The sequence below is a fragment of the Odontesthes bonariensis genome, chromosome 21 (assembly GCF_027942865.1).
Source record: "Odontesthes bonariensis isolate fOdoBon6 chromosome 21, fOdoBon6.hap1, whole genome shotgun sequence".
Classification (NCBI taxonomy): domain Eukaryota; kingdom Metazoa; phylum Chordata; class Actinopteri; order Atheriniformes; family Atherinopsidae; genus Odontesthes; species Odontesthes bonariensis.
In genome coordinates, this window is record NC_134526.1 from 233871 (window position 1) to 375968 (window position 142098).

The 142098-nt window shown below is 46.5% G+C and overlaps 7 protein-coding genes across 12 annotated transcripts in view; 3 read left to right on the forward strand and 4 right to left on the reverse strand.

The window, feature by feature from the left end:
- Positions 1-14790, reverse strand: part of scn4ab (sodium channel, voltage-gated, type IV, alpha, b) — a 75831-nt gene extending 61041 nt beyond the window's left edge. For 2 of the 3 annotated variants that reach the window (XM_075453582.1, XM_075453580.1), the window contains exon 1: positions 14711-14790. The gene's annotated coding sequence lies outside the window, so the exon portion shown is untranslated. Of the gene's footprint in view, positions 1-1046; positions 1105-14710 lie in introns of those variants that run through there. The other variant, XM_075453581.1, reaches the window with a different exon arrangement.
- Positions 14791-22882: 8092 nt separating this feature from the next.
- On the reverse strand, positions 22883-60924 carry LOC142371344 (integrin alpha-3-like). The gene is made up of 28 exons (XM_075453994.1): positions 60827-60924; positions 58470-58637; positions 50052-50179; positions 43540-43625; positions 42350-42486; positions 42170-42276; positions 41827-41919; positions 41620-41679; positions 41381-41534; positions 38269-38462; positions 38089-38177; positions 37859-37992; positions 37242-37319; positions 36678-36745; positions 35560-35696; positions 35075-35218; positions 34199-34296; positions 33929-34097; positions 32352-32441; positions 32121-32200; positions 31973-32050; positions 30576-30855; positions 30288-30410; positions 29742-29852; positions 26346-26444; positions 26148-26273; positions 25246-25388; positions 22883-22972 (listed from the first exon to the last, which is right to left on the reverse strand). The coding sequence occupies exons 2-27, from the start codon at positions 58625-58627 to the stop codon at positions 25278-25280; spliced, it is 3132 nt and encodes a 1043-aa protein (XP_075310109.1). The 5' UTR covers positions 58628-58637; positions 60827-60924; the 3' UTR covers positions 22883-22972; positions 25246-25277.
- Positions 60925-64228: 3304 nt separating this feature from the next.
- On the reverse strand, positions 64229-71169 carry LOC142371528 (uncharacterized). Of its 2 annotated transcripts, none has more exons than XM_075454208.1 (9): positions 71126-71169; positions 70794-70950; positions 69951-70074; positions 69602-69759; positions 68290-68429; positions 68035-68212; positions 64758-64897; positions 64524-64686; positions 64229-64424 (listed from the first exon to the last, which is right to left on the reverse strand). In XM_075454208.1, exons 1-9 carry the CDS (start codon positions 71140-71142, stop codon positions 64359-64361), a joined length of 1143 nt encoding a protein of 380 aa, XP_075310323.1. In that variant the 5' UTR covers positions 71143-71169; the 3' UTR covers positions 64229-64358. The 2 variants fall into 2 exon arrangements, with proteins under 2 accessions (XP_075310323.1, XP_075310322.1); XM_075454207.1 differs by having other exon boundaries at positions 68290-68432.
- Positions 71170-71717: 548 nt separating this feature from the next.
- Positions 71718-91328, forward strand: wipf2b (WAS/WASL interacting protein family, member 2b). Of its 2 annotated transcripts, none has more exons than XM_075453800.1 (8): positions 71718-71885; positions 73164-73257; positions 75298-75595; positions 84626-84748; positions 85922-86569; positions 88019-88243; positions 88569-88670; positions 91240-91328. In XM_075453800.1, exons 2-8 carry the CDS (start codon positions 73195-73197, stop codon positions 91278-91280), a joined length of 1500 nt encoding a protein of 499 aa, XP_075309915.1. In that variant the 5' UTR covers positions 71718-71885; positions 73164-73194; the 3' UTR covers positions 91281-91328. The 2 variants fall into 2 exon arrangements, with proteins under 2 accessions (XP_075309915.1, XP_075309916.1); XM_075453801.1 differs by having other exon boundaries at positions 75298-75430.
- Positions 91329-95152: 3824 nt separating this feature from the next.
- utp18 (UTP18 small subunit processome component) lies at positions 95153-109537 on the forward strand. Its single transcript, XM_075454366.1, has 13 exons — positions 95153-95622; positions 100230-100366; positions 100442-100537; positions 100635-100702; positions 103860-103951; positions 104065-104190; positions 104273-104447; positions 106670-106770; positions 107730-107820; positions 107919-108042; positions 108147-108321; positions 108415-108557; positions 109326-109537. The coding sequence occupies exons 1-13, from the start codon at positions 95263-95265 to the stop codon at positions 109348-109350; spliced, it is 1713 nt and encodes a 570-aa protein (XP_075310481.1). The 5' UTR covers positions 95153-95262; the 3' UTR covers positions 109351-109537.
- Positions 109538-111653: 2116 nt separating this feature from the next.
- Positions 111654-133416, forward strand: btr30 (bloodthirsty-related gene family, member 30). 2 transcript variants are annotated; one of them, XM_075454378.1, is made up of 13 exons: positions 111654-112673; positions 116773-116909; positions 116995-117438; positions 118417-118521; positions 124605-124700; positions 124832-125065; positions 125145-125328; positions 125441-125530; positions 125946-125975; positions 128400-128426; positions 129377-129552; positions 131973-132128; positions 132591-133416. In XM_075454378.1, exons 2-13 carry the CDS (start codon positions 116790-116792, stop codon positions 132798-132800), a joined length of 1872 nt encoding a protein of 623 aa, XP_075310493.1. In that variant the 5' UTR covers positions 111654-112673; positions 116773-116789; the 3' UTR covers positions 132801-133416. The 2 variants fall into 2 exon arrangements, with proteins under 2 accessions (XP_075310493.1, XP_075310492.1); XM_075454377.1 differs by having other exon boundaries at positions 116789-116909.
- Positions 133417-140753: 7337 nt separating this feature from the next.
- Positions 140754-142098, reverse strand: part of ube2m (ubiquitin conjugating enzyme E2 M) — an 11751-nt gene continuing 10406 nt past the window's right edge. Inside the window, exon 6 of the mRNA XM_075453462.1 lies at positions 140754-141101. Coding sequence (XP_075309577.1) covers positions 140961-141101 — 141 coding nt within the window. The 3' untranslated portion in view covers positions 140754-140960. The remainder of the gene's footprint in view (positions 141102-142098) is intronic.

Genomic DNA, 142098 nt, shown 5'->3' on the forward strand with positions numbered 1-142098 from the left:
CCAGCTGCCAGTTTGGGAGGCAGAGCCTTCAGTTATCAGGCCCCTCTCTGTGGAACCAGCTGCCAGTTTGGGAGGCAGAGCCTTCAGTTATCAGGCCCCTCTCTGTGGAACCAGCTGCCAGTTTGGGAGGCAGAGCCTTCAGTTATCAGGCCCCTCTCTGTGGAACCAGCTGCCAGTTTGGCAGATAGCTGATATCAATGCGTCCAATGTAAAGTGTGCAGACCGAGCACTCCCCTGTTTCCGAGCAGCAAACACCGTAACAGGCGCAGCTATTGCTAGGTGGCTGGACGCATTGATATCAAGGGAGGCAAAAATAGGTCCAAGCGATGTGAGGTCTGACTTTTTCATCAAGAACGATTTTGTGATGCAAATGTATTACTCTTTTGAACGCATATTGTTTTGAGAAGCAAGACGCTTTATTTTTCTAGCCCCAGCCAACTAGCCGGACTCGATTCCCATGCCTTGTAGTAGGCGGTTTCGAACACAGCCATGGTCTTCCTGCTACCTCTGTCTCCACCACACAGTCATAGGTTAACAAGGTTTAGAGGAGTGGACTCAGCATACAGTCAGTCTGAGGGAGATGGGCCTACTTCACAGCTTCTGTGGGACAACTGTACTGAATACTGAGCTGAACTCAATATAAAGCATTCTCACATGTGTCCCTGCCCTCCATTTTCTCAGGTTGCAGAGGTGGAAATCGCAAGCCATAAAAAGTAGACGGTCTCTGATGACATTGTGCCGCATGTTAACTCCAGTTGTGTGTTCTGCCCACAGTGCAATGTAAACAGACTAAAGATTAAAGGGGCTGTATTTCATTACCAACAGTGCAAATGTTTGCAGAACTTTGTTTAACCTGTAGATCCACACACAATCTATTCATACATGTAAGCACCTCACACACAGGAGAGTCCCAAACATCATCTACCAACATAAAACTGAACTTGACTACGGCTGATTGGTGGCTGTAAATCTGACACAAGCAGGAATGTCCCAGACATCATAACCCTAACCCATAAAATGATTAGAAACCAGAAGTAAAGTCTTACTGTTTTCAGCTGCTGTTGTTCCTCCACTTCTACACTTTAACTGAAGGTGTGAGTGTGCATGTGTGAGTGTGCACGTGTGAGTGTCACTAACATGTCGTTCACCCTCTTGTCTTTCTGATAACTGGCGCCACACACAGACAATCTGCATCAATGCTCATTTGTCTCTTTCTGCAGATGGTGGCAGACCAAATGAAAACATTCTCCAGTTTTAAAGGGTTAGAGGGTTAGGGTTAACCCTTTAACCCTTTGGTTAAACAGGAAAAAGTGGTTTTAAAATTCTGTGCATACATGAATCATAATCACCATCATTTTTAAAGGTGTTTGTCTACCTGAACAAACTGGTTTCAGTTTAAGACGTAAAACAACCGGAGCTGATGATGATTATTACTCATCTCAGTCTAACCCCGAGAATAGTCTTTATTTTTACCCAAAAGCTTCAACAATCAGAGCAGTTGCCTGGAAACTAAACTCCTCCCTAACCATAACCCTGGAAACTAAACTCCTCCCTAACCCTGGAAACTAAACTCCTCCCTAACCCTGGAAACTAAACTCCTCCCTAACCCATGAAACTAAACTCCTCCCTAACCCTGGAAACTAAACTCCTCCCTAATCATGGAAACCAAACTCCTCCCTAACCCTGGAAACTAAACTGCTCCCTAAACCTGGAAACTAAACTCTTCCCTAACCCTGGAAACTAAACTCCTCCCTAAACCTGGAAACTAAACTCCTCCCTAATCATGGAAACTAAACTCCTCCCTAACCCTGGAAACTAAACTCCTCCCTAAACCTGGAAACTAAACTCCTCCCTAATCATGGAAACTAAACTCCTCCCTAACCCATGAAACTAAACTCCTCCATAACCCTGGAAACTAAACTCCTCCCTAACCCTAACCCATGAAACTAAACTCCTCCCTAATCATGGAAACTAAACTCCTCCCTAACCCATGAAACTAAACTCCTCCATAACCCTGGAAACTAAACTCCTCCCTAACCCTGGAAACTAAACTCCTCCATAACCCTAACCCATGAAACTAAACTCCTCCCTAACCCATGAAACTAAACTCCTCCATAACCCTGGAAACTAAACTCCTCCCTAACCCTAACCCATGAAACTAAACTCCTCCCTAATCATGGAAACTAAACTCCTCCCTAACCCATGAAACTAAACTCCTCCATAACCCTGGAAACTAAACTCCTCCCTAACCCTGGAAACTAAACTCCTCCCTAACCCATGAAACTAAACTCCTCCATAACCCATGAAACTAAACTCCTCCCTAACCCATGAAACTAAACTCCTCCATAACCCTGGAAACTAAACTCCTCCCTAACCATGGAAACTAAACTCCTCCCTAATCATGGAAACTAAACTCCTCCCTAACCATGGAAACTAAACTCCTCCCTAATCATGGAAACTAAACTCCTCCCTAATCATGGAAACTAAACTCCTCCCTAACCATGGAAACTAAACTCCTCCCTAACCCTAACCCATGAAACTAAACTCCTCCCTAACCCATGAAACTAAACTCCTCCCTAACCCTGGAAACTAAACTCCTCCCTAACCATGGAAACTAAACTCCTCCCTAACCCTGGAAACTAAACTCCTCCCTAACCCTGGAAACTAAACTCCTCCCTAATCATGGAAACTAAACTCCTCCCTAACCATGGAAACTAAACTCCTCCCTAACCCTGGAAACTAAACTCCTCCCTAACCCTGGAAACTAAACTCCTCCCTAACCCTAACCCTGGTAACTAAACTCCTCCCTAACCATGGAAACTAAACTCCTCCCTAACCCTAACCCATGAAACTAAACTCCTCCCTAACCCATGAAACTAAACTCCTCCCTAACCCTGGAAACTAAACTCCTCCCTAATCATGGAAACTAAACTCCTCCCTAACCATGGAAACTAAACTCCTCCCTAACCCTGGAAACTAAACTCCTCCCTAACCATGGAAACTAAACTCCTCCCTAACCCTGGAAACTAAACTCCTCCCTAATCATGGAAACTAAACTCCTCCCTAACCATGGAAACTAAACTCCTCCCTAACCCTGGAAACTAAACTCCTCCCTAACCATGGAAACTAAACTCCTCCCTAACCATGGAAACTAAACTCCTCCCTAACCCATGAAACTAAACTCTTCCCTAACCCTGGAAACTAAACTCCTCCCTAACCCTGGAAACTAAACTCCTCCCTAATCATGGAAACTAAACTCCTCCCTAACCATGGAAACTAAACTCCTCCCTAACCCTGGAAACTAAACTCCTCCCTAACCCTGGAAACTAAACTCCTCCCTAACCCTAACCCTGGAAACTAAACTCCTCCCTAACCCTGGAAACTAAACTCCTTCCTAACCCTGGAAACTAAACTCCTCCCTAACCCTAACCCTGGTAACTAAACTCCTCCCTAACCCTGGAAACTAAACTCCTCCCTAACCCTGGAAACTAAACTCCTCCCTAACCCTGGAAACTAAACTCCTCCCTAATCCTAACCCTGGAAACTAAACTCCTCCCTAACCCTGGAAACTAAACTCCTCCCTAACCCTAACCCTGGTAACTAAACTCCTCCCTAACTCTGGAAACTAAACTCCTCCCTAACCCTAACCCTGGAAACTAAACTCCTCCCTAACCCTGGAAACTAAATTCCTCCCTAACCCTAACCCTGGTAACTAAACTCCTCCCTAACCCTGGAAACTAAACTCCTCCCTAACCCTGGAAACTAAACTCCTCCCTAACCCTGGAAACTAAACTCCTCCCTAACCATGGAAACTAAACTCCTTCCTAACCCTGGAAACTAAACTCCTCCCTAACCCTAACCATGGAAACTAAACTCCTCCCTAACCCTAACTCTGGAAACTAAACTCCTCCCTAACTCTGGAAACTAAACTCCTTCCTAACCCTGGAAACTAAACTCCTCCCTAACCCTAACCATGGAAACTAAACTCCTTCCTAACCCTGGAAACTAAACTCCTCCCTAACTCTGGAAACTAAACTCCTCCCTAACCCTGGAAACTAAACTCCTCCCTAACCCTGGAAACTAAACTCCTCCCTAACCCTAACCCTGGAAACTAAACTCCTTCCTAACCCTGGAAACTAAACTCCTCCCTAACCCTAACCATGGAAACTAAACTCCTCCCTAACCCTAACTCTGGAAACTAAACTCCTCCCTAACTCTGGAAACTAAACTCCTTCCTAACCCTGGAAACTAAACTCCTCCCTAACCCTAACCATGGAAACTAAACTCCTCCCTAACCCTGGAAACTAAACTCCTCCCTAACTCTGGAAACTAAACTCCTTCCTAACCCTGGAAACTAAACTCCTTCCTAACCATGGAAACTAAACTCCTCCCTAACTCTGGAAACTAAACTCCTTCCTAACCATGGAAACTAAACTCCTCCTTAACCCTGGAAACTAAACTCCTCCCTAACCCTGGAAACTAAACTCCTCCCTAACTCTGGAAACTAAACTCCTCCCTAACTCTGGAAACTAAACTCCTTCCTAACCATGGAAACTAAACTCCTCCCTAACTCTGGAAACTAAACTCCTTCCTAACCCTGGAAACTAAACTCCTCCCTAACTCTGGAAACTAAACTCCTCCCTAACCCTAACCCTGGAAACTAAACTCCTCCCTAACCCTAACCCTGGAAACTAAACTCCTCCCTAACTCTGGAAACTAAACTCCTCCCTAACCCTAACCCTGGAAACTAAACTCCTCCCTAACCCTGGAAACTAAACTCCTCCCTAACCCTAACCCTGGAAACTAAACTCCTCCCTAACCCTAACCCTGGAAACTAAACTCCTCCCTAACCCTAACCCTGGAAACTAAACTCCTCCCTAACCCTGGAAACTAAACTCCTCCCTAACTCTGGAAACTAAACTCCTCCCTAACCCTAACCCTGGAAACTAAACTCCTCCCTAACCCTGGAAACTAAACTCCTCCCTAACCCTGGAAACTAAACTCCTCCCTAACCCTAACCCTGGAAACTAAACTCCTTCCTAACCCTGGAAACTAAACTCCTTCCTAACCCTGGAAACTAAACTCCTTCCTAACCATGGAAACTAAACTCCTCCTTAACCCTGGAAACTAAACTCCTCCCTAACCCTGGAAACTAAACTCCTCCCTAACTCTGGAAACTAAACTCCTCCCTAACTCTGGAAACTAAACTCCTTCCTAACCCTGGAAACTAAACTCCTCCCTAACTCTGGAAACTAAACTCCTCCCTAACCCTAACCCTGGAAACTAAACTCCTCCCTAACCCTGGAAACTAAACTCCTCCCTAACCCTAACCCTGGAAACTAAACTCCTCCCTAACTCTGGAAACTAAACTCCTCCCTAACCCTAACCCTGGAAACTAAACTCCTCCCTAACCCTGGAAACTAAACTCCTCCCTAACCCTAACCCTGGAAACTAAACTCCTCCCTAACCCTAACCCTGGAAACTAAACTCCTCCCTAACCCTAACCCTGGAAACTAAACTCCTCCCTAACCCTGGAAACTAAACTCCTCCCTAACCCTAACCCTGGAAACTAAACTCCTCCCTAACCCTAACCCTGGAAACTAAACTCCTCCCTAACCCTGGAAACTAAACTCCTCCCTAACCCTGGAAACTAAACTCCTCCCTAACCCTAACCCTGGTAACTAAACTCCTCCCTAACCCTTACCTGATGTTTCTGAGGGGTCGCCCTACCCTAACCCTAACCCTGGTAACTAAACTCCTCCCTAACCCTGGAAACTAAACTCCTCCCTAACCCTAACCCTGGTAACTAAACTCCTCCCTAACCCTGGAAACTAAACTCCTCCCTAACCCTAACCCTGGAAACTAAACTCCTCCCTAACCCTAACCCTGGAAACTAAACTCCTCCCTAACCCTGGAAACTAAACTCCTCCCTAACCCTAACCCTGGAAACTAAACTCCTCCCTAACCCTAACCCTGGAAACTAAACTCCTCCCTAACCCTGGAAACTAAACTCCTCCCTAACCCTGGAAACTAAACTCCTCCCTAACCCTAACCCTGGTAACTAAACTCCTCCCTAACCCTTACCTGATGTTTCTGAGGGGTCGCCCTACCCTAACCCTAACCCTGGAAACTAAACTCCTCCCTAACCCTAACCTGATGTTTCTGAGGGGTCGCCCTACCCTAACCCTAACCGGATGTTTCTGAGGGGTCGCCCACCCTAACAGCAGGATGTGTACTGTGTCAGATTTATGGGCCGGTCAGAGCAAAGATAAAAGCCCCCTCACACTCTTTCTGTTATCGGTGTTCCAGCAGAGTGTGATGTTGGCTCACACTGATAGTTAATGCAGCCTCCCACAGCGTGCACACATAACGTGCACACACAGCGTGCACGCACAACGTGCACACATGTGTGTAACTGTAGCCTGCAGCATGCTGTTGGACACACTCTGAAACGCTCGGTATTTCCTGTCCCAGCAGCTCCGCGCTCTGATTCAGCTGAATGACAGACTACAGCTGGCAGAGTCCTCCCACAGGCAGGGGGCGCTGTTCCCTTTCAGGGAAATACCCACTGAGATGAGATTTAATTAACGTGGCATGTTTGTTTCATTGAGTCAGGATGGAAACAGTCCTCCCACAGGCAGGGGGCGCTGTTCCCTTTCAGGGAAATACCCACTGAGATTTAATTAATGTTAAATCATGTTCATGTTTGTTTCATTGAGTCAGGATGGAACCATCATATCTGAAGTAAAGTTTATCAGCTGAATGCAAAGACCAGGAACCATTTAAATGGGATGAAACAGATTCACAACATTTCCTCATCGTTATCACAAACAGGAAACACACCATGCACTAACAAAGGAAGAGAAGAAGAATGCCCGTTAGAGGCCCGTTAGAGGCCCGTTAGAGGCCCGTTAGAGGCCCGTTAGAGGCCCATTAGAGGCATGTTAGAGGCCCGTTAGAGGCCCGTTAGAGGCCCGTTAGAGGCCCGTTAGAGGCCCGTTAGAGGCATGTTAGAGGCCCGTTAGAGGCCCGTTAGAGGCCCGTTAGAGGCCCGTTAGAGGCCGGTTAGAGGCCCGTTAGAGGCCCGTTAGAGGCATGTTAGAGGCCCATTAGAGGCCCGTTAGAGGCCCGTTAGAGGCATGTTAGAGGCCCATTAGAGGCCCGTTAGAGGCCCGTTAGAGGCCCGTTAGAGGCCCGTTAGAGGCCCGTTAGAGGCCCGTTAGAGGCATGTTAGAGGCCCGTTAGAGGCCCGTTAGAGGCTGGTTAGAGGCATGTTAGAGGCCCATTAGAGGCCCGTTAGAGGCCCGTTAGAGGCCCGTTAGAGGCCCGTTAGAGGCCGGTTAGAAGCATGTTAGAGGCCCGTTAGAGGCCCGTTAGAGGCCCGTTAGAGGCCCGTTAGAGGCCCGTTAGAGGCCGGTTAGAAGCATGTTAGAGGCCCGTTAGAGGCCGGTTAGAAGCATGTTAGAGGCCCGTTAGAGGCCCGTTAGAGGCCCGTTAGAGGCCTGTTAGGCCTGTTAGAGGCCCGTTAGAGGCCCGTTAGAGGCCCATTAGAGGCATGTTAGAGGCCCGTTAGAGGCCGGTTAGAAGCATGTTAGAGGCCCGTTAGAGGCACGTTAGGCCCGTTAGAGGCCCGTTAGAGGCCCGTTAGAGGCCCGTTAGAGGCCCATTAGAGGCATGTTAGAGGCCCGTTAGAGGCCCGTTAGAGGCCTGTTAGGCCCGTTAGAGGCCCGTTAGAGGCCCGTTAGAGGCCCATTAGAGGCATGTTAGAGGCCCGTTAGAGGCATGTTAGAGGCCTGTTAGGCCCGTTAGAGGCCCGTTAGAGGCCCATTAGAGGCCCGTTAGAGGCCCGTTAGAGGCATGTTAGAGGCCCGTTAGAGGCCCGTTAGAGGCCCGTTAGAGGCCCGTTAGAGGCATGTTAGAGGCCCGTTAGAGGCCCCTTAGAGGCCCGTTAGAGGCCCATTAGAGGCCCGTTAGAGGCCTGTTAGAGGCCCGTTAGAGGCATGTTAGAGGCCCGTTAGAGGCCCGTTAGAGCCCCGTTAGAGGCATGTTAGAGGCCCGTTAGAGGCCCGTTAGAGGCCCATTAGAGGCATGTTAGAGGCCCGTTAGAGGCCCGTTAGAGGCCCGTTAGAGCCCCGTTAGAGGCATGTTAGAGGCCCGTTAGAGGCCCGTTAGAGGCCCGTTAGAGGCATGTTAGAGGCCCGTTAGAGGCCCGTTAGAGGCATGTTAGAGGCCCGTTAGAGGCCCGTTAGAGGCATGTTAGAGGCCCGTTAGAGGCCTGTTAGGCCCGTTAGAGGCCCGTTAGAGGCCCGTTAGAGGCCCGTTAGAGGCATGTTAGAGGCCCGTTAGAGGCCCGTTAGAGGCATGTTAGAGGCCCGTTAGAGGCCTGTTAGGCCCGTTAGAGGCCCGTTAGAGGCCTGTTAGGCCCGTTAGAGGCCCGTTAGAGGCATGTTAGAGGCCTGTTAGGCCCATTAGAGGCCCGTTAGAGGCCTGTTAGGCCCGTTAGAGGCCCGTTACAGGCATGTTAGAGGCCCGTTAGAGGCCTGTTAGGCCCGTTAGAGGCCCGTTAGAGGCCCGTTAGAGGCCTGTTAGAGGCCTGTTAGGCCCGTTAGAGGCCCGTTAGAGGCATGTTAGAGGCCCGTTAGAGGCCTGTTAGGCCCGTTAGAGGCCCGTTAGAGGCCTGTTAGGCCCGTTAGAGGCCCGTTAGAGGCATGTTAGAGGCCTGTTAGGCCCGTTAGAGGCCCGTTAGAGGCCTGTTAGGCCCGTTAGAGGCCCGTTAGAGGCATGTTAGAGGCCTGTTAGGCCCGTTAGAGGCCCGTTAGAGGCCTGTTAGGCCCGTTAGAGGCCCGTTACAGGCATGTTAGAGGCCCGTTAGAGGCCTGTTAGGCCCGTTAGAGGCCCGTTAGAGGCCCGTTAGAGGCCCGTTAGAGGCATGTTAGAGGCCCGTTACAGGCATGTTAGAGGCCCGTTAGAGGCCCGTTAGAGGCATGTTAGAGGCCCGTTAGAGGCCCATTAGAGGCCCGTTAGAGGCCCGTTAGAGGCCCGTTAGAGGCCCGTTAGAGGCCTGTTAGAGGCCCGTTAGAGGCCCGTTAGAGGCCTGTTAGAGGCCCGTTAGAGGCCCGTTAGAGGCCCGTTAGAGGCCGCTTAGAGGCCAGTTAGAGGGTTAGGGTTAGGGTTTGGGTTACCCTAACCCTAACCCAGTATAAAGTGTAGGACCCGGGACCAGAATAAAGCTTAGGTTGGATTTCACAGCTACATAGAAACAATAGAAGGATATTTGCTTTGAGACGGTAATAAATATTCAGCTTTCTGCTTCTGACCTGTCTACTTCCTCGGTTTTCTATCTCTGAAGATGCCGACATGCAGCTTTAAGTTCATGAAAGGAATCTGATCATTTCTCCTTCTGCTCTGTGGGCTGTAAATCAGAGGAGAGTGAAGCTGTGGCTGGGTTATATATTTATATATGTTTATATATATATTTATATCCGGTTAAACTAGGCTGACGACTCAAAAAGATGAAGTTAAATTCTTTTTTTTTAAGGTGCCAGTTCAAAGGAAAAGTAAAGAAGTTCAATTCAGAGTAATTATAGATCCAGTCCAATGGTTGGATTCATTCTGCTCAACCGTTCACTGACAGCAGGTGTGAGTGTTGGCTTGTGTTCTCAGGAGGATTGATGGTGTTAGATATTGGTATTGAATTTTGCTGTGTGTGTGTGTAACTGATTGAGTCGTACTGAGCCACAAACTCCCCGACAGTTGACTTCAGTTCCTCCAGTTTCCCTCTGAAATCTCTCCAGTTTCCCTGTTAATTCTCTGTGGACAGAAACGAGCAGCGCAGCAGAGCGGCTGCCAGACGCCGACGCACACATGCATCACACATGGATCACGTTGCCATTCAGATGCCAAGAAACTGTAACTCTGAAACCTCTGAAAGTCATGTGGGCGTCTGCAGGGAGGACGGTGTGGCTGAGGTTTATACCACCTGCACCACTGTGCAGCCTCAAAACTGTAAATTTACTCGTAATAATAACCCAATTTTAGGTCTTTTGCAGCTTCACAATAAATAATTTTCAGGTGTATAAGGCTAAACTGGTGGGGTTTTTATGGAGTCATTTCTAGTTGGTAAGCAAGTTTTTATCTGTGTCTACTTTTGTTAATAAATTCATAATAAATAAAGGTTCTGGACCAAATGAGTCCACCTCCGTTATAAGTATCATAAACGGATCTGAAACGGATCCGGGCCGGATGAGGTGATCTCTGAGGCTCATGAGGCTAATGATGCCCTGCAGGACTGCTTCGAAACGACTGACTGGGACGTGCTTTGTGTGCCCCATGGAGAGGACATCGATGGCATGACAGACTGCATCACGGACTACATTAAGTTCTGTGAACATGACACACTGCCGGAACGGACTGTACGTTGTTTCCCGAACAACAAACCCTGGATCACCAGTGACCTGAAAGCCGTCCTGAACAGGAAGAAGGAGGCCTTCAGGGCAGGAGCAGAGGCCCAGATGAGGAGCATCCAGCACGACCTGAGGGACAAACTGCAGCAGTGCAAGGACTCCTACAGGAGGAGGCTGGAGGCCAAGCTCCAGCAGAACAACACCAGAGATGTGTGGTCGGGGATGAAAGACATAACTGGCTTCAAGGTGAAAGGCAGACAGACTCTGGGCACCCTGGAGAGGGCCAACGAGCTGAACACCTTCTTCAACAGGTTCAGCTCCCCACCCTCAGCTGTCTCCTCCACTTCACACCTCACCCCCCCACCACACATCCTGTGGACATCAACCCCCGACTGCTCTCAATGCCTTTGTCCTCCACTCCTCAACCCCCCCTGCTGACTGCATTGGACTTCAACACCTCACCTCCGGACTGCTTTTACCCCACTGAGGCATCAGCCCCCCTCCCCCGCCTGACTGTGAGTACTGGTCAGGTGAAGAGACAGCTGGAGAGACTCCACCTAGGCAAGGCTGCAGGACCTGATGGAATCAGCCTGTCCGGCCACAGTATGTCCGGCTGGGCGGTGTTCTGTCTGATGTGGTGGTTGGCAGTACAGGAGCTCCTCAGGGGACTGTGCTGTCTCCTTTCCTGTTTACCTTGTACACCACAGACTTTAAATACAACTCAGAGTCATGCCACTTGCAGAAGTTTTGGGATGACTCTGCGGTTGTTGGGTGTATAAGGGATGGACAGGAGGGGGAGTACAGAGCGCTGGTAGAGGATTTTGTGGATTGGTCTGGCAGAAATCACCTGCTTCTGAATGTGGCAAAGACCAGAGAGATGGTCATTGACTTCAGAAGGAGGAGGACGGCTCCAAAGCCTCTGTGCGTTCTGGGAGAGGACGTTGCCGTGGCGGAGGACTACAAGTACCTGGGAGTGCACCTGGACAACGGACTGAACTGGAGGACCAACACCGATGCTGTCTACAAGAAGGGGATGAGCTGACTCTATTCTCTGAGGAAGCTGAGATCCTTCAACGTGTGCAGCAAGATGTTGGAGATGTTCTATCAGTCTGTTGTTGCCAGTGCACTCTTCTTCGCTGTGGTCTGCTGGGGGAACAGCATCAGAGCCGGTGACACCAGCAAGCTTAATAAACTTATTAAGAAGGCTGGTTCTGTCATCGGCTGCAAACTGGACTCATTTGAATCGGTGGTGGAGAGGAGGACACTGAACAAACTGTTATCCATCATGGATAACCCCACCCATCCTCTCCACCAGCTGCTGGTTGGACAGCGGAGCTCCTTTTCCAACAGGCTCATCCAGCTCCGCTGTCACAAGGACCGATTCAGGAAATCCTTCCTACCAGCAGCCATCACCATCTACAACACCTCCCCTCTGGCTGGAAGAGAACTTCAAGCTCAATAGGCCTGAAGTCTCTCCTAAAAAACAATAACAATAACAAAAAAAAACAAAAAAAACCTCTTCATACTGTAGATTTGTACATAGCGAATATTCTATCTATGAACGGATCCAAAACGGATCCGGGCCGGATGATGTGGTGTGTGCAGTACTGTTTACTGTCTTGTGCATTTCTCTGTCTTTTTAAATCAACTATGAAGCTAAGTTTCCCCCCGGGGACAGTAAAATACATCTTTATCCTGATATAACAATCAGTATTAAGCTTTTTCAGGCTGAAGCCAGCTGAATGAACACCTGTGAGTTCACTGCTGGCAGCACACCTGTTTCTGTGTTGCTTCTCTGTGAGGCGTCTGTCAACAGAGATTGCTTTAGCAACCAGATAATCCTTCTATATCACAGCTCCTGGAGTTAAAAGCTCTCATCTTATAGAGAGCTGAGGCTGGGAGTGCTAATGTGAACAGCTTAATGCTGCTTCCTGTGGCAGATTGTTAACCTTTCAGAGTGACCCGCTTCAGTTAGCAGCTAGCACAGCCTCCCTGAGCTAATTTAAAAGCAGCTAGCCCGTCCTCAGCCTCCCTGAGCTAATTTAAAAGCAGCTAGCCAGTCCTTAGCCTCCCTGAGCTAATTTAAAAGCGGCTAGCCCGTCCTCAGCATCCCTGAGCTAATTTAAAAGCAGCTAGCCCGTCCTTAGCCTCCCTGAGCTAATTTAAAAGCAGCTAGCCCTTCCTTAGCCTACCTGAGCTAATTTAAAAGCAGCTAGCCCGTCCACAGCCTCCCTGAGCTCATTTAAAAGCAGCTAGCCCGTCCTCAGCCTCCCTGAGCTAATTTAAAAGCAGCTAGCCCGTCCACAGCCTCCCTGAGCTAATTTAAAAGCAGCTAGCCCGTCCTCAGCCTCCCTGAGCTAAAGCAGCTAGCCCGTCCACAGCCTCCCTGAGCTCATTTAAAAGCAGCTAGCCTGTCCTCAGCCTCCCTGAGCTAAAGCAGCTAGCCCATCCTCAGCCTCCCTGAGCTCATTTAAAAGCAGCTAGCCCGTCCTCAGCCTCCCTGAGCTAAAGCAGCTAGCCCGTCCTCAGCCTCCCTGAGCTAAAGCAGCTAGCCCATCCTCAGCCTCCCTGAGCTAATTTAAAAGCAGCTAGCCTGTCCTCAGCCTCCCTGAGCTAATTTAAAAGCAGCTAGCCCGTCCTCAGCCTCCCTGAGCTAAAGCAGCTAGCCCATCCTCAGCCTCCCTGAGCTAATTTAAAAGCAGCTAGCCCGTCCTCAGCCTCCCTGAGCTAATTTAAACTGCAGCAGTTGTTGGTGGCAGCAGTTGTTAATATCTGATCCCCGATCAGCTAGTTCAACGCTCTCAGCCGGCCTATAAATACTGTCTGCTGGCTTGTGTTAAACTCTAACCTCAGTCAGCTCTAGGTTTTAGAAAACACAGCATGAAGCTCATCATGGAGCTCCTCTTTAAAACTATTAAAAGTGTGAGTCACATTTAGCGATGGATAATGTAGCACGTTAATGCCACGAGCAGGAGAAGCCCGACGTCTGCTGTAACTCAAACTGCTGCTGAGAGTTCATGCCCCGCTCCCTAAAGGCTCTAGCATGGTTGCCGCATCTGTTAGCGTGAGCGGTGTTGATGACGTCATAATTTTGTGCCCGCAATATATAGCGGCGCAAATCGATGCGCCAGTAGTTGCAATTTTCTCCGTCACAGAGGTGGCGCTGCTGCGTAAAGGTTAGCGCTACTCTACAACGAAGAAAGTGGAGAAGAAAACAATGAAGAGCAGGAACACTGTCATTAATGATAAATGATGCTGCTGCAGTATTCGGATCATTTAAATTTTTTAATTCAGTCATTAGAGGTGAAGGTCTGAAGCCCCCGGCATCAACAGAGTCTCTGCCCTCTTCTTTGCCTTCAGGCATCTGTCCCGTAGCTTCTTCCACACATTCTTACAGAACTCTCCCTCTTTCCCCAAAGTTCTGCCCATCTCTGTGCACCAGTTTGGGAGTTTACGTTGCTCCCTGTGCTGTTTCACTGCAGTTTCGTACAGCTGCCTGTACAAACGCACCTCCTGACTGAGCCGGTCTCACATCGGTCCATCCGGTCTGTCGTTGTTGGCGCCGCCAAGTTACAAAAATCGACTGGAGCACGACACCGCGCTGCGCCGTCTTTTCAAGGCAAAGCGCCATGCCTGAAACGTCATTTTGACGTCACGGTCCGCCACCGCCGCGAGCGACGCGGCAACTGTAACTCCGGCTTAACCCTCCGTAACGTCCACCACTCAGACACCATCGTCAGCATCCACCTTGTTGCCGTGGTTACTGCACTGTTACTGCAGGTCAGCTTATAAACTGCTGAATGAGCACAAAAACCTTTCAGGCTGGAATTAAAACAGTCTTTCTTTGTTTCCACAAACCATCAACTGTCTTCACGATAAAGAAAACCCAGAAATGTAAAGAAATTAAAAAATCCAGAAATGTAAAGAAATTAACACAGATTCAGGCATTGTGTTGTTCTCAGTCCAGAAAGCCTCTAAACTCTGTGGCTCCAGTTTCCCTCCACTTCAGTTCAGCTGCCGTGAGCTGGAGGGTTTTCTCATCACAACTGAGATTCTCTGTGCCACACACAAGCACACGTGCACAGGTGTGCAGAGCAGTAAAGTTTACATCTGACATGAAGCACAAACAGAAAAGCCACTTTAGGTTGGAGCTGTTCTGGGTTCAAACCCGAATCCTCGACTGTGAAACATTAAATCTGAAACACTAAAAGCAGAATCCAGCAGAATAAAGAGTGCCCTCTGAGTGGAGTCCCAGCTCAGGGTCAGGGTTAGGGTCTGGGTTAGTCTGGAACCCTAACCAGTCTTACCTGCTTGTGCTGTTTATTCCAGAATAACGGGGTAAACATCCGAGTGTCAGCAGCCTGACTTCCTGTCTGCCTGTTCGCACTCGATCTGCCGTCTTCTGGCTGGCTGAGCGTCTCTGGCTGAAACCTGAGAGGTCAGGTAGTGTGTCGTCACACACACACACACACACACACACACACACACACACACATGCACAAGTTAGGCCACATGTTCATCACCACCAAACTGCTTCATGAAGCAGGAAATACATGAAAATGATTTAATACAATTTAATAAACAGATTTACTGTTAAACAGGTTTTATATATGTAATACATGCAGTAAAATTCCTTCATAAAAACACTGTAAACACAGCAGCACCGTCGCAGTGATTCTGTTCAGAACCAGAATAAAGAAACTTTAAGGAGCTTCGACCAATCAGAAGCTGAAGTTTAGATCCCAGCGAGCTGATGGAAGCATCAAACACATAAGAGTGGACAGAAAACACTTTTATACCAAAATATCATGCATTTACTGTGACCAGAGTACTGAAGAGAAGAAGAACAGGTTAACAGGTTAACAGGTTTACAGGTTAACAGGTTTACAGGTTGACAGATTAACAGGTTTACATGTTAACAGGTTTACAGGTTTACAGGTTAACAGGTTTACATGTTAACAGGTTAACAGGTTTACAGGTTTACAGGTTGACAGGTTAACAGGTTAACAGGTTTACAGGTTTACAGGTTAACAGGTTTACAGGTTAACAGGTTTACAGGTTTACAGGTTAACAGGTTTACAGGTTAACAGGTTAACAGGTTAACAGGTTTACAGGTTTGCAGGTTTACAGGTTAACAGGTTAACAGGTTAACAGGTTTACAGGTTTGCAGGTTTACAGGTTAACAGGTTTACAGGTTTACGGGTTAACGGGTTAACGGGTTTACGGGTTAACAGGTTAACGGGTTTAAAGGTTTACAGGTTAACAGGTTTAAAGGTTTACAGGTTTACAGGTTTACAGGTTGACAGGTTAACAGGTTTACAGGTTAACAGGTTAACAGGTTTACAGGTTAACAGGTTTACAGGTTTACATGTTAACAGGTTTACATGTTAACAGGTTAACAGGTTGACAGGTTAACAGGTTAACAGGTTTACAGGTTTACAGGTTGACAGGTTAACAGGTTAACAGGTTTACAGGTTTACAGGTTAACAGGTTTACAGGTTGACAGGTTAACAGGTTAACAGGTTTACAGGTTTACAGGTTAACAGGTTTACAGGTTTACAGGTTAACAGGTTTACAGGTTAACAGGTTTACAGGTTAACAGGTTTACAGGTTTGCAGGTTTACAGGTTAACAGGTTTACAGGTTTACGGGTTAACGGGTTAACGGGTTTACGGGTTAACAGGTTAACGGGTTTAAAGGTTTACAGGTTAACAGGTTTAAAGGTTTACAGGTTTGCAGGTTTACAGGTTAACAGGTTTACAGGTTAACAGGTTTACAGGTTTACAGGTTTACAGGTTAACAGGTTTACAGGTTAACGGGTTAACGGGTTGACAGGTTGACAGGTTAACAGGTTTACAGGTTAACAGGTTTACAGGTTGACAGGTTAACAGGTTTACAGGTTTACAGGTTTACAGGTTAACAGGTTTACAGGTTTAAAGGTTTGCATGTTTGCAGGTTAGCAGGTTGACAGGTTAACAGGTTAACAGGTTTACAGGTTTACAGGTTAACAGGTTAACAGGTTAACAGGTTTACAGGTTTACGGGTTAACGGGTTAACAGGTTAACAGGTTAACAGGTTTACAGGTTTACAGGTTAACAGGTTAACAGGTTTGCAGGTTTACGGGTTAACGGGTTAACAGGTTAACAGGTTTACAGGTTAACAGGTTTGCATGTTTGCAGGTTAGCAGGTTGACAGGTTAACAGGTTAACAGGTTAACAGGTTAATAGGTTTACAGGTTAACAGGTTTACAGGTTTACAGGTTGACAGGTTAACAGGTTAACAGGTTTACAGGTTAACGGGTTAACAGGTTTACAGGTTAACAGGTTTACAGGTTAACAGGATTACTGGTTTACAGGTTTACATGTTAACATATTAACAGGTTAACAGGTTTACAGGTTAACGGGTGAACGGGTTAACAGGTTAACGGGTTAACAGGTTAACGGGTTAACAGGTTAACAGGTTAACAGGTTTACAGGTTAACAGGTTGACAGGTTAACAGGTTTGCAGGTTTACAGGGTTACAGGTCAACAGGTTAACAGGTTTACAGGTTTACAGGTTAACAGGTTTGCATGTTTGCAGGTTAGCAGGTTGACAGGTTAACATGTTTACAGGTTAACGGGTTAACAGGTTGACAGGTTTACAGGTTTACAGGTTAACAGGATTACTGGTTTACAGGTTTACATGTTAACATGTTAACAGGTTTACAGGTTTACAGGTTAACGGGTGAACGGGTTAACAGGTTAACAGGTTAACAGGTTTACAGGTTTACAGGTGAACGGTTTAACGGGTTAACAGGTTAACAGGTTAACAGGTTAACAGGTTTATCAGTTAACAGGTTAACAGGTTTACAGGTTAACCAGTTTACAGGTTTACAGTTTAAAGGGATACAAGGTAGTTTAGCGGCAGTATAGCGATCTCTATTGGTTAAACTGAAATTCTACACTGTCGTAAAAATGCCCACCTGTACACACCCACTAACTAAACATCATGGCGAATGCTGCCGTTGTGTTACTTAGTCAGTGCAGTTAGGTCATCTGATTTACAAGTGTAGACTGCCCACGTAAGATACTATAATCAGAGATTTTCTGTAGAGAGAACTCAAGATAATATGCTATAATCCTGTTGCTGGAGGAAGTGGCCGGGGACAGGGACGTCTGGGTTTCTCTGCTCAGGCTGCTGTCCCCGCGACCCGATCCCCGGACAAGCGGCAGACAATGGATGTATGGATGTATGGATGGACTGTTGCTGATCTTGAATGGGATTCTTCCCTCATCATGGGGTATTCGTGGAGTGATTCCTTTGTATTAGCAGACACTTACAAAAGTTACATCTTAGACAGATGTGCGCAGGCACTACCAACATACACGCCGCAATAAACGCAGACTAGCTCTACACTATTCCGATTACAATCACAAATCAATCAATTTTCATTTGTAGATAACAATTCTTGTTCGGATCAAAACGCTGTTCTTATTCTAATCAGGTCAGTCTGTGTATTTCTGAAGCTAGGCTACGTCTCGAACTCAGGAGGAATTAGAGCACCGTCATCACCTGTCTCTTCACGATCTAAAACGCAGGTCACTATGGTAGATGAACAAGATCACGCTTGGAGAAATTTCACAAAGATGGGAAGTGCCAACATCGAACGTTTCATATTCAGTCTGTGAAAGGCAGAATATGAAACGCTTGGTGTTGGCTCTTCAACGCAAGCGAACACATAGCCTACAACTACAGCTAGCATACAGTACCTAGCTAAGTGCCGTAAACACAAACGACTCTTCTCGCGCATCACGACACTTCAGAAGCGGGTCGCTCCTGCAGAAGTTACATTTGGGATTCTCAGCATACAGACCCCTGTTGGGAGCGAGACAGGCTTCATTCGCTTACTATTGACTTGTTTAACCTTTGTTAAACTCCTGAAGGCTATAATTTTAGGTGAAAATGCTACCTAGTGCTCCTTTAACAGGTTAACAGGTTGACAGGTTGACAGGTTAACAGATTTACAGGTTTACATGTTTACAGGTTTACAGGACAGCTAACATCACACAAGTGGAACAAACTGCCAGTGGAGATTAAACTTTCACCAAATGGAGACATTTTTAAATCCAGGTTAAAGACATTTCTGTTCTCATGTGTCTATGCATGAAATCTGCACGATATCTTTGAACTTATCTGGACTGTTGCTGGTTTTTAAATTCATTTTAATTATTTAATTTGTTTCTCTTTATATTATTTTAATCATTTTAATGCTTCTTCCACTCCCTGCTGCGATGCTTTTTTTTTGTGAAGCACTTTGAATTGTTTTGTACAGGAAATGTGCTACAAATAAAGTTGATTTGATATTAATGTTTAGGATCTTCAGTTTTACTGTAAAACTAAAGCAGACTCAGTGTTCTCTGTTAGTGCTTCACACAGGTGGAAACATACAGAATAATGGTCTGAATACAGACCAGCCCTGCTTTGCAGAAGTCTTTATTTATTTCCTGTTTCTATAACTGGATTCAGTTAGCAGAGTGGTTAGAGCTGCTCTCTGAGCCATCGCCCACCCACACTGACAGGTGGTGAACTGGGATGACTCTCAGCTGTACTGGTCCATGTGAGGGTATAAACAGACCCCAAGGTGGTGCTGGAGCGCCACCTGGTGGGGATGGGAAACAAGCTCTGCTGAGGATTTTCAGTCTCTCATTGTGGGAGAGCAGGGCCTTAACACATTAGATTAGATTAGATTAAACTTTATTGTCAAAGAGCAAGCACAGGTACAATCCAATGAAATGCAGTTAGCATCCAACCAGAAGTGCAAAGGTGTGCTTTTATATATACAGAATAAATAATATGTACATAATATACACATATTGTTGAAGGTAAGGATGAACATTCCAGACAATGAGGAAGCTGTAGCAGCGTTCTCAGCCAGCAGGCGTCAGATGGAGGTCAGGTTTGGGCCACATACACCCAGGATGATGCAGAAGGGTATAACAGGTGGTAACAAGCTGAGATTATTGGATTATTATGTACACGCTGAAATGTGTCTCAGTGACGGTCTGTTCAATGGAATGTTTATTGCAGGTTGTACAGGTGATGATATAAACAATATTTGTGTGATTGAGAGAAAATGAACCGTGGGGGGGAAATGACAATTTGCTGTAAGAGTTGGTGATAAATTTCCTGTTTTTAAAGTAACGGCTCTCTGGGATTTCGGCGGGTTGAAGGTTTGGGGTGAATTTGGATTTGACCAGGATGTTTTGGAGGTTGGGGTTCTTCCTGAAGGCGGATATGACCTTATGGTTTCTGATGGGGGAGTGTGGTGGATGCTCTTACCACCACCACATCGTGTTAGTATTTAATTATTCTATATTTGCATTTTAGATAATTTGAATGATTTACTTACACTTGTTCTTATGCAAATTCAGATCAGCTGGAGGAGGAAGCCTGGAACATACCACTCTTTCTAAAAGACTGGGGAGGGGAACTTTATTTGTTAAATTTGGCCTTAGTTTCTTAATTTTGTCACTTTAACATTCACTTATTATTTGTGCTAAGTTAAAGTTAGTTTTGCTTTATTTGTTTTATATTTTGCTGTAGGTAATTTTGTAACTTTTCCCTTTTATGCTCCCTCATGTGGCAGATTTAGCTTACTCCGTCCCTATTTAAGCAGCCTTTGGTTCTTTGTTGGCAGGTCAGTTTTGGTTGTGTTGTTAGTGTTAAATTAGTTGACCTCATTTTAGTTGGGCCCAAATTAGTTTTTTGAAAGATTTAATTGTTATTCATATTTGACTTTTTTGGATTTATTCATTTTTTGGAACTATTAAATTGAAATTGTTCATCATTTTTCGAATACCTTTGTCCTTAATTAAGCATGGTCCCTCACAGGGGAGTAATGGGGTTGTATTTTTGTAAAGTGGGACTTGATTATTTGATGGAGATTGGTGATCTTGTGGGAAAACGTGGAGACTAAGGGGAGGAGTTGTTTTGTGGTGGTCTGAGATGGTGGATTGTGGGGACACATTACCAGCCGAGGTAAGGGTCAGGGGAAAGAATTGGATACAAGTCTGGGTTAAGGTAGGGGGAGGAAGAAAGGTTAGGGTGGGGAACGGGATACAAACCTTGTTTCAGGTAGGGGGAGTCCAATCCTGAAGTAGCATGGAGCAGTTTTTCTGCATCACTCTGAGACAGGATGTTCCTGATTTTAACAATATCAAGAAGACAGTCCTAGAAACCTGTTTTATATGTGAGTCAGAGGACAGATGAATCTTATCTTACAGGTGGAAGGACTAGCTCAGGTATGTGGAAGAGGACAGAATAGTTGGTAACATATCAAGACTTTCCTGAGGATGAGTATTGAGCGGTAGATTGATTAACAGAGGATTGACTTCTCTTGTGAAGTGTTTGGCAACTCGTTCCTTGGACAGGAAGCAGGCAATCATGAGAGGCAATCCAGAGGTTGAAGACTGACTTTGGCAGTGATGTTTAAGACTTGGCTGGAGCTTATAAAGCAAAGCTAGGAACAAGTTGCAGTTGAGTGGAATCAGTCAGAATCACCACCAGCCGTCACACCCGTATGAAAAGGTGAGAAAAACAACTCAAATTCAAAAACCCTGACACGATATAACTAGACAATTTCTCCCTGAAACGCTCAGGTCCAAAGATAACGACTTCAGTTTTGTCTGAATTTAGAAGCAGACAGTTCTGAGTCCTCCAGGTCTTTATGTCTTTAAGACATGCTTGTAGTCTGACTAACCTATTGGGTTCATCTGGTTTTATAGATAAGTACAGCTGAGTATCATCAGCATAGCAATGGAACTTTATGCCATGCTGTCTAATAATGTTACCTAATGGAAGCATGTATAAAGTGAAAAGAATCGGTCCAAGCACAGAACCCTGGGGAACTCCATGACTTACTCTGGTGTGTGAGGAAGATTCTTCATTTACAAGAACAAACTGAAATCTATCAGATAAATATGACTTAAACCAGCCTAATGCAGTTCCTTTAATCCCAATAACATGTTCAAGTCTGTGTAATAAGATACTGTGATGGACCGTATCAAATGCAGCACTGAGATCCAACAGGACAAGCACAGACACAAGTCCGCTATCAGAGGCTAAGAGGAGATCATTGGTGACTTTCAGCAGTGCAGTTTCTGTGCTATGATGCACTCTGAATCCTGACTGAAACTCTTCAAACAGATTATTTCTGTGTAAGTGATCACAAAGCTGAGCTGCAACTATTTTATAATAGTTTTTATAAAATACAATTAATTGTAATTATGATTACAATTCATTGAATTCCAATTGGCTTGAATTGGACTTATTATCTAAGTGCCTTGAGATGACATTTGTTGTATTTGGCGCTATATAAATAAAAATGAATTGAATTGAAATGAAATTATAAAGAACTTTGGATATAGGTCTATAATGTACTTGATGATACATCAGTGATAAAACTAGGAAGGATTCCATGAATCTTCTCTCTGATAGAAACAGTTTTATTGGTAAAGAAGCTCATGAATTCTGGACCACATATCGAAAACAAAGTTTCAGTGCAATCTGTTGGTTTCCTTAGCTAGGAAATTGTTTTTGAATTGGCTCTATATGAACGAATTGGATAATTTCATGAATAATTATGATTACAATTAATTGAACTTGAATTGGACTTTATTATCTAAGTGCCTTGAGATGACATTTGTTGTATTTTGCGCTATATAAATAAAAATGAATTGAATTGAATCTGCAGTCCCACTGAGCTCAACAGTATGAACAGAATGACCCTGAACGCACCACCCAAATTATTTTAAAAAAAGTTTAATATCATCAACATACAGGAAATATAATTAATAACATTCCCAAATCGTGCTGCTTTCAGGTGCCGTCAGAAATATCAGAAATGTACAAACAAAGCATCGACACCTGAAAGCAACACGGATGGTTATACAAGACTTTGTACAGGGAGTCCATGAAGGCAGCACGGAGAAGGAAACACTGCCCTCTGCTGCCATGTTTGGGAATAAAGGAACATTCCACTGTTCTAAAAGTTTAAAATTCTGCTCATTTCCTGTTGATCACTTTTAGATCAATAACCAAATATCAATGTACACAAAAACAGATCAATCACAGAGTGTCAGGTTACAGGTGGGAGTCCGGTTAGGTCCAGGATGCGTTTCCATGGTAACAGATCAATCACAGAGTGTCAGGTTACAGGTGGGAGTCCGGTTAGGTCCAGGATGCGTTTCCATGGTAACAGACCAATCACAGAGTGTCAGGTTACAGGTGGGAGTCCGGTTTGGTTCAGGATGCGTTTCCATGGTAACAGACCAATCACAGAGTGTCAGGTTACAGGTGGGAGTCCGGTTTGGTTCAGGATGCGTTTCCATGGATACGGCAGGTCTCTCAGTGAGCCTCAGTCCAGAAGGTGACCCAGTGTTTGTGGGACTTCCTGTTTCTGGATGAGTTCACCTGGTCGTGGATCAGGAAGCCGTCAGCGTCCACGTGCTGCCGCTGATCAGTTTTACCCAGAATCCTCCCCTGGTGCACCGCCGCCGCCTGCCACGCCCCCTGACGCACAAAGAAACCGCACTGTGGAGAAAGCAGGTAAACAGGTAAACAGGTGAGCAGGTGAGCAGGTAAACAGGTAAACAGGTGAGCAGGTAAACAAGTAGGCAGGTGGGCAGGTAAACAAGTAGGCAGGTAAACCGGTAAACAGGTGAGCAGGTAAACAGGTGAGAAGGTAAGCAGGTGGGCAGGAAAACAGGTAAACAGGTAAACAGGTGAGCAGGTAAACAGGTGAGAAGGTAAACAGGTGAGCAGGTAAACAGGTAAACAGGTGAGAAGGTAAACAGGTAAACAGGTAAACAGGTGAGCAGGTAAACAGGTAAACAGGTGAGAAGGTAAACAGGTAAACAGGTGAGCAGGTAAACAGGTAAACAGGTAAACAGGTGAGCAGGTAAACAGGTGAGAAGGTAAACAGGTGAGAAGGTAAGCAGGTGGGCAGGAAAACAGGTAAACAGGTAAACAGGTGAGAAGGTAAACAGGTAAACAGGTTAACAGGTGAGAAGGTAAACAGGTGAGAAGTTAAGCAGGTGGGCAGGAAAACAGGTAAACAGGTAAACAGGTGAGAAGGTAAACAGGTGAGCAGGTGGGCAGGAAAACAGGTAAACAGGTGAGAAGGTAAATAGGTAAACAGGTGGGCAGGTAAGCAGGTGAGCAGGTAAGCAGGTGAGCAGGTAAACAGGTGGGCAGGAAAACAGGTGAGCAGGTAAACAGGTAAACAGGTGAGCAGGTAAACAGGTAAACAGGTGAGAAGGTAAACAGGTAAACAGGTGAGCAGGTAAACAGGTAAACAGGTGAGAAGGTAAACAGGTAAACAGGTGAGCAGGTAAACAGGTGAGAAGGTAAACAGGTGAGAAGGTAAGCAGGTGGGCAGGAAAACAGGTAAACAGGTGAGAAGGTAAGCAGGTGGGCAGGAAAACAGGTAAACAGGTAAACAGGTGAGAAGGTAAACAGGTGAGAAGGTAAGCAGGTGGGCAGGAAAACAGGTAAACAGGTGAGAAGGTAAGCAGGTGGGCAGGAAAACAGGTAAACAGGTAAACAGGTGAGAAGGTAAACAGGTGAGCAGGTGGGCAGGAAAACAGGTAAACAGGTGAGAAGGTAAATAGGTAAACAGGTGGGCAGGTAAGCAGGTGAGCAGGTAAGCAGGTGATCAGGTAAACAGGTGAGCAGGTAAACAGGTGGGCAGGTAAACAGGTGAGCAGGTAAACAGTTGAGCAGGTAAACAGGTGGGCAGGAAAACAGGTGAGCAGGTAAACAGGTAAACAGGTGAGCAGGTAAACAGGTGGGCAGGAAAACAGGTAAACAGGTGGGCAGGTAAACAGGTGAGCAGGTGAGAAGGTAAACAGGTGAGAAGGTAAGCAGGTGGGCAGGAAAACAGGTAAACAGGTGAGAAGGTAAACAGGTAAACAGGTGAGAAGGTAAACAGGTAAACAGGTGGGCAGGTAAGCAGGTGAGCAGGTAAGCAGGTGAGCAGGTAAACAGGTGATCAGGTAAACAGGTGGGCAGGAAACAGGTGAGCAGGTAAACAGGTAAACAGGTGGGCAGGTAAACAGGTGGGCAGGAAAACAGGTAAACAGGTGGGCAGGTAAACAGGTGAGCAGGTAAACAGGTGGGCAGGTAAACAGGTGGGCAGGTAAACAGGTGAGCAGGTAAACAGGTGGGCAGGTAAACAGGTGGGCAGGTAAACAGGTGAGAAGGTAAACAGGTGAGCAGGTAAACAGGTGAGCAGGTAAACAGGTGAGAAGGTAAACAGGTGAGCAGGTAAACAGGTGAGTGAAAAGTCAGGCAACAGTCAGATAACCGATATAAACAGTAAAAAAAAAAAGAAGAAAAAAAATCAGTAAACAGTCAATTGTCAGTAAACTGTAAACAGACATGAAACAGTCAGCAAACAGGAAACAGGAAAGAGACAGGAAACTGTAAACAGGAAGTAAAAAGGCAGTAAACAGGAAGTAAACAATAAACAGTCAGTAAAGAGTACACAGTCAGTAAACAGGAAGTAAACAGTAAACAGACAGTAAACAGTCTGTAAACAATAAACAGTCTGTAAACAGGAAACACTCAGTAAACAGGAAACACTCAGGAAACAGACAGTAAACTGTAAAAAGGCAGTAAACAGGAAACAGACAATCAGTAAACTGTAAGTAAACAGACAGTAAACAGACAGGAAACAGTCAGTAAACAAACAGTAAACTGTAAACAGGAAACAGTCGGTAAACAGGAAACAGACAGTATACAGGAAACAGGAAACAGTCAGTAAACAGGAAACAGTCCGTAAACAAACACGAAGTGGTCCTTACAGCAGGACTCTCTGACAGCTGCATGCCCAGCCTCAGAGCTCCTTGGTCAGCCTGTCGCTCTCAGACGGCTGGGTCTTCATGTGGGCCTTCTGGGTCTTTGCCTGGTAAAGCTCCCTGGTGCTCGCTCTCCTGAAGAACCCACACTGAACAGCAGGGGGCAGCACAGCAACAGTTTACCAACCAGGAGGTGGCGCTCAGGTTACAGAGGAATGATGTAATGACAGAACTGAAAGTAAAAACTGACCCTGAAACCAGGCCCTGACACCAGGCCCTGACACCAGGCCCTGACACCAGGCCCTGACACCAGACCCTGAAACCAGGCCCTGACACCAGGCCCTGACACCAGACCCTGAAACCAGGCCCTGAAACCAGACCCTGACACCAGGACCTGACACCAGGCCCTGACACCAGGCCCTGAAACCAGGCCCTGAAACCAGACCCTGACACCAGGCCCTGACACCAGGCCCTGACACCAGGACCTGACACCAGGCCCTGACACCAGGCCCTGACACCAGACCCTGACACCAGACCCTGACACCAGGCCCTGACACCAGGACCTGACACCAGGCCCTGACACCAGGCCCTGACACCAGACCCTGACACCAGGCCCTGAAACCAGGACCTGACACCAGGCCCTGACACCAGGCCCTGACACCAGACCCTGACACCAGGCCCTGACACCAGGCCCTGACACCAGGCCCTGACACCAGGACCTGACACCAGGCCCTGACACCAGGCCCTGACACCAGACCCTGACACCAGGCCCTGACACCAGACCCTGACACCAGGCCCTGACACCAGGACCTGACACCAGGCCCTGACACCAGGCCCTGACACCAGACCCTGACACCAGGCCCTGACACCAGGACCTGACACCAGGCCCTGACACCAGACCCACATACCTTCCATAGGAGGAGGCAGATCAGAGCCAGCAGCAAGACCCCGGCCAGCACAGACACCAGAATGATCCAGAGGGGGGCGCCAGAGTCCAGCTGCAGTTTAAACTCTGGATAGATGTTTACCTGGATCTGCAGACAGGAAGAGGAGGTTCAGGAACCACAGACTCCCCGACAGGGTGAGATCTCTGCTGCATCTGTTACCTCTGAGCTGTGAGGCTCCATGTTGATGGCAGGTTTGTCCGTCTGCAGCCTCAGAGTGGCCCGGCCTCCAACCAGTATGCTGCTGGCATCACTGTAGTCCTGAAACACAGCAGGAAACTATGACTGGAGAGGGTGCAGCAACAGTTTTGAACCAAAATCCTTCACTTCAGTTAAATCAGTTCATTAAATACACGAGTCCTTTGGTCCTGGAAATGTTCTCCAGGTGACTTCAGAAACTGACCTGATCTGGCTGCTAAAGTTCAGCTCTGAGTCCATAATAAAGACCCGGAGTTCTGCTTGGTTTGTAGTTTTTAACAGCTCAGACCTTTAACCGTTCTTCTTTAACTTCAAAGACGACGAGCTCCGTTTAACTGAAGGTTAACTGCTTGACAGGGATTATAATCCAGGTGATACAGGGATGTAGATCTGTGTGTCGTCAGCATAACTGTGGTTCTGTTGCTTTGTATAATCTGAGCCGGTGGGAGAATGGAAATGTTGAATAAAAGAGGCCCCAGACCGCAGAGGCAAACAGGAAGTGTAGTTGTCAGAATCCCAGAACGGTTTAGGCCCAAAATACATCTGTGATCTGTTCAGAGAACATAAAGCCAGCAGAGCTCTTAGATCCAAGGACTCAGGTCAGCTGGTCCAGTCCAGAGTCCAGACTAAACATGGAGAAGCAGCATTTAGCTGTTATGCTGCAAACAAGTCGCCTAGCAAGCCAGACCCGTACAGCAAATAGCTGTACATGGGTCTAGTAACGCTGGATAGCAGTGTGGGCGGGATATACGGCTGTCTGTCAAGTTTAACGCCACGCAATAGGATGGCGCAACAACCAATCAGAGCGATGAAGAAGTGTTACGTCGTCAACGCGACGGAATGTACATTGTGGTCAGTAGTCTATGGCCTGAAAAGCTGATTTCTCTTAAGCTCTAAACTCTGTAAACTTTAGCAACATTTGAAACATTTTCAGGCGAGAAAGTAGTCGTTTAGATCCCCAACGTGTTGAAAACCTGACAAAATACCGGCTGTTTACAGTTTTGTTCCCATGAATTCGGCGCTACTAAAGCTAGCCGCAGTGAGCAAACGCACTTCCGGTTTGCCGTTTTGACTGCTCTCGTCCTGTTAACGGAATTTGACCGTTCAAATGCCTTACCGGAGAGTTTTGTCAGCTCTGAGACGAAGATCGGCCCGCTGTCTTTGGTACATCATGCTCGCAATTGACTGGGGATTGCTCTCAGATGTAAGTTTACTTCGTCTCCCTATAAATCTAAAGAGAGTTTTTTTTTTAACCTCTCTCTGGAACTACACACTGAAACGTCGCACCTCTGTCGTCACTAGGTAGCCCGGCCTCTGACCCCGCTCCTCACCATTTGATTGGCTCGATCAACTATTGATTTGGAACGTTGCAAAACGACCACAAGTGACTAGACTGGCCCCGGAGCAAATTCCATTTGCGGCCGCTAGGGGCGTCTAGATTTCTAGGCTAGCAAACAAGTGGAACAAACTGCCAGTGGAGATTAAACTTTCACCAAATGGAGACATTTTTAAATAAAAATAAAAATAAAGATTCTGAATTTAAACTCAATTTGTCTGACTTACATTTATTTCTTAAAACAGATCGTTTGATGTGATATGCACCCTGCCTGGCTCAATACAGCAGCCTGGCATAGCTGTTGCTATGCAGACTGCATCTGACAGCTCACTCAGCTGGGTTCCCTGGAACTGACTTCCTTTTCAAGAGAGCAGCTAAGCCTTGAGCTGGACATCCTGAGCGACGTGTGTAGGGGGCGAGAAGTTAAAACCATTCAGGATGTATTGGCCATTCTGCACACCTTGCAGCCCCAATCCCGCTCCATGCTGTCGGAAGCGGAGAGGCTCATAAAGCTCTGTCTGGCTCTGCCCATTTCTGTCGCGGCATCCGAGCGCTCGTTCTCGGCGTTGCGCAGGTTGAAAACGTGGCTGCGCAATACTATGAAGGAGGAGAGACTCACTCATTTGGCCATTATGAATGCGCATAGCGACCTTCTCGATGAATGCGATGTCTCGACCCTGCTTAAAGAATTTATCAGCAGAACAACAGAGAGAAGGTCTACTTTTGGAAAAGTTTAAAAGGCCTTACAAGCGCAAAGTAGCCTAAACCGTTATTTTTCTGAATGTTCCATTATGCCTATGTTCGCAAAGGCTTGATTATTCTGATTATTATTATTTATTATTCTGTTATATTTCTGAATGCTGTAGGCCTATGTTATCGCCTATTAGGCTACAGTATGTTCCTTAATAAAGGCTTGATTAATTAATTCATTTTGTTTCATACATTTTCGTAACAATTAAGATGCTGCGTGTGTTTATGTAGCCTATATGTGTTATGTATAGGCCTACGTGTCGAGTTCGTTAATCATTGATAGGCTAAGTGTGAGTCCCCCCCCCCCCCCCCCCCCCCCCCGACCCTCCCAGCAAAAATCCCGCCCCCCCCTCCCAGAAAATAGTTCCGACGTCACTGTCCACAGCTGTGTTAAATGAGATTGCTGCTGCTTGTGCTTTTTTTTGTTTGTTCTCTGCTTGTTTGTTTGTTTGTTCTCTGTTTGTTTGTTTGTTTGTTCTCTGCTTGTTTGTTTGTTTGTGTGTTTGTTTGTTCTCTGCTTGTTTGTTTGTGTGTTTGTTCTCTGCTTGTTTGTTTGTTTGTTTGTGTGTTTGTTCTCTGCTTGTTTGTTTGTTTGTTTGTGTGTTTGTTCTCTGCTTGTTTGTTTGTTCTCTGCTTGTTTGTGTGTTTGTTCTCTGCTTGTTTGTGTGTTTGTTCTCTGCTTGTTTGTTTGTTCTCTGCTTGTTTGTGTGTTTGTTCTCTGCTTGTTTGTGTGTTTGTTCTCTGCTTGTTTGTTTGTGTGTTTGTTTGTTCTCTGCTTGTTTGTGTGTTTGTTCTCTGCTTGTTTGTTTGTGTGTTTGTTTGTTCTCTGCTTGTTTGTGTGTTTGTTCTCTGCTTGTTTGTTTGTGTGTTTGTTTGTTCTCTGCTTGTTTGTGTGTTTGTTCTCTGCTTGTCTGCTTACAGGTGCTCCTGGTGGCTCTAAGGCTGGATTCCTCACAAAAGCTGTGGATTGTCTTTCAGTTTTATTTTTACAGGTGTAGCAGCTGGTTGTCTGATTTTTCATTGTTTTCTGTTTGTTTCTTCATGTTTCTGTTCCTTTTTTTTTTTCCCTTCTTCACTCTCCCTCTCTCTCTGTCCCCCGGTCCGGTTCAACACTATCACATCATGTTAAGTATAGTAACAAAAACAAATAAATAAATAAGTTGATGGGCATCAAGGGGAGCTTTACATTCATAAAGCTTCCCTTGGCATAGCAAATGTGTTTGGCATAAACCGTATTGATTACCGATTATTAATTTGACTTGATTAGTTTGTACCTCGATCATGGTGGAGTTCCACAGCCGGCTGCGGACCCTCAGAGTCGCAGAGTTGTTCATGTTGACCAAAGGACAGAAGAACTTCACACATCTGGCCCCGTGGACGCAGTCCTGCAACAGTTTGTTATCATGTTTCATCAAGCCTCACACAGTCTGAATAACAAAACATCTGGGCAGCCGTGGCCTAGTGGTTAGGGAGGCGGACTTAAGATCAGAGGGTTGCAAGTTCAAGTCCCACCATTACCTCTCCCTACACCTCTATTCATGGCTGAAGTGCCCTTGAGCAAGGCACCTAACTCCACATTGCTCCAGGGCCTGTAACCAATACCCTGTATCTAAATAGATGTAAGTCGCTTTGGATAAAAAGCGTCAGCTAAGTGTAATGTAATGTGATCTGGACCATGGAACCTCATCTGGACCATGGAACACCATCTGGACCATGGAACCAGACCATGGAACCACATCTGGACCATGGAACCACATCTGGAAAAGCTTCCATCCTTACCAAAGGTGTCCGCACACTTCTAACTGCCCTCCATGACGTACCAGGGTGTAGGACTTCCTCTTCTGCCCCTGGAGGTGAAGGACAGGGGCAGTTGTATCTTCCTGCTCCGTCTTCTTCTCCTCCTCCAGACTCCTCTTCTTCCTCTTCTTCTCCTCTTTTGACAGCTGAGCAAACAGGAAGAAGAGGCGTTTAACTCGGAGAAGAAGCAGTATCAGCGTGGGGACGCATTCTTCTGAAACCCTTCAGATGGTACACGCCTTTATTCTGAAAGGACGTAGACTTTTACTCTGAAAGGTGTATGTATGTGAGGCTGGTGTTGCCATGGTTACCAGCAAGCCGAGCGGGTTGATGATGTTGCCGGGCGGAGCGCAACGAGGCACTGAGGTGCCGTCCAATAGGATCTCCTCCAGGTACAGCAGCCACTTCCCATTGGCAGCCTCCGTCGGCCAATCAAACTCAACCTCCAGGTTGCCTAGGTGACCCAGTGGCTTCCCGCTGAGGTGCACCTGGAAGGTGAAGAGCAGCAGACTGCCCACGTCCTCCGTCTTCTTCATGGCCGATTCCCCGATCACATGACCGCTGAAGGAGGCGGGGCTTGGAGATTTGATCCTGTCAGCAACCAATGAGAGCACCTGTTCTTAGAACCAGTGAACATTTGTTCATTCTGTGATGTGGGATTTTTTACAGTTTATGATCAATAATTAGTCAATAAATTACAAGTTAATGGATAAATGAATCATTCTTTTTTTAAATTCAACACTGCAGTGAGTTCCAGGATGTGGGGAAATCCATCAGAGGTGAACTTTTATGTGCATAAAACAGGAAACATATAAACACATGACAGAAACAACATTTCAGGCCTCAAACCTTCACAAATCACGCTGCCAAAGGAACTCATTCCCACTAAAGTAAATCATGGCCTTCTAATCATATATTTGTTCCGTTTGTGGCCACCAGGGGGCTCCACCCAAGCTGGAGGTAATGAACCGGCTTCTGACCCGGCTGCTTTGTTCATCACACGTCAGAGTGAATAGAATATGTAGTCTTAGGGTTGTTGGGTTCTGTAACACGACACCACATTGACTTGTCAGCCTCTAAAGCATCACCCAACATGTACAGCTGTGCATGTGCAGGGTTCAGATGGAAGTTTGTTTCTTCCACAGTGATGCTACAGAACTGATGATGCCTTAACAAGAACAGACCAGATGGGCGTATCGTTGCTTAGCTCTGCAAGGTCTCCCCCTTTGAATCATGGAAGAAAAGGCATAGTTTATTATTATTATTTACCCTACTCTTCATACTGTGGATTTGTTTATAGCTAATGTTTATTTCTCTGATGTTTATTCTATTTGCTTGTTTTTCCTTTAATTGTTTACATATCTTTTATACTGTACGCTGTTGCAACACAATAATTTCCCAAATTGGGATGAATAAAGTATTTATCTATCTATCTATGTTTCCTCATTCCTCCTGTTATAATATTGTTGTTGCATGCTTATTTCATCGTATCTTTTATTATATTTGGACATCCAGTGCTGGCAACAAAGCAAAGAATTTTATTGTACAGGGAAACTGCACATATGAGAATAAACCTTTGAATCTTGAATCTTGAATCTAGAAGAAGTTTAATTTGTGAATAAAAAGGGAATAAAAAGATGCTCCAATGGAGGTGAAGTAAAATTCTGTGCTGGTGGTATAACAACAATCTGAAACCGTTAGTACTCACAGAGTCAAAGACGTCTGCAGGGAGTAGTCCACCAACATGGAAACGGACACCGGAGACAGATCGGACTGCTCGCTGAGCCTGAGGACACAGAGACGGCTCAGAATCGAACCAGCACAGAGTCAGACAGCAATGTGAGGGGAAGTCCTACGTGGACAGCTGCAGCAGAGACCGGATCTCCCTGGTGTCCAGACTGATCTCAGACGGCTGAAACTTGATCAACACCTGGACCTGAAACACAGGACAGAGTCTCAGCAGGAGCAGCGTGGTGCAGACGGTGGTTCTGCAGCTGGTTCTGCAGCTGGTTCTGCAGCTGGTTCTGCAGCTGGTTCTGCAGCTGGTTCTGCAGCTGGTTCTGCAGGCCAGCAGGACAGGGCCGTACCTTCTGCTGGCTTCTGAAAGGGTTGCCCAGCTCACACAGAAGAACGCCATCCTCAGAAGGAGAACACTGCACTGACGCTGAGACGTTGCCCTGAAACATAAATACAGGTCCAATCAAGACCACATCCCTCAGTGTCCACAGTCCTGTCAGCTGCAAGGTCCAGGTCCTGGGTCAGACCGTTCCAATGTCTCTCAGCACTGTGTTCAATCACATCTAGGTCAAACCCCAGTTCTTCTGGACCAGTCTAGGTCCAGTAGTCCATTAAAGTCTGCCATCAGGTTAAATGTGCAGAAACATGGCTGGAGCTGACCCACGTAACCCCAACCCCAACTCCAACCCCAACTCCAACCCCAACTCCAACCCCAACTCCAACCCCAACCCCAACCCCAACCCCAACACCAACTCCAATCCCAACCCCAACCCCAACACCAACCCCAACCCCAACACCAACTCCAACCCCAACTCCAACCCCAACCCCAACCCCAACTCCAACACCAACCCCAACCCCAACTCCAACCCCAACTCCAACCCCAACTCCAACCCCAACCCCAACTCCAACCCCAACTCCAACCCCAACTCCAACCCCAACCCCAACCCCAACACCAACCCCAACACCAACTCCAACCCCAACTCCAACCCCAACTCAAACCCCAACTCCAACCCCAACTCCAACCCCAACCCCAACTCCAACCCCAACTCCAACCCCAACCCCAAACCCAACCCCAACACCAACTCCAACCCCAACTCCAACCCCAACTCCAACCCCAACTCCAACCCCAACCCCAACCCCAACTCCAACCCCAACTCCAACCCAAACCCCAACTCCAACCCCAACCCCAACTCCAACCCCAACTCCAACCCAAACCCCAACTCCAACCCCAACCCCAACCCCAACTCCAACCCAAACCCCAACTCCAACTCCAACCCCAACTCCAACCCCAACTCCAACCCCAACCCCAACTCCAACCCCAACTCCAACCCAAACCCCAACTCCAACTCCAACCCCAACTCCAACCCCAACCCCAACTCCAACCCCAACTCCAACCCCAACTCCAACCCCAACCCCAACTCCAACCCCAACTCCAACCCAAACCCCAACCCCAACTCCAACCCCAACTCCAACCCCAACTCCAACCCCAACCCTACCATAACCCCAACCCCAACCCCAACCCCAACTCCAACTCCAACTCCAACTCCAACCCCAACTCCAACCCCAACCCTACCATAACCCCAACCCCAACCCCAACCCCAACTGCAACTCCAACTCCAACCCCAACCCCAACCCCAACCCCAACTCCAACTCCAACCCCAACCCCAACTCCAACCCCAACCCCAACCCCAACCCCAACCCAACCCCAACTCCAACCCCAACCCCAACTCCAACTCCAACCCCAACCCCAACCCCAACCCCAACTCCAAACCCAACCCCAACTCCAAACCCAACCCCAACTGCAACTGCAACTCCAACTCCAACTTCAAACCCTTACCCGAACCTTCTAACCCAAACCCTCTAACCCCCTAACCCTTACCCCAACTCTAACCCTAACCCTCAAACCCTAACCCTACGGTATCCCCACCTTGGTCTGGACCCCGGAGTAGACCAGCAGCGGCGGGATGCTGATGCTCAGAGCGGCGCTGTGAGCCTCCTCTGCTGGTCGGGCGGGGGACGGCGTGTTGCTGACGTTGACCTCTAGCAGCAACCTTTTGATGGTGCTGTCGTAGAGCAGCACCTGGGAGCCCTGCTGCCTGAACACACATCAGCAGAACCACAACCAGAACCACAAGATCCCGTTCTTAAGTATAACCAGTCAAACCGATCATTAAACATCATGTGATCAGCCACTCACTCTGTGAACGGGTTCTGGTTCTCATCAGTGAACCGGGCCGACATCTGCAGGTTGCTCTGGCAACGGTTATCAGAACCGCAGGCCTTCTGGATGTGGATCTGAGCGAAAGAACACAGTTCCATGCTGTTGTTACAGGTTCTGACCCATTCTGAGCGGATTCTGAGGTTCTCCCACAGGAACTCATTACAGGTTCTGACCCATTCTGAGCTGGTTTGGTTCTAAACTGATTCTGGTCTCAGTTCTGATGGGTTCCATGAATTTGGACTTAATCCTGATTGTTCTGTTTGGTTCTGACCATTTCTAACAGGTTCTTTATTTACATTTCCTTTAGAACTGGGCCAGATTCTGACTCTTGTGATCCATCTGGACATGGGCCGGGACATCTGGGTTCTAGTTTATTCTTACTTGTTACTGGTTCTGTTGGTTCTGACCTGGGTTCTGGTGGGTTCTGACCTGGGTTCTGGTGGGTCTGACCTGGGTTCTGGTGGGTCTGACCTGGGTTCTGGTGGGTCTGACCTGGGTTCTGGTGGGTTCTGACCTGGGTTCTGACCTGGGTTCTGACCTGGGTTCTGACCTGGGTTCTGGTTGGTACTGACCTGGGTTCTGATTGCTCTGACCTGGGTTCTGATGGTTCTGACCTGGGTTCTGATGGTTCTGACCTGGGTTCTGGTTGGGTCTGACCTGGGTTCTGGTGGGTCTGACCTGGGTTCTGACCTGGGTTCTGTTGGTTCTGACCTGGGTTCTGACCTGGGTTCTGGTTGGTACTGACCTGGGTTCTGATTGTTCTGACCTGGGTTCTGGTGGGTTCTGACCTGGGTTCTGATTGTTCTGACCTGGGTTCTGGTTGGTTCTGACCTGGGTTCTGTTGGTTCTGACCTGGGTTCTGGTTGGTTGGGGCTCTTGGCTGAGCACAGGGAGGCGTTTGAGGTCTTGAACAGCGTTTCTTTTCTTGGGAAACTTCTCGTACAGAGAAACGTTCAGACGGAACACCAGAGGCTCCACTTTGTCCCGGAGCGGGTTCTACAGAACAGAAGAACATCAGCCTCTGGGCAGCTGTAAAGGTTTCAGGTCTCTGAGTGCACGTGTGTGTGCATGTGCGTGTGCATATGTGCGTGTGCATGTGTATGTGCGTGTGCATATGTGCGTGTGCACATGTGCACGTGTGCATGCATGTGTATGTGTGCCTGTGCATGCGCGAGTGTGTGTGTGTGCGTCTGTGTGTGCATGTATGCGTGTGCGCGTGTGTGTGCGTGCATGTGCATGTGTGTGTGCATGTGCATGCATGTGCGGGTGTATGTGCACGCGTGCGAGTGTGCATGTGTGCATGTGCGTGTGTGTGTGCACGTGTCTCCTCGTCTCACCAGCAGTCCGACCCTCAGCGTCGCACATCGCCCTCTCGGCATCGACAGGTAGCCGGAGTAAACACTCTGCTTGTTGCCCTGGAAACGGAGGCGGGGCTTGAAGCTGGTGACATCAGCGGTCACAGTGAAGTGGACGGCTGAGGCAGAACAAACGGAGTTTATCAGCAGGGAACTTTGACACGTCTGTCTCAGTCTCTGACTCTGATAGGTCTGATTGGTCCAAACGTGCACACAGCCGGGGTCACCTTGTGTCTGATTGGTCCAAACCTCACGTGCACACAGCCAGGGTCACCTTGTGTCTGATTGGTCCAGACGCGGAGTGTGTTTATGTGTGTTTCCTCATCTCAGATGAAATAATATCAGGTTCTGTAATGTAATTTATCATCCCCAGAAACTCTCCGGAGGACACTCAAGGACACGGCATGATGTCACTGTGTGGGCGTTGCCACAGCAACAATGTGACCTCATTTCTGATTGGTCCAATTAACACAGAAGGAGCTCCTGGAGGAGCGGCAGTCAATAACAGGCAGGAAGCTGGGGTAATTAATGGGGTAAACAGGCTGATTAGCATCTGTGTTCAGCTGGAAACTGAGGAGCAGCACCAGACATCAGCTGACAGCTGGGGCAGTAAAACAGGTTAAAAACATTTCTTTTCTCATGTGTCTATGCATGAAATATCTTTTAACTTATCTGGACTGTTGCTTGTTTTTAAATTCATTTAAATTATTTTATTTGTTTCTCTTTATATTCTTTTATGTATTTTTAATGCTTCTTACACTCCCTGCTGCAATGCTTTTATTTTATGTAAAGCACTTTGAATTGTTTGTACATGAAATGTGCTATATAAATAAATTTGATTTGATAAAACACTGAGGGTAACAGGTGGCAGTACAAAGGGTAACAGCCTAACCTTTACATGTAAAGTGAGGGCCAGTGGGGCCCTTGTAACTCTCTCTGTCAGGGGCCCCCAGAGAATAACACAAGGTGTGGAGTTACATCAGCCAGGGACCAGATGCATCAACATGTTACATGCTAACAGTTAGCATGTATCAACATGTTTGACAGCAGGCTGCACAAAACAACAAAGGATGTATAGTAAAATAAACCGTCTGACTCACTGATGTTGTCTTTATCGCTGTTCTTTCCTGTGTTGAACATGTAGGAGAAACACACCTCCACCTGGATACTGAGAGAGACTCTGTTAGCAACACGCCTGAACCACCTGCTAACTGTTAGCACCAGCTGCTAACTGTTAGCATGATGAACACGGCTGAACCACCTGCTAACTGTTAGCACCATCTGATAACTGTTAGCATGATGAACACGCCTGAACCACCTGATAACTGTTAGCACCATCTGCTAACTGTTAGCACCATCTGCTAACTGTTAGCACCAGCTGCTAACTGTTAGCACCAGCTGCTAACTGTTAGCATGATGAACACGGCTGAACCATGCTAAAAGTTAACAGTTAGCATGATGAACACGCCTGAACCACCTGATAACTGTTAGCACCATCTGCTAACTGTTAGCATGATGAACACGCCTGAACCACCTGCTAACTGTTAGCACCATCTGCTAACTGTTAGCATGATGAACATGCCTGAACCATGCTAACAGTTAGCATGATGAACACACCTGAACTAAGTGTTAGTACGTTTGAAGTGTTTAGCTATGAATCTTACCAGAAGTCACAGCTGTTAGGGTCGACAATATTTGGAGAAACTCTGAGCGTCTTATTCAAGTGGACAACTGGACGAGATCTGAAGAATCAATAAATCAAACAGTAAAGTATCATATGCATTAGAAAATAGAAATCCTCCATTATGTCCCAACAGAGTCTGACTGGTGGTTTCCTTCTATGTAGTTTTGATGTTAGCTTTGATGTTGTATCCTCATTTGTAAGTTGCTTTGGATAAATCTCCTAAATGCATAAACATAAACATTACAGCAAAGATACTTCAATATATACTTGAATTTTTGCTATCTCAATCTGGCTCCCCTGTGCTGGCCTTGGCTGCCAGCTGCAGCTTCTCCTGGATGCTATGTAAACAGACGCTCTGCCCCATGTGCTCCCTCCCCTTCCTGAGGACTCCTGTGGAAACTGTTTAGGCTGATAAACTTTCCATCGCATTATCAAGGACAATGGCCTCTGAGACAGTGCTTCATGGACCTACTTGCACACACTCATATGTCGTCTGTCTGGATGGGTCGTACTGGAACTGATTGTAATTTCCCCCTCGGGTGATTAATAAAGTATTTTGAATTGGATTGAAGTACTTGTAAGTACTTGAACTCGTACCTGAGCAGAGCAACAGCATTGTCCAGGGAGCCGACCAGCAGGTCTGGGTATTTGTTCCCATCAACATCCTGACCTGCAGACAGGGAGTACCCGAAGGTCGTGAACCTCGGAGAGACGCTGCTGCCGCGTATCACCTGTATGGAAACAGGGGCGGGGTCACAGGTGAGTCCTCAGGATACAGAACGGACATCCTGGGGATTTATCGTGCCTCTCAGGGTTCCCATAAACACCTGGCTGGGTTCGGTAGAAACCCCCCCACGGCTCCCGCTCCAGATCATCACACTTCCTGTCTCATGGAAAGGAGCCCCCACTGCAAAGTCTGGAGCACAACAACAACACATCATCCCAACTGAATACTGCCCATTGGTCATAAACAGGGTGTCATCATCAGCGTAATGTTGTGCCCTCACCCTGGAAGCCATCGTTGTTCAGGTCGCCGGCGGCTGCGACGGCCATTCCGAACGCTGATCCGGTTGGACCTGTCAGCACCACACTGGGTTCAGAGTCGAACCCCCCTCCTGTGTTCATGTAGACATAAACTGCCCCGCCCACGTCCTGCTGACGATGGAAGTAAAAAGGAGCGCCCACCAGCAGGTCGTTCCAGCTGCAGGACACAAAACAGGTTCATCTGTACCCCAAACTGTGAAGCTTTCTTTCCCTGAACCGAACCGTGAAGCTTTCTTTCTCCTGAACCTAACCTCGAAGCTTTCTTTCTCCTGAACCTAACCTCGAAGCTTTCTTTCCCTGAACCTAACCTCGAAGCTTTCTTTCCCTGAACCTAACCTCGAAGCTTTCTTTCCCTGAACCTAACCTCGAAGCTTTCTTTCCCTGAACCTAACCTCGAAGCTTTCTTTCTCCTGAACCTAACCTCGAAGCTTTCTTTCCCTGAACCTAACCTCGAAGCTTTCTTTCTCCTGAACCTAACCTCGAAGCTTTCTTTCCCTGAACCTAACCTCGAAGCTTTCTTTCTCCTGAACCTAACCTCGAAGCTTTCTTTCCCTGAACCTAACCTCGAAGCTTTCTTTCCCTGAACCTAACCTCGAACCTTTCTTTCCCTGAACCTAACCTCGAAGCTTTCTTTCCCTGAACCTAACCTCGAAGCTTTCTTTCTCCTGAACCTAACCTCGAAGCTTTCTTTCTCCTGAACCTAAACTCGAAGCTTTCTTTCTCCTGAACCTAACCTCGAAGCTTTCTTTCCCTGAACCTAACCTCGAAGCTTTCTTTCCCTGAACCTAACCTCGAAGCTTTCTTTCCCTGAACCTAACCTCGAAGCTTTCTTTCTCCTGAACCTAACCTCGAAGCTTTCTTTCCCTGAACCTAACCTCGAAGCTTTCTTTCCCTGAACCTAAACTCGAAGCTTTCTTTCTCCTGAACCTAACCTCGAAGCTTTCTTTCCCTGAACCTAACCTCGAAGCTTTCTTTCCCTGAACCTAAACTCGAAGCTTTCTTTCTCCTGAACCTAACCTCGAAGCTTTCTTTCTCCTGAACCTAACCTCAAAGCTTTCTTTCCCTGAACCTAACCTCGAAGCTTTCTTTCTCCTGAACCTAACCGTGAAGCTTTCTTTCTCCTGAACCTAACCGTGAAGCTTTCTTTCTCCTGAACCTAACCTCGAAGCTTTCTTTCTCCTGAACCTAACCTCGAAGCTTTCTTTCTCCTGAACCTAACCTCGAAGCTTTCTTTCCCTGAACCTAACCTCGAAGCTTTCTTTCCCTGAACCTAACCTCGAAGCTTTCTTTCCCTGAACCTAAACTCGAAGCTTTCTTTCCCTGAACCTAACCTCGAAGCTTTCTTTCCCTGAACCTAACCTCGAAGCTTTCTTTCTCCTGAACCTAACCGTGAAGCTTTCTTTCTCCTGAACCTAACCGTGAAGCTTTCTTTCTCCTGAACCTAACCTCGAAGCTTTCTTTCCCTGAACCTAACCTCGAAGCTTTCTTTCCCTGAACCTAACCTCGAAGCTTTCTTTCCCTGAACCTAACCTCGAAGCTTTCTTTCCCTGAACCTAACCTCGAAGCTTTCTTTCTCCTGAACCTAACCTCGAAGCTTTCTTTCTCCTGAACCTAAACTCGAAGCTTTCTTTCTCCTGAACCTAACCTCGAAGCTTTCTTTCTCCTGAACCTAACCTCGAAGCTTTCTTTCCCTGAACCTAACCTCGAAGCTTTCTTTCTCCTGAACCTAACCTCGAAGCTTTCTTTCCCTGAACCTAAACTCAAAGCTTTCTTTCTCCTGAACCTAACCTCAAAGCTTTCTTTCCCTGAACCTAACCGTGAAGCTTTGTTTCTCCTGAACCTAACCGTGAAGCTTTCTTTCTCCTGAACCTAACCTCGAAGCTTTCTTTCTCCTGAACCTAACCTCGAAGCTTTCTTTCTCCTGAACCTAACCGTGAAGCTTTCTTTCTCCTGAACCTAACCGTGAAGCTTTCTTTCTCCTGAACCTAACCGTGAAGCTTTCTTTCTCCTGAACCTAACCGTGAAGCTTTGTTTCTCCTGAACCTAACCGTGAAGCTTTCTTTCTCCTGAACCTAACCGTGAAGCTTTCTTTCTCCTGAACCTAACCTCGAAGCTTTCTTTCTCCTGAACCTAACCTCGAAGCTTTCTTTCTCCTGAACCTAACCGTGAAGCTTTCTTTCTCCTGAACCTAACCGTGAAGCTTTCTTTCTCCTGAACCTAACCGTGAAGCTTTCTTTCTCCTGAACCTAACCGTGAAGCTTTCTTTCTCCTGAACCTAACCTCGAAGCTTTCTTTCTCCTGAACCTAACCGTGAAGCTTTCTTTCTCCTGAACCTAACCTCGAAGCTTTCTTTCTCCTGAACCTAACCGTGAAGCTTTGTTTCTCCTGAACCTAACCTCGAAGCTTTCTTTCTCCTGAACCTAACCTCGAAGCTTTCTTTCTCCTGAACCTAACCTCGAAGCTTTCTTTCTCCTGAACCTGACCGCGAAGCTTTCTTTCTCCTGAACCTAACCGTGAAGCTTTGTTTCTCCTGAACCTAACCTCGAAGCTTTCTTTCTCCTGAACCTAACCGTGAAGCTTTGTTTCTCCTGAACCTAACCGTGAAGCTTTGTTTCTCCTGAACCAAACCGTGAAGCTTTCTTTCTCCTGAACCAAACCGTGAAGCTTTGTTTCTCCTGAACCTAACCACGAAGCTTTCTTTCTCCTGAACCTAACCTCGAAGCTTTCTTTCTCCTGAACCTAACCGTGAAGCTTTCTTTCTCCTGAACCAAACCGTGAAGCTTTCTTTCTCCTGAACCTAACCGTGAAGCTTTGTTTCTCCTGAACCAAACCGTGAAACTTTGTTTCTCCTGAACCAAACCGTGAAGCTTTGTTTCTCCTGAACCTAACCGTGAAGCTTTGTTTCTCCTGAACCTAACTGTGAAGCTTTCTTTCTCCTGAACCTAACCGTGAAGCTTTCTTTCTCCTGAACCTAACTGTGAAGCTTTCTTTCTCCTGAACCTAACTGTGAAGCTTTCTTTCTCCTGAACCTAACCGGTTGGTGTTGTACAGAGAACACGGTGAAGCCTTCCTCACCCGTCGTTGTTCAGGTCGGTGGCGGCCACAGCGTTACCGAAGTACGAGCCGGTCTGCTGGCCGTGCAGAGTCTGCTGAATCTCCGCCTCTCCAGATGTTTGGGCCACCAGCAGCACCGAGCCGTGAGCGTCCTGCTTGCTGTCCTTCGGTGCTCCTGCTCACCAGGAATCAATACATCAATAGATCTGAAAGGCTGGTTGCTGATTGGATCGATGGTGGACAGATGAAGCAGTCGTCACCTGTTACGATGGTTTCTTCTTCTTCAGTGAGGAGACGACGGGCCTGAGTGACTGAGTACCCTGTAAAAACATTTTATATATATAAATATGGTTCTGAACCAGTTCCTCTACAGGGTTTCAATGAAGGAAAAGTCACACAGAATCCAAAGTTAACTAAAGTTAACTAAAGGGAACTAAAGGGAAAGGTTATTTAAAGGGACAGTGCACCCATATAGATGTTTCTACGCTCCAGGTTTGGGATGGAGCTCCTCCGGGTGTCAAACTCCAGCTCAGGGTTCATCCAGGAGACGTGAACGTTCCCTGCAACACAGAGACCGACTCAGAACCAACAGAACAGAACCAACAAACCACCACAGAACCAACACCAGAACCACACAGAACCACTCAAAACCAACACCAGAACCACCAAGACACCAACAGAACCATACCAGAACCACACAGAACCCCACAGAACCACACAGAACCAACAGAACCTCACAGAACCTCACAGAACCACCAACAGAACCAACAGGACCAACAGAACCACACAGAACCTCACAGAACAGCTAACCTTGCCACTCGTAGCTTCCCGGTGAGCCCACGATGATCTCGGTCTCGGTGATGGCGGCTGAGATCCCCGCCGTGCACATGACCTCCCCTTTGACGTCCCCCAGGTGGCTGAGAACAGAGGTACAGCAGGTGAGGGGGCGGAGCTCTAAAGGTCACCGTCGCCATGTGTCATGTGACCCACCTGCAGGGCTGGTGCTCGTTCTGCCACTGCATGTCGCTTTCGTCATACTGAAGGTCGTTTCCAAGGAGATAACACCGGCCAATCATCTGCCTGAGTTTCAGCACGCCGTAGAGTTTAGCGAAGCGATGACCACAGGCCTGGCAGACGGTTAGTTGGACATTAGTTAATGAACCCGGTCAGTTGGACATTAGTTAATGAACCCGGTCAGTTGGAGATTAGTTAATGAACCCGGACAGTTGGACATTAGTTAATTAACCCGGTCAGTTGGACATTAGTTAATGAACATTAGTTAATGAACACGGTCAGTTGGACATTAGTGAATGAACCCGGTCAGTTGGACATTAGTTAATGAACACGGTCAGTTGGACATTAGTGAATGAACCCGGTCAGTTGGACATTAGTTAATGAACACGGTCAGTTGGACATTAGTTAATTAACCCAGTCAGTTGGACATTAGTTAATTAACCCGGTCAGTTGGACATTAGTTAATTAACCCGGTCAGTTGGACATTAATTAATGAACATAGTCAGCTGGTTAACGTCAGTCCTGACTGGACTGGGACGTAGTTAGTTGGTTATTCAGGCGGTTTAACTAACTACGGTTAGTGAGTTAGTCATATGGTTAGTTAGTTGGTTATTCAGGCGGTTTAACTAACTACGGTTAGTGAGTTAGTCAGATGGTTATTTAGGCGGTTTAACTAACTATGGTTAGTGAGTTAGTTAGATGTTAGTTAGTTGGTTATTCAGGTGGTTTAACTAACTACGGTTAGTGAGTTAGTCAGATGGTTATTTAGGCGGTTTAACTAACTATGGTTAGTGAGTTAGTTAGATGTTAGTTAGTTGATTATTCAGGCGGTTTAACTAACTACGGTTAGTGAGTTAGTCAGATGGTTAGTATTGAAGACTTGAAGGTAAATTACTCTTTAGTTATCAAAAAATGACTTGGTCAAGGAAGTCAGTCACCCAGTTGTCAAAAAAGTTAGTAAGTGTAAGCCGTTGAAAATATGGTTAGTTAGTTAATTTTTAGGACGGGTTAACCAACCAGTCCCATCAGCAGAAAGACAGAGATATAAGAAGTTATCAAACTAATCCACCCAGGTAGTTTATGTCAGAGTTAACTAACGGCTGTCATTGACTACATTCATACTTAAACAGTCTCCACTCAGTCAGCCAATGAGAACGCACACTCACCAGGACCCTCCCCCGAGGTCGGCCCTGACTGGCTACTGAGACGCCGAGCCACATGTCCTCAAACAGGTCATCAGAGAGCGTTAAGTCTGAAAGAGCAGGTGACAGGTGAGTAATACAGGTGATCGATACAGGTGAGCGATACAGGTGATCGATACAGGTGAGCGATACAGGTGAGCGATACAGGTGAGGGATACAGGTGAGTGATATAGTTGCTCTCACTTTCAACAGTTGAACTAGTTGCTCTCGTGTTCAACAGTTGAACTAGTTGCTCTCGTGTTCAACAGTTGAACTAGTTGCTCTCGTGTTCAACAGTTTAACTAGTTGCTCTCGTGTTCAACAGTTGAACTAGTTGCTCTCGTGTTCAACAGTTGAACTAGTTGCTCTCGTGTTCAACAGTTGAACTAGTTGCTCTCGTGTTCAACAGTTTAACTAGTTGCTCTCCTGTTCACCAGTTCAACTAGTTGCTCTCACGTTCAACAGTTTAACTAGTTGCTCTCACTTTCAACAGTTTAACTAGTTCCTCTTATGTTTAACAGTTTAACTAGTTGCTCTCGTGTTCAACAGTTGAACTAGTTGCTCTCGTGTTCACCAGTTTAACTAGTTGCTCTCGTGTTCAACAGTTTAACTAGTTGCTCTCCTGTTCACCAGTTCAACTAGTTGCTCTCACGTTCAACAGTTTAACTAGTTGCTCTCACTTTCAACAGTTTAACTAGTTCCTCTTATGTTTAACAGTTTAACTAGTTGCTCTCGTGTTCAACAGTTGAACTAGTTGCTCTCCTGTTCACCAGTTGAACTAGTTGCTCTCACGTTCAACAGTTTAACTAGTTGCTCTCACGTTTAACAGTTGAACTAGTTGCTCTCGTGTTCACCAGTTTAACTAGTTGCTCTCGTGTTCAGTTTAACTAGTTGCTCTTACGTTAAACAGTTTAACTAGTTTCTCTTACGTTAAACAGTTTAACTAGTTGCTCTCGTGTTCAACAGTTTAACTAGCCGGGAGCGCTCGGTTTTTGCAAGCACGATTACAGGCTTCAGAGGGAGCTACAGATTTCGTTATTTTTCCTAAACAGCCTATTTAATATTCTACTTCCAGAATCCCATGACAGTTCAAGCTAATATGACTAAAAAAAAGTTGCCGACTGCCGCTTTAAGTAGTTGCTCTCGTGTTCACCAGTTTAACTAGTTGCTCTCTCATATTTAACAGTTTAACTAGTTGCTCTCTCATATTTAACAGTTGAACTAGTTGCTCTCCTGTTCACCAGTTTAACTAGTTGCTCTCACGTTCAACAGTTTAACTAGTTGCTCTCATGTTTAACAGTTGAACTAGTTGCTCTCGTGTTCACCAGTTGAACTAGTTGCTCTCGTGTTCACCAGTTGAACTAGTTGCTCTCGTGTTCAACAGTTTAACTAGTTGCTCTCCTGTTCACCAGTTGAACTAGTTGCTCTCACTTTCAACAGTTGAACTAGTTGCTCTCACTTTCAACAGTTGAACTAGTTGCTCTCGTGTTCAACAGTTGAACTAGTTGCTCTCCTGTTCACCAGTTTAACTAGTTGCTCTCACGTTCAACAGTTTAACTAGTTGCTCTCACGTTTAACAGTTGAACTAGTTGCTCTCGTGTTTAACAGTTGAACTAGTTGCTCTCCTGTTCACCAGTTGAACTAGTTGCTCTCACTTTCAACAGTTGAACTAGTTGCTCTCACTTTCAACAGTTGAACTAGTTGCTCTCGTGTTCAACAGTTGAACTAGTTGCTCTCCTGTTCACCAGTTTAACTAGTTGCTCTCACGTTCAACAGTTTAACTAGTTGCTCTCACGTTTAACGGTTTAACTAGTTGCTCTCATGTTTAACAGTTGAACTAGTTGCTCTCGTGTTCACCAGTTGAACTAGTTGCTCTCGTGTTCAACAGTTGAACTAGTTGCTCTCTCATATTTAACAGTTTAACTAGTTGCTCTCGTGTTCAACAGTTTAACTAGTTGCTCTCGTGTTCAACAGTTTAACTAGTTGCTCTCACTTTCAACAGTTGAACTAGTTGCTCTCGTGTTCACCAGTTTAACTAGTTGCTCTCACTTTCAACAGTTGAACTAGTTGCTCTCCTCTTCACCAGTTGAACTAGTTGCTCTCACGTTCAACAGTTGAACTAGTTGCTCTCCTGTTCACCAGTTGAACTAGTTGCTCTCCTGTTCACCAGTTGAACTAGTTGCTCTCACTTTCAACAGTTGAACTAGTTGCTCTCACTTTCAACAGTTGAACTAGTTGCTCTCGTGTTCAACAGTTGAACTAGTTGCTCTCCTGTTCACCAGTTTAACTAGTTGCTCTCACGTTCAACAGTTGAACTAGTTGCTCTCACGTTTAACAGTTGAACTAGTTGCTCTCGTGTTCACCAGTTTAACTAGTTGCTCTCGTGTTCAGTTTAACTAGTTGCTCTTACGTTAAACAGTTTAACTAGTTGCTCTTACGTTAAACAGTTTAACTAGTTGCTCTCGTGTTCAACAGTTTAACTAGTTGCTCTCCTGTTCACCAGTTTAACTAGTTGCTCTCATGTTTAACAGTTGAACTAGTTGCTCTCGTGTTCACCAGTTTAACTAGTTGCTCTCATGTTTAACAGTTGAACTAGTTTCTCTCGTGTTCCACAGTTTAACTAGTTTCTCTCGTGTTCCACAGTTTAACTAGTTGCTCTCACGTTCAACAGTTGAACTAGTTGCTCTCCTGTTCACCAGTTGAACTAGTTGCTCTCCTGTTCACCAGTTGAACTAGTTGCTCTCACTTTCAACAGTTGAACTAGTTGCTCTCACTTTCAACAGTTGAACTAGTTGCTCTCCTGTTCACCAGTTTAACTAGTTGCTCTCACGTTCAACAGTTTAACTAGTTGCTCTCACGTTTAACAGTTGAACTAGTTGCTCTCGTGTTCACCAGTTTAACTAGTTGCTCTCGTGTTCAGTTTAACTAGTTGCTCTCACGTTAAACAGTTGAACTAGTTGCTCTCGTGTTCACCAGTTGAACTAGTTGCTCTCCTGTTCACCAGTTTAACTAGTTGCTCTCACGTTAAACAGTTTAACTAGTTGCTCTCGTGTTCAACAGTTTAACTAGTTGCTCTCCTGTTCACCAGTTTAACTAGTTGCTCTCATGTTTAACAGTTGAACTAGTTGCTCTCGTGTTCACCAGTTTAACTAGTTGCTCTCATGTTTAACAGTTGAACTAGTTTCTCTCGTGTTCCACAGTTTAACTAGTTGCTCTCACGTTCAACAGTTTAACTAGTTGCTCTCACGTTTAACAGTTGAACTAGTTGCTCTCGTGTTCACCAGTTTAACTAGTTGCTCTCGTGTTCAGTTTAACTAGTTGCTCTCACGTTAAACAGTTTAACTAGTTGCTCTCCTGTTCACCAGTTTAACTAGTTGCTCTCATGTTTAACAGTTGAACTAGTTGCTCTCATGTTCACCAGTTTAACTAGTTGCTCTCATGTTTAACAGTTGAACTAGTTTCTCTCGTGTTCCACAGTTTAACTAGTTGCTCTCACGTTCAACAGTTTAACTAGTTGCTCTCCTGTTCACCAGTTTAACTAGTTGCTCTAATGTTTAACAGTTGAACTAGTTGCTCTCGTGTTCACCAGTTTAACTAGTTGCTCTCATGTTTAACAGTTGAACTAGTTTCTCTCGTGTTCCACAGTTTAACTAGTTGCTCTCACGTTCAACAGTTTAACTAGTTGCTCTCACGTTTAACAGTTGAACTAGTTGCTCTCGTGTTCACCAGTTTAACTAGTTGCTCTCGTGTTCAGTTTAACTAGTTGCTCTCACGTTAAACAGTTTAACTAGTTGCTCTCGTGTTCAACAGTTTAACTAGTTTCTCTCGTGTTCACCAGTTTAACTAGTTGCTCTCTCATATTTAACAGTTGAACTAGATGCTCTCGTGTTCACCAGTTTAACTAGTTGCTCTCATGTTTAACAGTTGAACTAGTTTCTCTCGTGTTCCACAGTTTAAGTAGTTGCTCTCGTGTTCCACAGTTTAACTAGTTGCTCTAGTGTTCACCAGTTTAACTAGTGGCACTCTCATATTTAACTGTTTAACTAGTTGCTCTCATGTTCAACAGTTTAACTAGTTGCTCTAGCGTTCAACAGTTTAACTAGTTGCTCTCATGTTCAACAGTTTAACTAGTTGCTCTCTCATATTTAACAGTTTAACTAGTTGCTCTCGTGTTCAACAGTTGAACTAGTTGCTCTCTCATATTTAACAGTTGAACTAGTTGCTCTCCTGTTCACCAGTTGAACTAGTTGCTCTCACTTTCAACAGTTTAACTAGTTGCTCTCATGTTCAACAGTTTAACTAGTTGCTCTCATGTTTAACAGTTGAACTAGTTGCTCTCTTGTTCAACAGTTGAACTAGTTACTCTCGTGTTCAACAGTTGAACTAGCTGCTCTCGTGCTCACCAGTTTAACTAGTTGCTCTCTCATATTTAACAGTTTAACTAGTTGCTCTCCTGTTCACCAGTTTAACTAGTTGCTCTCTCATATTTAACAGTTTAACTAGTTGCTCTCATGTTCACCAGTTTAACTAGTTGCTCTCGTGTTCAACAGTTTAACTAGTTGCTCTCGTGTTCAACAGTTTAACTAGTTGCTCTCGCGTTCAACAGTTTAACTAGTTTCTCTCGTGTTCCACAGTTTAACTAGTTGCTCTCGTGTTCACCAGTTTAACTAGTTGCTCTAGTGTTCACCAGTTTAACTAGTTGCACTCTCATATTTAACTGTTAAACTAGTTGCTCTCATGTTCAACAGTTTAACTAGTTGCTCTCATGTTCAACAGTTTAACTAGTTGCTCTAGCGTTCAACAGCTTAACTAGTTGCTCTCATGTTCAACAGTTTAACTAGTTGCTCTCTCATATTTAACAGTTTAACTAGTTGCTCTCGTGTTCAACAGTTGAACTAGTTGCTCTCTCATATTTAACAGTTGAACTAGTTGCTCTCCTGTTCACCAGTTGAACTAGTTGCTCTCACTTTCAACAGTTTAACTAGTTGCTCTCATGTTCAACAGTTTAACTAGTTGCTCTCATGTTTAACAGTTGAACTAGTTGCTCTCTTGTTCAACAGTTGAACTAGTTGCTCTCGTGCTCACCAGTTTAACTAGTTGCTCTCTCATATTTAACAGTTTAACTAGTTGCTCTCATGTTCACCATTTTAACTAGTTGCTCTCACATTCAACAGTTTAACTAGTTGCTCTCGTGTTCACCAGTTTAACTAGTTGCTCTCACGTTTAACAGTTGAACTAGTTGCTCTCCTGTTCACCAGTTTAACTAGTTGCTCTCGTGTTCACCAGTTTAACTAGTTGCTCTCACGTTCACCAGTTTAACTAGTTGCTCTCACGTTAAACAGTTTAACTAGTTGCTCTCATGTTTAACAGTTGAACTAGTTGCTCTCATGTTTAACAGTTTAACTAGTTGCTCTCGTGTTCACCAGTTTAACTAGTTGCTCTCTCATATTTAACAGTTTAACTAGTTGCTCTCTCATATTTAACAGTTTAACTAGTTGCTCTCATGTTCACCAGTTTAACTAGTTGCTCTCATGTTCAACAGTTTAACTAGTTGCTCTCGTGTTCAACAGTTTAACTAGTTGCTCTCGCGTTCAACAGTTTAACTAGTTGCTCTCACGTTCAACAGTTTAACTAGTTGCTCTCGTGTTCAACAGTTTAACTAGTTGCTCTCATGTTCACCATTTTAACTAGTTGCTCTCACATTCAACAGTTTAACTAGTTGCTCTCGTGTTCACCAGTTTAACTAGTTGCTCTCACGTTAAACAGTTTAACTAGTTGCTCTCATGTTTAACAGTTGAACTAGTTGCTCTCCTGTTCACCAGTTTAACTAGTTGCTCTCACGTTAAACAGTTTAACTAGTTGCTCTCATGTTTAACAGTTGAACTAGTTGCTCTCATGTTTAACAGTTTAACTAGTTGCTCTCGTGTTCACCAGTTTAACTAGTTGCTCTCTCATATTTAACAGTTTAACTAGTTGCTCTCTCATATTTAACAGTTTAACTAGTTGCTCTCATGTTCAACAGTTTAACTAGTTGCTCTCGTGTTCACCAGTTTAACTAGTTGCTCTCTCATATTTAACAGTTTAACTAGTTGCTCTCGTGTTCAACAGTTTAACTAGTTGCTCTCGTGTTCAACAGTTTAACTAGTTGCTCTCGCGTTCAACAGTTTAACTAGTTGCTCTCGCGTTCAACAGTTTAACTAGTTGCTCTCGCGTTCACCAGTTTAACTAGTTGCTCTCGCGTTCAACAGTTTAACTAGTTGCTCTCGCGTTCAACAGTTTAACTAGTTGCTCTCGCGTTCACCAGTTTAACTAGTTTCTCTCGTGTTCAACAGTTTAACTAGTTGCTCTCATGTATAATAAATACTGCAGTGCTGATAAGTGCTGCTCTCTGATTTGCTGGCAGCATGTAACACGTCTCAGCTGCTTCCTGATACCTGGAAATTATTCCAGGACTTCCTGGAGCCCATCATGGAAGTGGAACTACAGGTGGGACTCACCTGGATCTATGAGCTGTATCCTCCTGCAGTCTGATTGGTCAGCCGTGATCGGACAACTGAACACCGCTCCAGTTCGATTGGCCAAAACTTTAGGCCCCGCCTTCTCCCTGGGAGCTCCGACCAGCAGCCTGTCAGGGTGAGAGGTGAGACGTGTTACCTGGAGGTCAACCTACTCATCCTGGAGGTCCTTCAAGGACCCTGAAATGTCCTTGAAGGCCTCACGGTGAGTGTTGTTGTATTTCAGCCGTGTTTCTGTATGAGACGGTCTCAGAATAAACGAGTCTGAAGGACGGCAGGACACTCAGTCTCCTCCTGATGAAGTCATGTGACCCAGATCAGCTGTTCTGTGTTTGTCTGAACTGATCTCAGGTGGGTTGCTATGGTGACAATATCACAGGTGGACCCTCTCAGGGATCCATTCCAAGGCTTCCTGGAAGCCCCTCCAGGCCAATAAAGGGTCCTCAAGGACCTAATAAACCTCGGACAGCGAGTCATTGATCTGCTTGGTGAGTTTCTGTTCGGAAGCAGCGACCTCCTGACACCTGAATCCTCCGGGGAAACAACATTACTGCCAATCCAATCAGGGAGCAGGAAGAGGCGGTAGTCATGGTGACCGTGGAGACAGACAGCTGGCTGACCTCTGGGTGACCTCCTCTGTGAGGCTCAGGCTGTACCATGTGACCTGTCAGCCTCAGATACAGCAGCAGCTGCTCGGACTCACTGAGGCTGAGAACGACACACCGGCAGCAACAGAAATATGTGAGAAACTCTTTAGGAGAATCACAGACCATCAGAGTTAGTGTTTCACTGAATCAGACCGTCTGAACCCAACACGTTACAGAGTGGGAGAAGGAAACGTTATGCCTTGTGTACACCAAGAGCGACCTACGCTACCTGAGCGCCGGAAATCATTATTTCTCTATGGAGGGTGAGCGAACTGCGCTACCAGAGCGGATTCCAGCGATTAAACTCAAGCTAACTTTATGGTAATGAGCTACGACGCAGTTCGGCGAAAACCAATGACAATCCACAGATTGTAGGGGTCCGACAATCCGCGGGGTTCGCGGAAACAGACGTGTAAACTTTGGTTCCTAGTTCCTACGTATTTATTGAATTAATTTTAATGTAGAACATGCACGTGTATGTTGTTTAATGTTACTGATGTGAATTTGCTATAGATCTCAAAAATCCGAGTACAGCCTGGCATGCTTGCTGAAAATGATACAGTATGTGTATGTACGATGAGTAAAGAGTTGGTTTGATATTGGATATTCGACAGATATTCACAATAAGGAATTAAGGTGTCTTTTTTTCAAACCAATATCAAACCAACTTCACCACGGTCTGTAGCGGCAGCTGCAGCAGCAACATTTCCGGAAAGGTACTGGCTTGATTAAATTAATTCTGGACTCTATATCCGACCACCTGAAGACCTCGGGACACTTCGGTTTGGCTTTAGGGACCCTCTACTCACTACCACGTAAGTGTTATGTTGTTTGGAGCTGTAGAAGCGGTATAAAAATAGCGTTTTGTAGCGGCGATACTCGATGCCCTCTCACCTCCAGGCTAACGACTTTTGGCTAAAAACGGTCAAATCGAAATTCTCAAAACACATCCGAATGACATGATTTTGATGTCAACTCAACGTATGTACTCCCAACATCCCGTAAATTGATCTAAAGTGCATTTTACGCCGGATTATCCCTTTAAGTGCCTCCACCAGGTGGTAGCAATACTTCATATTAGACTCTTGCTTTTCCGAGACAAACTATCCGGTCTTGACACTATGCTCGTCTTCCGAAGTGAAGAGCCAGTTGTTAAAGTCTTTTGTTTGAAGCAAGATCGTATTCCTCTCAAAAGAGCGGGGGTGCTGCACAGCCGCGGGCCTTTAAAAATGGAACATTCTGAATGTGACGTCACGAGCGAACAAAGCTACCAAAGCGAATTCTCAAGCGAAGCTTCTCCAGCTACCTCCGCTACCAGGCAGCGTAGGTCGCCCTTGGTGTACACGCAGCATTACAGGGTCGGACTGGGAAAAAATAAATAAATAAATAAAAAAAATCGGCCCTGGCAATTTTCCCCGGGATTTTCTCTGAACTAACGTTAGCTTCACTAGAAGTGCTAGCATGAACTTTAGGTCCTGAACTGTCCTTCACCTCCTTGCCCTCGACCTCTTCATGTTCCTGCTCATCGTCAGTAGGCCAATCCTCCGACATTTCTTCAGTTGGCCCTGGGGTGACATCTCCAGCAACGTTTTTCTCTGGTGGCTACTTCCACTTGGACTAACACTAGCGGCACTACAACTGGCAGCAGCAAACAAATTGTCTATTTTAAAACATTTGGCAGCGTCGGCCTGAAGGGCTTTTTGTTTTTTGCTTTTTGTGGCGGATCTTCTCCGCTCCCCCTTTCCTCTTGTTGGAGCCCCTTGTCGTCCTGCATAACAATTTATCCTACTTGGATAATTTTTAAGTGAAACATAGATGATGCCTAATGGCGGTATGGACCGATCCACTCCAGGGATGGGGGCAGGGGGCGCAATCGTAACACGCACCTGCTTCTGAACTTGTCCTGAATAGGGAAGGTCTGTGCAACCCCCACAAAAATGTGTACAATACATTACGAGCCACATGGCCATTAACGGGCTGCTAGCAAATGTAAACTAGATAAATACATTTTAAAATCATATATTTAAAAAATAAAAAATAAATCGGAGGCCCACCAGGACCGTTCTTTATCTCTTAAACCCCCTGCAGCCCCTCCGAGGCCCCCTGCTGTGCTGCTGTGCTGCTGTTTCCTCAGACTGAAGGAAACTCAGACACATTATTAACACTGCAGGGCATTCACCTGACTCTGTGGGATTGGATTCCTTGTGTGTAACAGAGTTTACAGCAGACAGCACATTATTGTTCGATGGTCTGATCTGATGAGGAGTCACCTGAAGTCAGAGAGCAGCCGGATCACTGAGCCTCCACCAAGGACCAGGAGACCCTCATCAGTGCTTTGGTCCAGGGAAACCGGGAGAAATCAGGCTAAACCGGGAGAAATCAGACTAAACCGGGAGAAATCAGACTAACCCGGGAGAAATCAAACTAAACCAGAAGAAATCAGACTAAACCGGGAGAAATCAGACTAAACCAGGAGAAATCAAGACTAAACCTGGAGAAATCAGATTAAACCGGGAGAAATCAGATTAAACCAGGAGAAATCAGACTAAACCGGGAGAAATCAGATTACACCAGGAGAAATCAGATTAAACCGGGAGAAGTCTGATTAAACCGGGAGAAATCAGACTAAACCGGGAGAAATCAGACTAAACCGGGAGAAATCAGATTAAACCGGGAGAAGTCTGATTAAACCGGGAGAAATCAGACTAAATTGGGAGAAATCAGACTAAACCGGGAGAAATCAGACTCGTCAGGAGAAATCAGACTAAACCAGCAGAAATCAGACTAACCCGGGAGAAATCAGACTAAACCAGCAGAAATCAGACTAAACCGGGAGAAATCAGACTAACCCGGGAGAAATCAGACTAACCCGGGAGAAATCAGACTAATCCAGGAGAAATCAGATTAAACCGGGAGAAATCAGATTACACCAGGAGAAATCAGACTAACCCGGGAGAAATCAGACTAACCCGGGAGAAATCAGACTAATCCAGGAGAAATCAGATTAAACCGGGAGAAATCAGACTAATCCAGGAGAAATCAGATTACACCAGGAGAAATCAGACTAAACCAGGAGAAATCAGACTAACCCGGGAGAAATCAGACTAATCCAGGAGAAATCAGATTAAACCGGGAGAAATCAGACTAACCCGGGAGAAATCAGACTAAACCAGGAGAAATCAGACTCGCCAGCAGAAATCAGACTAACCCGGGAGAAATCAGACTAAACCAGGAGAAATCAGATTAAACCGGGAGAAATCAGACTAAACCAGGAGAAATCAAGACTAAACCTGGAGAAATCAGATTAAACCGGGAGAAATCAGATTAAACCAGGAGAAATCAGACTAAACCGGGAGAAATCAGATTACACCAGGAGAAATCAGATTAAACCGGGAGAAGTCAGACTAACCCGGGAGAAATCAAACTAAACCAGAAGAAATCAGACTAAACCGGGAGAAATCAGACTAAACCAGGAGAAATCAAGACTAAACCTGGAGAAATCAGATTAAACCGGGAGAAATCAGATTAAACCAGGAGAAATCAGACTAAACCGGGAGAAATCAGATTACACCAGGAGAAATCAGATTAAACCGGGAGAAGTCTGATTAAACCGGGAGAAATCAGACTAAACCGGGAGAAATCAGACTAAACCGGGAGAAATCAGACTAAACCGGGAGAAATCAGATTAAACCGGGAGAAGTCTGATTAAACCGGGAGAAATCAGACTAAATTGGGAGAAATCAGACTAAACCGGGAGAAATCAGACTCGTCAGGAGAAATCAGACTAAACCAGCAGAAATCAGACTAACCCGGGAGAAATCAGACTAACCCGGGAGAAATCAGACTAATCCAGGAGAAATCAGATTAAACCGGGAGAAATCAGATTACACCAGGAGAAATCAGACTAACCCGGGAAAAATCAGACTAACCCGGGAGAAATCAGACTAATCCAGGAGAAATCAGATTAAACCGGGAGAAATCAGACTAATCCAGGAGAAATCAGATTACACCAGGAGAAATCAGACTAAACCAGGAGAAATCAGACTAACCCGGGAGAAATCAGACTAATCCAGGAGAAATCAGATTAAACCGGGAGAAATCAGACTAACCCGGGAGAAATCAGACTAAACCAGGAGAAATCAGACTCGCCAGCAGAAATCAGACTAACCCGGGAGAAATCAGACTAAACCAGGAGAAATCAGATTAAACCGGGAGAAATCAGACTAAACCAGGAGAAATCAAGACTAAACCTGGAGAAATCAGATTAAACCGGGAGAAATCAGATTAAACCAGGAGAAATCAGACTAAACCGGGAGAAATCAGATTACACCAGGAGAAATCAGATTAAACCGGGAGAAGTCAGACTAACCCGGGAGAAATCAAACTAAACCAGAAGAAATCAGACTAAACCGGGAGAAATCAGACTAAACCAGGAGAAATCAAGACTAAACCTGGAGAAATCAGATTAAACCGGGAGAAATCAGATTAAACCAGGAGAAATCAGACTAAACCGGGAGAAATCAGATTACACCAGGAGAAATCAGATTAAACCGGGAGAAGTCTGATTAAACCGGGAGAAATCAGACTAAACCGGGAGAAATCAGACTAAACCGGGAGAAATCAGACTAAACCGGGAGAAATCAGATTAAACCGGGAGAAGTCTGATTAAACCGGGAGAAATCAGACTAAATTGGGAGAAATCAGACTAAACCGGGAGAAATCAGACTCGTCAGGAGAAATCAGACTAAACCAGCAGAAATCAGACTAACCCGGGAGAAATCAGACTAAACCAGCAGAAATCAGACTAAACCGGGAGAAATCAGACTAACCCGGGAGAAATCAGACTAACCCGGGAGAAATCAGACTAATCCAGGAGAAATCAGATTAAACCGGGAGAAATCAGATTACACCAGGAGAAATCAGACTAAACCAGGAGAAATCAGACTAACCCGGGAGAAATCAGACTAATCCAGGAGAAATCAGACTAACCCGGGAGAAATCAGACTAATCCAGGAGAAATCAGATTAAACCGGGAGAAATCAGATTACACCAGGAGAAATCAGACTAACCCGGGAGAAATCAGACTAACCCGGGAGAAATCAGACTAATCCAGGAGAAATCAGATTAAACCGGGAGAAATCAGACTAATCCAGGAGAAATCAGATTACACCAGGAGAAATCAGACTAAACCAGGAGAAATCAGACTAATCCAGGAGAAATCAGATTAAACCGGGAGAAATCAGACTAACCCGGGAGAAATCAGACTAAACCAGGAGAAATCAGACTCGCCAGCAGAAATCAGACTAACCCGGGAGAAATCAGACTAAACCAGGAGAAATCAGATTAAACCGGGAGAAATCAGACTAAACCAGGAGAAATCAAGACTAAACCTGGAGAAATCAGATTAAACCGGGAGAAATCAGATTAAACCAGGAGAAATCAGACTAAACCGGGAGAAATCAGATTACACCAGGAGAAATCAGATTAAACCGGGAGAAGTCTGATTAAACCGGGAGAAATCAGACTAAACCGGGAGAAATCAGACTAAACCGGGAGAAATCAGATTAAACCGGGAGAAGTCTGATTAAACCGGGAGAAGTCTGATTAAACCGGGAGAAATCAGACTAAACTGGGAGAAATCAGACTCGTCAGGAGAAATCAGACTAAACCAGCAGAAATCAGACTAACCCGGGAGAAATCAGACTAAACCAGCAGAAATCAGACTAAACCGGGAGAAATCAGACTAACCCGGGAGAAATCAGACTAACCCAGGAGAAATCAGACTAATCCAGGAGAAATCAGATTAAACCGGGAGAAATCAGACTAAACCAGGAGAAATCAGACTAACCCGGGAGAAATCAGACTAATCCAGGAGAAATCAGATTAAACCGGGAGAAATCAGACTAACCCGGGAGAAATCAGACTAAACCAGGAGAAATCAGACTCGCCAGCAGAAATCAGACTAACCCGGGAGAAATCAGACTAAACCAGGAGAAATCAGATTAAACCGGGAGAAATCAAACTAAACCGGGAGAAATCAGATTAAACCAGGAGAAATCAGATTAAACCGGGAGAAATCCGACTAAACCAGGAGAAATCAGACTAACCCGGGAGAAATCAGACTAAACTGGGAGAAATCAGACTCGCCAGCAGAAATCAGACTAAACCAGGAGAAATCAGACTAACCCGGGAGAAATCAGATTACACCAGGAGAAATCAGATTAAACCGGGAGAAATCAGACTAAACTGGGAGAAATCAGACTAAACCGGGAGAAAGCAGACTCGCCAGCAGAAATCAGACTAACTCGGGAGAAATCAGACTAAACCAGCAGAAATCAGACTAAACCAGGAGAAATCAGACTAACCCGGGAGAAATCAGACTAAACTGGGAGAAATCAGACTAAACCGGGAGAAATCAGATTAAACTGGGAGAAATCAGACTACCCCGGGAGAAATCAGACTAACCCGGGAGAAATCAGATTAAACCGGGAGAAATCAGACTAAACCAGGAAAAATCAGATTAAACTGGGAGAAATCAGACTAAACCGGGAGAAATCAGACTAACCCGGGAGAAATCTGATTAAACCGGGAGAAATCTGATTAAACCGGGAGAAATCAGACTAACCCGGGAGAAATCAGATTAAACCGGGAGAAATCAGATTACACCAGGAGAAATCAGATTAAACTGGGAGAAATCAGACTAAACCGGGAGAAATCAGACTAACCCGGGAGAAATCTGATTAAACCGGGAGAAATCTGATTAAACCGGGAGAAATCAGACTAAACCGGGAGAAATCAGACTAAACCGGGAGAAATCAGACTAAACCGGGAGAAATCAGATTAAACTGGGAGAAATCAGACTAAACCGGGAGAAATCAGACTAACCCGGGAGAAATCAGACTAACCCGGGAGAAATCAGACTAAACCGGGAGAAATCAGACTAAACCTGGAGAAATCAGACTAAACCGGGAGAAATCAGACTAAACCAGGAGAAATCAGACTAACCCGGGAGAAATCAGACTAAACCGGGAGAAATCAGACTAAACCTGGAGAAATCAGACTAAACCGGGAGAAATCAGACTAACCCGGGAGAAATCAGACTAACCCGGGAGAAATCAGACTCGTCAGGATGGAGGATTCCTCCGGGGAAAGTTTAAACTGACTCGGCGGCTTTCAGCTGAACCAAACACCAGCCAGCCAATCAGAGCGCAGCGTTCTGCGGTTCACCTTTGCTCTGAGAAGGAAGTGGTTTGATGGTTTTATGGCAGTTCACCTCTGGACAGCATTCAGACACAGAGTTCAATCATTCACCAGAACACACCTGAGAACACAGACACCTGTATGGAACGCCAAAACGGTCACAAATTGCCTCCATTTTCACCGGATGCACATTAAAACTGAGCTTTTTTATCTCACCCAATATCTAGATGTGATGAAATCAGACTAAATGTGAATATGTGACTTTCCCGGTTTCCATCAGATACTTTGCTTTTATTTTGGAGGTTTTTTGGTGACTAATTGGAACCGAAAGGTTTGACCTACATCCCCAGCAGTCTTTTTTACATCTTTCTTTAGGCTTTCATAGAACAACCACTCAGACCCGAACCCGGGCCGGTACCTCCAGCCTCTGAGCGTGGGGCGCCTGCTCAGCCTTTAGAGCTACCTGCCCCCCTTTGGGGTAAAGAAAGTCCCATTAAAGCACATTAGTCATGGCACTGTAGGCTTTCCGTAGGACGTTCAGGTGTGAACTCACAGGTAAGCGTCCGTCTTCAGGTCCTGGTGCAGAGCCACAGAGAGGCCGAACAGACTTCCGTCCTCGCCCGTCTTCAGCAGCGGGAACGCCGTGTCGAGGTTGAACGCCACGCACACGCTGACGCACACGCTCAGCAGCGTGCACACACCTGTCGCCATGGAGATACACCTGAAAGCACAGTTACAGGAAACCAGACTGTTGGTTATTGATTATTAATCGGTGTGGAGTCATGTGACCAGCCGGTCCGAGCAGATGTTTCACAGCTGGTAAACACGAAGAGAACCTCCTGTCCCGGGTTAACTCAACTGGTAAACGGGTTAACTCAGCTGGTAAACAAGTTAACTGAGCTGGTGAACAGGTTAACCCACCTGTTGGTCTCCAGATAAACAGATAAACAGGTTAACCCACCTGTTGGTCCTCAGATAAACAGGTTAACCCACCTGTTGGTCCTCATATAAACAGATAAACAGGTTAACCCACCTGTTGGTCTTCATATAAACAGATAAACAGGTTAACCCACCTGCTGGTCTCCAGATAAACAGATAAACAGGTTAACCCACCTGTTGGTCCTCATATAAACAGATAAACAGGTTAACCCACCTGTTGGTCTCCAGATAAAGAGGTAAACTCTCCAGATAAACAGGTTAACTCAGCTGGTAAACTCTCCAGATAAACAGGTTAACTGAGCTGGTTAACTCTCCAGATAAACAGGTTAACCCACCTGTTGGTCTTCAGATAAACAGGTTAACTCTCCAGATAAACAGGTTAACCCACCTGCTGGTCCTCAGATAAACAGATAAACAGAAACAGGTTAACCCACCTGTTGGTCTTCAGATAAACAGGTTAACTCTCCAGATAAACAGCTTAACCCACCTGTTGGTCTTCAGATAAATAGGTTAACTCTCCAGATAAACAGGTTAACCCACCTTTAACCCACCTGCTGGTCCTCAGATAAACAGGTTAACCCACCTGTTGGTCTTCAGATAAACAGGTTAACTCTCCAGATAAACAGCTTAACCCACCTGTTGGTCTTCAGATAAACAGGTTAACTCTCCAGATAAACAGGTTAACCCACCTTTAACCCACCTGCTGGTCCTCAGATAAACAGATAAACAGGTTAACCCACCTGTTGGTCTTCAGATAAACAGGTTAACTCTCCAGATAAACAGGTTAACCCACCTTTAACCCACCTGCTGGTCTCCAGATAAACAGATAAACAGGTTAACCCACCTGTTGGTCTTCAGATAAACAGGTTAACTCTCCAGATCAACAGGTTAACCCACCTGTTGGTCTTCAGATAAACAGGTTAACTGAGCTGGTTAACTCTCCAGATAAACAGGTTAACCCACCTGCTGGTCTCCAGATAAACAGATAAACAGGTTAACCCACCTGTTGGTCTTCAGATAAACAGGTTAACCCACCTGTTGGTCTTCAGATAAACAGGTTAACTCTCCAGATAAACAGATAAACAGGTTAACCCACCTGTTGGTCTTCAGATAAACAGGTTAACTCTCCAGATAAACAGGTTAACCCACCTGCTGGTCCTCAGATAAACAAATAAACAGGTTAACCCACCTGTTGGTCTTCAGATAAACAGGTTAACTCTCCAGATAAACAGCTTAACCCACCTGTTGGTCTTCAGATAAACAGGTTAACCCACCTTTAACCCACCTGCTGGTCCTCAGATAAACAGATAAACAGGTTAACCCACCTGTTGGTCTTCAGATAAACAGGTTAACTCTCCAGATAAACAGGTTAACCCACCTGCTGGTCTTCAGATAAACAGGTTAACTCTCCAGATAAACAGGTTAACCCACCTTAAACCCACCTGCTGGTCTCCAGATAAACAGATAAACAGGTTAACCCACCTGTTGGTCTTCAGATAAACAGGTTAACTGAGCTGGTTAACTCTCCAGATAAACAGGTTAACCCACCTGCTGGTCTCCAGATAAACAGATAAACAGGTTAACCCACCTGTTGGTCTTCAGATAAACAGGTTAACTCTCCAGATAAACAGATAAACAGGTTAACCCACCTGTTGGTCTTCAGATAAACAGGTTAACTCTCCAGATAAACAGCTTAACCCACCTGCTGGTCTTCAGATAAACAGGTTAACCCACCTTTAACCCACCTGCTGGTCCTCAGATAAACAGATAAACAGGTTAACCCACCTGCTGGTCCACAGATAAACAGATAAACAGGTTAACCCACCTGTTGGTCTTCAGATAAACAGATAAACAGGTTAACCCACCTGTTGGTCTTCAGATAAACAGGTTAACTCTCCAGATAAACAGCTTAACCCACCTGTTGGTCTTCAGATAAACAGGTTAACTCTCCAGATAAACAGGTTAACCCACCTGCTGGTCCTCAGATGAAGCAGTTTCCTGGTTCTCGGTGAACAGCAGCTGTTTCCTCAGCAGCTCTCAGCTCCTCTGAACCTCCGGCTGCTGCTGCACGCGCTCTAATACCTGCTCCTCCCTCTCACGCTCGCCTTGAAATGAAATCATGTCTCTGTGTTAAGCCACCCCCACACTCACACGTGCACGCACACACACAGTCATAAATGGATTGGGGTCCTTTGGGCGTGCACGCTGACTCTGATTGTCTCTAAACACGCCCTCCAGTTATCAGCGTGTGTGGAACTGAATGTTTAACTAACATTATGAGGTCTGAACTTTCCACACACACACCTCTCAGGGTTTATTTTTGCTTCCCGTCTTTGTTCCACTTCCTCTTTTCTTTCTCCTTTTCTTTCTGATCAGTAACACACACACACACACACACACACACACATACACATATTGGTGCTTTATTTATAAAGCACCAAATTACAACAAAGGTCATCTCAGGTCACTCAAAGATTCAGTCAGAATCCAGTCAGATCCAGTTCATTCACAACCTATTTAAATAAAGTTTCCAGCTGAGGAAACTTCCCTCTGATCCGACCCGTCCTGAGCTGCAGGAGGCGACTGTGGGAGGAAAAACTGCCTTTGAACAGGAAGAAACCATCAGAACCAGAACCAGGAAGAATCCTCCATCAGAGGCGCAGCAGAGACTCATCGAGTCATGGAGCGGCCCACCTACAGAACCCCTTCCAACACCACTGAGACAGCTGCTGGTGATGAGGACAGCCGGTCATCTAAGGGTTAGGGTACAGGTAGGGTAGGGTTATGGTTAGAGTACAGGTAGGGTAGGGTTATGGTTAGGGTACAGGTAGGGTAGGGTTATGGTTAGGGTACAGGTAGGGTAGGGTTATGGTTAGAGTACAGGTAGGGTTATGGTTAGGGTACAGGTAGGGTAGGGTTATGGTTAGGGTACAGGTAGGGTTATGGTTAGGGTACAGGTAGGGTTATGGTTAGAGTACAGGTAGGGTAGGGTTATGGTACAGGTAGGGTAGGGTTATGGTTAGAGTACAGGTAGGGTTATGGTACAGGTAGGGTAGGGTTATGGTTAGAGTACAGGTAGGGTTATGGTTAGGGTACAGGTAGGGTTATGGTACAGGTAGGGTAGGGTTATGGTTAGAGTACAGGTAGGGTTATGGTTAGGGTACAGGTAGGGTTATGGTTAGAGTACAGGTAGGGTTATGGTTAGGGTACAGGTAGGGTTATGGTTAGAGTACAGGTAGGGTTATGGTTAGAGTACAGGTAGGGTTATGGTTAGGGTACAGGTAGGGTAGGGTTATGGTTAGGGTACAGGTAGGGTAGGGTTATGGTTAGAGTACAGGTAGGGTAGGGTTATGGTTAGAGTACAGGTAGGGTTATGGTTAGGGTACAGGTAGGGTAGGGTTATGGTTAGAGTACAGGTAGGGTAGGGTTATGGTTAGAGTACAGGTAGGGTTATGGTTAGGGTACAGGTAGGGTAGGGTTATGGTTAGAGTACAGGTAGGGTTATGGTTAGAGTACAGGTAGGGTTATGGTTAGGGTACAGGTAGGGTAGGGTAGGGTTATGGTTAGAGTACAGGTAGGGTTATGGTTAGAGTACAGGTAGGGTTATGGTTAGGGTACAGGTAGGGTAGGGTTATGGTTAGAGTACAGGTAGGGTTATGGTTAGAGTACAGGTAGGGTAGGGTTAGGGTACAGGTAGGGTAGGGTTATGGTTAGAGTACAGGTAGGGTTATGGTTAGAGTACAGGTAGGGTAGGGTTAGGGTACAGGTAGGGTAGGGTTATGGTTAGAGTACAGGTAGGGTTATGGTTAGGGTACAGGTAGGGTTATGGTTAGGGTACAGGTAGGGTAGGGTTATGGTTAAGGTTTTTCAACCTGTGTAAAACCAGGCTGAAAGCAGACGATGTGCTGTTCCTACCATCTGATTATCATCGCTGATGTGTGTGAGAGCCTCTTTAATGTCACCGACTGTCGGTTCAGCCACCGGCAGCACTTTAACTCCAGAGATACCGAACCTTCTGCCACTATCAGCTCATTTTCTGATGTGAACCTGGCCTCAGACAGATGGAGCAGAGCTCTCAGACCTTCTGTATATGGGACTATAAATGACAATAAACTCAGTTTGTCTGGAAACCTGCAGCTGTTTTCTGTTTATCAGCTGTTTCATCAGCAGTCAAGGAGGAGGAGAGTCTGCAATCTGCAGAAAACATGAGAATCAGACCGGAAACATGGTGGAACAGGCTTTCTGAAGCTTTCTCACTGGTCCATCACTGCTGATGAGAAAGCATTGTATGCTAGCATCTGCTGCTAGCTTACAGCTAACATGCTAACCTGTTTCCCTGTGGGACCAACAGAGGAACTATCTGTATCAGAGCTGGAGGGTTGTTGGTCTGACTGCAGGAACAGCTTCATCATGTCTGTGTTGCTAGCTTACAGCTACATGCTAACACATGTTTCTGCATTAAACTTTGATCTCAGATCCTCAGTGTGGAAACTGGTTTTTGGACTTCATGGGGCCCTACTTTTCTCCGTCCTGCTGGAGCTGAATGAATGTTGGACTTCCTGCGGCTCTCACAGGAAGTGAGTCTGCAGATCCAGATGATGCTGAGCAGGAAGACACTGATTGCTGTTTGTTGTGTGATGACTGAGATCATTAAACAGGGGGCAGAACTCAAAGAAAACCAACACTTTACGTCCTTAATGGGACGTTTCCTGGACGCACAGCAGCGTTTCATCAACAACGCAGTGCATGATGGGACGTTTGCTCCAACACTTCTGTTTGTCTGGCTGCAGCGCCACCTGCAGGACGGAGCTGAGAGCAGAAAAGCTCACCTGAATCCCAGTCTGAATGGGCCTCGTTTTAATAAAAAGAAAAACAGAAAACTCTGTTTGTTGTTGGTTTTCAGGAGCTTCTACAGATGTTTGTGCCCATCATGCACCTGAATGAAAATAAGCTGACAGCTGGGCCGAAGCGGAGTTTCACGGCTCCACTCAGGGACTTTACCGTGTTTATGGATATTTCTCTGATCAACACAGAGTCCAGTTCAGCGCCCTGATATCCAGGTACGATGAAGCTGGAAATGAAGCAAACACCAGTTCTGACTTTAATGGGATTTTATTAGAATAAAAACTCATTTTTAACATGTTTCATCCCAGCGTTCAGCTGCAGCAGTGCATGCTGGGAAGCAGCAAACAGCGCCTCCTGCTGGCAGCTTTACAAACTCATTTATTCCAGTTTTAATCTGTTCATACTCGTCTGTGAGCTTTGTTAATTACGGAAGAGTATTAGGGCCAGGCATAAGAAAAAATATTTATATTTTGCCTGTCGAGAATAAAGTCGACAGGCAAAATATAAATATTTTTTCTTATGCCTGGCCCTAATACTCTTCCGTAGTTTATTTACTCTGAGAAACACTGAAGAATAAAACCGCTTCATCATGAGGAGGAAACATTAAGTGTTGGCAGCAGGAGACTCAGCGCCACCTGCTGGACAGAAGGGGGAGGAGTCAGAGCAGCGAGCTGCTGCAGAGGAGAACCAGCCACTCGGTCAGGTTCAGGTCGCTCTGATGAGGCTGAAACAGAGACGCAGAGTTCACTGTGAGACCTCCAGCCTGAACTACGGAAGCCCAGAGGGAGCAAAGCCGAGGAGGCGGGGCATCAGAGCCCGTTACCTTCAGCTCAGACGTGTCCACGGGCCGCCCGTCCCGCCGCACCGACAGCAGCCGAGCTCGCCCCCCGCCGGGGTACCCCTCCTCCACCTCCAGCTGGCACACCAGCGCCGCCGACTTCAGGTAGATCAGCCGGCGCTCAGCGGGGCGCCAGTCGATGGCGAACCTGCACACAGACAGCCTTAAACATCTGGTTCTGAGAGGAGTTCTGGCTCAGATCCAGCTGTGCAGCCTCACCTGGACCTCAGCATCTGGATCTCAGTCAGCAGCTCGGCCTGACCCATGTAGCGCTGCATGACCTCCAGCAGGGCGGCGCTCAGCTCCGTCCGGCGGCCCGTCACGCAGCCCTCCACCAGGTCCGCCATCCCCTCGCCCACCTGCAGGGAAACACCGATCTGATCACCTGACCAGGAAGTGACATCACAGCATGAGCCACAGTGTGTGGAGAATCCGTTACAGACAGACAGGAAGTGACATCACAGCAGTAACCTGTGTGGAGAATCAGTTACAGACAGACAGGAAGTGACATCACAGCAGTAACCTGTGTGGAGAATCAGTTACAGACAGACAGGAAGTGACATCACAGCAGTAACCTGTGTGGAGAATCAAGTTACAGACCGACAGGAAGTGACATCACAGCAGTAACCTGTGTGGAGAATCCGTTACAGACAGACAGGAAGTGACATCACAGCAGTAACCTGTGTGGAGAATCCGTTACAGACAGACAGGAAGTGACATCACAGCAGTAACCTGTGTGGAAAATCCGTTACAGACCGACAGGAAGTGACATCACAGCAGTAACCTGTGTGGAGAATCCGTTAGACCGACAGGAAGTGACATCACAGCAGTAACCTGTGTGGAGAATCCGTTACAGACCGACAGGAAGTGACATCACAGCAGTAACCTGTGTGGAGAATCAGTTACAGACAGACAGGAAGTGACATCACAGCAGTAACCTGTGTGGAGAATCCGTTACAGACCGACAGGAAGTGACATCACAGCAGTAACCTGTGTGGAGAATCCGTTACAGACCGACAGGAAGTGACATCACAGCAGTAACCTGTGTGGAGAATCAGTTACAGACCGACAGGAAGTGACATCACAGCAGTAACCTGTGTGGAGAATCAGTTACAGACCGACAGGAAGTGACATCACAGCAGTAACCTGTGTGGAGAATCCGTTACAGACCGACAGGAAGTGACATCACCACAGTAACCTGTGTGGAGAATCACAGACCGACAGGAAGTGACATCACAGCAGTAACCTGTGTGGAGAATCACAGACCGACAGGAAGTGACATCACAGCAGTAACCTGTGTGGAGAATCCGTTACAGACCGACAGGAAGTGACATCACAGCAGTAACCTGTGTGGAGAATCAGTTACAGACCGACAGGAAGTGACATCACAGCAGTAACCTGTGTGGAGAATCCGTTACAGACCGACAGGAAGTGACATCACAGCAGTAACCTGTGTGGAGAATCAGTTACAGACAGACAGGAAGTGACATCACAGCAGTAACCTGTGTGGAGAATCCGTTACAGACAGGAAGTGACATCACAGCAGTAACCTGTGTGGAGAATCCGTTACAGACCGACAGGAAGTGACATCACAGCAGTAACCTGTGTGGAGAATCAGTTACAGACCGACAGGAAGTGACATCACAGCAGTAACCTGTGTGGAGAATCAGTTAGACAGGAAGTGACATCACCGCAGTAACCTGTGTGGAGAATCCGTTACAGACCGACAGGAAGTGACATCACAGCAGTAACCTGTGTGGAGAATCAGTTACAGACAGACAGGAAGTGACATCACAGCAGTAACCTGTGTGGAGAATCCGTTACAGACCGACAGGAAGTGACATCACAGCAGTAACCTGTGTGGAGAATCCGTTACAGACCGACAGGAAGTGACATCACAGCAGTAACCTGTGTGGAGAATCCGTTAGACCGACAGGAAGTGACATCACAGCAGTAACCTGTGTGGAGAATCCGTTACAGACCGACAGGAAGTGACATCACAGCAGTAACCTGTGTGGAGAATCAGTTACAGACAGACAGGAAGTGACATCACAGCAGTAACCTGTGTGGAGAATCCGTTACAGACCGACAGGAAGTGACATCACAGCAGTAACCTGTGTGGAGAATCCGTTACAGACCGACAGGAAGTGACATCACAGCAGTAACCTGTGTGGAGAATCAGTTACAGACCGACAGGAAGTGACATCACAGCAGTAACCTGTGTGGAGAATCAGTTACAGACCGACAGGAAGTGACATCACAGCAGTAACCTGTGTGGAGAATCCGTTACAGACCGACAGGAAGTGACATCACCACAGTAACCTGTGTGGAGAATCACAGACCGACAGGAAGTGACATCACAGCAGTAACCTGTGTGGAGAATCACAGACCGACAGGAAGTGACATCACAGCAGTAACCTGTGTGGAGAATCCGTTACAGACCGACAGGAAGTGACATCACAGCAGTAACCTGTGTGGAGAATCAGTTACAGACCGACAGGAAGTGACATCACAGCAGTAACCTGTGTGGAGAATCCGTTACAGACCGACAGGAAGTGACATCACAGCAGTAACCTGTGTGGAGAATCAGTTACAGACAGACAGGAAGTGACATCACAGCAGTAACCTGTGTGGAGAATCCGTTACAGACAGGAAGTGACATCACAGCAGTAACCTGTGTGGAGAATCCGTTACAGACCGACAGGAAGTGACATCACAGCAGTAACCTGTGTGGAGAATCAGTTACAGACCGACAGGAAGTGACATCACAGCAGTAACCTGTGTGGAGAATCAGTTAGACAGGAAGTGACATCACCGCAGTAACCTGTGTGGAGAATCCGTTACAGACCGACAGGAAGTGACATCACAGCAGTAACCTGTGTGGAGAATCAGTTACAGACAGACAGGAAGTGACATCACAGCAGTAACCTGTGTGGAGAATCCGTTACAGACCGACAGGAAGTGACATCACAGCAGTAACCTGTGTGGAGAATCCGTTACAGACCGACAGGAAGTGACATCACAGCAGTAACCTGTGTGGAGAATCCGTTACAGACCGACAGGAAGTGACATCACAGCAGTAACCTGTGTGGAGAATCCGTTACAGACAGGAAGTGACATCACAGCAGTAACCTGTGTGGAGAATCAGTTACAGACAGACAGGAAGTGACATCACCGCAGTAACCTGTGTGGAGAATCCGTTACAGACAGGAAGTGACATCACAGCAGTAACCTGTGTGGAGAATCAGTTACAGACCGACAGGAAGTGACATCACCGCAGTAACCTGTGTGGAGAATCAGTTACAGACAGACAGGAAGTGACATCACAGCAGTAACCTGTGTGGAGAATCCGTTACAGACAGACAGGAAGTGACATCACAGCAGTAACCTGTGTGGAGAATCAGTTACAGACCGACAGGACGTGACATCACAGCAGTAACCTGTGTGGAGAATCAGTTACAGACAGACAGGAAGTGACATCACAGCAGTAACCTACCTGCAGGGTGAAGCGGTCGTCGTGGCTCCAGGTGACCGTCAGTCTCAGAGGCTCCAGTTCATTGGACATCAGGGAGGAGGAGGGGCGTGGCCTCAGCTCCACGCTCAGCTCTGATTGGTTCAGCGTCAGCAGCTTGATCTGCAGGACGTCCTGCGTGGCGGCGGCGTGCTGCTGCAGCCTGGCAGGTGGTCAGGAAGCAGAGTGAGCGACCAATCAGAGCGTCCGAACCGAGCCGTGTGACCTCACCGTACTCACTCGTCTCTGAGTCGCTGCCAGCCGATCAGCTGACCGAAAGCCGCGTCCGACTCCGCCTTCAGCTGCGTCAGCATGTGGTCAGACGAGCGCAATGCATTCTGGGCCTTCAGCAGAGACGCCTGCAGTGTCCCACGCTGCTGCTTCTGAAGGAGACGAGGAGATGAGGACAGAGGAGGAGAGGAGACAAGGAGAGGAGAGGAGGACAGAGGAGGAGAGGAGACAAGGAGAGGAGATGAGGACAGAGGAGGAGAGGAGACAAGGAGAGGAGATGAGGACAGAGGAGGAGAGGAGACAAGGAGAGGAGACAAGGAGAGGAGGACAGAGGAGGAGAGGAGACAAGGAGGAGAGGAGACAAGGAGAGGAGGACAGAGGAGGAGAGGAGACAAGGAGGAGAGGAGACAAGGAGAGGAGGACAGAGGAGGAGAGGAGACAAGGAGAGGAGGAGGAGATGAGGACAGAGGAGGAGAGGAGACAAGGAGAGGAGGACAGAGGAGGAGAGGAGACAAGGAGAGGAGGACATAGGAGGAGAGGAGACAAGGAGAGGAGGAGGAGATGAGGACAGAGGAGGAGAGGAGACAAGGAGAGGAGAGGAGGACAGAGGAGGAGAGGAGACAAGGAGAGGAGGACAGAGGAGGAGAGGAGGAGGAGATGAGGACAGAGGAGGAGAGGAGACAAGGAGAGGAGGACAGAGGAGGAGAGGAGACAAGGAGAGGAGGAGGAGATGAGGACAGAGGAGGAGAGGAGACAAGGAGAGGAGGACAGAGGAGGAGAGGAGACAAGGAGAGGAGGACAGAGGAGGAGAGGAGACAAGGAGAGGAGGACAGAGGAGGAGAGGAGACAAGGAGAGGAGGACATAGGAGGAGAGGAGACAAGGAGAGGAGAGGAGGACAGAGGAGGAGAGGAGACAAGGAGAGGAGGAGGAGATGAGGACAGAGGAGGAGAGGAGACAAGGAGAGGAGGACAGAGGAGGAGAGGAGGAGGAGATGAGGACAGAGGAGGAGAGGAGACAAGGAGAGGAGGACAGAGGAGGAGAGGAGACAAGGAGAGGAGGACAGAGGAGGAGAGGAGACAAGGAGAGGAGACAAGGAGAGGAGGACAGAGGAGGAGAGGAGACAAGGAGGAGAGGAGACAAGGAGGAGAGGAGACAAGGAGAGGAGAGGAGGAGAGGAGGACAGAGGAGGAGAGGAGACAAGGAGAGGAGGAGGAGATCTGTGATCTGGGAAACAGATCACCATGGCAACAGATGCTGCAGGTTGGGGGTGTGGTCTGGGAAACGGATCACCATGGCAACAGATGCTGCAGGTGTGGTCACCTCTCTGTGCAGATGTTGAACCAGCTGTGTCAGCCTGTGTCTCCGGTCCTGGATCTGTTGGACTCGGTCCTGCAGACAGCTGAGCAGCTCCACCGTCTTCTCCTCCTCCAACCGGTTCTCCGCCTTCAGCACCTTCCACCGGCCCCGAGCTCCGCCCTCTGGTGGAGAGTGTTGGTGAAGCAGATTCCCCGTTAAACTCACGTTAATCTGAACTCTTTCACGGGGATCAGAACCCAGTAAAACATCTGAAATCTAAACATCTGGAGGGATCCACTGTCCCGCTTCTGTTGAAGCTCTGCAGGCGGCTGTGATCCTGGCCTCAAAAATAAGTAGTACGGTGTGCGTTTACCTGGCTGGGGAGGACACGACTGCGTCATCAGTTGCTGGGCAGACTCCAGACCTTCCAGTAAGGACATCATAGACTCCAGAACGAACAGCTGACGCCACAGAACCGCCTGGACCCGACGGCTGTCCTGATGTGTACAGATGTGGACAGACTGAAACATCACGGCGTACAGATGTGGACAGACTGAAACATCACGGCGTACAGATGTGGACAGACTGAAACATCACGGCGTACAGATGTGGACAGACTGAAACATCACGGCGTACAGATGTGGACAGACTGAAACATCACGGCGTACAGATGTGGACAGACTCAAAACATCACGGCGTACAGATGTGGACAGACTCAAAACATCACGGCGTACAGATGTGGACAGACTGAAACATCACGGGGTACAGATGTGGACAGACTCAAAACATCACGGCGTACAGATGTGGACAGACTGAAACATCACGGCGTACAGATGTGGACAGACTGAAACATCACGGCGTACAGATGTGGACAGCCTGAAACATCACGGCGTACAGATGTGGACAGACTGAAACATCACGGCGTACAGATGTGGACAGACTGAAACATCACGGCGTACAGATGTGGACAGCCTGAAACATCTTATTGAATTTTATATAACTAAATCTAATGAAATCCCCTGAAACGAACTGATTTATCGGATCTGTTTGCATCTTCTTAATGTGAACTCTGATTTCCTGCATTTGTTATAAGTTTCATGAATAATCTGAGTCTGCTCCTCTTTGGTCCTTTTATCTGATAATCAGAATAAGTATGACTGTTATTTCGCTGTAAGTCTGGAACAAAATAAAGTTTCATTTAAAAACACAGACCGACCTTGAGCAAGAGGACCGTCCCGGCTGCCTCCGCAGAGTCCGGCTCCGGGTCTCCGCTGGGCTGCAACAGAACCGGGTCACAGCGCCTCAGAACCGGGTCACGGCGCCTCAGAACCGGGTCACAGCGCCTCAGAACCGGGTCACAGCGCTTCGGCACTCTGCCCGAAAACAAACAACAGTTAGTTTAAGCTAGCTCACAAACACCCATTCTGCGGGAAATGTCGCGTTTGAAATATTTCATTGTTCGGAACCAAACCTCGGTTCTGAACGTTAAACAGCCTCTCACTAACTCACTATAACCCAAACTAACTCACAAACAGAAAAACCACTTACGCTGGAGGATCCGCCATTTTTGTTTTCAAATATCCGCGCTTCAACGAGCGGATCTGATTAACCGCTTTATAGTGACGTCGAACTCCGTTGAGCCAATTGAGAACTAGATACGTAAAACGTCATCACGTTATCACACCCCCAAGCGGCGATAACAGAAAGCGAAATGATGAATTTTAAACCTTTGAAACCAAACACTGTAAATTACATGCGATGTTCATCAGAACAGTTTGCTTAAACTAAAACTAAAAAAGGGACATTTTACCAAAATAATCTGCAGATATTCCCTTTAAAGCTGCTCAGAACTGAACTAACTCTGGTTCTGCCTCAGATTCTGGGTTTATGTTCATGTTGGAACATGTTTCAGTGAATCTCTGCAGCTGTTACCATGGAAACATCTTCCTATTCTTATATAAAACATAAAGAACTGAGGATGTAATTAATAATAATAATAATAATAATTATGAGAATAATAATAATATTTAGGGTTAATAAATAGATTAAAATAAATAATAATAATGTTCAGCCATAATGGCTGTGATGATGACGTAGCTGTGACGACATACAGCAGCTGCAGCATCGCTCGCTCTCTGTTCAGATCACGTGCTCCCGTGTTGACTCCGCAGCACAGATGCTAACAGCTAGCGGCTAACGGAGGAGCTAACGGTCCTATGAGAACGCAGCCGGAGGTGGAACCCAGAAAACCCGCCGACAGACACCTGGAGGATGAGCTAAGCTCCAGAGGGACGCTGTTTGCTCACAGGTAGGACCGAATCCCCTCACCTGTCGGGCCGCGGGGCGGGGATGCTGCACACCTGCTGATGATGCTAACGGGAAGCTAGCAGCAGAGCTAGCTCATCTGCTAACTCTGCGTATTAAAAGGTGGAAGCTTTGTGATCCGCGCGGAGCGGTTCGGTTCGGTGTGTTTGTGAGTGTTTGTCCGGACAGATGTTCTTTATCACAGCGAACATCTGGAGATGAGCTGAACCCTGAAAGCTAAAGCGTTAGCATCTCAGCATCCTGCAGAGATCCAGGCCAATGTTAGCCACGAAGCTAACCGAGCTAACCGAGCTAGCTGCTTCACAGCAGAGGAAACGCAGTTCTTAACCGGTTTTAACGGACTGATAACAGACTAACAGAGACCTCAGTGTGGCTGTTCATCATCTGCAGGTCTGATAGAGTCCAGGATCTGTACCACAGACCCGGATCAGTGAGGTCCGTTTGGTTAAAAATGGGTCAGTCAGCTGGTTTTTCCTTTTATCACCTAAGATGGTGTTTAGAGGCCAGGAAGACTTTAAACTGATCTAAGGGACTCCGGGTCCGGGTCTGACTGATGTAAGGACTGTGAGACCTGGTCCTGGTCCTGGTCTGATGGAAACGGCAGAACCAGAACACGGTTTCAGACACTGGAAACAGGCCTGGTGAGGATCTGGTCCAGATGTGATGGTTTAGTTCTGGACCTGGTCTGAAGTGGTCCACATGGAGGAAAAGCATCCACCTGTGCATCTGGTCCTGTTCAGACCAGTTTGAACCCAGCAGGGTCTGGTTTTCATCTGAGCTCCAGAGTCCTCATGTGGATTAGATTTGTTCCAGGTTTTACTCTGAGACCTGGACCCTGTTTCCTTTTAGCCTCCTCAGGCTGAGGGCTCCTGGTGCTGGTCCTGGTGCTGGTGCTGGTCCTGGTCCTGGTCCTGGTCCTGGTGCTGGTGCTGGTCCTGGTCCTGGTGCTGGTCCTGGTGCTGGTGCTGGTCCTGGTCCTGGTCCTGGTGCTGGTGCTGGTCCTGGTCCTGGTCCTGGTGCTGGTGCTGGTCCTGGTCCTGGTGCTGGTGCTGGTCCTGGTGCTGGTGCTGGTCCTGGTCCTGGTGCTGGTGCTGGTGCTGGTCCTGGTCCTGGTGCTGGTGCTGGTCCTGGTGCTGGTCCTGGTGCTGGTGCTGGTGCTGGTCCTGGTCCTGGTCCTGGTCCTGGTGCTGGTGCTGGTGCTGGTGCTGGTCCTGGTCCTGGTCCAGATTTCTCTCTAATCTTCACTGTGTTTGTGTCCCAGGTGATCAGGTGTGTGTTGTACCTGCAGCAGGATGCCCATCCCCCCCCCTCCTCCTCCACCTGTGGGACCCCCCCCTCCCCCCACCTTCAACCAGGTGAGAAGCTGCCTTCATCTTCATCATCTTCATCTTTCGCTTCTCATTGGCTGTGATCGAAACCGCATCCTTCCATACTGCATACTCATCGATCAGACAGTATGCAGAGCGTTTACCCACAATGCATTTCGCTCCTGCCCGAGCCAGAAAGTAGTCGTTTAGATCCCCAACGTGTTGAAAACCTGACAAAATACCGGCTGTTTACAATTTTGTTCCCACGAATTCGGCGCTACTAAAGCTAGCCGTAGTGAGCAACGCACTTCCGGTTATTTTCACAAAATAAAATACCCGTTGCCTTTTATCATAGGGAAAGCCATTACCATACAATTGGTGCTTTTGTTTTGAAAACAGGAAGTGAACCTACCCTCGTTGTAGCTAGCTTGAAACTGCCGTTTTGACAGGAAATGACGATCGGCGACGTCACGTTACGTTGCATCTTGGGTAGTTTCAATTCAATTCAAAATACTTTATTAAATTACAAGCAGTTCCAGTACACCCATCCAGACAGACAACATAAAAACAAAACAAGGGAGACGTGGAGGTGTGGGAATTGCGTATGTTAATCATTGAGCATGTGTGAGTGTGTGAAAGTAAGTCCATGAAGCACTGTCTCAGAGGCCATTGTCCTTGATAATGCGATGGAAAGTTTATCAACCAGCCCAAACAGTTTCCACAGGTGTCCTCAGGAAGGCAGGGAGCACATAGGGCAGAGCGTCTGTTTACATAGCATCCAGGAGAAGTTGCAGCTGGCAGCCAAGGCCAGCACAGGGGAGCCAGATTGAGATAACAAAGATTGTTAAAAATTGTCCTTCTGTTCTCTGCTAGGAAGCTAACAGAGAACAGAAGGAAGCTAGCAGAGAACAGAAGGAAGCTAACAGAGAACAGAAGGAAGCTAACAGAGAACAGAAGGAAGCTAGCAGAGAACAGAAGGAAGCTAGCAGAGAACAGAAGGAAGCTAGCAGAGAACAGAAGGACGCTAGCGGTGAACAGAAGGAAGCTAGCAGAGAACAGAAGGAAGCTAGCAGAGAACAGAAGGAAGCTAACAGAGAACAGAAGGAAGCTAGCAGAGAACAGAAGGACGCTAGCGGTGAACAGAAGGAAGCTAACAGAGAACAGAAGGAAGCTAACAGAGAACAGAAGGAAGCTAGCAGAGAACGGAAGGACGCTAGCGGAGAACAGAAGGAAGCTAACAGAGAACAGAAGGAAGCTAACAGAGAACAGAAGGAAGCTAACAGAGAACAGAAGGAAGCTAGTAGAGAACAGAAGGAAGCTAACAGAGAACAGAAGGAAGCTAGTAGAGAACAGAAGGAAGCTAACAGAGAACAGAAGGAAGCTAACAGAACAGAAGGAAGCTAGTAGAGAACAGAAGGAAGCTAACAGAACAGAAGGAAGCTAGCAGAGAACAGAAGGAAGCTAGCAGAGAACAGAAGGAAGCTAGCAGAGAACAGAAGGAAGCTAACAGAGAACAGAAGGAAGCTAACAGAGAACAGAAGGAAGCTAGCAGAGAACGGAAGGAAGCTAACAGAGAACGGAAGGAAGCTAGCAGAGAACAGAAGGAAGCTAGCAGAGAACGGAAGGAAGCTAGCGCAGAACGGAAGGAAGCTAGCGCAGAACAGAAGGAAGCTAGGAGAGAACAGAAGGAAGCTAACAGAGAACAGAAGGAAGCTAACAGAGAACAGAAGGAAGCTAGCAGAGAACAGAAGGAAGCTAGCAGAGAACAGAAGGAAGCTAGCAGAGAACAGAAGGAAGCTAACAGAGAACAGAAGGAAGCTAACAGAGAACGGAAGGAAGCTAGCGCAGAACAGAAGGAAGATAGTAGAGAACAGAAGGAAGCTAACAGAGAACAGAAGGAAGCTAACAGAGAACAGAAGGAAGCTAACAGAGAACAGAAGGAAGCTAACAGAGAACAGAAGGAAGCTAACAGAGAACAGAAGGAAGCTAACAGAGAGGAGCGCTGCATCCCAGCAGTTAAAGCTCCGCCTCCATCTCTGCAGCAGTGGGTTTAAGCTGCTGCTGACTGACGGTGTTTCCCCCCCGCAGGCCAACACCAGCCCCCCAAAGCTGAGCAGAGACGAGGCCAAAGGCCGCGGCGCTCTGCTGTCGGACATCTGCAGAGGCACCCATCTGAGGAAGGTGGCGGTGGTGAACGACCGCAGCGCCCCGCTGCTCGACAGTAAGACTCAAACACCAAAGAGCAGCACACCTCCCACAGAGCACCCATACATTCGCTTATACCAGTACCTACACCAGCAACCGAGCCAGGCCGGCCAGCAGGGGGCGCCGTGCCAGGAGCCGAAGAGGACGGGCAGAGGTCAGAGCGCCGCTCTGTCCCTCCAGAGTAAGACCACAACCTTCTGATCCTAGGGCTGCAGGAGGCTGCGGCAGGTTCACACAGCCGCCATGCTCCTGTCCACAGGGGGAGGGGCCAAACAGGATGATGTCACCTGACCTGGCGTCAGCAGGGCGGCGGGTACATCTCTGACAATATAGTCGGGTCATAATGTGAGGTTCTGTGACCATCCTCTGGCAACAATGTTTTGATGATTGATTTGACCTCTACAGACCCTTTAGAAAAGATTTAGCCCCCAAAATCTCTAAAAAATAATTAAATGTAAGGACTCTCAAAGTAAAAGACCATCACTGCATTCAAAGTAATCATCAACAATGCTAAAACATTGGCCAAATTGTCAAATAATATAAGAAAAGGCAAACATTGTGAAAATAGCCCATCTACAAGCCCACTACGCCTCACAATCAGTGTGTCCAGATTTAGAGACTTTGTCACCAGATTTAGCGACTTTTTCACCAGATTTAGCGACTTTGTTATCAGATTTAGCGACTTTGTTGCCAGATTTAGCGACTTTGTCACCAGATTTAGCGACTTTGTTACCAGATTTAGCGACTTTGTCACCAGATTTAGCGACTTTGTCACCAGATTTAGCGACTTTGTTACCAGATTTAGCGACTTTGTTGCCAGATTTAGCGACTTTGTCCCCAGATTTAGCGACTTTGTTGCCAGATTTAGCGACTTTGTTGCCAGATTTAGCGACTTTTTCACCAGATTTAGCGACTTTGTCACCAGATTTAGCGACTTTGTCACCAGGTTTAGCGACTTTGTCACCAGATTTAGCGACTTTGTTATCAGATTTAGCAACTTTGTCACCAGATTTAGCGACTTTGTGACCAGATTTAGCAACTTTGTCACCAGATTTAGCGACTTTGTCACCAGATTTAGCGACTTTGTTATCAGATTTAGCAACTTTGTGACCAGATTTAACGACTTTGTCACCAGATTTAGCAACTTTGTCACCAGATTTAGCGACTTTTGTCACCAGATTTAGCAACTTTGTCACCAGATTTAGCGACTTTGTCACCAGATTTAGCAACTTTGTCACCAGATTTAGCGACTTTGTTACCAGATTTAGCAACTTTGTTACCAGATTTAGCAACTTTGTCACCAGATTTAGCAACTTTGTCACCACATTTAGCAACTTTGTTATCAGATTTAGCAACTTTGTCACCAGATTTAGCGACTTTGTGACCAGATTTAGCAACTTTGTTACCACCAGATTTAGCGACTTTGTCACCAGATTTAGCGACTTTGTCACCAGATTTAGCGACTTTGTCACCAGATTTAGCGACTTTGTTACCAGATTTAGCGACTTTGTTACCACCAGATTTAGCGACTTTGTCACCAGATTTAGCGACTTTGTCACCAGATTTAGCGACTTTGTTACCAGATTTAGCGACTTTGTTACCAGATTTAGCGACTTTGTCACCAGATTTAGCGACTTTGTCACCAGATTTAGCGACTTTGTTACCAGATTTAGCGACTTTGTCACCAGTTTTAGCGACTTTGTTACCAGATTTAGCGACTTTGTCACCAGATTTAGCGACTTTGTTACCAGATTTAGCGACTTTGTCACCAGATTTAGCGACTTTGTTACCAGATTTAGCGACTTTGTTACCAGATTTAGCGACTTTGTCACCAGATTTAGCGACTTTGTCACCAGATTTAGCGACTTTGTTACCAGATTTAGCGACTTTGTTGCCAGATTTAGCGACTTTGTCACCAGATTTAGCGACTTTGTTGCCAGATTTAGCGACTTTTTCACCAGATTTAGCGACTTTGTTGCCAGATTTAGCGACTTTGTTGCCAGATTTAGCGACTTTTTCACCAGATTTAGCGACTTTGTTGCCAGATTTAGCGACTTTTTCACCAGATTTAGCGACTTTGTCACCAGATTTAGCGACTTTGTTACCAGATTTAGCGACTTTGTCACCAGATTTAGCGACTTTGTTACCAGATTTAGCGACTTTGTCACCAGATTTAGCGACTTTGTCACCAGATTTAGCGACTTTGTCACCAGATTTAGCGACTTTGTTATCAGATTTAGCAACTTTGTCACCAGATTTAGCGACTTTGTGACCAGATTTAGCAACTTTGTCACCAGATTTAGCGACTTTGTCCCCAGATTTAGCGACTTTGTTATCAGATTTAGCAACTTTGTGACCAGATTTAACGACTTTGTCACCAGATTTAGCAACTTTGTCACCAGATTTAGCGACTTTTGTCACCAGATTTAGCAACTTTGTCACCAGATTTAGCGACTTTGTCACCAGATTTAGCAACTTTGTCACCAGATTTAGCGACTTTGTTACCAGATTTAGCAACTTTGTTACCAGATTTAGCAACTTTGTCACCAGATTTAGCAACTTTGTCACCACATTTAGCAACTTTGTTATCAGATTTAGCAACTTTGTCACCAGATTTAGCGACTTTGTGACCAGATTTAGCAACTTTGTCACCAGATTTAGCAACTTTCTCACCAGATTTAGCGACTTTGTCACCAGATTTAGCAACTTTGTCACCACATTTAGCAACTTTGTTATCAGATTTAGCAACTTTGTCACCAGATTTAGCAACTTTGTTATCAGATTTAGCAACTTTGTTATCAGATTTAGCAACTTTGTCACCAGATTTAGCAACTTTGTTATCAGATTTAGCAACTTTGTTATCAGATTTAGCGACTTTGTTACCAGATTTAGCGACTTTGTCACCAGATTTAGCGACTTTGTCACCAGATTTAGCAACTTTGTCACCACATTTAGCAACTTTGTTATCAGATTTAGCAACTTTGTCACCAGATTTAGCAACTTTGTTATCAGATTTAGCAACTTTGTTATCAGATTTAGCAACTTTGTCACCAGATTTAGCAACTTTGTTATCAGATTTAGCAACTTTGTTATCAGATTTAGCGACTTTGTTACCAGATTTAGCGACTTTGTCACCAGATTTAGCGACTTTGTTACCAGATTTAGCGACTTTGTCACCAGATTTAGCGACTTTGTTACCAGATTTAGCGACTTTGTTACCAGATTTAGCGACTTTGTCACCAGATTTAGCGACTTTGTCACCAGATTTAGCGACTTTGTTACCAGATTTAGCGACTTTGTTGCCAGATTTAGCGACTTTGTCACCAGATTTAGCGACTTTGTTGCCAGATTTAGCGACTTTTTCACCAGATTTAGCGACTTTGTTGCCAGATTTAGCGACTTTGTTGCCAGATTTAGCGACTTTTTCACCAGATTTAGCGACTTTGTTGCCAGATTTAGCGACTTTTTCACCAGATTTAGCGACTTTGTCACCAGATTTAGCGACTTTGTTACCAGATTTAGCGACTTTGTCACCAGATTTAGCGACTTTGTTACCAGATTTAGCGACTTTGTCACCAGATTTAGCGACTTTGTCACCAGATTTAGCGACTTTGTCACCAGATTTAGCGACTTTGTCACCAGATTTAGCGACTTTGTTATCAGATTTAGCAACTTTGTCACCAGATTTAGCGACTTTGTGACCAGATTTAGCAACTTTGTCACCAGATTTAGCGACTTTGTCACCAGATTTAGCGACTTTGTTATCAGATTTAGCAACTTTGTCACCAGATTTAACGACTTTGTCACCAGATTTAGCAACTTTGTCACCACATTTAGCAACTTTGTTATCAGATTTAGCAACTTTGTCACCAGATTTAGCAACTTTGTTATCAGATTTAGCAACTTTGTTATCAGATTTAGCAACTTTGTCACCAGATTTAGCAACTTTGTTATCAGATTTAGCAACTTTGTTATCAGATTTAGCAACTTTGTCACCAGATTTAGCAACTTTGTCACCACATTTAGCAACTTTGTTATCAGATTTAGCAACTTTGTTATCAGATTTAGCAACTTTGTCACCAGATTTAGCGACTTTGTGACCAGATTTAGCAACTTTGTCACCAGATTTAGCAACTTTCTCACCAGATTTAGCGACTTTGTCACCAGATTTAGCAACTTTGTCACCAGATTTAGCAACTTTCTCACCAGATTTAGCGACTTTGTTACCAGATTTAGCGACTTTGTCACCAGATTTAGCAACTTTCTCACCAGATTTAGCGACTTTGTCACCAGATTTAGCAACTTTGTCACCAGATTTAGCAACTTTGTGACCAGATTTAGCGACTTTATCAGATTTAGCGACTTTGTGACCAGATTTAGCGACTTTGTCACCAGATTTAGCGACTTTATCAGATTTAGCGACTTTGTGACCAGATTTAGCAACTTTGTTGCCAGATTTAGCGACTTTGTCTTTTTTGTTTTTTCAAAAGTTATTTTTTAGAGATGGCGCCGGGCGCCATTTTGAATTGGGCTCTCTAGCAAAAAAATGCCGGGATTTTTGGGAGGGACATGGGAGCTAAATCTTTTCTAAAGGGTCCATAGAGGTCAAATCAATCATCAAAACATTGTTGCCAGAGGATGGTCACAGAAGCTCACATTGTGACCCGACTAATAAGAGAAACAGAAAACTCCTCATTCGTCTCTGAGGTGGGCGCCGACCTCTGACTGACCGCTTGTAACCAGCTGATCCCACACACGGATCATGTGATCAGACAGAGACGGAGAACGCTCAGTCTGACCTGCGCTGACGAGTCGCTGCTCAGAGGGGGCGCTGATGAGTCGGCACTGCGTATATAAACATTTCTGCTCTCTTGGTGTGTCAGTTCCAGGTTTTATCAGTTAGGGGACAGAGCGGCGCACCGTCTGAGTTACTGTGCGGTGAAATCAGGGCAGAAGTACAGATACCCTAAAGTCTAAAAAGCAGTAACTGTGCTTCCATGAGACGGGTCAGATTCTGAGGGGGGACATGTTATGGCGCTTTTCCACCAGCTCGCTTCGGCTCGGCTCGGTGCGCTCTTGCGTGTTTTCACTAGCACGCCGTACCTTCAACCGGGACGATTTTCCGTATCACCTCAGCTCTGGTTCCAAGCGGGCCGAAGCGTTACTAAAACGTGACGTCAGCCGACTGCCTTCCACTGATTGGGCGACGAGTGTCGTCACTGGACGCGGATAACAAAAGCTAGCGTTAGCAACCGTTAGCTTACCTCCAAACGTCGTCTTTTTGAAGCTCGTAACAAAACTCTCCGGTACTTTTCAACACTGTTTTGTCTGGCGGCCAGGAGTCTTCTCTGGCTCTCTTCTCTTGCCTTCTGTGCGACAGAAAGCCGCGGGGTGAGCAGCAGCACGCGCAGCCGTGTTACCACGACCCCGCCCACGTCCAGGAGGCACCAAGTGTAATGGAAACACAACCAAACCGAGCCGTGGCGAGCCGTGTAGAGCTAGTGGAAAAGTTTCTTCTTACCTTCAGTCACAAATATCTGAGGTGTATGTGTATGTCAGCAAACACACGTGTTCCCAGAGTGTCAGGACGGGTGGAGCAGGTGGTGCTGGTGGAGCTGGTGGTGTCTGTTTCTGTTTCCTCCTCACATGATCTGCTGTCTCTGTCCATCTTTACTGCGACTGCAGCGACGCTCCTTCATGTATCTGTGTTCGGACTCACTGTGGTTACATGCTGTCAGTCAGACTGTGGTGTGTGTGAGCAGGTGGAGCAGGTGGAGCAGGTGGAGCAGGTGGAGCAGGTGGTGGACAGGTGGTGGAGCGGCTGCTTCAACAGATGCTGCAGCCTCTTGACGGCTGCTGTTAGTTTAAATGTCTGCCGATGACTCAGAGGGGCTGCACAGCAGGAAATTAATCCTTCTGAGGTCCAACCCCCTTTATTCCTGCAGCTCACCGTGGTCACATGGTCCCATGGTCACATGGTCACATGGTCCCATGGTCATATGGTCACATGGTCCCATGGTCACATGGTCATATGGTCACATGGCCCAATGGTCACATGGTCCCATGGTCATATGGTCACATGGCCCAATGGTCACATGGTCACATGGCCCAATGGTCACATGGTCACATGGTCATATGGTCACATGGCCCAATGGTCACATGGTCACATGGCCCAATGGTCACATGGTCCCATGGTCACATGGTCCCATGGTCACATGGTCATATGGTCACATGGCCCAATGGTCACATGGCCCAATGGTCACATGGTCACATGGTCATATGGTCACATGGTAACAATGGCTGTGTTCGAAACCGTATACTTCCATACTACATACTACATACTTCCATACTTCCATACTACATACTTCCATACTACATACTATATACTACATACTACATACTTCCATACTACATACTGCATACTTCCATACTACATACTACATACTTCCATACTACATACTGCATACTTCCATACTACATACTACATACTTCCATATTACATACTACATACTACATACTACATACTTCCATACTGCATACTACATACTTCCATACTACATACTTCCATACTACATACTACATACTGCATACTATATACTACATACTACATACTTCCATACTGCATACTGCATACTACATACTTCCATACTTCCATACTACATACTTCCATACTACATACTATATACTACATACTACATACTTCCATACTACATACTGCATACTTCCATACTACATACTACATACTTCCATACTACATACTGCATACTTCCATACTACATACTACATACTTCCATATTACATACTACATACTACATACTTCCATACTGCATACTACATACTTCCATACTACATACTTCCATACTACATACTACATACTGCATACTATATACTACATACTACATACTTCCATACTGCATACTACATACTATATACTACATACTTCCATACTACATACTTCCATACTACATACTACATACTATATACTACATACTACATACTTCCATACTACATACTGCATACTTCCATACTACATACTACATACTATGTACTACATACTACATACTTCCATACTACATACTATATACAATATACTACATACTATATACTACATACTACATACTTACATACTATATACTACATACTTCCATACTACATACTACATACTTCCATACTACATACTATATACTATATACTACATACTTCCATACTACATACTTCCATACTACATACTATATACTATATACTACATACTTCCATACTACATACTTCCCTACTACATACTATATACTACATACTATATACTACATACTACATACTATATACTTCCATACTACATACTACATACTTCCATACTACATACTACATACTTCCATACTATATACTACATACTATATACTACATACTTCCATACTACATACTACATACTTTCATACTACATACTTCCATACTACATACTACATACTTCCATACTACATACTATATACTACATACTACATATTATATACTACATACTTCCATACTACATACTATATACTACATACTTCCATACTACATACTTCCATATTACATACTACATACTACATGCTACATACTTCCATACTGCATACTACATACTTCCATACTACATACTTCCATACTACATACTACATACTGCATACTATATACTACATACTACATACTTCCATACTGCATACTACATACTATATACTACATACTTCCATACTACATACTTCCATACTACATACTACATACTACATACTATATACTACATACTACATACTTCCATACTACATACTACATACTATATACTACATACTACATACTTCCATACTACATACTGCATACTTCCATACTACATACTACATACTATGTACTACATACTACATACTTCCATACTACATACTATATACAATATACTACATACTATATACTACATACTATATACTACATACTACATACTTCCATACTACATACTACATACTTCCATACTACATACTACATACTACATACTTCCATACTATATACTACATACTATATACTACATACTTCCATACTACATACTACATACTTTCATACTACATACTTCCATACTACATACTACATACTTCCATACTACATACTATATACTACATACTACATATTATATACTACATACTTCCATACTACATACTATATACTACATACTTCCATACTACATACTACATACTTCCGTACTTCATACTACATACTATATACTACATACTACATACTTCCATACTACATACTTCCATACTACATACTTCCATACTACATACTTCCATACTACATACTATATACTACATACTACATACTTCCATACTACATACTATATACTACATACTACATACTTTCATACTACATACTTTCATACTACATACTTCCATACTACATACTTCCATACTACATACTTCCATACTACATACTGCATACTAAATACTACATACTTCCATACTACATACTGCATACTACATACTACATACTTCCATACTACATACTTCCATACTACACACTACATACTACATACTACATACTTCCATACTACATACTTCCATACTACATACTTCCATACTACATACTACATACTTCCATTCTACATACTACATACTTCCATACTACATACTACATACTTTCATACTACGTACTACATACTTTTTATACCACATACTTTTAACACGGCGTTTATCACAGAATACTTCCTGTGACTCAAAACTTCTTTTAATGTCAAGAAAATAAAAGAATTTAAGAAGAAGCACATCAGAGAGGGAGGGGGAGGAGCCTCAGAGAGGGAGGGGCCTCCTAGAGGGAGGGGGAGGAGCCTAACCGACCACTGTGAGCTGCCTGTTAATCAATGTGTCCTCTAACTCCTGCCTGATGAAATGTCTGAGGAATAAAATGTTGGTCAGGTTAATTAATTATTCATGACTGTGCAGCCCGCCCACCTGTGATGTCATTGATTATAATCGATGTGTTTTCGACTGTGTGTTGTGCTGGCGATGATGTCATCGGAAATGCGTGGGAGCGTAAACACCTAATTTAAGTCTCATGTCACCTCATCCCACCTCACCTGTCCTCACCTGTCCTCACCTGCATCTCACCTCACACTCATCCATCACGTCAGTGACATCATCGTAGTGTGAGCAGTGACATCACGCCCTCAGCCTTCGCTCACCTGTCCAATGGTTGTGGTTCTCAGAGCCCAAAGGAGGTGGAGCAGCTGCAGGAGCCAATGGCAGCGCAGCGGGGAGCCCCTCAGGTTCGGCTCCACCAATCGGAGGCCTGTTCACGGGCGGAGTTCCCAAACTGAGGCCAATGGGAGGTCAGGACATTTTCTTTTATTCTTTTTAGTGATTAAATTTTATTTCTACGATTTACTGCTTTTCAATTTTACTTTTATTATTGATCCTAATTATGTTTTTATTATTGATCCTAATCGGGTGTAAATTATTGATCCTAATCAGGTTTTTATTATTGATCCTAATCGGGTGTAAATTATTGATCCTAATCAGGTTTTTATTATTGATTCTAATCAGGTTTTTATTATTGATCCTAATCAGCTGTAAATTATTGATCCTAATCAGGTTTTTATTATTGATCCTAATCAGGTTTTTATTATTGATCCTAATCAGGTTTTTATTATTGATCCTAATCAGCTGTAAATTATTGATCCTAATCAGGTTTTTATTATTGATTCTAATCAGGTTTTTATTATTGATCCTAATCAGCTGTAAATTATTGATCCTAATCAGGTTTTTATTATTGATCCTAATGAGCTGTAAATTATTGATCCTAATCAGGTTTTTATTATTGATCCTAATGAGCTGTAAATTATTGATCCTAATCAGCTGTAAATTATTGATCCTAATCAGCTGTAAATTATTGATCCTAATCAGGTTTTTATTATTGATCCTAATCAGGTTTTTATTATTGATCCTAATCAGCTGTAAATTATTGATCCTAATCAGGTTTTTATTATTGATCCTAATCAGGTTTTTATTATTGATCCTAATCAGCTGTAAATTATTGATCCTAATCAGGTTTTTATTGATCCTAATCAGCTGTAAACTATTGATCCTAATCAGGTTTTTATTATTGATCCTAATCAGCTGTAAATTATTGATCCTAATCAGGTTTTTATTGATCCTAATCAGCTGTAAATTATTGATCCTAATCAGGTGTAAATTATTGATCCTAATCAGCTGTAAATTATTGATCCTAATCAGGTTTTTATTGATCCTAATCAGCTGTAAATTATTGATCCTAATCAGCTGTAAACTATTGATCCTAATCAGGTTTTTATTATTGATCCTAATCAGCTGTAAATTATTGATCCTAATCAGGTTTTTATTGATCCTAATCAGCTGTAAATTATTGATCCTAATCGGGTGTTAATTATTGATCTTGTTACTGAATCTTATTCTGATGATGATGTTTGTACGTTGCGTTGTTTGTAAACGAACCCTCTGATGCTCCGCCCTCATCTGTGATGCAGACAGCTCCTCGGGGCGTTCTCCTTCCACTCGGGCCGCAGCGCCACGGCCGCCGAGCCATCGCCATGACGATGCAGAGAGCCCCTCCTCTCAGGCCTCGTCGCCCACGGAGACGTCTCGCTCTCAGCGACCTTCGCTCCCCAACCTGTCCTCCTCCCCCTCCCCCTCCGCCCCCTCCTCTGCAGCCTCCTCCCCCTCCACCGGCATGAGGCACTCCTCCTCCGCCCCGCCCCCGCCGCCGCCTCTCTGTCGCCGCGGTAACGCTCCTTCCCCTCCCTCCTCCTCCTCTTACAACAGAGAGAAGCCCCTCCCACCAACTCCTAACAACACGCCGCCCCTCCCCTCAAAGCCTCCCCCGTCCCCTAGCAACGGCAGACGTCCTCCCACCTCCGGGGGAAACCCCGCCTCCTCTCTGGCCCCGCCCCCTCCACCTTACCGCACCACTAACGGTCCAGCAGGTGGCGGCGAGGCGGCGCCTGAGCTCCCGCAGCGCCACAACTCCCTCAGCAACAAGAGGACCGCCCCCTCACCAGGAGGACACACCCCCACCAGAGGCCCCGCCCCTCCGCCTCCCCCAGCATCCCCCACGCCCTCCCAGCAGGGCGCCAACAGGCCGCCGCCGCCTGTCAGAGACGGACCGAGAGGAGCAGGTGAGGTGTTCACGGAGCCCTGAAATCAATACATTTCATAATGAGAAAAGAAACAATTAATGTAAAATAAATAATTTTTCTGCTTCATATTAGCTTTAATTATAATTTATCTTATCATTTATTTCTGTTTTACTTTGGTTTAAAGTTAATACTTTGATCTTTCACCAGTTATTTAACATTAAAATCAATGATTTTTATTCAATGTATTTAAAATCAATATATTCTAATGTTTCCGATCAAAGTGATTGATTTAGTTTATTTTTGTTTTTCAACCTTTTTTCTGAATATTTTTCTGCTTTTTATCTTAAATTTTAAAAAAATAACAGAAACAAACACCTGTCCTAATCACCTGTATCGATCACCTAGAGTGCGACCTATTTTCTCAATGGTGCGACTAAAAAAAATCTGAGGTCGCACCGGTGCAACCACCGTTCGAGGGGAAAAAAAAAAAAAGTCTTGTGTCTTTCATTTTGAAATGAGTCTCCCTGTGGTTCAACAACAGACACGTTAGACCCATATCGTAGTCTAAACCAATCAGAGATGGTGAAGGGCGGGACCCCCCTCTGATTGGCGTGTGTACGTTTGAACACGCGCATCCTGTAGTCAGACAGAGAGGTGAGGAACCTCGGCTCGTCAGATAAACAGTGGATGTAGCCGCGGGTGATAAGATGAAAAGAACGATTGACAACTTTTTGGTTAAGTTAAGGCCTGATTCGTCCGAAAATAATCACAACCAATGCTCTGACACGGAGCCATCAACCTCCCACATTGAGCTAGCATCCGGCGCTAGCATCAGATAATGAGCTAGCATCCGGAGCTAGCATCTGGAGCTAGCCTCAGATAATGAGCTAGCATCCGGAGCTAGCATCCGGAGCTTGCTTCAGATAATGAGCTAGCATCCGGAGCTAGCATCAGATAATGAGCTAGCATCCGGAGCTAGCTTCAGATAATGAGCTAGCATCCGGAGCTAGCATCAGATAATGAGCTAGCATCCGGAGCTAGCATCAGATAAGCACAACACATCTATGAAACACATTAGCTGCTCAGTGTCCCCTCTCCCCGCTGCCTTTCAGCGGCAGGAAGCAGCAAACACATCATCGGACGAGGCCCAGATGATAATCAAGTTTAACGTTAAAAGTTTCAGTAAGTAGTTAGTAAGTTAAGTTCAGTTAGTTTGTAGAATTGTGCTTCAAATAAAGAACTTTATTTTGACCAGATTGCTAGTTAATCATTTACAAGTCAATATTGCCTATATGGACAGCGATTAAAAATAAATAAAGTGAACCTGTAAAACTGCGGTGTTAAATGCAATGCGTTTGAAAATTTGGGTGCACCTAACTTTAGTGCTGGTGCACATTGATCATCTGTATGGATCACCTGTCCTGATCACCTGTCCTGATCACCTGTATTGATCACCTGTCCTGATCACCTGTATTGATCTCTCCGCAGCTCCTCCTGTTCCCGTCCAGCTGTCTTCGTCGCGGGCGGGGGTCAGAGAAGCTCCGCCTCCTCCTCCGTACAGGACACATGGTAGCCCCTCCCTCTCCTCCGACCCGCCCGCCAGAGGAAAGCCCCCCCCCCCGCCCTCCCGCACCCCCGCCGCTCCTCCCCCGCCCCCGCCTCCTTTCCGTAACGGACACTCCTCCTCTTCCTCCATTCCTCGCTCGTTTGTTGGTGAGTCTTCCTGCCCGTCAGATTATTGATCGATCTGATCAGTTTCTCAGCCGATCTGATCGGTTTCTCAGCCGATCGATCAGTTTCTCAGCCGATCTGATCAGTTTCTCAGCCGATCGATCAGTTTCTCAGCCGATCTGATCAGTTTCTCAGCCGATCTGATCAGTTTCTCAGCCGATCTGATCAGTTTCTCAGCTGATCGATCGGCTCAGATAGTCTCCCCGTGTCCTCCAGCTGCCCTTCATCCCTCCGTTCTCTCCTCATCGTCACACATTCCACTCAGTTAGTCTCTGAGCAGAAATTACATCTCTCTCTCTTCCTGCAGACGACTTTGAGTCCAAGTATTCCTTCCATCCTCTGGACGACTTTCCTCCTCCGGACGAGTACCGACACTTCGCCAAGATCTACCCGAGCAAGGCCAACAGAGGTAGGAACCCGCCGCTCGCTCTGAGCCCGAGCAGCACGCAGTTTCTGAGTCCTGTTCGGGCCTCAGATGTGGTCCAAACAGAACCGAACATCACCTGGTTCGTTCAGCAGCGTCTGAAGCAAACAGAGTCTCTCTGAGCCCACCTCTGCTACACTTCAGTTCCATGTAGACATGGTTGAGTGTAGATCCGTCTCTGTACAACCCATCAGAACCTCGGACGGGTTTAGGACGGGTTCAGTGTTTGGATTCAGGTCCGGTTCAGGGTTTGGATTCAGGTTTGGTTCAGGGTTTGGATTCAGGTCCGGTTTAAGGTCGGGTTCAGGCTTTGGGTTCAGGTCGGGTTCAGGGTTTGGATTCAGGTTCGGTTCAGGGTTTGGATTCAGGTCCGGTTTAAGGTCGGGTTCAGGGTTTGGATTCAGGTCCGGTTCAGGGTTTGGATTCAGGTTGGGTTTAGGACGAGTTCAGGGTTTGGATTCAGGTCCGGTTCAGGGTTTGGATTCAGGTCCGGTTTAAGGTCCGGTTCAGGGTTTGGATTCAGGTCCGGTTCAGGGTTTGGATTCAGGTCGGGTTTAGGACAAGTTCAGGGTTTGGATTCAGGATTTGGATTCAGGACGGGTTCAGGGTTTGGATTCAGGTTTGGTTCGGTTCAGGGTTTGGATTCAGGTCCGGTTTAAGGTCGGATGCAGGGTTTGGGTCCAGGTCGGGTTCAGGGTTTGGGTCCAGGTCGGGTTCAGGGTTTGGGTTCAGGTCGGGTTCAGGGTTTGAGTTCAGGTCGGGTTTGGGTTCAGGTCGGATGCAGGGTTTGGGTCCAGGTCGGGTTCAGGGTTTGAGTTCAGGTCGGGTTCAGGGTTTGGGTCCAGGTCGGGTTTGGGTTCAGGTCGGGTTCAGGGTTTGGGTTCAGGTCGGGTTCAGGGTTTGGGTTCAGGTCGGGTTCAGGGTTTGGGTCCAGGTCGGTTTCAGGGTTTGGGTCCAGGTCGGGTTCAGGGTTTGGGTCCAGGTCGGGTTCAGGGTTTGGGTTCAGGGTTTGAGTTCAGGTCGGGTTCAGGGTTTGAGTTCAGGTCGGGTTCAGGGTTTGAGTTCAGGTCGGGTTCAGGGTTTGGGTCCAGGTCGGGTTCAGGGTTTGGGTCCAGGTCGGGTTCAGGGTTTGGGTCCAGGTCGGGTTCAGGGTTTGGGTCCATGTCGGGTTCAGGGTTTGGGTCCAGGTCGGGTTCAGGGTTTGGGTTCAGGGTTTGAGTTCAGGGTTTGGGTTCAGGGTTTGAGTTCAGGGTTTGGGTTCAGGGTTTGAGTTCAGGTCGGGTTCAGGGTTTGAGTTCAGGTCGGGTTCAGGGTTTGAGTTCAGGTCGGGTTCAGGGTTTGGGTCCAGGTCGGGTTCAGGGTTTGGGTTCAGGTCGGGTTTGGGTTCAGGTCGGATGCAGGGTTTGGGTCCAGGTCGGGTTCAGGGTTTGGGTCCATGTCGGGTTCAGGGTTTGGGTCCATGTCGGGTTCAGGGTTTGGGTCCAGGTCGGGTTCTGGGTTTGGGTTCAGGTCGGGTTCAGGGTTTGAGTTCAGGGTTTGGGTTCAGGGTTTGAGTTCAGGTCGGGTTCAGGGTTTGAGTTCAGGTCGGGTTCAGGGTTTGAGTTCAGGTCGGGTTCAGGGTTTGGGTCCAGGTCGGGTTCAGGGTTTGGGTCCAGGTCGGGTTCAGGGTTTGGGTCCAGGTCGGGTTCAGGGTTTGGGTCCAGGTCGGGTTCTGGGTTTGGGTTCAGGTCGGGTTCTGGGTTTGGGTTCAGGTCGGGTTCTGGGTTTGGGTTCAGGTCGGGTTCTGGGTTTGGGTTCAGGTCGGGTTCTGGGTTTGGGTCCAGGTCGGGTTCAGGGTTTGGGTCCAGGTCGGGTTCAGGGTTTGGGTCCAGGTCGGGTTCAGGGTTTGGGTCCAGGTCGGGTTCTGGGTTTGGGTCCAGGTCGGGTTCAGGGTTTGGGTCCAGGTCGGGTTCTGGGTTTGGGTTCAGGTCGGGTTCTGGGTTTGGGTTCAGGTCGGGTTCTGGGTTTGGGTTCAGGTCGGGTTCTGGGTTTGGGTTCAGGTCGGGTTCAGGGTTTGGGTTCAGGTCGGGTTCAGGGTTTGGGTTCAGGTCAGGTTCTGGGTTTGGGTTCAGGTCGGGTTCTGGGTTTGGGTTCAGGTCGGGTTCTGGGTTTGGGTCCAGGTCGGGTTCAGGGTTTGGGTCCAGGTCGGGTTCAGGGTTTGGGTCCAGGTCGGGTTCTGGGTTTGGGTCCAGGTCGGGTTCAGGGTTTGGGTCCAGGTCGGGTTCTGGGTTTGGGTTCAGGTCGGGTTCTGGGTTTGGGTTCAGGTCGGGTTCTGGGTTTGGGTTCAGGTCGGGTTCTGGGTTTGGGTTCAGGTCGGGTTCAGGGTTTGGGTTCAGGTCGGGTTCAGGGTTTGGGTTCAGGTCGGGTTCAGGGTATCAGTGACACACATGCTGAGTTCAGAGCTCAACAACTTCCTTTAATGATGGAATCTCAATAAAAACATTTCAGAATCAGAACTTTTTGATGATTTTTTCTCCAAATAAAAAATGTATTGTGGTTTGTTTGTTTGTTCCAGTGATGAGAGGAGCTCCTCCGCTGCCTCCGGTCGGGAGGTGAAGCAGGAAGACGACCACACACACACACACCAGCTACATCATCCTCACCTTCTCCATCGCCGACTCATCTACGCTTACAGCCAATTGGCCGAAGAAACGACAGACGGACCAGTCAGAGAGCAGCGTGATGACGGGAGGAAGATCAGAGATGTTGGTCCTCTCTTCAATTTTATCACTTTTATTTCTGCACCTGCACTTTTTGTTCAAGAATGAGGAAAAGAAGAAGACGAAGAAGGAGGAGGAGAAGGAGGAGGAGAAGAAGAAGAAGAACACGAAGAAGGAGGAGAAGGAGGAGAAGGAGGAGGAGAAGGAGGAGGAGGAGAAGGAGGAGAAGGAGAAGGAGGAGAAGAAGGAGGAGAAGGAGGAGGAGAAGGAGGAGGAGGAGAAGAAAAAGAAGAAGACGAAGAAGGAGGAGGAGAAGGAGAAGGAGGAGAAGAAGGAGGAGAAGGAGGAGGAGGAGGAGGAGGAGGAGAAGAAGGAGGAGAAGGAGGAGAAGAAGAAGAAGGAGGAGGAGAAGGAGGAGAAGAAGAAGAAGAAGGAGGAGGAGAAGGAGGAGAAGAAGAAGAAGAAGATGAAGAAGGAGGAGGAGGAGGAGGAGGAGGAGAAGAAGAAGGAGGAGAAGAAGAAGAGTTTGTCTGATGGGAGGAGATGAAACTGATGGAGACGTTCAAACGTCACCAGAAAAGAAAAATGATGAACCTGCAGGACAGAAAAAGTGACTTTAACTTCTCAAGAAGAAAAGTTCTGAAACAAACCCACACTGAGCTCAGACACCCCCAGGACCAGGACCAGGACCAGGAACTGGGTTAAAGTCTGAAACTGGATCTGGACCTCAGGAGTCCCAGAACTGAAACCAGTTTCTGTACCCAGTGTGTGTGTGTGTGTGTGTGTGTGTGTGTGTGTGTGTGTGAGGATGGAAACTGTAAATACTCACCTGCTTCTTCATCATCATCATCATCATCATCATCATCATCAGAGGACACCTGAGCTGATGAGTCGGGTTAGGGACGGGATCCAGTTTCTGAGGGACGGGGTCCAGTTTCTGAGGGACGGGGTCCAGTTTCTGAGGGACGGGGTCCAGTTTCTGATCAGGTCTTCTTTAAGTGCCAAGTTGGACTGAAGAGATTCTTACCTGAGGTCAGGTGATGTCACCCAGTGATGTCACCCGGTGATGTCACCCGGTGATGTCACCCGGTGATGTCAGCTGATGGTATGTCGGCGGCTGGGGGGTGACGGGACGGACTCGTCCTTCTAACGTGTGAAACCATCTCCAGGATTCAGCCGGACGATGGAAACATTTTATTTCGCTGCTTTTCTTTTGAACAGGTTTCAGGTGAAGTCTGATGAAAACGTTTCAAGGAAAAAAAAACATGAAAAAGGTCAAAATATTCTGAAACTGTCAAATGTTACGAGATGAAAACAAACGTCTGAGTTAAAGTTAAAGTTGTGACGAAATGGATTTTATTCAGAATAAGAGACGAGAAAAAGGAGAAAAGGTTACAAAAAGGTGAAGAAGAACAAGAGTAAAAATGGATTTTATTCAGAATAAGAGACGAGAAAAAGGAGAAAAGGTTACAAAAAGGTGAAGAAGAACAGTAAAAATGGATTTTCTTCAGAATAAAAGACGTGAAGAAGAAGAACATTAAAAATGGATTCTCTTGTAATAATGTCCCTTTCAGACTTGATTCCAGCACCTCCCTCCTTTAGCTTCCTGGAGTTCGGACCTCCTGCTGCTGTCGACCTTCATCGTTTCAGAGCAGATGTTCGGTCTGAATCCCCATTTTTCATTTTTAAACTCGCATATTAACTCTGCTCCACAGCTTCTTCCCACCAGACTCCATTAAAAAAACTCCATATTTTACGTCCTGTGGCCCAGAAGCTGTTATTTCTTGTGTCTCAGGACAGAAGCAGCGCCGCTCTTCTTCTTCTGGTGCGGCCGAAGCTTTCTGGCTGCAGCAGGAACCCCCCCCCCCCACCCCCCACCCCCCCACGCCTCATCTGTTTGCCTTACAAACTGTCTGCTGTAAGTCATCAGTTAGAATCTGTAAAATACTAAAGTAAGAAACATGTAAACAGCTGTTGATGCTGCGTCAGTCCCAGTCTAACAGCATGCTCTCTCTGGTTATTTAACTGTCTGAATAAACTCCAGCAGTTCCTGTGTGACCTCGTCTTTGTGTTCAGTGTTCACATCCTGCAAATACAGACATTCTGTACCATGCAAATACAGATAGATCCTCTGTTGATCCCAGAGGGAAGCGGGTTAGCATGTAGCTGTAAGCTAGCAGCAGATGCTAGCAAACAATGCTTTCTCATCAGCAGTGATGGACCAAGCCGGAGATGTTCACAGCGTAACTCGTAGTGATGCATGTGTACCGTTAATTACTGCATTTAAACACTTTGGATACATTAACTTCATTAAACAGTTGGACTGGGAGACCTCCTCCCTGCTCGGGTTTGGGTTCAGATCGGGTTTAGTTTGGGTTCAGATCGGGTTTAGTTTGGGTTCAGATCGGGTTTAGTTTGGATTCAGGGTTTGGGTTCAGGTCGGGTTTAGTTTGGGTTCAGGTTGGGTTTAGGGTTTGGGTTCAGATCGGGTTTAGTTTGGGTTCAGATCGGGTTTAGTTTGGGTTCAGGGTTTGGGTTCAGATTGGGTTTAGTTTGGATTCAGGGTTTGGGTTCAGATTGGGTTTAGTTTGGATTCAGGGTTTGGGTTCAGATCGGGTTTCGTTTGGGTTCAGGTCGGGTTTAGTTTGGACTCAGGTCAGGTTTAGGGTTTGGGTTCAGATCGGGTTTAGTTTGGATTCAGGGTTTGGGTTCAGATCGGGTTTAGTTTGGATTCAGGGTTTGGGTTCAGGTCGGGTTTAGTTTGTTTGTGTTCAGGTCGGGTTTAGTTTGGGTTCAGGTCGGGTTTAGTTTGTTTGTGTTCAGGTCGGGTTTAGTTTGGGTTCAGGACGGGTTTAGTTTGGGTTCAGGTCGGGTTTAGTTTGGGTTCAGGACGGGTTTAGTTTGGGTTTAGGTCAGGTTTAGTTTGGGTTCAGGACGGGTTTAATTTGGGTTCAGGGTTTAGGACGGGTTTAGTTTGGGTTCAGGACGGGTTTAGGACGGGTTCAGGACGGGTTTAGGACGGGTTTAGTTTGGATTCAGGGTTCAGGACGGGTTTAGTTTGGATTCAGGGTTCAGGACGGGTTTAGTTTGGGTTCAGGACGGGTTTAGGACGGGTTCAGGACACTTTGGATATGTTAACCTCATTAAACAGTTGTACTGGGAGACCTTCATCTTTATCAGAAACATGCCGATAATGTAACGCTAGCACACCGAGAGTGAGGAGAGGACCGGTGTTGTGTTGGATAATATATATTTATATATATCACCTTTAAAACTCCCTAATCTGCCCACACTTTCATCACAGTGTCATATAAACAAAAGATTTATTGCTTTATATTTGTTTTTGTGCAGATAACTAGAGTAATAATTGTTAAAATTGCACTCAAGCAGCTATAAATCATTTAAAGACTGATCTATGTACCATTATTTTGAACATTTGAAGGTGTTTGGCTCTAAATTGATTTGTTCTTAATTTTGTTCGATGTTGAACTTTAAGTTTTGTGTATGTTTACAGATAAGTGTTTAATTTAATCAAACTCTGGCTAAATCATGATTAAAATAATATATATATAAATTTTTTAATATTTGTTATTTATTTTATTTTATAATATTTATATTATATATATATATATATACATATATATATATATATATATATATAATATAATATTTACTCGTTAATACGGCAGACAGCTGCAGTTCTCTGTATGAACAGCAGGGGGCGGTAATACTTCCGGGTTAAGAAGTTATTTTCCCGGAAACACGTGATTCCTCCCTGAGAGGAAAAACAGTCCCACCACATGTGTGCAGAGAGCTGCTTCATGCCCAGAAAACACCGACTTTAACGCGTCTGTGTGCCCGGTTAACGCGGCGAAAACATGGAGGACGTGAACGTTATCAAGCTGCCGGCGACAGACGACAGAAAACCCGCGAAGAAGAGAACCCGAAAGCCGAAGCTGGACCCGGAGGAAGAGGAGCAGAAGCGGCAGAAGAACAGGAAGCTGGACCCGGAGGAAGAGGAGCAGAAGCGGCAGAAGAACAGGAAGCTGGACCCGGAGGAAGAGGAGCAGAAGCGGCAGAAGAACGTGAGGAAGCTGGACCCGGAGGAAGAGGAGCAGAAGCGGCAGAAGAACGTGAGGAAGCTGGCGGTTCTGGGGCAGGAGGACGGCGCCGTGAGCCGGCTGGAGGCGCTGGTGTTCGGGGCGGAGGACGACCTGCTGGAGAGGCTCGTGGAGGAGGTGAAGTTATCCGACAATTTAACGTTCATTCACTTCCAAGTTCAATTTTCTGCGTTTGGCACTGAATTTAAATAGATATGGATTCATTTGAGTTAATTATGGAAATTACGGCTCGTTATTTAAACGCGTGCATCGCTTCATATGATGGACAGCTCAGTGTTTCCCACAGATGTGAAGGCAATGTGTGGTGGTGGGCCACGGGGGGGGAATAAAAATTCTTCAAAATAATCTTTTGAGACTCAGAGATGTGTCTGGTATCATTGGAAAGGTAACCCTCTCAGGAATATTATAAAAGTGTCTGTGTGATGCTGTGTCTTACTGACCCAGAGTGGGAGGGGTTAGAATGATGGGGTTGTTTCCCCGTCAATATGTTTGCCTATACATTAAATTGGGTAAAGCCATTCAGGGACCTCTAGGCCTCTATAGACACAGCTAGGTCAGAGCCACATGTCTTGACTTCATGCAGTCCAAATTTGGAGTCAAAAGACCAAAAAATGAATGGTTCAGAGGTATTTTTCAACAGGTATGTCTATGCGTTTTCCTTAGTTCCTGTTTGGAGTCTCCAAAAGGACACTTGGTTACCAAAGCTGTATAACCAGAATCAAACACCTGTAAGTTGACAACCCCTTTGCCTACAAACAAAATTTTGGCCTCTAATGAAAGCTGACACCTTGGGGCTCCCTGCTACTGTTTGTATGAGGATGTCAGTCAATCTGGAATAGAATGACAGAAGCATTATTACAATAACTACAGTATGATATAATATCTATCTATCTATCTGTCTTTATATCTTTCTATCTTTCAATCGCAAAACCAATAACAATCTCTTTGTGTGTTCTGATTCAATGCAACAATCTGTACGCATTTACATTATGCACGTTACGCACCACACGGGGCATTTCCCCTATGGTCGATAACGCATGGATTTGTTTTGGCACATACAAGCTTGATAGTATAGTCCCATACACCGTTGGAAACCTTAGACTATTGGCTAAAAGGTTATCCACATTAATTCCATGGAAATTGCCATTGGCTGGAACTACTGTCATTCTAAGTATTGTTGTGGGTAATGAAGACGATATTCTCAGCGTGTCCGCATTGGCTTTCAAGACGTGTACTACCCACTAACCATGCTCCTATTGACTTGTGTCTGGTGTCAATCGAAGCTACAGTGCCTGACACACCTCCACATTGAGAAATTTGTAAGCAATTGACTGGCATGTGACTCGGAGCCAGCTGGAAAGGTAACTAGATGCATCTTTAGTCGGCCACAGTACGTTTTGCGGTTGGACAATACATCAACATTGTGAGGAGAGGATTAAGTTTATAAGAAAAGGGACTTCATATTTCATAACCATGGATACTTGGCAAGCTTTACAAGGTGTCCCCGAGTCACGAAAAGGTTTTGGTGGATAACGGCAAGGCTTGAAAAGTAGGTTGACATGTCACACTGAAACACGTTAGCTTAGAGGCTAGCTGAGCTAACGTCTGTTACTGTTATCGCTGTGAGCACCCATTTGATTTTGGGAATGAATCGGGTGAATCTCAGCTTTCTAACGGTGTATGGCATGAATATACTTGTTAAGGGATGGCGTTCCAGGATTGAACTAAAGTGCATACCATCCAATTCCAATCCCAAGTGTACCGCTGACGGTACAGCGTGCAGTAAGGGGTTAAGAACCTGGATAATTTCTCCATCAAGGAAAATTATGGGGGACGTAAGGATGTGTGACACCTGTGTCACGGTGGGTAACACAGGTGCGGCTTATCTGCAGATTTTCACATCTTCATTGTAAACAAATGAATAACATAGCTAATTACACTGGTGGGACTGTTCAGCTGTTTCAGGCTGATACCTCCGGTTCAGACTGATACCTCCGGTTCAGGCTGATACCTCCGGTTCAGACTGATACCTCCGGTTCAGGCTGATACCTCCGGTTCAGGCTGATACCTCCGGTTCAGACTGATGCCTCCGGTTCAGGCTGATACCTCCGGTTCAGACTGATACCTCCGGTTCAGGCTGATACCTCCGGTTCAGACTGATACCTCCGGTTCAGGCTGATACCTCCGGTTCAGGCTGCTCCTCATCATCAACACGCACGTCTCTCTTTCAATCGCGGAAAAGATTTTTCAATACTCATCTGGATTGAAGCAGCAAACATTCAGTGTAAGAGTTTAAAAAAACTACTTTATTTGATTCACAGCTGCTAGTGTTTAGACCTCGACAACCCAACTACATTTAACTTTATGAAGAAGGCGTAATCGCTTGTTTGCTATGGGTCGGGACGGGACAACATTTTATTAAAAATATTTTTATAGGACTTTTTAATGTGTGATTTTATAAAGGTGCACGTGATGCCAACCTTTCGTGAATTTTGCCAGCCGTCTTCTTTCGGTTGAGCTAATCTGAAGCCTGAGTTATACCTCTTTTAACTGCCCTTTCTCTTGTGTTAATGGCTCGAGACGTTTATGCTTCATTTAGCTTTGCCGGCGCTTGCGTGTGCTGCGTGGCGATTCACCGCCAGGTAGTGTTGCATGGTATACCCCGACTAACGAAGTATCGCGGTACTGTGGCATTTAAAACGGTACGGTACGGGATTTGGAAAGTACCGGTACTTGCAACAATGCGGGAAACTCATCACGTAACGTTGCGTTGTAACTAGGATACAACTGAGAGGAGCAGAAGAGAAGAATGGCTGCTGCACCACCTGTCACTCCCCTGGTTGACAAACTAGTTTCCCCTCTTATAAAACATTCACTTTTAAATTGAACAACCTGTGCCAGGACAAGGACAGCCACGGCTCGCTTCTGATAGGGTCCAAACTCGCCGACAACACGAAAAGCTGCCTCTATATCCATCCCGAGCGGAGCGAGCAGGCGTCTCTCTGAGCTAGCATCGCAGCCGAGAGGAAAGGCGCGAAATGGTAATCCGTCACTCACGAGCGAAGCCGGCTTCGCTCGTGAGTGACGGATTACCATTTCTGTCACTCACTTCCGTCACTCACGAAAGTGATTTCTTTTCTTTTGTTTTTTTACTGGACATAACGACACAACTGGAGTTCGAGAAGCATTGAGGGATTTATTTAAAAGACACTGGTGTAAAAACACAATTATAAGTCTGCTCCCGTTTAATTCCTTTTATTTGATTATTGTAAAATTGCTGAACAGTAACATTATTGTTTATGTTACGATTTTCTATTATCAAAATATGTAATGAATGACATTTTCTGTGTTCTCTTTTTATTTAAAAGAAGTACCGAAAGTATCGAAATACATGTTAGTATCGGTACCGGTACCAAAATATTGGTATCGTGACAACACTACCGCCAGGACAGTAGGTGGAGCAGCGGGTTTTTTCAATGACAAGCCTACTATGATGAAAGGAAATTCACCACCAGGAGCTCTTCGGCAAGTCTCTCTTCGAGTGGATTCATCACAGACATAATATATTATATATATTATGTCTATGGGATTCATGCTTCTTCTTCTTCTTCTTCTTCTTCTTCTTCTTCTTCGCTTTCTACCTTGGCGTTTGAAAACAGCGGTCTTTTATTAGGGGATGAAACCGGAAGATGAACACGCCGCCGGATGTGATGTAGATAGTGGCTTGCGCTCGCGTCTTGCGTGAAGTTTAGAAAATTGAGGTGACACACGCAACCGCGCAAGGGCTTGCGTTGCGTCTTGCGTTACCGACTATAAACCAGGCTTAACACGACGCTGAAGCTAGCAAGCTTCCACGCTTCCAGGGAAGCACGGAGGGGAGGGGCTGTGTGAGTAGGCTATGCGAGAGAGACGGAGGGAGAGCAGGGAAAGGAAATGCAGCTTAACGAATACGAGTATTTTTTAAATAGCGTTAAAAAAAAATAATAATAACGAAACGCAATATGTGGCGGCCGGTGTTTAATCTGTGGCGCACCGCCACAAATTAGTCTATGTGTGGGAAACACTGACAGCACCACTGAAAATATCTGCAACTCATTGAACTTTTCTCTCAAGAGGTGAAAGTGTTGTGACCAGGGGCGATTTTAGGATCTGGTCTTTAGGGGGGCCCAGCCCCCAGTGCTCAGAGGCACATTATTTCTCATTAATTGAGGCGAACTAGTACATTTATAAATTTTGGAGCCGTATTAGTTTTGCTTTGAATAGTGTTTCCCCAACAACATTCAATTTTGACCTCTTCATTTCAAAAGACTTTGTGGCTCGACAGGGATAACAGAGAGCCTGAGACAGATATTGAAGATAACTCAACATTTATTTTGGGAGTAAAGAGTTCAAATAAACACAAAATGCTAGAAATAAATAAAATGTTCACTAAAATAATGCATCCTTGAGCAAAAAAAAATGTGTTTTTGCATAATATAAAATGTGCCGAGCTATCTCACGGTGGGGCCTTGGCACCACTAAAAATACCCTAGCTGAGCCCCTGTTTAAACATGTGCATCGCTTCATATGGACAGATCACTGAAAATACCTGCAACGTATTTAATTTTTTCCCCAAGAGGTGAAAGTGTTGTGACATAATGTGAAAGAGTAACTTCGGCTCATCTATCAGCTACATGCTGTGTGGATCTGAGGCCTGATTTAAGGTGTTTTCTGTGGCTGAGCAGCAGGAGGAGGAGCAGAGCGGGGCCCTGCTGCTGCTGGAGGACCAAGAAGAAGAAGAAGAAGAAGAGTCTCAGCAGGAGGAGGCGCCGCGGCCCAGAGGCGTGGCCTGGGTGGATGAGGATGATGAGCTGGAGGAAGAGTGAGCAGCCTTTCCTTTGTGTGTTGCCGTGTTTGTAGTCTGAATCACTCAGGTGTGCTTACCTGTCTGTGTCAGGGTGGACATGACGCACCGTTACCGTAGCAACCTGATCAAAGGAGCAGCGGAGGCCTCCATGTCCAAACAGAAGCTGCAGCAGAGGATGAAGGAGCAGTGAGTGCACGTGCACACGCACACACACACATGCACGCACACACACGCACACACACACACACGTGCACACGCAGACCTGAACATGTGTGTGTTTCAGGTTCCAGAGGTCGATGGGGGGAACGCCGTCATGGGCGCAAAACGACCAGAAGAAGAATAAGAAGAAAGGTAGAACCAAAGCTGTGAGACTGTGGCTGTGTTCCAAACCGCATACTTCCATCCTTCCATACTACATACTGCATACTGCATGCTACATACTACATGCTACATACTGCATACTGCATGCTACATACTGCATACTGCATGCTACTCACTGCATGCTACATACTGCATACTGCATACTACATACTACATGCTACATACTGCATACTGCATGCTACTCACTGCATGCTACATACTGCATACTGCATACTACATACTACATGCTACATACTGCATGCTACATGCTGCATACTGCATACTGCATGCTACTCACTGCATGCTACATACTGCATGCTACATGCTGCATACTGCATACTGCATGCTACATACTGCATGCTACATGCTGCATACTGCATACTGCATACTGCATGCTACATACTGCATACTGCATACTACATACTGCATGCTGCATACTGCATACTGCATGCTACATACTGCATGCTACATGCTGCATACTACATACTGCATGCTACATACTGCATGCTACATGCTGCATACTGCATACTGCATGCTACATGCTGCATGCTACATACTGCATACTACATTCTGCATACTGCATGCTACATACTGCATACTGCATGCTACATGCTACATACTGCATGCTACATACTGCATACTGCATGCTACATACTGCATACTGCATGCTACATGCTACATACTGCATGCTACATACTGCATACTACATGCTGCATACTGCATACTGCATGCTACATACTGCATACTGCATGCTACATGCTACATACTGCATGCTACATGCTACATACTGCATGCTACATACTGCATACTGCATGCTACATACTGCATGCTACATGCTGCATACTGCATGCTACATGCTACATACTGCATGCTACATGCTGCATACTGCATGCTACATGCTACATACTGCATGCTACATACTGCATACTGCATGCTACATACTGCATGCTACATGCTGCATACTGCATGCTACATGCTACATACTGCATGCTACATACTGCATACTGCATGCTGCATACTGCATACTGCATGCTACATACTGCATGCTACATGCTGCATACTGCATGCTACATACTGCATACTACATACTGCATGCTGCATACTGCATACTGCATGCTACATACTGCATGCTACATACTGCATGCTACATGCTACATACTGCATGCTACATACTGCATGCTACATACTGCATGCTACATGCTACATACTGCATACTGCATGCTACATACTGCATGCTACATGCTGCATACTGCATGCTACATACTGCATGCTACATGCTGCATACTGCATGTTACATGCTGCATACTGCATGCTACATGCTGCATACTGCATGCTACATACTGCATGCTACATACTGCATACTGCATGCTACATACTGCATGCTACATGCTACATACTGCATACTGCATACTTCCATGCTACATACTGCATACTTCCATGCTACATACTGCATACTACATGCTACATACTGCATGCTACATGCTACATGCTACATACTGCATACTACATGCTACATACTGCATACTACATGCTACATACTGCATACTACATGCTACATGTTACATACTGCATACTACATGCTACATACTGCATACTACATGCTACATGTTACATACTGCATGCTACATACTACATACTACATATTAGATGCTTCCATACTACATACTGCATGCTACATGCTACATGTTACATGCTACATACTGCATACTACATGCTACATGTTACATACTGCATACTGCATACTACATGCTACATACTGCATACTACATGCTACATGCTACATACTGCATACTGCATACTGCATACTACATACTACATATTAGATGCTTCCATACTACATACTGCATGCTACATGCTACATACTGCATACTGCATACTACATGCTACATACTGCATACTACATGCTACATGTTACATACTGCATGCTACATACTGCATACTGCATACTACATGCTACATACTGCATACTACATGCTACATGTTACATACTGCATACTACATGCTACATACTGCATACTACATGCTACATGTTACATACTGCATGCTACATGCTACATACTGCATACTGCATACTACATGCTACATACTGCATACTACATGCTACATGTTACATACTGCATACTACATGCTACATACTGCATACTGCATGCTACATGCTACATACTGCATACTACATGCTACATACTACATATTAGATGCTTCCATACTACATACTGCATGCTACATGCTACATACTGCATACTGCATACTACATGCTACATACTGCATACTACATGCTACATGTTACATACTGCATACTACATGCTACATGTTACATACTGAATGCTACATACTACATACTACATATTAGATGCTTCCATACTACATACTGCATACTACATGTTACATACTGCATACTGCATACTACATGCTACATACTGCATACTACATGCTACATGTTACATACTGCATACTACATGCTACATGTTACATACTGAATGCTACATGCTACATACTACATATTACATACTGCATACTCATCGATCAGACAGTATGCAGAGCGTTTACCCACAATGCATTTCGCTCCTGTCCGAGCCGAAATCAGCCGGCCTGAAGCTGATTTCCCTTAAGCTCTAAACTCTGTAAACTTTAGCAGCATTTGAAACATTTTCAGGTGAGAAAGTAGTCGTTTAGATCCCCAACGTGTTGAAAACCTGACAAAATACCGGCTGTTTACAATTTAGTTCCCACGAATTCGGCGCTACTAAAGCTAGCCGCAGTGAGCTAACGCACTTCCTGTTATTTTCACAAAATAAAATACCCGTTGCCTTTTATCATAGGGAAAGCCATTACCATACAATTGGTGCTTTTGTTTTGAAAACAGGAAGTGAACCTACCCTCGTTGTAGCTAGCTTGAAACTGCCGTTTTGACAGGAAATGACGATCGGCGACGTTACGTTGCATCTTGGGTAGTTTGAGTATGAGTAGTAACCTCATGATGCATACCCAACATTTAGGAGAATCTAGTATGCATCCGGGAACTTCTGCTTACTCAAACTCGCATACTAACTCAGAAAGTTAGTAGGAGAAGTATGTGGTTTGGAACACAGCCTGTTACTGTTCTCCTCAGAGTTTTCTGTCCAAACTCAAACTGTGTTTGTTCCTGCAGACGAGGACGAGGAGGAGGAGGAAGACGACCTGCTGACACGCACCGGGAACTTTGTGGCGTCTTCAGAAAGTCTTCCCGGCGGCATCCTGAGGGTCAGTGACGCCGGGCCGGACCCCTGACCTGGGAAAAAAGTCTGATGTGTTCGGCCTGATGTGTTCGGTCCGGTGTCTCTCAGGATAAAAGTGTCTCTGTTTCTGTCCCTCAGATGAAGAAGTGTCTCCACGCCAACAGCGCCCGTCCCTCAGAGGACAAACTGACCACCGTGCAGTTCCACCCGTCCGCTCAGGTCGTCATGACGGCCGGCCTCGACCAATCCGTCTCGCTCTTTCAGGTACGGCTCAGACAGCAGGGGGCGCTCTCAGGGGGAGGTCATGTGACTCGGTCCTGTGACTCACCTTCTTCTTCTTCTTCAGGTGGACGGACGGACCAACCCAAAGATCCAGAGCATCCACCTGGAGCGGTTCCCCGTCCACAAGGCTCGCTTCAGTCGGGACGGAGAGACGGTGATCGCCACCAGCCTGAGGAACCGGATGTTCTACCTGTACGACATGATGGAGGGGCGGGTGTCGCCCGTCCACGCCGTCAGGGGTCAGACTCGCCTGAAAGCTCAGTGGCGCCGCCGCAGGCTGAACGCTAACGCCCCTCGTGTTGTAACGCTAACGCCCCTCGTGTTGTAACGCCAACGCCCCTCGTGTTGTAACGCCAACGCCCCTCGTGTTGTAACGCCAACGCCCCTCGTGTTGTAACGCCAACGCCCCTCGTGTTGTAACGCCAACGCCCCTCGTGTTGTAACGCTAACGCCCCACATGTTGTAACGCTAACGCCCCTCGTGTTGTAACGCCAACGCCCCTCGTGTTGTAACGCTAACGCCCCTCGTGTTGTAACGCTAACGCCCCTCATGTTGTAACGCTAACGCCCCTCATGTTGTAACGCCAACGCCCCTCGTGTTGTAACGCTAACGCCCCTCGTGTTGTAACGCTAACACCCCACATGTTGTAACGCTAACGCCCCTCGTGTTGTAACGCCCCTCGTGTTGTAACGCCCCTCGTGTTGTAACGCCCCTCATGTTGTAACGCCAACGCCCCTCGTGTTGTAACGCTAACGCCCCTCGTGTTGTAACGCTAACGCCCCTCGTGTTGTAACGCTAACGCCCCTCGTGTTGTAACGCCCCTCGTGTTGTAACGCCAACGCCCCTCATGTTGTAACGCTAACGCCCCTCATGTTGTAACGCCAACGCCCCTCGTGTTGTAACGCTAACGCCCCTCGTGTTGTAACGCTAACGCCCCACATGTTGTAACGCTAACGCCCCTCGTGTTGTAACGCCCCTCGTGTTGTAACGCCCCTCATGTTGTAACGCCAACGCCCCTCGTGTTGTAACGCCAACGCCCCTCGTGTTGTAACGCTAACGCCCCTCGTGTTGTAACGCCCCTCATGTTGTAACGCCAACGCCCCTCGTGTTGTAACGCCAACGCCCCTCGTGTTGTAACGCTAACGCCCCTCGTGTTGTAACGCCAACGCCCCTCGTGTTGTAACGCCAACGCCCCTCGTGTTGTAACGCCAACGCCCCTCGTGTTGTAACGCCAACGCCCCTCGTGTTGTAACGCCAACGCCCCTCATGTTGTAACGCCCCTCATGTTGTAACGCCCCTCATGTTGTAACGCCCCTCGTGTTGTAACGCCAACGCCCCTCGTGTTGTAACGCCCCTCATGTTGTAACGCCAACGCCCCTCGTGTTGCAACGCCAACGCCCCTCGTGTTGTAACGCCCCTCATGTTGTAACGCCCCTCATGTTGTAACGCCCCTCATGTTGTAACGCCCCTCATGTTGTAACGCCCCTCATGTTGTAACGCCCCTCATGTTGTAACGCCCCTCGTGTTGTAACGCCAACGCCCCTCGTGTTGTAACGCCCCTCATGTTGTAACGCCAACGCCCCTCGTGTTGCAACGCCAACGCCCCTCGTGTTGTAACGCCAACGCCCCTCGTGTTGCAACGCTAACGCCCCTCGTGTTGCAACGCCAACGCCCCTCGTGTTGTAACGCCAACGCCCCTCGTGTTGTAACGCCAACGCCCCTCGTGTTGTAATGCCAACGCCCCTCGTGTTGCAATGCTAACGCCCCTCATGTTGTAACGCCCCTCGTGTTGCAACGCTAACGCCCCTCATGTTGCAACGCTAACGCCCCTCATGTTGCAACGCTAACGCCCCTCGTGTTGCAACGCTAACGCCCCTCGTGTTGTAACGCCCCTCGTGTTGCAACGCTAACGCCCCTCGTGTTGTAACGCCCCTCGTGTTGTAACGCTAACGCCCCTCATGTTGTAACGGCCCTCGTGTTGCAACGCTAACGCCCCTCGTGTTGTAACGCCAACGCCCCTCGTGTTGTAACGCTAACGCCCCTCATGTTGTAACGCCCCTCGTGTTGTAACGCTAACGCCCCTCATGTTGTAACGGCCCTCGTGTTGCAACGCTAACGCCCCTCGTGTTGCAACGCTAACGCCCCTCGTGTTGTAACGCCCCTCGTGTTGCAACGCCAACGCCCCTCATGTTGTAACGCCAACGCCCCTGTTGTTGCAACGCCAACGCTAACGCCCCTCATGTTGTAACGCCCCTCATGTTGTAACGCCCCTCGTGTTGCAACGCCAACGCCCCTCGTGTTGCAACGCCAACGCCCCTCGTGTTGTAACGCCCCTGTTGCAACGCTAACGCCCCTCGTGTTGTAACGCTAACGCCCCTCGTGTTGCAACGCTAACGCCCCTCGTGTTGCAACGCCAACGCCCCTCGTGTTGTAACGCTAACGCCCCTCGTGTTGTGTTCAGGTCTGAACGAGGCCCGGGTGAAGGAGTTCTCCGTGTGTCCTGAGGGGGGCGCCCTGCTGCTGAGCGGGACCAGCGGGTACCTGCACCTGCTCACGCTCAAGGTGAGTCTTCTTCTTCTTCTTCTTCTTCTTCTTCTTCTGCTGCTGCTTCTGCTCCTTCTTCTTCTGCTTCTTCTTCTTCTTATGCTTCTTCTTCTGCTGCTTCTCCTGCTTCTTCTGCTTCTTCTTCTGCTGCTTCTGCTCCTCCTGCTTCTCCTTCTTCTCCTTTTTCTTCTTCTTCTTCTTATGCTTCTGCTGCTTCTCCTGCTTCTTCTGCTCCTTCTTCTGCTTCTTCTTCTGATGCTTCTTCTTCTCCTTCTTCTTCTTCTTCTTCTTATGCTTCTGCTTCTGCTGCTTCTCCTGCTTCTTCTGCTTCTTCTTCTGCTGCTTCTGTTCTTCTGCTCCTTCTTCTGCTTCTTCTTCTGATGCTTCTTCTTCTTCTTCTTCTTCTTCTTCTTCTTCTTCTTATGCTTCTGCTTCTGCTGCTTCTCCTGCTTCTTCTGCTTCTTCTTCTGATGCTTCTTCTTCTTCTGCTTCTTCTTCTTCTTCTTCTCCTGCTTCTTCTTCTCCTTCTTCTTCTTCTTCTTCTGCTGCTTCTGCTCCTCCTTCTTCTCCTTTTTCTTCTTCTTCTTCTTATGCTTCTGCTGCTTCTCCTGCTTCTTCTGCTCCTTCTTCTGCTTCTTCTTCTGATGCTTCTTCTTCTCCTTCTTCTTCTTCTTCTTCTTATGCTTCTGCTGCTTCTCCTGCTTCTTCTGCTCCTTCTTCTGCTTCTTCTTCTGATGCTTCTTCTTCTCCTTCTTCTTCTTCTTCTTCTTCTTCTTATGCTTCTGCTGCTTCTTCTGCTTCTTCTGCTTCTTCTGCTTCTGCTTCTTCTTCTGATGCTTCTTCTTCTGCTGCTTCTGCTTCTTCTTCTTCTCCTGCTTCTTCTGCTCCTTCTGCTTCTTCTTCTGCTGCTTCTGTTCTTCTGCTGCTTCTTCTTCTGCTGTTTGGGTGGTGTGGGAGCTGACTGTGTGTGTGTTCAGACCAACGAGGTGGTCCGCAGCATGAAGATGAACGGAAACGTCAGCGGCGTGGCGTTCTCTCCCGACGGCGATAAAGTCTTCACGAACTCAGGTGAGTCGGCGCCCGGGTGGCGTGTGATGTCACGGCCCGGCCGGTGTGTGATGTCATCGCCCTGTGGTCAGTCATGTGACCGGCGTGCGTGTGTGCAGACGAGGGCGAGGTGTACGTGTGGGACCTGCGCAGCAGCCGCTGCCTCAACAGGTTCACGGACGCCGGCTGCGTGAGGGGGACGTCCATCGCTGCCTCGCCGGACGGGCGCTACCTGGCCTGCGGGTAAGTCCCGCCCACATTCCCATCCGGCGTTCCCATTGGCCGACGCTCGTCTGTGATCCGGACCATCGGGTTTCTGCCTCACTGTGACGCTGCGTCTGTTTCAGATCTCAGTCGGGCGTGGTCAACATCTACTCCCAGGAGGCGTGTCTTAATTCAACCAATCCGAAGCCTCTGAAAGCCGTGATGAACCTGCTGACCACGGCCACCTCTCTGGCCTTCAACCCCAGCTCCGAGATCCTGGCCATCGCCTCCCGGGTCGAGGACGAGGCCGTGCGGCTGGTAAGATGGCGGCGAAGGTGGAGATGGCGCCGGTGGCCGTGATGATGGCGTCTGTTACCGTTGTTATCATTAACCCTTGGCTCCTCCCCTCAGGTCCACCTGTCCAGCCTCACCGTCTTCTCCAACTTCCCCGTCGCCAAGAGGAAGATCGTTTATCGAGCCAGCTGCTTGGACTTCTCACCCCACAGCGGCTTCATGTCATTGGCTAATAACAAAGGCCACGCCCCCCTTTTCAGGTGAGACAGCCAATCAGCTCCTCTGCTTCTTTCACAAAACGTCCGCGGAGAGACTCGAACCGACCGCGGAGAGACTCGAACCGACCGCGGAGAGACTCGAACCGACCGCGCAGAGACCCGAAACGACCGCGGAGAGGCCCGAACCGACCGCGGAGAGGCCCGAACCGACCGCGCCGAGACCCGAACCGACCGCGGAGAGACCCGAACCGACCGCGGAGAGGCCCGAACCGACCGCGGAGAGGCCCGAACCGACCGCGGAGAGGCCCGAAACGACCGCGGAGAGGCCCGAACCGACCGCGGAGAGGCCCGAAACGACCGCGGAGAGGCCCGAACCGACCGCGGAGAGGCCCGAACCGACCGCGCCGAGACCCGAACCGACCGCGGAGAGACCCGAACCGACCGCGCCGAGACCCGAACCGACCGCGGAGAGACCCGAACCGACCGCGGAGAGGCCCGAACCGACCGCGCCGAGACCCGAACCGACCGCGGAGAGGCCCGAACCGACCGCGGAGAGGCCCGAACCGACCGCGGAGAGGCCCGAACCGACCGCGGAGAGGCCCGAACCGACCGCGCCGAGACCCGAACCGACCGCGCCGAGACCCGAAACGACCGCGCCGAGACTTGAAATCTCGCAGACAGACTCAAAGACCTGTAGAGAGCGTCTCTGAGGCTTTGAGGTCCTGTTATGTTACAGTAGAACCGGAGAACAAAGGGAAGGGTTAGGGTTAATGGTGACTGTCTGACTGAGGAAATGCTGTTTGTGTTCAGGTTGCTGCATTACAAAGACTTCTGAAGAGGAGCTCTGAGGACGAAGCATCGGGTCAGAACCTTCAGACGGCCCACCAGAACTCATTCAGAACTGCCGGCTGTGTCCCCCTGTTTTTATTGTTTCTGTATTAAAGAACCCGAACAGAACCACCTGTTGGTTCTGTGTTATTAAAGAACCCGAACAGAACCATCTGTTTGAAGTTGAAACACAACATGCGTGTCGCTTCTTAAACTGTCCTGCCGGCGGGGTCAGAGGTCAGAGGTCAGAGGTCAGGAACAGGCTCACTCGGAAACAGACTCTGTTCTTCCTGCTCCTCGTCTTTACATTAAAGTCTGACCCAGATCCCGTATTCAACCCCACAGAAGTGTGAGGTTCTGTCCAGCTGGTGCTTAGAACCTGAGAACAGAACCAGTGATGATGCAGGAACATCCCATCCGGACCTTTGGATCATATCACAAAGTTCTGATGAAGTGTGTCTATGTTTGTGTTCTTTATCATTGGTTCTATCATAAATAACATGGTTCTATCATAAAGAACATGGGTTCCATGATAAAAAATATGGTTCTATGATAGAGAACATGGTTCTATCAAATCAAATCAAATTTATTTGTATAGCACATTTCATTTACAAACAGTTCAAAGTGCTTTACATAAAATAAAAGCATTGCAGCAGGGAGTGCAAGAAGCATTAAAATACATAAAAGAAAATAAAGAGAAACAAATAAAATCATTTAAATGCATTTAAAAACCAGCAACAGTCCAGATAAGCTCAAAGATAGCGTGCAGATTTCATGCATAGACACATGAGAACAGAAATGTCTTTAACCTGGATTTAAAAATGTCTCCATTTGGTGAAAGTTTAATCTCCACTGGCAGTTTGTTCCACTTGTTTGCAGCATAACAGCTAAATGCTGCTTCTCCATGTTTAGTCTGGACTCTGGACTGGACCAGCTGACCTGAGTCCTTGGATCTCAGAGCTCTGCTGGGTTTATATTCTCTGAACAGATCACAGATGTAAACCATCAGCAGGCTTTTAAAATCTATTCTGTGACTGACTGGAAGCCAGAGTAAAGATTTTAAAACTGGTGTGATGTGTTCAGATCTCTTAGTCCGGGTTAAAACTCCAGCAGCAGCGTTCTGGATGAGCTGCAGATGTTTAATGCTCTTTGTGGGAAGTCCAGTTAAAAGAGCGTTACAGTGATGAAGTCTGCTGGAGATGAATGCATGGATGAGTTTCTCCTGGAAACCTTTAATTCTGTTGATGTTTCTGAGGTGGTAAAAAGCTGCCTTGGTGACAGCTTTGATGTGGCTGCTGAAAGTCAGATCTGAGTCTATCAACACTCCGAGGTTACGAACTTGGTCAGTGATTGTAAGGTCCTGAGTCTCAAGATATTTACCAACGCTGACCTATGATAAATATGATATGATAAAGAACATGGTTCTATGATAAACTAATGAAACCTGAGTTGATTCTTTTTGGTCAGACAATGTTCAACCTAGTCATTATCCTCAGAAAAATATTAAAACGGTCTCTCCTCATGTTCTTTCCGCTGGTGAGTGTCAAATTATGTTTGCTGAACTCTTAGATAAGCTCACTCAGGTACAGTTTGAGAAAGACATTGATAAATGGTACGGTGAATTCTGTGAATATATTTGCAGGGCTAATGATGTCCGTAGAAACCCAGGCTCCACCAGGTCAGGTGGATTTGCTGGGAAACTTAAACCTTACTGGAATGAACGGTTGAAAGAAATGTGGAAGGAAGTGAGGATGCCCGAGAAAATATTTTTAAAGTGTGATAGTAATGACATGAGGAAGCAACAACTAAGGAATGAATTTAAGGTTGAACAACAGAATTTTGACAGAAAATTGAGAGCCTGTAAAAGAAAATATGAGCGGGGCAGGCATTAAAAATAGAGCACTTGCAATCTAATAATCCTCAGTTGTTTTGGAACTAGATAAATAATTTGGGCCCGAAAAGAGTCAAACCCATCCCAATGGAAGTGGTGTTGGAAAATGGATCCTCTTTTTTTTCTGTCGATTGTGTTCTGAAAAAATGGGAAACTGACTTTTGCTACTTATTTTCTGGAAGTAATTGCTCAGCAGAGTGGGATAATTGTTTTCTTGAAAGGTTAGTTGATGGAAAAAATGTTATGGAGACCAGTATGCAGCAAGAGTCTTATTCCTCTAATCAGTACCTAAATATTAGTATTACTCAAGAGCAAGTTAAAAGGGCAATAGACATGCTTAAACTAAGAAAAGCGAGAGGTATTGATAACTTGTCAAATGACCTACTTAAAGTGCCTTGTTTCCTCCCAATTCTGGGTAAACTCTTCTTTGCCTGCTTTGAGTATAGTTTGATTCCCTCTGAGTGGTATAAATCCATCATTAAACCAATCCCAAAATCCCCAAATAATGATCCTAGAGTTCCTTTGAACTATAGAGGTATAAGTCTTCTAAGCTGTGTCTACAAGCTCTACTCCAGTATCCTTAACAGACGCTTATATAGTTATCTGGAAACATTTGATCTTCTGGTAGATGGACAGAATGGTTTTCCAAAGAATAGAGCCTGTATTGATCACATATTTTCTCTGTCTACTATAGTTGATGCTAGAATACAAGAGAGGAAACCTACTTTCACTTTCCAGTTGAGAAGTGGCATCTCGCCTCTGGCGGTTGAAACTGGACGTTTCCATCTTAATCCCAGAGGAGAACAGAAAGTGTCCCGTGTGACTTAAATCAGATGCATTTTGGGTTTTACTCTCCTTTTTACCATGAAGTTAGACTTAAGCTCTTCCTTAAACTGACCTTGGAATGTCAGGATTTGTTTTCTGTGTCCGATGAGTGCAGACTAACATAAAAGTGTTTTATTTAGCCCGATATGTGTTATATATACAACTATAACCAACTGTATGTCTGAGTGGGGCTGTTTACTGAGGACCGTTTATGCTGGATTAGCCATTATGGAGATGTTCTTTTGACTGTTGCTTTTTATTACTTATGGTGTGTCCTGTAAGCCAGTGCGGGCTGGGCACCTTTTTGGTGCCCAAAAATAACAAAAATCTTTTTGATGTGAAACTGAACACAGATTTTTCTGCATATTTTCTGATGATTTTAAATCTTCATCTTCTCACGAAATCATACGGAAGGATTTTATAATCCTGACCAAATCATTCTGATTCTTTGCCACCTGAAAGGAGTCCAACCTGAAGGTAAAAACAGGAACACACACCCCCACCCACAAACTCACCTGACCTGCTTTCTGCACCTGTGGCCCCGCCCCCTGATGACATCACAGACCTGAGTTTCAGGGTGTGTGTCAGAGACGAGCCGAGCGGCGCAGAGGAAGGTAAGAAGCTCCCTGTGGGCCTGAAACTCTGAGAGAAAAGTGGGATTTCAGCTTCTGTTTCATGGGTTACTGATGTGGAAACTGGGTCAGAATCAGCTGCTTTATGGGGCTCAGCTGCAGAGGTGATCAGCTGATCACAGTGTTTGATCAGCTGATCACAGTGTTTGATCAGCTGATCACATTCTGCTTCTGGAACAGTTGGGATGTGTGATCTGTAAAAGTTTTGGGACGGTTCAGCTGGTTAACGATCTCTGACTGGATCCACCTGTGAAGCTGACTGAGAGGGATCCCAGGAAGCCATCATGCTGTGGTGCATTCTGGGTAACTGAGCCGCTTTGTTTACATGTTCTGAGGTTCTTTAAATATTTCTGCCCCTGCGAGTTCAACGAGTTCTTTAATGAGATCACAGCACCAGTGATCATCAGAGGAGCGACGGATAAAAGCCAGAGGAAGGGTTCTGCAGCCGGTTCCTTTAGGAACCGAACAGAACAGAACACGGCCTCCCTCAGAGGAAGGGTTCTGCAGCCGGTTCCTTTAGGAACCGGACCGGACGGAACACGGCCTCCCTCAGAGGAAGGGTTCTGCAGCCGGTTCCTTTAGGAACCGAACAGAACAGAACGCGGCCTCCCTCAGAGGAAGGGTTCTGCGGTCGGTTCCTTTAGGAACCGAACAGAACGGAACGCGGCCTCCCTCAGAGGAAGGGTTCTGCAGCCGGTTCCTTTAAGAACCGAACAGAACAGAACACGGCCTCCCTCAGAGGAAGGGTTCTGCAGCCGGTTCCTTTAAGAACCGAACAGAACAGAACACGGCCTCCCTCAGAGGAAGGGTTCTGCGGTCGGTTCCTTTAAGAACCGGACCGGACGGAACGCGGCCTCCCTCAGAGGAAGGGTTCTGCGGTCGGTTCCTTTAAGAACCGGACCGGACGGAACGCGGCCTCCCTCAGAGGAAGGGTTCTGCGGTCGGTTCCTTTAAGAACCGGACCGGACGGAACGCGGCCTCCCTCAGAGGAAGGGTTCTGCGGTCGGTTCCTTGGAGGCGGTGCAGGTTGGAGCTGCAGAACAGAACAGAACTTGTCAGATTGGACCCACCTGGAGTCGGTTCCTCTGAGTCTGTTTATCATGAACCCGTTTGAACCCTTTAACTTCCACACTGAGGGGGCGGGGCTTATTTCAGCGAGTCAGAGGTGGTGTGTGCGGTTCTCTCCCTGATCCACCAGGTTCCAGCCGGAGGTTAAGCGTACACGTCTTTTTTCCTGTATGTAGAAAACATGGCTGTTATTCCACATAATCTGCCGTCACTAAGAACCCTGGCACAGCAGCCTGATTTCAAACAGGCTTCCAGCAGCTTTTGTTGAAGCATTAAAAACCAGTTTAAGAAGGTGCTGGTTAAGCTCATCACAGCACTTCTGTCAGCTGAAAATCTGCTGGAAAAGGAAACTGGAGGAGTAAAGCTCACCTGCAGAGACCTGCTGCATTACTGCAAAGTGAGTTTACGTTTTATACTCGGTACACTGAGTCTGTAAGAATCACAGCTTTCTGCTCCATCAGGCCGTTTCATCCTGATGCTGCAGCTCCGCGGGGGAAAATAAATTAAAAAAGTATCCAATTGAAGTGTATTTTATTTGTGTTCTTTTCTTTTTTTTTATTGTAGTTCTAAATTGGAAGATTATTGTGATCTTGAAATATTGAAATATTTCTGTCTGACGGATTTCCTGCGAGAGTCCAGCGCTGAGATACTTCATTTGTTGCCAGAAATAAAGACTTCATTCGGCCAGACATACTCCGGCTTGTTCTTGAGCTTCCAATTAAAGAATCGATCTAACATATATATGTCACACGCGCAGAAAGCCGGTATATGCCCGCTAACACGCTGTGCATTTATCGAGACTTTCAACCCCAGGTAGGCCAAGTATGCAGAAATGTAAGAAAATAAAAGTTTCTGAAGAAAATTGGTGCAAAACAACCCTTACAGGAAAAAAGACGTGTACGCTTTCCCGGCCTAAATGGGTTAAAGGGCAGCTTCTGGATACCAGGTGCTGACTCCATGTTACACACTTTCACTCCGTTTCATCCCTTTGTTCTCCATCACATGCCACTAAAGAAAAGGTTCTTCTGAGAGGTGGACTGATCGGGTTTAGCTCTTCAGAGCAGCACGGAACCGTAAGTGACCTTCAAATGACCTTCAAAGGGGTTAGGGGTCAGGGGTTAGGGGTCAGGGGTTAGGGGTCAGGGCCAGTGTTCAGATAAAAGCTGGCAGTACCCACAGGGGATTTGTTTCATTCATAGGGACGAAGTTGTGTTTCAGCTCCTCATGGAGAACAGTCAGAAACAGTTCAGCTGCTTCCGGCCACCATCTGAATGCTTTATTTCCAGTTTCCTGTCCTCTTACTGATTGGTTCTGATCAACAGTGGATGGGAGTGACAGTAGTGGTGACTCTGCTGGTGGTTTAGTGTGTCGGGACGTCTGCAACAAACTCACTCTGAGGTGAAAGGAGTCTGAGCTCAGGATGAAATCAGTTTGATAAATCAGGTGTTTCAGGTCGTTTCCTTCAGATTTCTGTTGGAAGAGTTTCAGGTGTTTGACCTGATCCGATCCGATCCGATCCGATCTGACCTGATCTGATTGTCCCTGTGAGGGAATTCCTTCAAATGTTCTGAGAACCAGCTGAAAGCTTCCAGTCGGGTCTTCTTGCAGCTGGAACATCTCTCTGTGGTGTGATGCTGCCAGATGTTCGTTTCTTTAAAAATAACTGTCACACAAGTTTAAATACGAGGAAATGAACCGTTTCCATGGAAACGTTAGAACTTTCTCACCTTCCATCCTGTCAGGACTTGGGTAAAGTGAGGACGATGTGTATCCGTCCATCTTCCCTCCGGAGGAGGAAGAAGTGTTCGGTTCACTGACCTCTGGCAGGGTCTGCAGAGAGGTTCTGTTCTGCTGTGGATCACCTGATCCAGTTCCCAGAGTGTCTCTGAGCTCCATGAGACCACCGTGATGTGACCCTCCACATCTGAATATGTTTCTGAGAGCCGAACGGCTCCATTAAAGGCTCTGAACTCTAAAGAAAAACTGGATCTGCTGAGTCATGTCGGGCCACCTTCACTCTGCCCGCCGCAGACCGTTTACAGAACCGCGAGTCCAACCAATCACACGAGTGCTGTTTGAACATGAAGGTTTTACCTGACAGGTGTAGGTGTAGAGGCCCCGCTCACCCAGCCCTCAGTGTGTCAGAGGTCACCTGTTCTCACGTGGAATGTGGTCACGTGACTGCAGGAAACTGGTCATTCATAGATTTAGTGCGGCGGCGAGCTTCCAGTCAGTGAGTCAGCGCTTCTCTTCTTCTTTGTTCTGCTTCCAGTTCAGCTCTGACAGGTTTGAGCAAATACCCGGAGGATAAAAAGTGTCCTCCTGTTCAGGTGTGACGGAGGTTAGGGTGGCGTAAAAGAAGAAGAAGAGTTGGCTGCAGGTATCTCAGGGGCGTGGCTATGGGGGGGCTGGGAGGGGGGGGGGGGGCACTGCCCCCCTGAGAAATGCCCTGTCCATCCAAAGAAAACTGGCCAGAAAACTGGTCACGATTTATTATCTCTGTTTGTGTCTTGTATTGATAGAATAAATGCAGGTGGTGATTTAAAAAAAGCATATATCTGTAAAGTTTATAGCTTTACAGATATATGCTTAAAGCTGCAGGGACCAGTTACAGCTGCAGGAACCAGTTACAGCTGCAGGAACCACTTAAAGCTGCAGGAACTAGTTACAGCTGCAGGAACCACTTAAAGCTGCAGGAACCAGTTAGAGCTGCAGGAACCAGTTACAGCTGCAGGAACCACTTAAAGCTGCAGGAACTAGTTACAGCTGCAGGAACCACTTAAAGCTACAGGAACCAGTTAGAGCTGCAGGAACCAGTTAAAGATACAGGAACCAGTTAGAGCTGCAGGAACCAGTTAAAGCTACAGGAACCAGTTAGAGCTGCAGGAACCAGTTAAAGATACAGGAACCAGTTAGAGCTGCAGGAACCAGTTAAAGCTACAGAAACCAGTTAAAGCTACAGGAACCAGTTAGAGCCTGGAGTCAGTCCTTTAATCCTGGAATTATTCTCCAGGATCTTTCTCTTGCAGAATGATGGCGGAGGCGGCGGCTGCATCGGAGCTGCTCTCTGAGCAGGAGCTGACCTGCTCCATCTGCCTGGACCTGTTCACCGACCCGGTTTCTACCCCCTGTGGACACAACTTCTGCCAGGTAACATCCCCCCGCAGCCCACCTGAGGGGGAAGCTGCCCCCCCGCGGCGTGGCGTGTGAATGACCTGCTGTGTCCTGTGTGCAGGCGTGTATCGGCGGTTACTGGGCGTCCAGCCCGGTGTGCACCTGTCCTCTCTGCAAACGCCAGTTCGACGAGCGTCCTCAGCTCAGCATCAACAAAGTCTTCTCGCTCATCGCAGAGACGTACAAACAGACCCGTTACGGCGCTGCGGCGTCGCTCGGTAACGGGATGCCGGACGCTGTGACGGCGGCGGAGGGCCTCCACAGCACCAACCCGTTCCTGACGGCGCCGGTGGTGGCGAAAGCCGCCGAGGACGCGGTGTGGTGCGACGTCTGCACGGGTGTGAAACAGCCCGCCGTCAGCTCCTGCCTCACCTGCACCGCATCCTACTGTGGCGAGCACGTGCAGCCGCACCGCACCACAAGCTTCTACGCCAAACACACGCTGATGGACCCGCAGGAGGCCCTCAGGGGCCGAACCTGCAGCATCCACCACCGCCTGCTGGAGGTGAGACACAGTTACAGGGTTTGGGTTTCATTACAGCTGGACCTCTAACGCTTTCATTACAGCTGGACCTCTAACGCTTTCATAGCTGGACCTCTAACGCTTTCATTACAGCTGGACCTCTAACGCTTTCATTACATCTGGACCTCTAACGCTTTCATTACAGCTGGACCTCTAACGCTTTCATTACAGCTGGACCTCTAACGCTTTCATTACATCTGGACCTCTAACGCTTTCATTACATCTGGACCTCGAACGCTTTCATTACAGCTGGACCTCTAATTCTTTCATTACAGCTGGACCTCTAACGCTTTCATTACAGCTGGACCTCTAACGCTTTCATTACAGCTGGACCTCTAACGCTTTCATTACAGCTGGACCTCTAACGCTTTCATTACAGCTGGACCTCTAACGCTTTCATTACATCTGGACCTCTAACGCTTTCATTACATCTGGACCTCTAACGCTTTCATTACATCTGGACCTCTAACGCTTTCATTACAGCTGGACCTCTAACGCTTTCATTACATCTGGACCTCTAACGCCTTCATTACAGCTGGACCTCTAACGCTTTCATTACAGCTGGACCTCTAACGCCTTCATTACAGCTGGACCTCTAACGCTTTCATTACAGCTGGACCTCTAACGCTTTCATTACATCTGGACCTCTAACGCTTTCAGTACAGCTGGACCTCTAACGCTTTCATTACAGCTGGACCTCTAACGCTTTCATTACTACTGGACCTCTAAGGCTTTCATTACAGCTGGACCTCTAACGCCTTCATTACAGCTGGACCTCTAACGCTTTCATTACATCTGGACCTCTAACGCTTTCATTACAGCTGGACCTCTAATGCCTTCATTACAGCTGGACCTCTAACGCTTTCATTACAGCTGGACCTCTAACGCTTTCATTACAGCTGGACCGCTAACGCTTTCATTACAGCTGGACCTCTAACCTTCCTCCTGATGTTCCTCCAGGTTTTCTGCAGGACGTGCCAGAGCTGCATCTGCGCCATCTGCGTCCTGGGGGAACATCGGACCCACAAAACCGTCTCCATCCAGACCGAGAGACTCGGAAAACAGGTAGAGGCAGAAAACGCTACTTTACCCGTGTGTTTACTCGTGTTTTTACTCGTGTGTTTACTCGTGTTTTTACTCGTGTGTTTACTTGTGTTTTTAGTGTTTTTACTCGTGTGTTTACACGTGTGTTTACTCGTGTTTTTAGTGTTTTTACTCGTGTGTTTACTCATGTTTTTTACTCGTGTGTTTACTCGTGTTTTTACTCGTGTTTTTACTCGTGTGTTTACTCATGTGTTTACACGTGTGTTTACTCGTGTTTTTAGTGTTTTTACTCGTGTGTTTACTCATGTTTTTTACTCGTGTGTTTACTCGTGTGTTTAGTGTTTTTACTCGTGTGTTTACTCATGTTTTTTACTCGTGTTTTTACTCATGTGTTTACTCGTGTGTTTACTCATGTGTTTACTCGTGTGTTTACTCATGTGTTTAGTGTTTTTACTCGTGTGTTTACTCATGTTTTTTACTCGTGTTTACTCGTGTTTTTACTCGTGTTTTTACTCGTGTTTTTAGTGTTTTTACTCGTGTGTTTACTCGTGTGTTTACTCGTGTTTTTAGTGTTTTTACTCGTGTGTTTACTCATGTTTTTTACTCGTGTGTTTACTCGTGTGTTTAGTGTTTTTACTCGTGTGTTTACTCATGTTTTTTACTCGTGTTTTTACTCATGTGTTTACTCATGTGTTTACTCGTGTGTTTACTCATGTGTTTAGTGTTTTTACTCATGTTTTTTACTCGTGTGTTTACTCGTGTTTTTACTCGTGTTTTTACTCGTGTTTTTAGTGTGTTTACTCGTGTGTTTACTCGTGTTTTTAGTGTTTTTACTCGTGTGTTTACTCGTGGTTTTTACTCGTGTGTTTACTCGTGTTTTTACTCGTGTTTTTACTCGTGTTTTTAGTGTTTTTACTCGTGTTTTTAGTGTTTTTACTCATGTTTTTAGTGTTTTTACTCGTGTGTTTACTCGTGTTTTTTACTCGTGTGTTTACTCGTGGTTTTTACTCGTGTGTTTACTCGTGTTTTTACTCGTGTTTTTACTCATGTGTTTAGTGTTTTTACTCGTGTGTTTACTCATGTTTTTTACTCGTGTGTTTACTCGTGTTTTTACTCGTGTGTTTACTCGTGTTTTTACTCGTGTTTTTACTCGTGTGTTTACTTGTGTTTTTAGTGTTTTTACTCGTGTGTTTACTCGTGTGTTTACTCATGTGTTTACACGTGTGTTTACTCGTGTTTTTAGTGTTTTTACTCGTGTGTTTACTCATGTGTTTACTCGTGTGTTTACTCGTGTGTTTACTCGTGTTTTTACTCGGGTTTTTACTCGTGTGTTTACTCATGTGTTTACTCGTGTGTTTACTCGTGTGTTTACTCGTGTTTTTAGTGTTTTTACTCGTGTGTTTACTCATGTTTTTTACTCGTGTGTTTACTCGTGTTTTTACTCGTGTTTTTACTCGTGTGTTTACTTGTGTTTTTAGTGTTTTTACTCGTGTGTTTACTCGTGTGTTTACTCATGTGTTTACACGTGTGTTTACTCGTGTTTTTAGTGTTTTTACTCGTGTGTTTACTCATGTGTTTACTCGTGTGTTTACTCGGGTGTTTACTCGTGTTTTTACTCGGGTTTTTACTCGTGTGTTTACTCATGTGTTTACTCGTGTGTTTACTCATGTGTTTACTCGTGTGTTTACTCATGTGTTTAGTGTTTTTACTCGTGTGTTTACTCATGTTTTTTACTCGTGTGTTTACTCGTGTTTTTACTCGTGTGTTTACTCGTGTTTTTACTCGTGTTTTTACTCGTGTTTTTAGTGTTTTTACTCGTGTGTTTACTCGTGTTTTTACTCGTGTTTTTAGTGTTTTTACTCGTGTGTTTACTCGTGTTTTTACTCGTGTTTTTAGTGTGTTTACTCGTGTGTTTACTCGTGGTTTTTACTCGTGTGTTTACTCGTGTTTTTACTCGTGTTTTTAGTGTTTTTACTCATGTGTTTAGTGTTTTTACTCGTGTGTTTACTCATGTTTTTTACTCGTGTGTTTACTCGTGTTTTTACTCGTGTTTTTACTCGTGTTTTTAGTGTTTTTACTCGTGTTTTTACTTGTGTTTTTTACTCGTGTGTTTACTCGTGTGTTTACTCGTGTGTTTACTCGTGTTTTTACTCGTGTTTTTAGTGTTTTTACTCGTGTGTTTACTCGTGTGTTTACTCGTGTTTTTAGTGTGTTTACTCGTGTGTTTACTCGTGTGTTTAGTGTGTTTACTCGTGTTTTTACTCGTGTTTTTAGTGTGTTTACTCGTGTGTTTACTCGTGTTTTTACTCGTGTTTTTACTCTTGTTTTTAGTGTTTTTACTCGTGTTTTTACTTGTGTTTTTTACTCGTGTGTTTACTCGTGTGTTTACTCGTGTTTTTACTCGTGTTTTTTACTCGTGTTTTTAGTGTTTTTACTCGTGTGTTTACTCGTGTGTTTACTCGTGTTTTTAGTGTGTTTACTCGTGTGTTTACTCGTGTTTTTACTCGTGTTTTTAGTGTGTTTACTCGTGTGTTTACTCGTGTGTTTACTCGTGTTTTTAGTGTGTTTACTCGTGTGTTTACTCGTGTGTTTAGTGTGTTTACTCGTGTTTTTACTCGTGTTTTTAGTGTGTTTACTCGTGTGTTTACTCTTGTTTTTACTCGTGTTTTTACTCTTGTTTTTAGTGTTTTTACTCGTGTTTTTACTTGTGTTTTTTACTCGTGTGTTTACTCGTGTTTTTACTCGTGTTTTTTACTCGTGTTTTTAGTGTTTTTACTCGTGTGTTTACTCGTGTTTTTAGTGTTTTTACTCGTGTTTTTACTTGTGTTTTTTACTCGTGTGTTTACTCGTGTTTTTACTCGTGTTTTTTACTCGTGTTTTTAGTGTTTTTACTCGTGTGTTTACTCGTGTTTTTAGTGTGTTTACTCGTGTGTTTACTCGTGTTTTTACTCGTGTTTTTACTCGTGTTTTTAGTGTTTTTACTCGTGTTTTTACTTGTGTTTTTTACTCGTGTGTTTACTCGTGTTTTTACTCGTGTTTTTTACTCGTGTTTTTAGTGTTTTTACTCGTGTGTTTACTCGTGTTTACTCGTGTGTTTACTCGTGTGTTTACTCGTGTGTTTAGTGTGTTTACTCGTGTTTTTACTCGTGTTTTTACTCGTGTTTTTACTTGTGTTTTTAGTGTTTTTACTCGTGTTTTTTACTCGTGTGTTTACTCGTGTTTTGTGTGTTTACTCGTGTGTTTACTCGTGTGTTTACTCGTGTTTTTTACTCGTGTGTTTACTCGTGTTTTTAGTGTTTTTACTCGTGTGTTTACTCGTGTTTTTAGTGTGTTTACTCGTGTGTTTACTCGTGTTTTTACTCGTGTTTTTACTCGTGTTTTTAGTGTTTTTACTCGTGTTTTTTACTCGTGTGTTTACTCGTGTTTTTAGTGTTTTTACTCGTGTGTTTACTCGTGTGTTTACTCGTGTTTTTACTCGTGTTTTTACTCGTGTGTTTACTCGTGTTTTTACTCGTGTGTTTACTCGTGTTTACTCGTGTTTTTACTCGTGTGTTTACTCGTGTTTTTACTCGGGTTTTTACTCGTGTGTTTACTCATGTGTTTACTCGTGTGTTTACTCATGTGTTTACTCGTGTGTTTACTCATGTGTTTAGTGTTTTTACTCGTGTGTTTACTCATGTTTTTTACTCGTGTGTTTACTCGTGTTTTTACTCGTGTGTTTACTCGTGTTTTTACTCGTGTTTTTAGTGTTTTTACTCGTGTGTTTACTCGTGTTTTTACTCGTGTTTTTAGTGTTTTTACTCATGTGTTTAGTGTTTTTACTCGTGTGTTTACTCATGTTTTTTACTCGTGTGTTTACTCGTGTTTTTACTCGTGTTTTTAGTGTTTTTACTCGTGTGTTTACTCGTGTTTTTACTCGTGTTTTTAGTGTTGTGTTTACTCGTGTTTTTACTCGTGTGTTTACTCGTGTGTTTACACGTGTTTCTTACTCGTGTGTTTACTCGTGTGTTTACTCGTGTTTTTAGTGTTTTTACTCGTGTTTTTTACTCGTGTGTTTACTCGTGTTTTTACTCGTGTTTTTTACTCGTGTGTTTACTCGTGTTTTTACTCGTGTTTTTTACTCGTGTTTTTAGTGTTTTTACTCGTGTGTTTACTCGTGTGTTTACTCGTGTGTTTACTCGTGTTTTTAGTGTGTTTACTCGTGTGTTTACTCGTGTGTTTAGTGTGTTTACTCGTGTTTTTACTCGTGTGTTTAGTGTGTTTACTCGTGTGTTTACTCGTGTTTTTACTCGTGTTTTTACTCGTGTTTTTACTTGTGTTTTTTACTCGTGTGTTTACTCGTGTGTTTACTCGTGTTTTTACTCGTGTTTTTTACTCGTGTTTTTAGTGTTTTTACTCGTGTGTTTACTCGTGTTTTTAGTGTGTTTACTCGTGTGTTTACTCGTGTTTTTACTCGTGTTTTTACTCGTGTTTTTAGTGTTTTTACTCGTGTTTTTACTTGTGTTTTTTACTCGTGTGTTTACTCGTGTGTTTACTCGTGTTTTTAGTGTTTTTACTCGTGTGTTTACTCGTGTTTTTAGTGTGTTTACTCGTGTGTTTACTCGTGTTTTTAGTGTTTTTACTCGTGTTTTTACTTGTGTTTTTTACTCGTGTGTTTACTCGTGTGTTTACTCGTGTTTTTTACTCGTGTTTTTAGTGTTTTTACTCGTGTGTTTACTCGTGTGTTTACTCGTGTTTTTAGTGTGTTTACTCGTGTGTTTACTCGTGTGTTTACTCGTGTTTTTACTCGTGTGTTTACTCGTGTTTTTACTCGTGTTTTTTACTCGTGTTTTTACTCGTGTTTTTAGTGTGTTTACTCGTGTGTTTACTCGTGTTTTTACTCGTGTTTTTACTCGTGTTTTTAGTGTTTTTACTCGTGTTTTTACTTGTGTTTTTTACTCGTGTGTTTACTCGTGTGTTTACTCGTGTTTTTACTCGTGTTTTTTACTCATGTTTTTAGTGTTTTTACTCGTGTGTTTACTCGTGTGTTTACTCGTGTTTTTAGTGTGTTTACTCGTGTGTTTACTCGTGTGTTTAGTGTGTTTACTCGTGTTTTTACTCGTGTTTTTACTCGTGTTTTTACTCGTGTTTTTAGTGTTTTTACTCGTGTTTTTTACTCGTGTGTTTACTCGTGTTTTGTGTGTTTACTCGTGTGTTTACTTGTGTGTTTACTCGTGTTTTTTACTCGTGTGTTTACTCGTGTTTTTAGTGTGTTTACTCGTGTTTTTACTCGTGTTTTTACTCGTGTGTTTACTCGTGTTTTTACTCGTGTTTTTTACTCGTGTGTTTACTCGTGTGTTTACTCGTGTTTTTAGTGTTTTTACTCGTGTGTTTACTCGTGTGTTTACTCGTGTTTTTACTCGTGTGTTTACTTGTGTTTTTTACTCGTGTGTTTACTCGTGTTTTTAGTGTTTTTACTCGTGTGTTTACTCGTGTGTTTACTCGTGTTTTTACTCGTGTTTTTACTCGTGTGTTTACTCGTGTGTTTACTCGTGTTTTTACTCGTGTGTTTACTCGTGTTTTTACTCGTGTGTTTACTCGTGTGTTTACTCGTGTTTTTACTCGTGTGTTTACTCGTGTTTTTACTCGTGTTTTTACTCGTGTGTTTACTCGTGTGTTTACTCGTGTTTACTCGTGTGTTTACTCGTGTGTTTACTCGTGTTTTTACTCGTGTGTTTACTCGTGTGTTTACTCGTGTGTTTACTCGTGTTTTTACTCGTGTGTTTACTCGTGTTTTTACTCGTGTGTTTACTCGTGTTTTTACTGTTTTTACTCGTGTGTTCACGTGTGTTTACTCGTGTGTTTACTCGTGTGTTTACATGTTTTTACTCGTGTTTTTACTGTTTTTACTGTGTTTACTCGTGTGTTTACTCGTGTTTTTACTCGTGTTTTTACTCGTTTTTACTGTGTTTACTCATGTTTTTACTCGTGTTTTACTCGTGTTTTTAGTGTTTTTACTCGTTTTTACTGTTTTTACTGTGTTTACTCATGTGTTTACTCATGTTTTTACTCGTATGTTTACTCGTGTTTTTACTCGTGTTTACTCGTGTTTTTACTCGTTTCAGAAACATGTGGCCAGGACTGAGCAGGACATCATGAACCGCATCAAGGAGAAGGAGATCCATGTGGGCGACCTGAAGAAGAAGCTGCAGGGCGTGCAGGTCTGACAGATCTTTCCATGTTTAAAGCAGATCTCATTCTGATCCCGGCCGGTCTCCAGGCGGTCCGGATCTTGGAGGTTCTCAGGTTTTTCCGGGCCTGAAGTCTGACTCTTTGCTGCCTTCATCCTCAGAACTATGCCGACAGAGAACGGGGCGAAGTGGAACACCTGCTGGACGAAGTGTCTGCCTCGTTGGACAGGATCCGGACTCAGGTGGTCGGCAGCATGGAGAGACAGCTGGATGCTGTGATGTCAAAGGGGGAGGGGCTTGTTAACCGCTTGGAGGCGGACCTTGGTCAGCTGATGGACAGGAGGGCCACGCTGGAGGTCCAGGCCGTCAGCCAGGATCACATCAGCTTCCTGCAGGTGGGAGCCGAACACCTGATCTTTGAGCTCTTTGTTTGAATCGGTGGATAAAGGCTCCTGTTCCTGGTTCTTCTCTCAGAGTTACGAGGAGGCCATGGCTCCTCTGGAGGAGGAGCAGCCGGGCCTGGACGAGGATGCAGAGTTCTCCCTCCACTTCCACCTGGACGAGGTGAAGAGCGGCCTGTCCGAGGTGAAGGAAAAAATGGAGGAGATCCGGATGGGGGAGGTCCGGCCCAGAGTTTCCAGAGGCTCCGGAGGTTCCTGTGAGTCATGAGTTCCCCTCGGACATGTTTCCAGATGTTTGCTCAGAGTTCCCCTCGGACATGTTTCCAGATGTTTGCTCAGAGTTTGACGCCTCCGTGTTGTCTGTTTCAGTTTCATCCGGAGACCTGATGCCGGCGGAGAGCCTGCTGAGTCTGAGAGGAAGCAAGGCCAATCTGAGGAAGAGTCAGTGGTCCCTAAAAGGTGAGGGGGTCCAGAGCAGGCCCGGGTCCGGGTCCGAGTCCAGGTCAGGGTCCAGGTCAGAGTCCAGGTCAAGAGTCCAGGTCAAGAGTCCAGGTCAAGAGTCCAGGTCAAGAGTCCAGGTCAAGAGTCCAGGTCAAGAGTCCAGGTCCAGAGTCCAGGTCCAGAGTCCAACATCAAACCCAATACCAAACTGACACAGATCCTCTTTGAGCCTCTGGGGGCTGAAGACAGAACCGTGTCATCACAGATTAAAGCTCCCGGTCCCAGGACCCAGCCCTGTGGGACTCCCGTCTCACTCTTTAAAGACAGAACATGTTCTTGTTTTAAATGTTGACACTCTGTCCTGAGTCCACTTCCAGGTGTTTCCCTGCTGGATTCTTAAAGTTTCTGACTGTGGTTTCTTGTGTTCCCTCAGATATGAAGAAGATGGGTCGGTCGGTGTCAGGTCGGTAAACATGGCCCCGAGTGAGTCATGGGTCACTTACTGTATTAAATATTACACAAATCCAGAGGTGGGTAGAGCAGCCAAAAACTGTACTCAAGTAAAAGTACTGTTACTTCAGAATAATATGACTCAAGTACTGAGTAACTGTTGAGTAACGTCTGATTTATTTGTTAACACAAGCATTCAATCAGACAGACAAAAATACTAAATAATCATCTTTAGGCAAATTAGAGTTCATCCAATTAATTAATTAATTACAAAATAGCTTAAATTAAAATGATCCAGGTAAATTCAAGAACTTCAATAAAAAATAAGAGAGACTTAGGAAATGTTTAAAACATACATCCATCATCTTCTCCGGGGTCGGGTCGCGGGGCCCCTATAGTTGGAACACACCCTCCGGTCTCCTTTTTTAAAGAGGGGGACCACCACCCCGATCTGCCAGTCCAGAGGCACTGCCCCCGATGTCCACGCGATGCTGCAGAGGCGTGTCAACCAAGACAGCCCCACAACATCCAGAGCCTTGAGGAACTCAGGACGAACCTTATCCACCCCCGGGGCCACCGAGGAGTTTTTTAACCACCTCGGCAACCTCAGCCCCAGAAATGGGAGGCCCCACGTCCGAGCTCCCCAACTCTGCTTCCTCATCGGAAGGCGTGTCGGTAGGATTGAGGAGGCCCTCGAAGTATTCCCCCCACCGACTCACGACGTCCCTTAGTTGAGGTCAGCAGAGCCCCGCCCTCACCATACACGGTGCTGACGGTGCACAGCTTCCCCCCCCCGAGCCGCCGGATAGTGGACCAGAATCTCTTCGAGGCCGTCCGGAAATCATTTGTCCATGGCCTCCCCGAACTCCTCCCAAGCCCGAGCTTTTGCCTCAGCAACCGCCGAGGCCGCGTTCCGCTTGGCCTGTCGGTACCCATCAGCTGCTTCCAGAGTCCCACTGGCCAAAAAGGCCCGATAGGACTCCTTCTTCAGCTTGACGGCCTCCCTCACCACTGGGGTCCACCAGCTGGTTCGGGGATTGCCGCCACAACAGGCACCGACCACCTTACGGCCACAGCTCCGGTCAGCCGCCTCAACAATGGAGGCACGGAACATGTCCCATTCGGGCTCAATGTCCCCCACCTCCCCCGGGACATGGTCCACTAGGGCTCAATGTCCCCCACCTCCCCCGGGACATGGTCCACTAGGGCTCAATGTCCCCCACTTCCCCCGGGACATGGTCCACTAGGGCTCAATGTCCCCCACCTCCCCCGGGACATGGTTGAAGCTCTGCCGAAGGTGGGAGTTGAAACTCCTCCTTACAGGGGATTCCGCCAGCCGTTCCCAGCAGACCCTCACAATACGTTTGGGCCTGCCAGGTCTGACCGGCTTCCTCCCCCACCAGCGGAGCCAACTCACCACCAGGTGGTGATCAGTTGACAGCTCCGCCCCTCTCTTCACCCGAGTGTCCAGGACATACGGCCGCAAGTCCGACGATACAACCACAAAGTGGATCATCGAGCTGCGGCCTAGGGTGTCCTGGTGCCAAGTGCACATATGGACACCCTTATGCCTGAACATGGCGTCCGTTATGGACAGTCCGTGACGAGCACAGAAGTCCAACAACAAAACACCACTCTGATTCAGATCGGGAAGGGGGACCCTCGTCATATCTTTGGGCTGTGCCCGACCGAGCCCCATGGGCACAGACCCGGCCACCAGGCCCCACCCCTGGGCCTGGCCCCATCATCATAGGGGGTTTTTATGATCTATTCTTTGTCTGGGCCCTCATCTAGGATCTGTTTGCCTTGGGTGACCCTAACAGGGGCTTAAAGCCCCGGGCAACATGGCTCCCAGACTCATTGGGGCACGCAACCCCCCCCCCCCCCCCCCCTCCCTCCCTCCCCACCATGGTAGGGTGACAGCTCATGTAACCTGTAACCGGTGGTAGAGCCTTTGGCGGAAGTCTCTCTCTCTGTCAGAATAAAACATTAAAATGAGGCGTACGCGGGGGGATGAAAATAATGAGGCGTAGAATACCAAAGAGGTAAGAAGAAAAGTAACCAGCTCATTGTAGCCTAATGTAGCGGAGTAAGAGGACAGTTTCTGCTGCACACATCTACTCAAGTAAAAGTAAAAAGTATAGTGATTTAAAACTACTCCTAGAAGTATAATGTTTTCAAAAACTTACTCCAGTAAATGTAACTGGTTACTACCCACCTCTGGTTAAATCTGCTTGTTATTCTTGTTTCTGCTGTTATTATTGACCCATTGGTGTATAAAAAGGCTTCAGCAGCTGGTTGGACTGTTGGTCGGTTCAATCAAAGTGATTAAAAATGACCTGAAAACCTTTCTGTGGTTTATGTTTCAGACTAAAAGCAGAAAGATTTTCACCTGTAGATGTGCTCAGTTACTCACCAGCTGTTTGTTCTGTTTCAGGACACAAGAAGGCGCGACTCTACATGGGTGAGTTTGAGCTTCCTTCGGTTGGGTTGTTTATAGGGATGGGAATTGATAAGATTTTTACAATTCCAATTTTATTTTCGATTCTGCTTAACGATTCGGTTCTTTGTCGGTTCCCTTATCGATTCTCATTTGGAGAAAAAGGACAACAAACCGGTCGATCAGCATCAACTTTGTTTAGTTTAGAAGTAACACGAGTCATGAGCTCACAAACCCAACAACGGTGAGGTCCACATTGGTCTATCCTGGCCTGGGTAATTTAACTCTTCCTGCTCTGGTGAAAGGAGAAGCTGGAGGTAGAGGTGAACTGGGGGTAGTACCACCAGCCTCTGGCTCTGAGCCAGTCAGGCTCTGTCTCTCATGATTTCATCTAAATGTAATGCCTGAGAAGGCATTCATTTAACCTTAACCGTTACTAACAGCAGGTTTTACAATCAGGCAAATGCTGCTAACATGATAGGCAGTGTTAGTTAGTTAGTTACCTGCAGTGTTAGCCGAGGACATGCTAACGTTGCTAACGTTGCTGGGTTCAGATTCACCAACATTAATCATTCATTCATAGTTATTGCATGTTGGTAGTATTTCCTCCCTTTGGTGAAATATTCACTTTGCAAGTTGCCCTGTTGTCGTCTTTTTTAGGGATGTGTAACCAAACTTTCGAGCGTTTGTACCGCTTGGGCGCCATGTTTACTGTTGGCTGCTGGCTGCGCTGGACTCGCCACGCAACGTTGCGTGGTGACGTCATTCGCGCCCACTGGAATCGATAAAAGGGAATCGCTTGCAAAGTCGGCAAAACGATTCCAAGGAATTGAAACACTGGGAACCGGTTCTCAACAAGAACCGGTTTTTGATTCCCATCCCTAGTTGTTTATGACGATGGACACGTTGTGACGCCACGGTTGGGTTGTTATGACGATGGAAAGGTTGTGACGCCTTGTTGTTGTTGCTTCCAGAGGACGTGACGCTGAGCCCGGTGACGGCATACCCCTTCCTGATCCTGTCTGAGGACAGGAAGCAGGTGAAGAGGGGCGAGAAGCTGCAGATCTTCAGGAACAGCCCGCACAGGTTCGATGTCTGGTCCTGCGTCCTCGCCAAGGAGGGCTTCAGCTCCGGGCGCCACTACTGGGAGGTCAGCACCAGACCCGGTTATGACCCGGTTCATCAGATTCTCCTTTGATTCAGTTTCTGTGTTTACTTTAATCAAATCAAATCAAATCAAACTTTATTTATAAAGCACTTTTCATACATTAAAAATGTAGCACAAAGTGCTATACATGTTTAAAAGCAGCCCCCATCCCCACCCCACCCTGCCCCACCCCAGCACATACACACATACATAAATACATACATACATACATACATACACATATACATAAATAAAATAAAATAGCTTAGAATCGTGTTTCTGAATACAAAGGAGCCAGGTCAGGAAACACCATCACAGGAGCCCATCTGCGCTGGGTGCTGATGGGCGCCTCCACCCGGGCGCACACCAAGCTAATAGGCCAGCGAGGGGCCCACAGCAGTGGAGCCGCGGACCCCCCACCTGGCCAAGCCGATGCCCACCACGAGTCAGAGACATCCCGCCAGAGTCGATCAGAGTCCCCACCGAGGAAACACTGGGAATATGGAATAAGAACATAAAACTACAAAGGCTAAGAACATTAAATAAATAAATAGATCAAATAAAATAATAACAGGAAATAGCTAAAATGAACTCTGTCGTAAAAAGAATAAAATAATAAAAGGGCTAAAAATATAAATACTAAAATAATTAAATGAATGTATGAATAAGACATTAGCTAAAAGCCAAGTTAAATAGGTGGGTCTTGAGCCTGTTTTTAAAAATATCAACACTCTCTGCGGCCCTCAGGTCCTCCGGCGGGCTGTTCCACAGACGGGGGCCATAGTGCTGAAAAGATGCCTCACCGTAAGTTTGTGTTCGAGCTTTGGGGATTTTTAAAAGGCCAGGGCCGGAGGATCTCAGCGAGGGTTCATATGGTAAAAGCAATTCTGATAGATAAGAAGGTCCAAGACCCCTAAGACATTTATAAACCAATAAAAGAACCTTAAAATCAGTCCTAAAACACACACAATGCAGCGATTTTAAAACCGGTGTAATATGTGCCCGCTTTCTGGTCTGCGTCAGCACACGTGCTGCTGAGTTCTGTAAAAGTTGTAAACCTGAAATGTTTCTTTTTGGAAGAGCAGAAAGCAGAGTGGAAATAAAAGCATGCATTAAGGCTGATTCATACTCGGCACAACCTCGCTTTGACCCATTCTTACTAGCTGGTTGCAAATGGCGCAAACGGTCACGTGACCCAAAATTCCGCCACGCCCCCCGTCGCAAGCTAAAAAATCCTTGCGCGTCGCAAGGGCGCGCACACAACTTTTTTTCTGACTTCGCGCGCGCGCTCAACCGGAAACAGCTGACCAAGAAAAAGAAAAAATGAACACTTCAGAGACCGCGGTGACCGAGAGGGTGCGCCTCTACAAACATCTGTACGACACGTCTATGAAGTTACACTGGGACAACGTTTGACAAAGTTCGTCTTGTTGCAAAGGACGAACATTCCACCTTCTCTTCTGTTTTTGCCGCAGCCGCTTAGCTCTGAGATACATATACAGTTCTACACCCAGAGTAAATTCATTCCGCATCAGATGTGCCAGCCTCTGCTGACGTGACACCACAGGTGGCATTGTGTATGCTTTTCTTCGTCCTGTTCTTCAGCTTGTTTCCTCAACAGTGACGCCCGCTGGTCTGGAGAGAACTGCAAATGTGACGCATTCTCGGCGCAAACTGCGCTTATGAGCTGAAAGAACTGTGAAGGGGCTGGCGCTTTCGATGACGTCATTAATGGTTCTCGAGCCAGAACGGTTGCGCGGTTGCGCCGAGTAAGAATCAGGCTTTAGTGTCTCTGTGTGAGAGAGAGAGGGGCGGACTCTGGCCTGATTGGAAGGATTTAAAGACTGTGGTAAAAGTTTCTCTCTCTGAGCCTTAGCATCCATAATTAAAACCTCCGTCTTGTCCTGGTTGAGCTGTAAGAAGTTTTCTGCCATCCAGGAATTGATGTCTAAAATACATTTAAAAAGGGCATCAATTGTCCCTGTGTCATCAGGAGACATGGATATGTACAGCTGTGTCATCAGGAGACATGGATATGTACAGCTGTGTGTCATCAGGAGACATGGATATGTACAGCTGTGTGTCATCAGGAGACATGGATATGTACAGCTGTGTGTCATCAGGAGACATGGATATGTACAGCTGTGTGTCATCAGGAGACATGGATATGTACAGCTGTGTGTCATCAGGAGACATGGATATGTACAGCTGTGTGTCATCAGGAGACACGGATATGTACAGCTGTGTGTCATCAGGAGACACGGATATGTACAGCTGTGTGTCATCCGCATAGCGGTCTTCCTTTGTTTCTGCCTCATTAATAGAGTTTAAAGTTAGATTTATATCACATTTTATCCAGTTAATTTGCTTAATTTATCTTCATATAAACATTTTATTCTGGTTCCCTGCTCTTTGTCTTGCAGGTGTCGGTGGGCGAGAACAAGGACTGGAAGCTGGGCGTGGTCGGCGCGTCGGCTCAGAGGAAAGGCCTGTTCGACATGAGTCCGCCTAACGGATACTTCGCCATCTGGTGGGGCGGCAGCCAGCTGAGGGCGCTCACCACGCCGCCTCTCACCAAGGTACGCTTCACCTTTTGTACGGAAGCCCACACGCGCCAGAGGAAAAATAACAACTGAGTCAAGACATTAAACTGTAAATGTTCATCTTAACAGATCGTAAGGAATCATTTTAATCTGATTAATCATTCTGTCCATAAAATAATTTAAATTTTATTCTGATAGTTTAAACCTAAGATTTGACAATAGTTTAATAAAACTTCATAACTTTCCAACGTTAGTTTTTACTCACAAGTAATTTTACATAAACATTAAAGATCCGAATTAGAACTACGACTCCCAGCTTTGTTAATAACACTGAGTGCTGGCAGGTTTGTGTGGCAGCTTTACCGTCCTTTGGGTTTATATCACCCGTCATCAATGGGCTTCCGTACCTCGAAGCTTTCTGATAAAAAGGTTTAAGAACATCGATGAAAGCGCCTGCAGGCTGCCGTACCGCTGACCCCATATAACTGTCACCTGCAGGTGAAAGGTCATCATCCCAAGCTGCGACAGGTGGGCGTCTACCTGGACATGGACGAGGGTCAGGTGACCTTCTACAACGTGAAGTCGGGCTCAGAGATCTACAGCTTCAACGGAAACTCTGAGTTCACTGAGAGGATGTTTCCTCTGCTCGGCACCGGAGACAAGGAGGTCCCTCTGGTCCTCATGACCGCACAGCATCACCTGGCCTAAGGGACCAGGACCAGGACCAGGACCAGGACCAAGACCAAGACCAAGACCAAGACCAAGACCAAGACCAAGACCAGAAACAGGACCAGGAGCAGAAACAGGACCAGGACCAGGACCAAGACCAGGAGCAGAAACAGGACCGGAGAAACAAACCAACACAGCTGCAGGATGATAAAATGTTACATAAAGACTCGTACGAAGGAGAAACAAATCCACCGTTTACTGATTTATTAGATAAATCTGCGTATTTAGAGCAAAGTTATTAAAACTGTGAATAAAAAGGGTCATCATGATGTCATCATTTGGCTGTGAGAAGCCGCCTGATGTCGATTTATTTTCTGTAAACTCAAATGATTTTTTATTGATTGCTTCTACTTTCAGGCGGCAACCGTAGCTCAGGTCAGTGCACGTGAAAACGAATACATGTTGTAATGTGGGTTTAAATATGTGAACGATTAAAGATGCTAATCATTCCAGGGTAAAGCTGTGATGTAAAAGCTGACTTATTTAGTCATCCAACATCTAAAAATATCTTTAAATCTAAAATAATTTCTATTAAAATGGACCCCTGGTTCTTCTGTCAAAATTATAATAAAACAAAAACATTAAATTGCTGTGATTTCATTTATATTTTGTGTCAAAGTTCTTCATGTCTTTTTGTTTTCTGTCGGCTCCAACGGGCTTCTGTAGCTCCTAGTGGACATCGGGGGAACTGCAGCTGCTGTAAAAAGTCTCGATTAAAATAAGTAAAGAGTAAAAAGATCATTGTTTTTTTATACTTACAATATACAGGATGATCATAAATAATGATTCTGTTTTACAGGATAAGTTTTAAATCAAGTTTAATTAACAGAATCATTTAAAATTTTTGCTGCGAAGGAATTTAAAATCCGATTTACCATAAACATTTATCGAGCCGTCAATTCATCATATTGATCAGAGTATAAATAATTATCTTATATAATATAGTGATTATAGATTATTATAAAAAGGAAAAAAACATTTTTCTAAAATTTTAAATTCATATGTATGGAATGTCAGGAATACTAAAAAGGTTAATGAATAAAACAAAAGTGGAAATATAAAATCTGGAGAAATCCTTCCCTAAATTTCTATTCATGTAAACTTTTACATTATTAATCAAAAAGTCAAATAAATACAATTTATTATTCTTTGAAATGAATAATTTTCACATATCAATTTCTGTTTATAAATTTACTAAAAAAGGGGCGGTCGGTGGCGTAGTGGGTTAAGCAGCCGCCCCATGTACAGAGGCTACAGTCCTCGATGCAGCGGGCCCATGTACAGAGGCTACAGTCCTCACTGCAGCCGGCCCATGTACAGAGGCTACAGTCCTCACTGCAGCCGCCCCATGTACAGAGGCTACAGTCCTCACTGATGTACAGAGGCTACAGTCCTCACTGCAGCCGGCCCATGTACAGAGGCTACAGTCCTCACTGCAGCCGGCCCATGTACAGAGGCTACAGTCCTCACTGCAGCCGCCCCATGTACAGAGGCTACAGTCCTCACTGCAGCCGCCCATGTACAGAGGCTACAGTCCTCACTGCAGCCGCCCATGTACAGAGGCTACAGTCCTCACTGCAGCCGCCCCATGTACAGAGGCTACAGTCCTCACTGATGTACAGAGGCTACAGTCCTCGCTGCAGCCGCCCCATGTACAGAGGCTACAGTCCTCACTGCAGCCGGCCCATGTACAGAGGCTACAGTCCTCACTGATGTACAGAGGCTACAGTCCTCGCTGCAGCCGCCCCATGTACAGAGGCTACAGTCCTCACTGATGTACAGAGGCTACAGTCCTCACTGCAGCCGGCCCATGTACAGAGGCTACAGTCCTCACTGCAGCCGCCCCATGTACAGAGGCTACAGTCCTCACTGCAGCCGCCCATGTACAGAGGCTACAGTCCTCACTGCAGCCGGCCCATGTACAGAGGCTACAGTCCTCGATGCAGCCGCCCCATGTACAGAGGCTACAGTCCTCACTGCAGCCGCCCCATGTACAGAGTCTACAGTCCTCACTGATGTACAGAGGCTACAGTCCTCACTGATGTACAGAGGCTACAGTCCTCACTGCAGCCGCCCATGTACAGAGGCTACAGTCCTCGATGCAGCCGCCCCATGTACAGAGGCTACAGTCCTCACTGCAGCCGGCCCATGTACAGAGGCTACAGTCCTCACTGATGTACAGAGGCTACAGTCCTCACTGCAGCCGGCCCATGTACAGAGGCTACAGTCCTCACTGCAGCCGCCCCATGTACAGAGGCTACAGTCCTCACTGCAGCCGCCCATGTACAGAGGCTACAGTCCTCACTGCAGCCGCCCATGTACAGAGGCTACAGTCCTCACTGCAGCCGGCCCATGTACAGAGGCTACAGTCCTCGCTGCAGCCGCCCCATGTACAGAGGCTACAGTCCTCACTGCAGCCGCCCATGTACAGAGGCTACAGTCCTCACTGCAGCCGCCCATGTACAGAGGCTACAGTCCTCGCTGCAGCCGCCCCATGTACAGAGGCTACAGTCCTCACTGCAGCCGCCCCATGTACAGAGGCTACAGTCCTCACTGCAGCCGCCCCATGTACAGAGGCTACAGTCCTCGCTGCAGCCGCCCATGTACAGAGGCTACAGTCCTCACTGATGTACAGAGGCTACAGTCCTCGCTGATGTACAGAGGCTACAGTCCTCACTGCAGCCGCCCATGTACAGAGGCTACAGTCCTCGCTGCAGCCGCCCCATGTACAGAGGCTACAGTCCTCACTGCAGCCGCCCCATGTACAGAGGCTACAGTCCTCACTGCAGCCGCCCATGTACAGAGGCTACAGTCCTCACTGCAGCCGCCCATGTACAGAGGCTACAGTCCTCACTGCAGCCGCCCCATGTACAGAGGCTACAGTCCTCACTGATGTACAGAGGCTACAGTCCTCGCTGCAGCCGCCCCATGTACAGAGGCTACAGTCCTCACTGCAGCCGGCCCATGTACAGAGGCTACAGTCCTCACTGATGTACAGAGGCTACAGTCCTCGCTGCAGCCGCCCCATGTACAGAGGCTACAGTCCTCACTGATGTACAGAGGCTACAGTCCTCACTGCAGCCGGCCCATGTACAGAGGCTACAGTCCTCACTGCAGCCGCCCCATGTACAGAGGCTACAGTCCTCACTGCAGCCGCCCATGTACAGAGGCTACAGTCCTCACTGCAGCCGGCCCATGTACAGAGGCTACAGTCCTCGATGCAGCCGCCCCATGTACAGAGGCTACAGTCCTCACTGCAGCCGCCCCATGTACAGAGTCTACAGTCCTCACTGATGTACAGAGGCTACAGTCCTCACTGATGTACAGAGGCTACAGTCCTCACTGATGTACAGAGGCTACAGTCCTCACTGATGTACAGAGGCTACAGTCCTCACTGCAGCCGCCCATGTACAGAGGCTACAGTCCTCACTGCAGCCGCCCATGTACAGAGGCTACAGTCCTCACTGCAGCCGGCCCATGTACAGAGGCTACAGTCCTCGATGCAGCCGCCCCATGTACAGAGGCTACAGTCCTCACTGCAGCCGCCCCATGTACAGAGGCTACAGTCCTCACTGATGTACAGAGGCTACAGTCCTCACTGATGTACAGAGGCTACAGTCCTCGCTGCAGCCGCCCCATGTACAGAGGCTACAGTCCTCACTGATGTACAGAGGCTACAGTCCTCACTGCAGCCGGCCCATGTACAGAGGCTACAGTCCTCACTGCAGCCGCCCCATGTACAGAGGCTACAGTCCTCACTGCAGCCGCCCATGTACAGAGGCTACAGTCCTCACTGCAGCCGGCCCATGTACAGAGGCTACAGTCCTCGATGCAGCCGCCCCATGTACAGAGGCTACAGTCCTCACTGCAGCCGCCCCATGTACAGAGTCTACAGTCCTCACTGATGTACAGAGGCTACAGTCCTCACTGATGTACAGAGGCTACAGTCCTCACTGCAGCCGCCCATGTACAGAGGCTACAGTCCTCGATGCAGCCGCCCCATGTACAGAGGCTACAGTCCTCACTGCAGCCGGCCCATGTACAGAGGCTACAGTCCTCACTGATGTACAGAGGCTACAGTCCTCACTGCAGCCGGCCCATGTACAGAGGCTACAGTCCTCACTGCAGCCGCCCCATGTACAGAGGCTACAGTCCTCACTGCAGCCGCCCATGTACAGAGGCTACAGTCCTCACTGCAGCCGCCCATGTACAGAGGCTACAGTCCTCACTGCAGCCGGCCCATGTACAGAGGCTACAGTCCTCGCTGCAGCCGCCCCATGTACAGAGGCTACAGTCCTCACTGCAGCCGCCCATGTACAGAGGCTACAGTCCTCACTGCAGCCGCCCATGTACAGAGGCTACAGTCCTCGCTGCAGCCGCCCCATGTACAGAGGCTACAGTCCTCACTGCAGCCGCCCCATGTACAGAGGCTACAGTCCTCACTGCAGCCGCCCCATGTACAGAGGCTACAGTCCTCGCTGCAGCCGCCCATGTACAGAGGCTACAGTCCTCACTGATGTACAGAGGCTACAGTCCTCGCTGATGTACAGAGGCTACAGTCCTCACTGCAGCCGCCCATGTACAGAGGCTACAGTCCTCGCTGCAGCCGCCCCATGTACAGAGGCTACAGTCCTCACTGCAGCCGCCCCATGTACAGAGGCTACAGTCCTCACTGCAGCCGCCCCATGTACAGAGGCTACAGTCCTCGCTGCAGCCGCCCATGTACAGAGGCTACAGTCCTCACTGATGTACAGAGGCTACAGTCCTCGCTGATGTACAGAGGCTACAGTCCTCGATGCAGCAGGCCCCGGTTTGACTCCCGCACCGAGCAGCCCTGTGCTGCATGTGTCCCCCCTCTCTCTGCCCCCTGCTTCCTGTCTCTCTCACACTGTCCTATCATTAAAGGCATAAAAAGCCCCCCCCCAAAAAAAACCTGATTTATACTATTTTTCCCCGACTCTTTGTGCTATTAAAGGAGAAAATACCAATAATTAAAGTCTAAGTGAGCATCTTTAACCAGGACGCTGAGCATCCTCCACTTCTTCTGTTTCCGTCTGTAATCCATCGTTTCCTGAATGTTCCCGTCGCAGACTGCTGAGGTCAGCGTTTCCCTGCCTGGGACAACTCCTTTAAAAAGTTTGTTTCTGCATTTAACAGACGATTTTATCCAAAGCTACTTCCAAATGAGGATAGCATCCAGATGGATGGGAACCGTTCCATTAAGGACTAACCAGAGGAGCTAAGGGTAGCCAGTGGAGCTAAGGGTAACCAGAGGAGCTAAGGGTAGCCAGTGGAGCTAAGGGTAGCCAGTGTAGCTAAGGGTAGCCAGTGGAGCTAAGGGTAGCCAGTGGAGCTAAGGGTAACCAGAGGAGCTAAGGGTAGCCAGTGGAGCTAAGGGTAACCAGAGGAGCTAAGGGTAGCCAGTGGAGCTAAGGGTAACCAGAGGAGCTAAGGGTAGCCAGTGGAGCTAAGGGTAGCCAGAGGAGCTAAAGGTAATCAGAGGAGCTAAGGGTGGCCAGTGGAGCTAAGGGTAGCCAGTGGAGCTAAGGGTAACCAGAGGAGCTAAGGGTAGCCAGTGGAGCTAAGGGTAACCAGAGGAGCTAAGGGTAACCAGAGGAGCTAAAGGTAATCAGAGGAGCTAAGGGTAGCCAGTGGAGCTAAGGGTAACCAGAGGAGCTAAGGGTGGCCAGTGGAGCTAAGGGTAACCAGAGGAGCTAAGGGTAATCAGAGGAGCTAAGGGTAACCAGAGGAGCTAAGGGTAACCAGAGGAGCTAAGGGTAACCAGAGGAGCTAAGGGTATCCAGAGGAGCTAAGGGTAACCAGAGGAGCTAAGGGTATCCAGAGGAGCTAAGGGTAACCAGTGGAGCTAAGGGTAGCCAGTGGAGCTAAGGATAACCAGAGGAGCTAAGGACTAACCAGTGGAGCTAAGGGTAGCCAGTGGAGCTAAGGGTAACCAGAGGAGCTAAGGGTAACCAGAGGAGCTAAGGGTAGCCAGTGGAGCTAAGGGTAACCAGAGGAGCTAAGGGTAGCCAGTGGAGCTAATGGTAACCAGAGGAGCTAAGGGTAGCCAGAGGAGCTAAGGGTAACCAGAGGAGCTAAGGGTAGCCAGAGGAGCTAAGGGTAACCAGAGGAGCTAAGGGTAACCAGAGGAGCTAAGGGTAACCAGAGGAGCTAAGGGTAACCAGAGGAGCTAAGGGTAGCCAGTGGAGCTAAGGGTAGCCAGTGGAGCTAAGGGCAACCAGTGGAGCTAAGGGTGGCCAGTGGAGCTAATGGTAGCCAGTGGAGCTAAGGGTGGCCAGTGGAGCTAATGGTAGCCAGTGGAGCTAAGGGTAGCCAGTGGAGCTAAGGGTAACCAGAGGAGCTAAGGGTGGCCAGTGGAGCTAATGGTAGCCAGTGGAGCTAAGGGTAGCCAGTGGAGCTAAGGGTAACCAGAGGAGCTAAGGGTGGCCAGTGGAGCTAAGGGTAATCAGAGGAGCTAAGGGTGGCCAGTGGAGCTCAATGAACAGAGGGGTGATGTGTGCTCTTTTAGGCTGATCGAAGACCAGACACGCCGCTGCTGGGTGGCGTGTTGGGTTAGCTACGGCCTGATGGTTCTTATGTTTAGCAATGCGAAGCGGCACGATCGAGTCAACGGAGGCAGCATAATCTTTGAAGGTTAGTTGGTCATCAATCATGAAACCCAAGTTCTACCTTTGATGGAGGACAGGGATTCAGTTTGGGTGCAGATGCTGTGGTGCTTGGTTGGTTTGGCTGGGAGGTTCAGTTGGAGCTGATGGGCTTCCATCCATGTTGATGTGTCAGAGACATTAAAATGAATTCTCATATCCAAACATCTCCTTCAGGTTTGTGTTGAAGGTGTAAATGAAATAATAATAATTCAAGTTCATATTTTATTTAACATAAATCATTGCAGTCAATGTGAACAGCCGGGGTTTCAATATACACAATAGAATCGTAACATTTTAGGCCCCTCCCCTCACTGACCCCGCCCACAACCCCCCCAAAATGAAAATGAAATGCTTCCCTCCCCTGTAAACCCACCCCACATACCCACACCTTTAAACAAACTCTCCCACCCAACAATCGCCCCGCCCACCGACGTTCTGTTCCTGAGCAGCAAACTCCAAACCGATCCCCCACAGCGAGTCTCCTTCACCGCCACTCGCCACGCCCACTTCAAAGCAGCATCATTAAGCCCCTCCCTCCACGCCAACCACCCCAGGCTGAATACTGATGACGTCTGAAACAAACTTTTTAAGGCATGTTTACTCCCTCACAAGCCACGCCCACACGACTAAGCCCCTCCTACGTCACAGGCCACGCCCACATGGCTAAGCCCCTCCTACTTCACAAGCCCCAGACTCACAACAAGCTACTTTCAGGAACACTTCAGGGAGGGAAATTGCTTACGTCATCTCTAACAAGCTCCGCCCTCTCTGATTAGCCCCTCCCCTACACGCAAAAGCCCCTCCCACATATCTGCGGGGCAGCAGCTTCGCTTGGAACTAAAAACTAAATTTTTCTGCTCTTTAAGAAAACTTTAAGGCGCGTCTGGCATCCTGGGAGCGGACCGAGGGTCGTTTGGAGTTTGCTGCTGGCGCCCCGTCGGGGAGGGGGCGTGTCCTTCTGTTCACCTGTGGGATGTCAGGTGTCTTCGCCACACACGCAAAATAAAAACAAAAATCTCTTGGGTATCATCATCATCATCATCATCATCATCAGCGTTGTGACGTTGACCCGAGCAACATTCACTGACCACCCTCTCCTCCCCCGCCTCCCCCATCCTCCTCCTCCTCGGCAGCTGATCGCCGTCGGCCATCTTTTTTAAGTCCAGACAGTTGTGTGCTGTGTGTCGGCGCCGCCCTGTGGCGTGTTAACGGTTGGATTCTGTGTCGTGGAAGTAGAACAGAGAGAAATGTGGGAGGAGGAAGAGGAGGTGGGGGGGAGACAAGGGGAGGAAGAGGAGGAGGATGGGGAAGGTGAGGCTTCTTCTTCTTTTGTTTTAAAACAGAAAAGCGTCTTGCGGCGTGCTGCTTTCTGTCGCTGCGGCGCCTGCTTCGGCCGACAAGCAGGACGAGGAGGAAGTGGGGGAGGGAGGGAGGGAGGGGTGAAGGTGGAGGAGTGGGGGGAGACGCCGAGTTATTTAAGACATCTCTCGAAGTAGGTGGCGCCAACGTATCCGCCCCTCAGGGAGCGATGGACGTTCTGCTCGAAGAGCCGCCGGTTCGTCTGCAGGACCTCCGCCGCCTCCTTGTTCAACGGGTCCTCAGGGTTGGGCTCCTGGGGGGGGGAGGGGGGGGGGGCAAAAAAACTCACGTTAAACCTCACGTTAACGTTAAACCTCGCGTTAATGTTAAACCGTGCGTTAACGTTAAACCTGACGTTAAACTTGACGTTAACGTTAAACCTGACGTTAACGTTAAACCTGACGTTAACGTTAAACCTCACGTAAACCTTAGCATTACCAACAAGCATTTATTAGCTCTGCACAGTTCCCACAAAAATAAAACACCAGCAGTCAAAAGATTAAGATCCAGCAAACATTTATTAAAAATAAAGACATAAACTGTCACATGAAAAAAACTTTTCCACGGCTCACTTTTTCCTGAAAAACTATTAAGTTTGTAGCTTTGAGTCTATTAACTAGCCAAATCTTGTATGAATGAGCCAAATGCACGGCGCCGCCGGTCATTGACGCAGACAAACTGCTGGCATATTTGTTTTATGTTAATGCTGTTCAACCTGTCCTGGTGGTTTTCTTTTCCTGCCCGAGTCAGACATGATGACTCTGAGCCAGCGAACAAAAGACCGGTTACCTCGTCAGCTGTTTTCCCGCTATCACCGCTTAGCAACCAACCTAGCAACAACAAGCCAGTCATAGCGCTACAGAAGGTGAGCCAATCACAAGCCCCTTTCACACTGCCGAATAACCCGCGTTTAATTCGCGAATTTAGCGTGTCCGCTGTTGTGTTCACACTGCCGACCCGGGCTGCCGCGTCAACTCGACTCGCCTTTCGACCCGCGTCGGACCCTAGTCTTTTTGCCGAGCCGAGTTTGATGTGAACACAATCGACGCGGGTCGGACGTGGGCGTGACGTGAGGAGTTTAAAAGACAGAATGGACAGCTGATTCAGAACAACAGAGACAGGTGAGGACAAGTTTTACTCTGTTTTAGCCTACATCAAGTTGGAGACATTTTTTAATATGGCCAACTGGTGAGACAAGGAGGTCCGCGAGCTCCTCAGCCCCCGAGCAGAGGACGTTATTTTCCGCCACA

Coding starts and splice junctions, on each gene's coding strand:
- LOC142371528 (XM_075454207.1), bottom strand. Junction 64,687..64,757: donor ATCCAGATGCTGAGGTCCAG/GTGAGGCTGCAC, acceptor GTCTGTGTGCAG/GTTCGCCATCGACTGGCGCC. Junction 64,425..64,523: donor TGGACACGTCTGAGCTGAAG/GTAACGGGCTCT, acceptor TCTCTGTTTCAG/CCTCATCAGAGCGACCTGAA.
- wipf2b (XM_075453800.1), top strand. CDS start 73,195: ATGCCCATCCCCCCCCCTCCTCCTCCACCTGTGGGACCCCCCCCTCCC. Junction 88,244..88,568: donor CATTCCTCGCTCGTTTGTTG/GTGAGTCTTCCT, acceptor CTCTTCCTGCAG/ACGACTTTGAGTCCAAGTAT. Junction 88,671..91,239: donor CCCGAGCAAGGCCAACAGAG/GTAGGAACCCGC, acceptor TGTTTGTTCCAG/TGATGAGAGGAGCTCCTCCG.
- utp18 (XM_075454366.1), top strand. CDS start 95,263: ATGGAGGACGTGAACGTTATCAAGCTGCCGGCGACAGACGACAGAAAA. Junction 107,821..107,918: donor TAAAGTCTTCACGAACTCAG/GTGAGTCGGCGC, acceptor GCGTGTGTGCAG/ACGAGGGCGAGGTGTACGTG. Junction 108,558..109,325: donor GGCCACGCCCCCCTTTTCAG/GTGAGACAGCCA, acceptor GTTTGTGTTCAG/GTTGCTGCATTACAAAGACT.
- LOC142371344 (XM_075453994.1), bottom strand. CDS start 58,627: ATGGCGACAGGTGTGTGCACGCTGCTGAGCGTGTGCGTCAGCGTGTGC. Junction 41,535..41,619: donor AGAAGAAACCATCGTAACAG/GTGACGACTGCT, acceptor CCTGGTGAGCAG/GAGCACCGAAGGACAGCAAG. Junction 26,274..26,345: donor TGGAGCCTCACAGCTCAGAG/GTAACAGATGCA, acceptor TCCTGTCTGCAG/ATCCAGGTAAACATCTATCC.
- btr30 (XM_075454378.1), top strand. CDS start 116,790: ATGATGGCGGAGGCGGCGGCTGCATCGGAGCTGCTCTCTGAGCAGGAG. Junction 124,701..124,831: donor AGAAGCTGCAGGGCGTGCAG/GTCTGACAGATC, acceptor CTTCATCCTCAG/AACTATGCCGACAGAGAACG. Junction 128,427..129,376: donor GAAGGCGCGACTCTACATGG/GTGAGTTTGAGC, acceptor TGTTGCTTCCAG/AGGACGTGACGCTGAGCCCG.